The sequence below is a fragment of the Anopheles arabiensis genome, chromosome 3 (assembly GCF_016920715.1).
Source record: "Anopheles arabiensis isolate DONGOLA chromosome 3, AaraD3, whole genome shotgun sequence".
Lineage (NCBI taxonomy): Eukaryota > Metazoa > Arthropoda > Insecta > Diptera > Culicidae > Anopheles > Anopheles arabiensis.
The window spans coordinates 18,650,352-18,793,998 of NC_053518.1; the positions used below are offsets into that span (position 1 = coordinate 18,650,352).

General features: G+C 44.2%; 7 protein-coding genes and 1 long non-coding RNA gene across 20 annotated transcripts; 4 read left to right on the forward strand and 4 right to left on the reverse strand.

The window, feature by feature from the left end:
* Positions 1 to 21,164: 21,164 nt before the first annotated feature.
* Positions 21,165 to 61,499, reverse strand: LOC120900840. Of its 4 annotated transcripts, none has more exons than XM_040308344.1 (5): positions 60,784 to 61,499; positions 45,777 to 46,327; positions 26,061 to 26,697; positions 25,022 to 25,809; positions 21,165 to 24,940 (listed from the first exon to the last, which is right to left on the reverse strand). In XM_040308344.1, the coding sequence occupies exons 2-5, from the start codon at positions 46,137 to 46,139 to the stop codon at positions 22,676 to 22,678; spliced, it is 4,053 nt and encodes a 1,350-aa protein (XP_040164278.1). In that variant the 5' UTR covers positions 46,140 to 46,327; positions 60,784 to 61,499; the 3' UTR covers positions 21,165 to 22,675. The 4 variants fall into 4 exon arrangements, with proteins under 4 accessions (XP_040164278.1, XP_040164279.1, XP_040164280.1 ...); XM_040308345.1 differs by lacking the exon at positions 60,784 to 61,499 and adding an exon at positions 50,196 to 50,574; XM_040308346.1 differs by lacking the exons at positions 45,777 to 46,327; positions 60,784 to 61,499 and adding an exon at positions 41,112 to 41,279.
* A 3,540-nt stretch (positions 61,500 to 65,039) lies between these two features.
* On the forward strand, positions 65,040 to 72,588 carry LOC120900516 (zinc finger protein 184). 7 transcript variants are annotated; one of them, XM_040307616.1, is made up of 11 exons: positions 65,040 to 65,376; positions 68,017 to 68,378; positions 68,632 to 68,802; positions 68,869 to 69,424; positions 69,501 to 69,671; positions 69,729 to 69,771; positions 69,931 to 70,116; positions 70,191 to 70,281; positions 70,361 to 70,495; positions 70,580 to 70,679; positions 70,780 to 72,588. In XM_040307616.1, exons 2-11 carry the CDS (start codon positions 68,190 to 68,192, stop codon positions 70,914 to 70,916), a joined length of 1,779 nt encoding a protein of 592 aa, XP_040163550.1. In that variant the 5' UTR covers positions 65,040 to 65,376; positions 68,017 to 68,189; the 3' UTR covers positions 70,917 to 72,588. The 7 variants fall into 7 exon arrangements, with proteins under 7 accessions (XP_040163550.1, XP_040163551.1, XP_040163544.1 ...); XM_040307617.1 differs by having other exon boundaries at positions 68,869 to 68,994; positions 69,067 to 69,424; positions 69,501 to 69,771; XM_040307610.1 differs by having other exon boundaries at positions 69,501 to 69,771.
* A 178-nt stretch (positions 72,589 to 72,766) lies between these two features.
* LOC120900518 (deoxynucleotidyltransferase terminal-interacting protein 2) lies at positions 72,767 to 74,373 on the forward strand. The gene is made up of 3 exons (XM_040307619.1): positions 72,767 to 73,020; positions 73,092 to 73,393; positions 73,946 to 74,373. The coding sequence occupies exons 1-3, from the start codon at positions 72,837 to 72,839 to the stop codon at positions 74,327 to 74,329; spliced, it is 870 nt and encodes a 289-aa protein (XP_040163553.1). The 5' UTR covers positions 72,767 to 72,836; the 3' UTR covers positions 74,330 to 74,373.
* On the reverse strand, positions 74,332 to 76,373 carry LOC120900517 (iron-sulfur protein NUBPL). The gene is made up of 3 exons (XM_040307618.1): positions 76,290 to 76,373; positions 74,945 to 76,229; positions 74,332 to 74,876 (listed from the first exon to the last, which is right to left on the reverse strand). The coding sequence occupies exons 2-3, from the start codon at positions 75,307 to 75,309 to the stop codon at positions 74,339 to 74,341; spliced, it is 903 nt and encodes a 300-aa protein (XP_040163552.1). The 5' UTR covers positions 75,310 to 76,229; positions 76,290 to 76,373; the 3' UTR covers positions 74,332 to 74,338.
* A 186-nt stretch (positions 76,374 to 76,559) lies between these two features.
* On the reverse strand, positions 76,560 to 95,800 carry LOC120901641 (non-lysosomal glucosylceramidase). Of its 3 annotated transcripts, XM_040309758.1 has the most exons (8): positions 94,948 to 95,799; positions 87,327 to 87,596; positions 84,844 to 84,894; positions 79,986 to 80,500; positions 79,656 to 79,911; positions 79,357 to 79,588; positions 78,893 to 79,022; positions 76,560 to 78,825 (listed from the first exon to the last, which is right to left on the reverse strand). In XM_040309758.1, exons 1-8 carry the CDS (start codon positions 95,112 to 95,114, stop codon positions 77,708 to 77,710), a joined length of 2,739 nt encoding a protein of 912 aa, XP_040165692.1. In that variant the 5' UTR covers positions 95,115 to 95,799; the 3' UTR covers positions 76,560 to 77,707. The 3 variants fall into 3 exon arrangements, with proteins under 3 accessions (XP_040165692.1, XP_040165691.1, XP_040165693.1); XM_040309757.1 differs by lacking the exon at positions 84,844 to 84,894 and having other exon boundaries at positions 79,986 to 80,560; positions 94,948 to 95,800; XM_040309759.1 differs by lacking the exon at positions 84,844 to 84,894 and having other exon boundaries at positions 94,948 to 95,798.
* On the forward strand, positions 80,499 to 81,426 carry LOC120901642. The gene is made up of 2 exons (XR_005739313.1): positions 80,499 to 80,800; positions 81,195 to 81,426. It is a non-coding gene; the product is annotated as an uncharacterized LOC120901642 (long non-coding RNA).
* Positions 95,801 to 96,714: 914 nt separating the features above from the next.
* Positions 96,715 to 101,042, reverse strand: LOC120903164 (stress-activated map kinase-interacting protein 1). 2 transcript variants are annotated; one of them, XM_040312412.1, is made up of 2 exons: positions 100,748 to 101,042; positions 96,715 to 100,372 (listed from the first exon to the last, which is right to left on the reverse strand). In XM_040312412.1, the coding sequence occupies exons 1-2, from the start codon at positions 100,789 to 100,791 to the stop codon at positions 98,704 to 98,706; spliced, it is 1,713 nt and encodes a 570-aa protein (XP_040168346.1). In that variant the 5' UTR covers positions 100,792 to 101,042; the 3' UTR covers positions 96,715 to 98,703. The 2 variants fall into 2 exon arrangements, with proteins under 2 accessions (XP_040168346.1, XP_040168347.1); XM_040312413.1 differs by having other exon boundaries at positions 100,506 to 101,042.
* A 299-nt stretch (positions 101,043 to 101,341) lies between these two features.
* LOC120903376 (cyclic AMP-dependent transcription factor ATF-6 alpha) lies at positions 101,342 to 104,869 on the forward strand. The gene is made up of 4 exons (XM_040312788.1): positions 101,342 to 101,521; positions 101,612 to 102,600; positions 102,668 to 102,834; positions 102,899 to 104,869. The coding sequence occupies exons 1-4, from the start codon at positions 101,503 to 101,505 to the stop codon at positions 104,040 to 104,042; spliced, it is 2,319 nt and encodes a 772-aa protein (XP_040168722.1). The 5' UTR covers positions 101,342 to 101,502; the 3' UTR covers positions 104,043 to 104,869.
* Positions 104,870 to 143,647: the final 38,778 nt, after the last annotated feature.

The following is a 143,647-nucleotide window of genomic DNA, read 5'->3' on the forward strand; positions in this document are numbered from 1 at the left end:
TGCGACCATGCACGTATCTGTAGGGATACGTGGATATTAGTTATATCCAAGATACAGTTGGAAAAGTATCCGGAAAGTGATCTAACCTCAACCTAAATTAAGAGTCAAGACAACAGCTGACATTGGAGCTTTTCTGAGATATTTTCTTTAGTGGTTTAATACATAACTTCTTGAACCTTCTGACGTTTTTGAAGAATATTTTGTTGGTTATCTAAGGTCCTTCTAAATGATTGTTGCTTGTTTTATCATCCTGGTGTAATTGTTATCCTGTGAGTCGTCCAACGTCAGATTCTTCTTCTTCTTCTATTTGACGTAACGTCCTACGCGGACATGCCTGCCTACATAGGCTTTCGAGATTTTATGAAATTCCACGCAGCCTGATAGTCAAATCCTTGCTACGGGGGAACGGTCCATTCTTGGCTTGAACCCATGACGGGCATGTTATTGAGCCTTTCGACTTGACAGCTGTACCACGAGACCGCCCCCAAACGATAGATTACATTGTCAAATTTAACTCTGTGTGCAGTAGAATAGATGCAGTTGGTGATATCTCTAGTCTAATTGAAACTTATATTACACTACTAGGACACTTTCGTTAAAACTTTATACATGAACTATATGGTAAACTGCATGACAAAATATAATAAATCAATAAAGCAGTACCCTTGCCATCATCAAATCATTTAGCCGTTGAACAGATATTCAAAATGTCACATCAAAGAAGTGGTTCTCGTTCCTTTTCCACTACTTTTACTGGCATTTTAGTTGAGTCCTCCGTTTCCTCCTAAAAATATTGGACTCCATCCCCAACTGCATCAACTCACACACGGAACGGATACGGACACGTTTCGATGTAAGCTTTCGCGCGATGCGAAAACACAATCGAAAACAATCAATCAAACACAGACCTGTTGTGGTACGGGGCCCCGTTTTGCCCACTGCACGGCCACGCGAGAAACACGGTTACGATGTCCGTGTTACGATTTCCTTTCAGCGGCAAACGGCAGGCCCCCCATGCCTGGCTTACCCCACGTGCCAAAATTATAACGGAAAGAAAAGTAAGACAACAAACATCGCACCCCACGGGCAGTCCGGTGCGAGCACCTCGTTACGATGTTGCACCATCAATTCGCAACTGTGTTGCTTCCAATTGCGTTTGCGGTGAGTGGGCCAACCAACCTGGCCGTGTGCGGGTGATCGATGTCCAAGTGGCCCGCACTGCACAGTACACGCTACGCGCGCGATGCTTCCGGAAAGGTTTAGCCGCCGCATCGAGTACCCCTCTCTCAGTACCCAACAGGGATTGCAAAACAACGATCCTCGACGGAGCACATTGCCCGTGGAGTGTGATGTATGCAAACATGTTCCAGCCGCATTGTAGGTGCGCCGAATGCAAAACGTTACTTGTTGCTACTTTGCGGAAGGGCACCACACAAAAACGCCAACGAATTGTGTTCACCCACACCGGGTCGTCAGCAGGATCTGGAGCCCTTTTAGGTCGCGCTACGCACGCTACCCAAGACCCTCCGGTTTTGGAAGATGTGTAAAACAACGATCGCGATCTGGCAAACGTTGCGTAGCACAAAGCACAACACAACCACCGACCCAACAACCAATTCCAACAAGAATTCGTGGAGGTGTTCCATGTGAAACGACGTCTCGATGCTGCATCCAGCACGGTTTTTGCACACGCTCCGGCCACAACACAGCACACCCTCGAGAGGATGCTCTCACGCGTGGACCGCACGTTCACGGTGCGGATACGTTGCGAAACCGATTGCGATGCGCTCCAGCCGGCCGAAAGTACCTCCGTGCGGGAATTGGTCCGTCGATTGGTACGAGATCGAACACTTCCAGGTGGGCGAAAGCATGCCGCGCAAAAAGGGGAAGACACTCTGCTGCGCGAGGAGGGTTTAAGTGTTTTATGCAATTTTAACGATCGACACAAACGAACGATCACCAATCAAGCCGGTACCGATCATCCCCAGGTGGGCATTGATTCTCCCCGCGGATCGTTATGGTGGTAAGGATGGTTGGTTATGCGGAGTGGAGGTTTCTTCTGTCAGCGTGTCTTACATGTTTATTTTCCTTGGTAGATTGATTTCAAGTTTGTTGGAATACATTTAGAAATGTAATTGGTAAACTGTTACACTCTTTTTATGAGTGTATTATTAATAATTTTAGTATGTATCAGATTGATTAATAATTAAAAAATTGTCAATCGTTCATGTTTTCGTTTTTGATATTTCAATTTTGTGTTACTATTCATTTAATATTGTATGTTTCGAATCATTTATGCATTAAATTACCATTTTTTTATTTATTTGTTTATTTCTGACATAATTTTAATGATCTTTCATTTGTTTTTGTTACTTGTTTTACTGATTTTACAGTTTACTGTTTATCAACTGTATTTTCTATTATTAAAATAAATGTTCTGGCTTTCCATACACACTTAAAAATCATTAATTTTAATATTTTTTTTTTGTTGAATATTTGAAACAGTTTTTCCAACAACACATTTTCGTTTTACGGCTTTAGGTTTTTGTTTACCATTGTATTTCATCGCTCTGCTGCCAACCACCGAAACAACATCAAACTTCATGCAAATCTGTAATTATAGTTACCCATCCTTAACCTTTCCCTGTCCGGCTCATTGCAACCGGTTGCACCCAGTAATTGATGCAATTATAGAAGAACGCAGTACACGAACGTGCTCTCCCACCAACACAAACACTCTCTCTCTCTCTCCCCGGTAAGGTGAAACATTTCCCTATCGGAAAATGGATTGCATCATAAAACCGATAAGGAAGTTTTGGGCCCAACCTAAAACGATGCAGTTCGGAATGCACTGCAGCACTGGTAGCAATCGACAGACATTCCCAGCGTGACATGAAATCAACTACGGTGCGCCCAACAGCGAACGATGTTACAACAAATCGTTGCCCATCAGTTCCTCGCTTTCCTTCCTTAAACGGTCCTATCGTTACTGAGCCGGCGGGTACATGATTGCACACTTTCCATTCTTGAAGGGCAATTAGCAACACATTGATGGTACGTGGGTGATTTGTTGCGTGTGAAGGAACAAGGTTTTGTTTGCTAGGGATGATTTATTTTATTGGCCTTTATGCAGATGAGCAAGAATGGAAAGAGAGTCAAGACAAAGAGGTTAAAAAAAAATTCTTATTAACTTTTAAAACAATGTTAAATTTAAATAAATCATATCAAAAAAATTACAAAATTTAAGAGAAACGTAAAATTAGAACATTAAAGTTTTTATTTCGCTGGCGAATACAATGAACACAAAAAAAGCTTCCTTCCTTGCCTTAATTTATTATGCCGCACGCAAAACAAAACCAAAAATTAAATCTAACACAATAATGGTACACTTCAGCATGAACTCCCGCGTGTTTTGCCCTTCATCTCTCCATCCCACAACACAGTAAAGAGTTCAATTCAACTACAACAAACAATAGGCAGAAACACATCGAAACACCCTCCTCACAGCCATACCTCGGCCCGATTGGCCCTGGCGAACACACACACACACAATTGCCTCAAATTACTCAATAATTGTGCTGCTTACCGGTCAAAGACACAGCTGCACAGCTCCAGATCTAATGCCCAAACGGACAGCGATTGTCTGCGGCAAAGCGTTTGCCCGAGCTCCTCCGAAACCAACGCCCGTGGATGGACAAACAGCCGCCCCATTTGATGGCCAGCATTCATTGCCATCATTACCGCTTTCGGTGTATTATAATTGAAAATTCAACTCATAATTGGCATATTCGATTGCAAAACTCTCCCTGTCCCCCCCTTGGGGGCGCATCCGAAAAGGAGAACAATGAGCCGCTTTATGGCGTACCCCCGCCGAGAGCGCCTGTGTGTGTGCCGAGGGAGGCAAATAGGAGTCTTTTCGGAGCGCTTTCTGGACCAGCTGGAGGTCCGGCGCTGGAAGGGATGAAAGTGTGCGATAGTGTACGCTACGCCAGTGACCGAGCGGGTGCACCCGTGGCGAGCGATAACCCGTTAATACGCTAATAACACCTGCCACCTGCCGTCTTCGGTGTGGGTTAAGCGGGCATCCCAAAAGGGACCAGATCTATGGTCTCGCGGTACCGAGTGGGTCAGATGGAAAAATAATATTAACCGAAAACCACACCGAACACAGACAAGTTTCGCTAGCATGACGCTGTGCGGTGGATCGATGTCCGTCAGCCGCCGGACCGGTTAGATCTTGCCCGGGATCTGGCCGAGCCGAGCGAACCAACGGTTGAAATGGACACAACAAAAAAACAATCGATCAGAAACGAGTTATAACCCCCCCAGTGATGGATGCTGTACAATAAATTGCCATTTTTATGATTGCCCCATGGGGCTCGAGAGGAACGGATCCGCCAATTTTGAGTAGGTACAGTAGGTTCAATTATCTCCCCCTAATTCTATTGCTCTTCTATTCCCCGGCTGGTCCCAAGGGGGGACTCGCTCGATTCATTGTCCAACGAGAACCGAAATGATTTTCTCGGTAATCATTATACTGTGAATGAGAGATTTGCACAAGCATCTGTCACACAGCATCTCATCGACGGCATGGCATTTTTTTGCGCGCCTCGGTGCGCATTTGCTTCGTTCGAGTGCAAACGTGCCTACTAATATTGCTGCCAGTCTAGTTTCTGTCGATAGATATTTTCCAGGAACTGATTCCATCCTCCCCTCCCGTGCAGCGAATCGGCATTATTTTCCACACGGTTCATAGCCGTGGAAAAAGGACCATTTGTGTGTTGCTAACGACGGTTTTACTCGGAATCATTATCGGTATGGTGACAAACAACTGTTCCCGGTGAATGCAGTGTTGATAAACGAATAAATTAATATTTACAAACAAAGAAATATAATAGATTTCAGTTTAATAATTGTTGGTATAGAATTGCATCAAAATTAATTCCAGATGATAAACGCATAAAATTTTATCTATTTTATGTGTGCTTTCTTGGTTGGAACTTGAATCTTCAATCAAAAATGTTTTTCTTTCGTTAATTACTTCTACCGCAGTTTTGCTTGCCTCCATTTTTATGCTATCATTGAGTTTCTATGTTTGAGTTCTACAGTAACAATGAGTAATATTGCCTACCACTGCACTGGAAAATATGATGAAACCGCATTCCCAGAATAACATTCTCGTTCAACAACGTTTGTTCCCGACATTTACCCGAGTTTAGCTTAGAACGCAACCAGCACAAACAAAACACGTTCACACTTTTAGGTCTCCCCATGTGCTATGTTGGAATTAATCTTTGTTGTTGGGACTTTTACGTATATTTCAGTTTAATTGGAATGTTCTGACAACTGATGACTAATTGATTTTTTTGTTCAATGAACTAACCACTATGAACCAAGCATTTGAATATCAGAATACATCGGCAAATGTTAGAAAATGGTGTATTGCCACATCATTATCTCAAACTGATGATGATATGCTTTTTTATCCTTTTAAACAGAATTTCTTTACATAAAAATCTCTTTATCTATAAGTTTTGTCAAATTCTGGAATACTAGTAAGTATGCAGCATATATTCCACATTCAGGAACAAGATAATGAAAAATACAACGATTTCTTACGTATTATTTACTTTTTTGTTTATATTTTCCTCAACAGCTTGTGATACATTTGTGATGTTTGCGAAATAACTACATTTTTTTTAATTTTCCTACTGAATCTTAGCGGTAGAGTGAATGAGATTGATACATTTAAATTAAGGTTTCACTGATTCATTGATTCATTTGTTATTTTTTCTTAGATGTACTTCTTCTTCTTCTTATCAGGCGCTACAACCGCTTTGCGGTCTTGGCCTGCCTCAGGAGTGTCCGAAACCGCTCACGGTCTCGCGCCTTCGTCTCCCAATCCGTTATCCCGGCCTTAATGGCGAACGCCTCCACGCCATCTTGCCACCTCAATTTGGGCCTACCACGCCTCCTCTGTCCTGGTGGACTTTAAGGGCTGAAGACTTTACGGGCTGGGTCGTCCGTTTCCATGCGTACAACATGGCTAGCCCACCGGAGCCTGGCGAGCTTGATACGCTGTATGGCAGTGAGGTCGCCGTACATCTCGTATAGCTTGTCATTATAGCGGCTCCTCCAATGTCCTTCCACACATACGGGGCCAAGTATCTTTCTGAGCATCATCCTCTCGAACGCGGCTAAGAGGTTTTCGTCAGATTTGGACAGTGTCCATGTCTCAGAGGCGTATGTGAGTACTGGTACTATCTAGGTACTATATAGTCCCAGCTTCGTCCGTCGCGACAGGTTCTTTGAGGTGAACTGATTTTTCAGACTGTAGAATGACCGGTTGGCAGCCAGCATCCTTGCGCGCAACTCAGCTTCCATGCTATTGTCGTTGCTGACCTTTGACCCACGATAGGTGAATTGTGGGACGACTTCAAAAGTGCGTTCACCTATCTGCACGTCACGCCTACGTAGATTCTGATTATGTGTTGGTAGGCCCGCTGATGTTGCCACCATCAGTTTGGTCTTTGCCTCGTTTATCTGCAATCCGAGGCTCTCTGCCGCCTGCTCGACCCCTTGGTAGGCTTCTGCTACATAGGAGAGCCGCAGACCAATGATGTCTATATCATCAGCGTATGCCAGGATCTGGGTTGACTTATAGAAGATGGTTTCCGTAGTCTCCACCCTCGAGGCACGGATGGCTCTCTCTAGCGCCAAGTTGAATAGGAGACAGGCAAGCCCGTCCCCCTGGCGCAGACCCTTGGTGGTAGCAAAAGGTCCTGAGAGTTTTCCATCCACCCTCACCTGGCATGTGACGTTGGTCATAGTCATTCTAACTAGCCTTATCAGTTTGGCCGGGATTCCAAAAGAGCTCATAGCGTCATACAGTTTTACCCTGGCTATGCTATCATATGCGGCTTTGAAGTCTATGAAGAGATGGTAGGTGTCGTTTCTGTATTCAGCCATCTTCTCCAAGATCTGCCGCATGGTGAAGATCTGATCAGTGGTTGATTTTCCGTTTCGGGATCCTCTTTGATAGTTTCCGACTATCTCTTCGACGTCCGGGACAAGGCGATCCTGAAGGATCAGGGAGAATATTTTATAGGCGGTATTTAACACCGTAATACCCCTGTCGTTGTTGCAGTCCAACCTGTCTCCCTTCTTGTATATGGGGTAGATGATGCCGAGATTCCAGTCACAAGGCATCGATTCGCTATCCCACACCTCAGTGACAATTTGATGAATCTTGTTTTCTAGTCGTGCACCTCCATTCTTGACCAGTTCAGCTGCAATTCCGTCGGTTCCGGGTGCCTTGTTATTTTTCAGCCGACGGATAACCTTTTGTGTTTCCTCTATGCTAGGTGGCAGTAGCATGACACTATCAAATTTTCATACTGAATCTTAGCGGTAGAGTGAATGAGATTGATACATTTAAATTAAGGTTCCATTCACTCATTCATTCATTTGTACTTATTAACAACGATCTACTCTGCCAACAACGATCGTGTACCGGTTTTTGAGAATGTAACAACACCTCGCATAATGCTCCGATGATTGCTTCAACAATCAACGCTTCATTTTCAACGCACGCACTCTCTCAAATTCTATTTCACCACTCAGCCACCACGCGTGTGTGATAAAATAAGTAAATAAAATCAATTCGAAACCGGCCCCACATATGCACGCAATATCACGCAGTACAGGTTGGCAAAAATACAAAAAAAAAAGAAAAAAATCGAACCCCACAGCAATCTGGGTGCATGACACCGATCGGCGGATCGATGGAATGTCGAAAGCATGGGCGTTCAGGCCCGGTCTGTCGGCTGTCTGTAAAATCTGGAGCAGCTGGAAGTGCTGGGAAGGAAAAGCGGCCGCCCGATCGGCTTTCCATTGCCGAAATTGTTTCATCGTGTCAAGCAGAAATCGATCAATCGGCGGGTAAAAGTCTTAGAGCGTTCAAAAGATGCACCATTTCGAACCTCTAGCAACAACAACAAAAAAGCAACAACAGCAACAGCTCCCACTCACCCCATACATGCGTTCGACACGCAATTTTGGTGAATGGGAGCGCTTGCATCGTGTGGCTGAGAATTACCGGCGAAGAGACGAGGATGGAAACGAAAACCAAAACATAAACACACAGCCCCCGGATAGGAAAAGCCCGGTTCCCTTCGGTTTGCTTTCGCGCAGCTGCGTTTTGTGGGCTAGCGAAATTGAAAATCAAATTTCGCTGATTCTCCATTCTCGAAAATCGCTCTCGATCGAATGGCACGAAATGCGCCACCCGCACCGTGCTAGATCGCGATCTCCCTCCCAAACAAAAAAACATAAAACCAGCACCACGGCAACGTAACGAAAATAAGGGTGAAAAAAAAGAACGACCACAAAGACCCTAACTCTCGAAATCGAAACACCGAATCGAGATCACGTTGCCTCTTCGCCGACCTTGGGTGCGGTGTGGGATGGGTTAGGAATTCCACACCGGGCCGTACGGCCGTAGCCACCTGTGCGAGCAATTTGCCATCGAAACCAGCCAAGGAAGGGATGAGGGTCAGAGAAATGGGAGCGTGGAGGGGGCATGGTGGAAGCAAAATGCGTACAACAGCTGGGAACGCGCATTCCGGCACGCTGCCTGGCTGGACCTTTCGACGAAAATGCCGACCAAAGCCCGACCAGGCAGAGTTTGTGCTAATTTACGTGAGAAGCGGCATTCGTGCAAGCTCACCGCAAGCGGTGTCGCATTCCAGACGTCGGCACAAGTGGAATGCAACCGTACGCTGGCCAATGGGGATCCCGGGTGTGTGTTGGCGAAAAGTATGGATGAGCATCGCTTTCCGAATGTTTCTCCTCCTTTTTTTGTTAGTTTGTCTGTTACTCCACAGTTTCGATTATTTGCATATACCCTGCAAACCCGATTGCATGTTTAAGCTCTGAATGAGCCGGGAACATGGTGAAGTTAGATGCGGAATTTCGCACTACCATGTGGTTTACGCGCTCGAGCGAAAGAAAAAAAAGCGAACTTTGGCTACAGGATACCTTGGAAAATCGTTCGAAATACGATGGCTTTGGGCATTCGTTTGAACTCAAATACCAATAGACTCCTTAAATACTTTGTGCCTATCATTAAATTAGTATTTTAACTTACACTTTTATGTATCATCTCCAAAATTTCATCCATGTTGGGTCAAAGGTTAGCACGAACAATAGCCTGGAAGCTGACTTGTGTGTAAGGATGCTGGCTGCCAACCGGTCATTCTCCCTGAGAAAGCAGGTTCGCCTCAAAGAACCTGTCGCAACCCTTGAAGCTAACACTACACGCCTCTCAGACATGAATCCAAATCTGACAAAACCGTCTTAGCCCCGTTGCTCGGAAGGAATTTGGTCCCAAGAAGGGACTCATCATTGCCCCGTATAACTGCTACAACGCTGTTATACGCATTACCAAGCTGTACGGAGATATCAACGGACCAGCATCCTATCAAGCTCAGATTCAAGAAATGGAATAGCAAAAGCAGGTGACAAATTTGTCCGAAACATGTTTTTACTATTTGAGATAGCACGAAAACCGTTTTGTTCATGATTTCCAAAGAATAATTTATGTATCCAATAGATTATTTTTAGTTTTCTAGAATAACGATCTGTGGTTTCAATGAAAATTGCATTTTATTTGTTACAGTATCAGTGTCTAATCTAGCTCATTATTCTATAATTCTCAATTTAAACTCAGTTAAGATTTTACGGTCTCAATTTTCTCACAAAGAATGTTGAAATACGATTGAATGTCATTCCATAGGAGATTATGTTTGTGCAGACATAAAACGCCAGCTTTCATCAAGAACAAAAACCTCTCGACAAGAAATCACACAAGCAGAAACGGTCGGAAAACAGAGGCGCACCCAAGCACCGATCGTCGCCGGGCAAGTGAAAAGCCCCCATACTACTGGTTGCTCGTGCCTAGTGCTGGCTTACTTTACAAACAGAACACTTCTCAGGGCGTCCCTGTGTTTCCGTTTCCCGCCGTTCGTTCGTCCGCACCATGTTGCTGGGTACTATCTGCTTCTAACAATAAACAACTGTCGACGAAGCCGTTCGCTACGGCTTGTGACTTATTCGTCTGTACACACTCGGTACGTTTGGATTTCCCTAGCCCCGTCAAGCACGACACTGTACAAACATGCTACCTCTAGATGATATGTGTGTTTTGTGCAGATTCCTGGAAGAATTCCAACCGTGAAGTGATATTATTTTCATACCGAATTTCGGTAGAGTTCTAGCAGAGGCCCTATTTTGTTGTGCAGAGGCAAGAAAGCGTATATGTTGGTACAGATTCTTTAAAATATATGTGTATGTTTTCCTGCAAAGTACAAACATTTACGTGCAGTTGTGTGCAAAAGGAATTTGCTCCTTTATGTTCCCGTAAACCAGTCATTCCTAGACAGGAATCTAAACATCAATAAAGGAAACGTTCTGCATTCTTCCAGCGTCAATAAAAGAGAAATTAAATTTGATATGCTCTTTGCTGCACTGTCTCTGCCCAGCATGTTCTACCGGTTCTTAAGAAAACAGTTCTTTACGTTTATGGCTCCCTAACATGCAGTAATGTGTTGGACGCTTCCCCTAACTGCTGCACCATCAGGCACCGAAACGATCATGGCCGTTGGGTGGCATCGGAAAGCAGAAAAAAGGCATGCGTCTTTGCAGATATTAATTACATCAATAACTTGCCACACAGTTGCACACTTCGTGCAAGGTACAGTCAAACATAAACACACACCGCCCCATCACAATCGAGTGCCCATTTACCGGTCATTATGATTAATACAGCGCGATAAAGAGGAAGATGGCAATCGTTGTCAATTATTTTAATATACTTGCAGCACCGTGGTGCCATTTCAGCGCGCGGCGAACCCGACAACAGATCGTTTATGGCCACCCTCTGGCGGTCCGTGCGGGTCAGGCGGAATAATTCCATTTCGAAAGGAAACGCCTAAAAGGGACAGGCGATCGACGGGACAGCTGGTTGCAGTTGCCGAGGGTGCACCCGATCATGCAACTGTTACACACGGCGCGAGATAGAAAATTATTACCACGACCCTGACTCCGACTGGCTATCTGGTCCGGCCACCGACCGATGCGGTGAACTTTGGCTGGTTCGCAGTTGTGCGTGCATCCCCGGGGACCGGATATTGCCTCACTCCGTCCGTCCATCGTTTCGCGATGCTAATGCGGTGCGCTAGTCGAACGATAAAGACCAAACTACTGAACCCTGCCTTATTTTCCGCGGTTGCACTTACCGGTCGGCCTTTGATGGACGGGATGCTCTAAGGTTGAATTGCCGCCCCGAACACCCAAGTGGTCAGCCGGATACGCCACCCCTGGATTGACCTTTCCCATTCCCCTCCCAAAATACGGCGGAATGGCCGCCCGAAAACACGAACGGAAATGGATACTCACCCATCTGGATCGACCGACGCGATCGCGATGGGTATTTGTTTTTAGCTACATCTTCTCGACGTTCCTCGTTTGCCGACAGTTCTTCGCTCTGGAGCGAGCATTTTTCACGAACAATGCCGCGGCAAAGCGAGGAATAGATAATAATTAAAGAATTGTTCTCCAGTGCGCAGAGAGCGTCTTGCGAAGAATGTGTATAATTGGTTTGGTTCGCTCGAGAAAGGCTTCACTTTTCGGGCGGTCCGCCCGAATTCTGCTGCGCATCTCCGTGAGGTAACGCTGCCACTTGATCTTAATAATCCAATTTGGAATGGTATGGTATTTATTTCATTTATACTTCCTTCTTCGGATGGACCCGCGGCATTGTTGTTTCCGGCGGTGGAGTAGTTTGCGTTTTTTACCCATCCCCCCCCTCCATCCTGCGCCCTCGTCGTTGCTCATTACGGGCTTATTTTGGTGCGAGGATAAACAAGCATTAAACAAGGGTTACATGTTTGGTCAATAAAGCAGTAACTGGTTTTGTGAAGCTGTAAGATTCGTGCAAAAGCAAAATTGAGTTTAATGTATTGTAGGAATAGAAATGCTACACTACTTATGTTTAACTGTTGGTTTAACGTAAACAACGTCACCAATGACGTCACAATACTTCTACAACCGGATACTAATAGGAATGTCACGGGGATGTGCAATTCAAATTGACTTAATCCTATATTGCACTACTTAATAAATATACTGAAGAACTCATTTTAATTGAAAAAACATGAATCCAAATGTATTCTCATCAACATGGTGCGAAGAAGATCAATGATATTTGTATAACAAAATATACAAAGAATAAATAATCGTCAATCGTCCTATGATTCAGTTTCATACATACACCTTAAAAAACAAATTACTTTGGGATTGCTAGGAAGAAGCTTTCGTTGGTTGTCATGAGCAGGAAAAACACGATTAGTAAATGAAGCAATCACTACACAACCCTCGGCACCCGAATCAATATGGTTAATAGGTACATACAGGACCAACCATCAATATGATTTACTCATAAACGACCACATACACTATTTGAGTAAACCAAAAGCTTCTACTAGATACACGTATTTCATTATTTCATTATCTGGATCAGTTGATACAGCCTGAAAATTCCGCAAATCAATTTGCTTATGATTATCGTTATGAATTGGAACTATATTGTGATAGCAGCTAAGTCTAACATGTTAAGGCATTGGCGTTTATTAATGATTGATTTTAAATTCTGAACTACAGGAATTTCTGCTTAGCGTAGGAGTTTGATGAAGAACTCGCCAACAGTTTAAACAAAATAGTGTTAAATGGCATGCATTTCTTGAAGCAATTGTGACACTAATTGCAAATGGTCATTATTAGGATAGAAATACTACGAAGACTTCACAGGATTTTGATGGAAATAAAATGGCAAATTGATTTGGATTAACATCTTGCATGCGGTGAATAACAATATGCACGTTTGAAAGTAACTTGGAAAATCCTGTAATACAACTTGACTCGAGTTCTAAAACCTTTAATAATCGTGAAGGCAGGATTTTCTTATGAAATTGCTGGATGCTTTTACCACTGGATACAACTTACATTGGAATCAATGAAGGCTTGCTCCATAAAGGCGTTGCTCGTCATTTATTTTAAAAAAATTCAGGATTCCAAAAATATAACAAAACTCATGGCTTACAATTTACCAAAACCTAACTTCCGGATTATTTCTAAAGCTTTTCTTCCAACTCAAACAAAACCAAGCCATTCCAAGTGAGCTTTGCTTTCATGCTCCACAATTCGGGTGGCTTAAAGCCGTCTCGGCTCGGGATTAACAGCAACTTGAACAGAAACAGTCAAACATTGTTGTTTATTATTGCAGAGCGGCGTACCTGTCGGGTGGATGCGTGTATGCTTCGCTCTCAGTCCCGATTACGTATGAATGAATGTTTGCCACTTCATATGTACACGTGTGTGTGTCGCAGCCTCCCCGGGCTTCATATGAGTGTTGATCGCTTTTTCATCCTCTGTACACCCGCTACACATGCCAGGACACACTACACCGAATGTAGCAACCACTTCAACAGTATTTCGTTAAGCCCTGGAGGGTGTTGTTTCGCACCAGCAGCACACTTGTTTGTTTTGCGAAAACCCAATGTTTTTTTGAAGATTTTTCACACACAAAAATGGACGCTTTTACAATGCTTCAGACGCTTCTTCTTGAAATGGAGGAGCTTCGTCCGTGGAAGGAGCGCACTCCTTCTTGGAAGATGTAATCTGGTGCGGCAAATGCTGGAATTCACGAATTTCTATACGACCAAGCATCGTGTAATGTAATATTTATTGTACACTACCATGAACCTCTCTAAACTAACGCAAGTTGTCAACGTACAGCCTGGGAAGCACTAGCCGAAGAAAAGGACCCGATTCCATTTCTGCTCTGTTTGGGATACCCTTCCTTTTCCGCTACCACTCCCAACGCGTACCACTCTTAAGAATTTCAAAAACTCACACACCAAGAAGCGGAAAACGCAAACCCTCAGAGAGCGCGCGTGTTGAGTTACGCGAGCTTATTTTCTTGAGCCAACGGGTAGAGCTTTTCTTTTGTGTACACTGGATCCCATTGCTGCCGGGTAAAAGATATGGCCAATCCGGTGGGATTTAACCCGCAGCCACTCTACTCTACCGAGCGGAGTGGTTCGAATTCGACCGCCGCAGACACTGGTGCAGTGGTGGTTAAATGTCGTACGCGTGTCGTACACGCTGTTGTTGGCCCGGTTGGGTGTCTTTGCCCTTTTGCTGGTCGCCTTATTTTAGTTCGCAGCCAATTCCGGGTATGGCAAAAACGAGCAGGGTTTTCAGCTACGGGGTGTAAGTGTTTCAAATTGTCAGATCAGCGTGTTAAATGGCTTGAAATTCACGATGCTAGTTGACGTACAGGAGAAGTTACAAATGGCATATTTGTAGCAATCGTGGAATAGTTTATTTTTTATTCCCATAACTTGGATGAAGGAATGAGAGTTGATCTCAAGAAGAGATTACAGGACAGGAGCATTATATAGCTTTATAAGCTTCATAATAAGCAAATTGCAGTTACCAAGAATTAAAACCAAATAAACGTTTGAGAGTATACTACAATAATGCCTAGCCATGACTTCGATGAGGCTTTACCATTGAGATTATATTAGAAGTCCTACCTTTTGACTTGTTCTTATAGCAATCTCTACAAGCTCCCCCAAATTTTGTCCTTGGATAAGGATCGTTCATCGAGTTCGTAAGGTTATAAGTCAACAAATTATTCCCACAAATTGCCCAGAAAAGGAGAATTCCAATATAATAAGTGCATCTTTAAATCTTAGATAGCACAGCCTTATAGAGAATATATATTGCAAGCACATAATTATATGACATTCTCTATTACTGTAAGAATATGAAATTTTAGATGTTTTGGGACCATAAATTAATGACAATTATCAATGATGAATTATACTAAGTTAATAAGAGTTGAAAAATACAATCTAAATTGGAATCTAACCGTGTTCGTATTAAACTTATTACCTATTTTATTGCAGACATCCTTATCAAAAAGAGTGTAATATGCAATAAAAATCAGTATCTTCTAATCTTTCGCGTTTCTCAAAAGTTTGCGTAGCTCAAAATCGGCTTTTTTACCAAAATACCTCAAATGAAGGTGTAGAAATGATTAAAGTTTGAGCTCCAAGAACAGTCAAATTTGAATGAATGAGCTTCTGGGAGTCGTTTATCAAGTACCATATATCTCGTGGACTACCTGTCTTTTTTATCCACTATGTTAAGTTAATATGACTTCCAACAATAACGTAACTCAATATCAAAGATGTTTCATAACATTTGCAACCCTGAATAAATGATAAGAGCTTAGATATTTGCCGAGCTGGCCAACTAGGTGAAGACTATTATGAGTTTGATTTATAAGCTACGAAGTTGCCACCGAACAAAAACAAATGCCAGACACTTAAGACCTTTTTGGGCAAAAATCACCAACACATACACACACACGAGCTCATGTGATATAATGATGAGATAAATAGCGCTTTGTTTTTAAGCACCTATCGTCTAAATGAGGCCATAAATTAAATAAACTTTCCGTGTAGGGCACTACACCTTCCTTTAGCATAATTTATGAATAATATGAATAATTATAAAATACCCTAACCTTAGTTTCGATTACTGGTGGCAGGAAAAAGTCCAAACGGTGCGCGAAATGTCAAATCCGCACTAGCTACACCTTGATCTTGATTTAGCCCAGCAGTCACCAAACTACAAGCGAAAGGTGCTTTGGTTTTACTGCTGCTCAGCGAACCGATACCGATAAAGTCATGGAGCATTGGCGTGGCTGACATTTCCAACTGGCGCCATTCGCCGCCGTTGATGTTGTTGTTGTTGTCCACGGAGCAGCCAAACCACTCGCTCGAGCGCTGCTCCGGAATGAAGTGCGATGAAATATTCTCTGTTTACCATTTGGTTCGGGTCTGGTACGAATGGAGCACGTTGTGTACGGTTTAGCCTTTCGCGGGAAAAAGTTGACCGTAAACATGGGTTCTTTATTTTATACTTTTAAGTGACCCTTGCCCGCGAGAGTGTGATATTAAGCGGTTAGTTCATGGGACCGGAATTCACAAAAGCCGTCCACCGCAGCGGTCAAATGTTGCCCCAGTTCCCTCGGACTTTCTCAGTAGAGCAGCAGCAGCAGCAGAAACATAATAGCAAAACAAACATGCAGAAAAAAGGTCAATACCGTTGCAAATGCCGTTGCACATTAGTGGCCAGCGCGAGTGTTTTCGCGCGATACGCAAATGCTCCGCTCGACTGGGATGGGAAACATTTGATGCACACAAATAACAAAAAAAGTCCAAAAAACAGAGGTGTAATAATTTGCCACTCAACCACTTACCGGACAGGCAGAACAGTGCAAGAGAACGATGATGAAACGCAGTGCAGTGATGCAACGGCAACACGCGGTATGCATCATCGCGGAGAGGCAGCCAAACGCACGCTGCACCAGTTTTTCGCGCACATCACACGACCTTCCGTGCGCCACAGTTCATGCCGGTCATTGAACGCCGATTGCTCGGAATGATCGGAATAAATAATTTCGGCCAAAACGAAAGACAAAACAAAAAAGTGTGCAATATGGCGCAATACGACAAGAACACTCACGAAACAACTAAACGGTGACATTCTTTAATTTACTAGCCATGTTAATGTAAAGTGTATCATCACGAACCTAAACGACGATGAGCAAACTGTCCCGAAAGCAAAAGAAGCAACAACAAACAAAAAAACGAAACCGTGACGATAAAAACAAACTGCCACGGTGTAAGGACGTCACGTGCCGGCAACGTGACGGGAAAGCGCAAAAGTTTCGCATCCCAAGGCCTACTGACGAGCACTTCTCTGCGGGCTACCTCTGTGGATCCCCCGGGCGACTTGGATTAACGCTGGCAGTACAATTGTCACCGATGGCCTCGGTTTCAATGACCCAAATCCCGTCCAATCATTCTCACAGACAGAGAGGGAAGGAAGAACATGTAAGAGCGTGCGTGAGAGAAGGACGGCAAAACCGTTCGTCCTGCGGAAAATGTTGGCGCGGAAAGCGCACAGTCGTCAACGAATCGCGAAACGGTCCGAGCGTGTTGTTATTTGCGCAAGATTAAGCTTTCATCTCCGCTCCGAAGCGACCCGGATTCCGGCTCCCACTGCCACCAATCACCCCCCCCCCGCCCGTTCTTGGGATCCTCCGGCAGAGGATTTGTCTCCTTCGACTATCGGCTAAAAGTCAAGCGAAGATTTGGATTGGAGAGGATGTGTTTGGGTTCGTTTGGTGAACGGTTCGCTGCACCGGGCTGCTGATGGTTGATTGAAACAAATGAACTTCCATTAAACTCCCTCCCGCCAGCCAGCCGACGAGACGAGGTTTTTATTGCCAAACGGACCGACTTATTTACGCTCGCAGGAAACACGAGTTCGTGGCGATGGTTGTACTGGAGTGTACTCGAAAGACGAAAAATGGTGCTTTGGGTTGGTGAGAGAGTGGAATTTGTTTATCCAAAAATTGTCACGCAGTTGTTGAGGGTTACATCTTGGTGTGATTTGATAAGGTATTCCAGGTGGAATATGGAGAACGCAGTGCAATCAAATTTCTTCGAATTGCGAAATTATGAAAGGTGGTTATTAGGGCATTGTTCAGCTTTGTTTCAGAATTAAATGCAAAATTTTGTAAGGTTAACTTACGTCGTAAACAATATATCAATGACAAACAAGGTTATATTGCTTAAAATCTCACAAACTGAATCGATTTGCTAAAATGTGAACTATGCTTTACGCAGAATTAGGATAAGGTTCCTTCGCAAAACTTACTTCGGTAGCTTAGAGGGTTTTCCAAGTCTCTTTCGAATGTGTACACCATTAATACACCAATTAATATATACATGTTTTTCAACATCTATCAAATGATGTATTTGCATCATAATAAAATTTTAGTTCTTACATATGATTTTCAACACACCACAAATAACTGTCAAACTCAATCTAGCTTCGGACGTGTTGAAAATCATGGTGAAGAACTGAAATATTATTGTGATGCAAATACAACATTTGACAGATGTTGAAAAATATCTCGCAATCAATGAAAAATGTTTTGAACATTGAAAATTGACTCCAAAAACCCTACTTCTTCTTCTTCTATTTGGCGTAACGTCCTATACGGACATGCCGGCTTATACAGGCTTCCAAGGCTTTATTCTAATACCACGTAGCCGGATAAGTCTATGCTTGCTACGGCGAGACGGTGCATTCTAGGCTTGAACCCATGACGAGCATGTCATTGAGTAGTTCGAGTTGACAACTGTACCACGGGACCGCCCCCGAAAACCCTGCATACTAATGAAATAGGACTATACCCCGTTTATGAATTGTGGTCCCCTACGTTATGCCTCTGTTCAATATTGTGGGAGCCCTTTTAATATGAAGCTATTTAGAAGATTTTTTACCTCATATGTTGCTGCCGTGTATCAAGAACCTCAAGATTTGCAAATCCCTTTAATTTTCTTATGGCAGTCCATACAGAAAGGTAGACCAGTGCAATGCAGACAGTCAGTGGTTTCTTCCACATTAGGTGGTGAAGACGTCTGTCATTAAAGCCGAGATAGAAGAATTACATACGATAGTTCGACACTTCTGCAACAGATCCAGACTACGAAATCGTTATAGATAACTAAGGAAAGATGACAACTAGCGCTATCACTGACTACTTAACCTTAGTGTTAATAGCTGTGGTAGCTTTTGACCCGAGATGGCTACTTATGCATACACTAATCTGCAAAACAAATAATTCTCTACAAACAAATAACAGCCCCGTTTTAGGCACTGCGTAGGTTTCTATTTATTTATTAAATTACTATCAGTTTTACAACCCTTTTCCCACACTTAAAAAAAAGTATTAATTGAATACAGATTTAAAAGCACTACTACGTTCAACGCTTTTAAATGCCTGTTGCAAACGATGCTGCTACCATTTGAAGCCGTTCCAGCTGCATTTGTTTCATTGTACCAAACTACAATCGGACAAAGTCAAACCATAATAGGCATTCAAATGCCAACCAACAGTCCCCCCCAATTACATCTGCGTCTGTGTGTGTGTGTGTGTGTGTGTGTGTTTGCAAATACACCTCACTGCACCGATAACGTCATTCGGCCACCACGCCATGTACCTCTAGGCCCGGTCAAAGGCCACCCGATGTCCCCAATTATCATAAATATATGCATTAGGCTGTAATTGTTCCGACTGACAACTGCATCAGTAACAAGCCAACCGCCGGCCAGACGATGTCACAGACTCTTCTATGAAGAGCTTCAAAATTTCACCAAACAAAACCTTGCGCACCGTTTGCATACTGCATTCATAGTGCTCGGGGCCATTGTATCGCATCTCATGTCTCTCCATGTTGCAGAATAAATTTCGTTCCTCAAACAACGCAGAGTGTTAGCATACGTCCAGCATCATCATCATCGTCATGCTCATCATCGGCATCGTTGCTGTGGACCATAATGGCACACAACGAGTGCACGAGCGCTTCATCGTTCTCATAACCATCCGATAGGTCATGGAATCAGAACGGGAGGATCAAAACGATGGACCATGAAAATTCACTCCTCCAAAAAAGAGGACTGCATTGTCCGTTGTGTCGATAGAGCGTTGGGTAGATTTTTGATGCTACTGCTCCATATTCTAATACGCAACGTTAAGCGCACGCTAAAAGCATGCTTTTATCGACCCGTGTAGAGAGCTTCCGCGGGGATGAGTACAATCAATAGTAAAATGAAGCATAAAATCGCTCCACCAGCACTGGATAATGCCAGTCAGAACTTGATGCCTGCAAAAAAGGACAATGAAATTGAACGCCTTTTTCCACTATGCAAAGCGAAATAAAGCCGGATTATCGACGTATTCGTATCAAATTGCCGCACCAAGAGCTGCATCGCCTGCACCACCATAGTGTGCCATGAGAGTGCCCACCGTGCCCTGCTAAGCTACCTCTAATTAATGAGCGTGCTCACGATTATGCTCTGCACCAAAAACCGATCTAGTTGCCTTGCTGTTTCGCTAAACCACACCGTGCACACATTACCCACACTAATCCACAACTCAATCCTTTCACTTTCCAACCATTTAATGCTCGCTTTATCGTAATTAGCTGCACTAGAATTTATGATTTATACAAATTTAAATCGTAAAAACGTTTCGTGTGCACGCACACGGGCAGGTGGATAAAAAAAATAATGGCTACACAATTTCTAACAAAAGAACGCACAGTTAAAAGCTGTATGATCACCGCGCTGCAGCATCCCACCCCATTCAGAATGCATAATTAAGAGGGAAATATGCCAAGGAAAATGGATAGGGAAGTGAGGGGAGAGGAAAAAGCTCACTTGAAAAGTGACAAGAAAATGTAGGAATAAAATGGTATCATGCAAAAAGGGGATTTGCCGTACAGTGTAGCACGTTTGGCTTCAACTTTCACCTTTCTCAGCTACTCGCTCGCGCGCTCAAGATAGATCACCCCTGCGTGCCGTGCCCTAAAAGGGGACCTTTAGGAAGCAGGAATGAAGGCACAGCGTTGTTGAGGAGGGAACGAGAAAAAAAAGCAACCAACCTCGCGAGTGATTGTCTGCAAATCAACTTCTCATTAACACGTCCAACGCGAAATGCCCGCGTGCCCCGGGTGCTGAAATGCGGCAGGTTCTCCATATCAGCAAGCGCAGCGCCGCCCGTGGCCTTTTTGCCCTGCGCGAGCGATGCGATGAAAGTAATGACACCAACCAACCCGGCAGTGGGAAATTGCAAAGGTTTAATCCAGTTAAAGTTCCGGGGAGGCAGAGAAAGGCAAAACAAAATAACCGGCAGTGTAGAAAAACACAAACACACACACATTGCGAACGGGCGATAATGAATTTTCACATCGTATAGATAGAATGAGAAGCGAGTTTTCATCAGGCACCAAGGGAGGAAATAAAATTCAATATCAGCTGACGCACTGTAGAGCCTAGGAAAATGAAAGGGAAAGCTACACATGAAAATAAATAAAACCGGCAACCTCATCACGCATTTTTCGGATTAAATAAAGCCAAGTTGAATTTTAAATGTCAAACACAAACACGCAGTGTCGTTTTTTTCCAATGTAAGCGAATAAATAATATATCCTCCTTTACTCTGCTGAATTTATTTCCAATTGTTTGTATGCTGTTTGTGGTTTTCTTTCTTCCTATAAATGTTAGCAAGCAATGGGAAAACAACCCCCAACCGCGGGAGTTCGTTGTTGTACGCTTAAGCTAATTTCCATTAAACACGTGGAAAGCGTTGGACTATCTAAGGCGAAGTGGGTGAATGAAACGAAATTGCTCTATTTTGTTTATATATTTATACACTGTCACCGTACCGTACCTGGGTTACACGATGCACGGGTTTAATAACTTTCATTACACTCTAACTGCTGCAACGTTCTGCTCGAATTTCTAAGAGTTTCTTTGCCTCCCATCTGGTACAATGACACGACGCAACGCGCAAGGTAAATGACACTCCTCTTGAACTACAAAAACAAAAACGAAAAAGGGCAAGCAAAATTCCATTTCCTAAACAGCTTCAACACGATCTACTTCTGCTGCAAGGGTAATGACGCACTACTGAAGCGCAGTCCTCGATTTTGCATCTATGAATGATTGCATTAATAATTCAGCACGTATGCAATTAGTCCGGTTCGTCACTTTCGTTCCATTCATATTGGTCCGTCAATATTATACAAAACTAAAAAAGACACTAACCGTATTATATGGCCGTGGCCGGCCCCACTGAGCGAGGCGGACGAGCACCTCTCCCCGAAAGGGAGACCCAAGTCTGACACTCACCCACTGTGGTGGGACCATTTAACCGGACACAAACCTCGGTCAACCGTCCCGAACAGCATTTGCATAAATGAACGACAGCACGGACAGTTTCCCTTCTTCCTCTCCCCCCCTCCCGTACCGATCCCGCACGAGGATGACATGCCCAACGAGGCACGGTTGAGCCACGGCTGATCTAATTAACGCCATCCGATTACGGACGGGCCCAGTACGTGACACGAGTGCACAATTCAATCAGCATTGCGATAATGGCAGTGCAAACTGAATTTATGCTGCAATGCGATTAACTGCACTGAACGAATGCATCAAGCCGTGTTGGAGCGTATTGGAGAACCAATAAATGAAACTGGACGAACCCTGTTTGCGTTGAACGCGAGCATTAAACCTTTTCACCGGGAAAAGGAAACGATCAATCCCATCCTTCACATACTAATCGCAAAACATTCTGGAGCAAAAATGACGCACGCAGCATGACTCCCAGGAGACAGAGATAGAGAGAGAGAGAGAGCTTTCATTCCCTTTTTGGCAGATAGTGTCTGTGCTGAGTGTTGTGGGAAAGGGTTTTTGCGGTAGTTCTGAAGCTGTATCTGCTTAATAATGCACTGGGTAATCGCCTTACCGTATACCGATACGGATATTAAGTAAATCATCTGCCTAATCTGCCTAACCACAGGGGCCTACCACCTCACATCCCCCATTCCAAAAAACGACCGACCCGAGCTCTACTATCCTACAAATCGAACAACAAATAAACAACACTCCAACCACAGCCCGGTCACACGAACGGTCCGGAGTAGTAGACGCGCTTCTTGCGCGGCAGTATGATCGGCTTCGAGCAGAGCCCCGAATCGTCCAGGAAGTGTTCATAGTTTCTGCCGCTCGGTCCATTCTCCGGCCCGGCGAGCGAGCCACCACCGCCGCCGCCGCCCGTCTTCGCTACCTTCGCCGCCTTCGCTTCCGGTCCGTGCATCTTGGGCGTTTCGTTAAGCTGCATTAGCTCCTTAAACGACAAACTGTTGTAGGGGATTTTCCCATTCTTGGGCGGCGTTATCGGTGGGTGAACGCTTTTCTGTATGATAATGTCGGGCGGCGGCACCAGCGGTCCCAAGCTTTTGTACTCTTCGTCCAGATTGTACTCAACGTTTTCCAGCTCCTCTTCTTCCTCCTCCTCCTCCTCCTCGCCACACACACTGCCAGTTCCGTTTTCGGTGTTAGTGGTAGGGGGCGCATTACTTGAAGACCGTTCACATTCACCCGTCGAACCACCGTTTACTGCTTCCGGTTGGGATGGTTTCTTCTTGGAAGGACTCTCAGCACCGTCCTCCTGCTCCTCCATCTGCTCCTCATCGCCGGTCCCATCCGCCTCGTCACCGTGCGTGCTGGGATCGGCTTCCACAATCACGTCCGGCTGGTTGGATTTACCGTACTCCGCGTCCAGATTGTACCAATCAAACTCGGCCTGTATCGGTAGCTTGCTGTCTTCGGCAATAATTACGGGAGCTGAGGTGGCAGTTGAGGCAACAGTGCCCGTTCCGACAGTAAGATTGAGCGTACTTGTCACTTTTTTGACCGGTGAAGTGGTTGCTTTTGCAGGTGAGTATCCCACACCGGCATTAGTGCCACCGGCAGTCGCCAGTGGACTAGCCACACTCACCGACTTCAAGTTCGGGATGTAAGAAACCGTTTTCACCGGACTTCCGAACTGGTTCAAACCACCTCCAAGGGCGAGATTCGTGCTCGAGAGAGCCTTCGTCGAGAGGGATGACTTAAGCATGGAAGGCTTCAGGGAAGGTCGTGCAATTGAGCTCGCCGCCAGCTTCGGTGTATTGTGGCTGAGGCTCGGAATCGATCCAGACAAGCCACCAGTTGAGCTCTTGGCCAAAAAGCTCAGCTTATCAACCGGCTTCAGCTTCGACTGGAACGTAACGCTCGGTATCTGGCTGACGCCCCGGAACGGTGACCCAAGCTCCTTGACCGGGATTTGCTTCTTCGACGCATTCCGAATGGCGGGCGACTGTTTGTTGATTTCCGCAATTATCTCGGAAAGCTGTTCCCGGAACTCGCCGTCCTTTTTGCTGGGAGTGGTGGCTACCCCACCCGTCTTGGCGGGTGACGAAGACGCCGACGACCCACTGCCGGACGATTTGGTGATGTAGTTGTCCTGGCTAATGAACTTGTTCAGTGGTTCCTTCTTCGGTGGCACTATTTCCGCCACGTTCGGCAGCTTCGGCACGTCGGCGAACGATTCCTCCAGCTCGGTGCAGCTCTTTTGCTCCTCAACCGAAAGCTCACCTCGCTGCTGACTGACAATTGCTTCCGTCTGGTCTTTCTTCTCCCCGTCCCGAGCCTCCCCATCCACCAGCGAGTAATCGTCTTCGCATGCGTCCTTGTGAATTTCCGCCACTATCTGCACGCACTTGACCGAGTCCTGGATTTCGCTGATCGAACAGTAGTCCGGCTCCGACTCGGCAATGTCACTCTGGGCGGACGAACCGGTGCGACCTTTCCCCGGTGTTGACACAAGCTGTCGTTGCTGCTGCTGCTGCTGCTGATTGCCCTTCGACAGCTGCTGCAGCTTCAGCAGGTTGGCCGGTTTCGGAGGGAGAGCGGGCGGTGTTTTGCGCTTCTCCGCCAATGCGTGCTCCCTCTCACGGTCCTCCGAGCCGAGCTTCGACTCCATGTCGACGTAGTAGTTCGAGTACGAGTTCTGCTCCGACCCGATCGGCTCGTACTCGTTGCTGTAGATGCTCTGGATTTCGTACGTCGGCGACACTTTGTCGTCCTTCGTCCGATGGTTGGCCGACCCGTGGCTGGAGTTGCTGCTGCTGCCGGCCGTTTGCTGGAGCGATATCCGCGGCACCTGCACCATGCTGTTTTGCGTGGAAAAGTGGACGCGCTTCGAGCGGACGGCCGTGTGCTCTTTCGCCGGCGGTGGCGTTGTTTGCTGTGCCTTTATGTAGTGTTCCTCTTCGCCCGGCGCCTCCCCATTCGTGTCCTTGTTGCTGTCTCCAAAACCATCCATCGATTGTTGAAGAAGTATCTACGGCGTAGAGAAGCATAATAATCACTAAAATGGTTCCTTTTTTCGGTTTTTATTCCCCACCCCTCCCATCAACCGTACCTGATTGACACACTCCAGCACCGGATTGACGGCGGCATTGCTGTACGGTTTGCCGAGGGCCGTGTCCGAGTCCTCCATGTCGCTGGCGCTCGCGTACCAGTCGTCGTTCGTTTCGATCGTTTGCTTCATCTCCATGCCTTCGGTGTACTTTTGCTGATTGCTCACGCTTCCGGCGCTGGCATTCGCCTCGTAGAAGATGGTCCCATCGTCCAGCTCCATCTGCTCGCTGCCATCGCCCCGCTGGGACGATCCGACGAGTCGGTATTCACCCGCCCGATTCTCCTCGCTCCGTTGCTCCTCCTGCAGGACCTTCCCATTGTACCGGCCACCGGTTCGGCCGTGGATGCCGTGCAGCGTGTCGATGCGGTTCGAGTACGGCTCGACGTTGTCGTAGTTGTTGTCGCACTCCTGCCGGTTCTGATCTCCCATTCGCTTGTTTTCCTTGTCGCTTTCGTAGTTTTCGTAGATTACTATTTTAGGCACATTCGCATTTGGTTCGATGTTAACGTACGCCTCGCAGCCCGGCTCCTCCTCGCGCGGGCAACTTAGCCGGCTGCGGGCGTTCCGCTCGACCAGCTTCGCCAGCGTACCGGTGGCCGGGCCGGACGCATTGCTCTTGAAGCTGCTCGCCCGGGAGGCGGTTCCCCGCTGATAGCCCTGGTAGGAGCGCTTGCTCGTGTACTTCCGGCTGCGCCGTGCGTCCTTGAACGAGTTCGCACGCACGTAAAGGGACGATTCCTGTTCCTCGCTCGACGAAGCGTACTCCACACTGTTGAGGGACAAGTTTTCTGTGAATTAAAATAAAAGGGAAAAAGAGGAAATTGTGTAAGTATGTTTTTTTTAATAAAATGAATGAATCAGGAATAAAATGAGTCTAATCATGGGTACACAAAAGTCATAACTCTTTTGATTGCAAACTTCTTGGTCGCAAAATTCTTAGGCACAGACTTCTTGGTCGCAAACTTCTTGGTCACAAACTTCTTAGGCGCAAACCTCCCACATATCAACTTACGCTACTGAGTGGATCCCCTCCACTTACCTGTATTGACACTCTCCGCACCGTCCGCGTCCCGACAGTACTCGAACGTTTGCGTCCCGCTCGTACGGCACTCGAGCCGGTAGTAGTTTTTGCGACACTTTGGGCAGTACTGGGCCACCTCGTCAATGGTCGCCGGTAGCGCGACATTCTTCTTCGCTACCGACGCATCCTCACCACCCTCCTCCTCCACCGTCGTCGACTCGTCTTCCGCGGCCAGCTTGCGCTTCATCCGCTTGATCGCACAGTTCTGGCGGTTGATAACGTCATCCTTCTCGTACAGCTGCTGCTTGATGCGGCTCTGCTCGTTCTTTAGCCGCGTCTCGAATGCTATCAGCGCCTTCAGTATGCGGGACAGCTGATCGTCCCGGAACTTCCGCTCCCATTCCAGCTCCTGGCTGACTAGCTTCAGGTGGGTCCGGGGGCCGATTACCCCGTCAAGGCCGGTGCTGGAGGGGCGCTGCTTGCGCCGAACCTGCCCATTGTCAGCCCGTCGCAGATGGGCCACATCGTCCTGCTGGGGTTGCTTCGTCCGCTTTGCTGCACCGGCATCGGTGGTGTCGGTTGCGCCAGTACAGGCGTCGGACGTCGAGCAGCTATCGTCATTCGTCATCGTGTCATACTTTTCTGCCGCTTCCGTCTAGAAGCGAGATGAGAGGGCGAGGGAAGCAAGAAAAAAAAAAGGATTTAGTGGGAAACTTTGCAGAAGGCTGTAAATGCTGTAAAGGCAAAATGTAAACGATGCGCGCTGGCCACTTTAAAAGCACACCGACTTTTATTGCCAGCCAAGTAGGTTCACTCCCGTCAGCTCCCGAACGCGCCAGTTCATTAAGCTCAAAAGGAAAACGGGAAAACTTTACAACTCTCCCTGCACCGAACGACGAAGTTGCTTCTGCAGCTGCTCGTCCTGTTCAAAAGAGGTTTTTTTTTGAGCATAAATTTCCCCTATTTGCATATTTATAGCTTCACTTCACGTTACACGGCTTACGCTACGGATTAAAATTGTTCTAGTTTTTTGCTCTCCACTGGAGCCATTTTCAGGAAATGGTCCGACCACTATCAACTGTTTCTTTGTCATTTTAAAACCACACGCAAGCTCCCTTATTATGAATGTAAACGAACACTTTGTCTGAGTGTGGTGTGCGCAACAATATTTTATTCACAGCCCTTTTTTCGAGGTTTATGTTTTGATTTTTAAAACCGTGTTGTCCACTCACTCAAACTATTTTCGTGTGCTTGTACTTTCTTTTCCACCGCTCAAGTGAAAGCCCGTTCTCTTCCAGTGGTTGTAAACACACACAAAAAAAGTGGAAAACACCTCATTAAATTGAACGTCTCATCATATCTACATGCTGCAATCACACGGACGCCTTTTGAGAGATCGCATGATACGCGGCGTCGTGCACCAAAGTGACAATAAAAACTCCATTTTAATTACAGACTGGAGCTGCTGGTCAGCCGCTCGTTAAGCGGGGAGGGGAATCAACACCCCTTGGAACAAACTTACTGTAACAAATCGGCTTTACATCGGGAAAGTGCAAAATCGTACGCGTGTGTACACCGAAAATTCGCGCTATCTTTCGCGTGGAATGTATAATCGCACGGATGCGGTTATGGGGCTAATCACGGTTTGGCGCATTAATATGCAATCAGCGGCATGCGGTAGGGCACAGTGTTCGAAATGTTCGGGTGTGATTTAATCGATAGTAATTTTGCACACTTTGCACATTTCCCGATGGAAAACTCGGTTCCCACAAAGCGGATGTAAGCGGAACGTAGGAACAGCTCTTGTTAAAACTCAATTTCTTCTTCAATGCCTAATCGAATATGATTATAATTATGATTAACATTTCTTAGATGCACATAATAACACATTTTCCTTTTTAAAATCTATAAGCTTTTTTTGTTTTTGTTTTTTCTCCTAAATATAACAAACACACCAATCAAACTCCGGCCACAATTAAATGCTCTTCCAACCGATCGACTTTAAACACTAACCGTGAAACTGTTTTCGGACAGTTTTGATTCCATCAAACATCCACCGTCACCACCTTTACCACCGCAAAATAGATAAAACAATGTACTCCGCACGTTGATAAACTTTATCGCATCGTCAAATATTTGCATCATCACGTACCATCATCGGCAAAGGGCGATAAAATACACCTTTACGCGTAGAGGGGACCTGAGAGGGAAACAATTACCCGGAACGCATTCGGTGGTATCGATTGCTGCTCGATATTGGAAGACGGCCCTTCCCATCGCTACGTACGTATGTACGGCAAGCACTTTAGCAAAAGGCAGGTTAGTCAGGCGAAAAATGCTGCCGGCTAAATCGATCTCCTTACTCACACACGCACTGGTTTTAATGGGCCTGCCAACCTCTCTGCCTGCTTGCCTGCCTGATACTCTGGTAAGTGGATGCAGTAAATCTTTGCCCCAGCTTACCCTTAGCCGGAGCCCGGTCGCTTCGGGTTGATAGTATCACAACAAACCCACAGCTCCACTTCCACTGGCAGTAGGGCGGCGAAGCTAGGCACGGAGGTTAAATGTTATCACGCCTGATGATACCGTTTGCTGACGGGCATGTGTCAGCAGGTGAATCATTTATCGTTAAGATTGTTGCTAAATGTGGCTTCTGGCACGTCCACGGCGATGGTGATGGCTTAACTACAGTGATTTGAATGCTACATGTTTGCCCGGCTGCTCCTGCCGCTGAACGCTGAAAGCTTGCTTAAAATCCACCGAAGACAACCTTCTCATCCGCCCTCGGCCTTTTCGCTTTCTAATCGTTTATTTCTAAATTATCGATCACACTTTCCAATGGTAATAAAATAACGGCTAGCAGCATTATTACGCAGCGTACTTTTCATTTTCACTCTCGTCCCCGGCCATCCATTATCATTACACTAACCTGATTTGTTCATGGCAGAGAGAAAGGGAGAGAGAGAGAGAGAGAGAGAGAGAGAGAGAGAGAAGGAAACAGAGACGAGAGAAATAGAAGAAAAACATAATAATGTGCATCCATACCGAGCGGGCGTACGCACTATCAGCAATCACACACACCTGTCGTACCTGTAGGCGATGGGGTGGACCACCGCCGATAGGCAACTGGTGGACAGTGATGACAGTGATTGAAGGATAGTAGCAGCTCCTTCGGTCGTCCGGTTTCGAGTCGATCGCTTATCGCTCTAATAGCATTTTGAACGTTTTCCAGTCTACACTAATGAACGGTTAGGCTTCAATCGAGGCTGAGGGGTCTTGTCTTTGCGTTCTGCTGCTGTCTTTGGCTAGCACAAAACGGAACGATAAGGAATGACACAAGCAGACTAACAGATTGTTTTGGTTGTGTGGTATAAATGGTATTTGCTAGCCGGAAATGGACTGGTCGGCAAGGAAATACGAAGGATTTGAAAAGGACTTCAAAAGTTGTTTAAACACGTCATCTTTCATTGTTTGACACATGCTTAACTGATGAATAATAGTCAAAACCTTTCACCAATGTAATATAAATAATGTGTTTTAGTGATTGAGTAATAGAGTGAGTGTATAAAGTTTTATATAATATTTCTATCTTTTTTCCTTTCCGAGCTACAATTTATTTATTTTTTGCATTAAAGTTAATTATTCTTGTATTCGTATTATTATTATTATTAAAATTAGTCTTAAGCTGCATAGTCTAGCTGTAATGTTAGATTTATGACATTAGTAAATGAAAAAATGAAATGAAAGAAACTGCTCATCAGCAGAGTCTTGCTATGCGCCTAAAGGTATGCAACAAATTTTTTACCAATTTTTTAGTTTGTTAAATACACTTAAACAATTATTTTAATAATCAATGTTTGAGAACATTTTACCAAAAAACTAAGAAAAAACAATGAACTCGCAATTCAAGCGCAGACATCTTTAGAGCTTATCAAGGATTAATGTCTACTAAATTCCAAGTAATGTTTACCTTTTAGTGATCATATTCTAAATCCTTATTCATCATCGTGGTTATTCTTAGTAAGTTTTTTATGCTTGATAAATGCTTTTGTTATAGGCATATAATGTAGCAATTTTACGCATTGTATTTGTTATGATAGGACACCATGACACCGTATTATTATGTGTTCAGAAAGTCGTTCAATAAAGTCAGATGTTTACCATTTCTTTGATTATTTTGATCGTTTATACTCGATTTATATTTAATTATTTCAATAACATTATAGCTAAAAACAAACTTTCTGTCAATTCTGCTATCAGCAAAGGATTCACAGTTGGTAAGACATACCAATATAACCAATTTCTGTCTGTCCAGTTTTATTATGAATGAAACCAATATAGAGCATAACCCTCAAAACCCTCAGTTACAACTAACCGTACAACTAATCATCAATCATTCGTCATTGGTTCCACATAACTATTAATAATTGCTGTTTATAAGGTCATTTGCGTTGCAATTTAATCCACAATTAGCTACAGAAACCGTTACGAACGGGGGTTTCTATCAAGCATGAAACTGAGAACGTTTACATCATAAACAAAGAACGGTAAACAAACACCCCCCTCGGTGAACAATGATGCAAAACCACCAGCCGAGTCGTTATACATTGCTATCGGATTGTAAAATAAAGGCTCGATAAACATAAGTAATCAAACAGCATCGATGACGTTGCGGTCTTTTCAACGTACCCAGCGTTCATCAACGCATCGCACGCTGGTAGGGCTTGTTGCATTGTATTTGTTTGCCACCCGTTTTGCAATCATCTCGGGCGCATCAAAACTGAATGATAAATGGACGTAGATAATACCTATCGACACCACAGGCAACCACCACCATTGGCAGCATCATTGGCAGAACACGACCGTGTACACCCGGAGAGAGAGAGAGACGGTTTGACGTTTGCACCTGTGTGCGGCCGTGCATCACCGTGCGTGCCAAAACGACTGTCCAAAGCGGCGTGTGCATGGCTTGCACAAGTCGTTCCGTCAAAGTTTCCCATCGTCATTTGGCGAGGGCAGTGTTTTAGAGCGCACTCCCCTCGCTGTCGATAACACCACCCCGGTGCAAAGGTCGCCCACCAGCACACCATTGTAGCGCGAAGGTTTGTGGTGTTTGCGTGTTACGCTTCAGATTTAACTAATTAGACCACGTGGGATCGAGCGCAACACGCTCACAAAACACCGTTGAAACACTAGACGCTGCCCCCCTTGCTACCCCTTCTTTGTTATGCATTTTCGTTGCACCTGTGCGCTGTGTGAAGTGTGTATTTCCGAGGCTTCCACCCCCACCCCAGCACGAAGTGCACCGTGTAGAGCAGCAGTGACCCGACACGCTACCGTTTGCTGCGTTTAGAACAAAAGCAAATGGCATTAAAAACTTTGAGAAACTAACTTATTTTTGCCATGCATTCTTAGCCCGCGCTGTTGTTCTACGTGGAATGGTTTCCGAATCGGGGTGGTAGAAACGGATACAAAGATGTTGTTTGGAAGGTGGTTGCAAAAGCACGTGCAAGAATGGGCTGAATGGGCATTCTTGGTTGGTGGTTTGTACTGAAACAGCGGAACTGAAAGCGAACCAGTTGCACCAGTTGTAATGTACATTCCATGCCAAGAGTGTTTCGTTATGCAAAAGTGCTTCGGCTATAGTTTTCATTGCCAGTTTGTATTTGGAATGTGTTTGATTGGTTTTTATTGCAAGAGACACTGGTGGAGAGAGCTGGATTCTTGCAGTTTGTCTTCAATTTGTACACAATAACAAAGGAATTTCATGTGCGCTTAGCCAATAAGAATTTATAAAAAGAACACACAAGATAGCTCCAATAAATTAGCTGACTGAGCTCATGAACGATAACCATTGTTTTGAAAGTATTTTCCAATAAAACATTACGAAAACCTTCCCATTTCAGCAGGATCCCTTTCATTGACCCTTTTCTCCTTTGGACACACGCACGCATTATTGCTTATAGCGCTGGTGGTACTTATATGTAGCACCAAACCCTAACGATCACATATGGATATGGACCGTCATTCGATTGGAGACCGTTTGATACTTTCCCATCACGTTTAACGAGCCATTCCTTAACCCTTCTTGAACCCTTCAAATGGACCCAAGAAGATCCAGCGTACGACATCCAGCGTTCACGTGCGTCCTAATTTCCTTTCGATTTCGAAAACGTGACACCTGATGACCATCGTTTGGCTAAAACCTTACCCTATTTATACTGTGCAGTGTGTACCCTTTTTCGGACTTCAATTCGCAATTAGTCTGCACGATGCAAATACGCTCCGTCTTAATGCTCCCTCCATCTGAGCGGCCAAATGGAACAAATAACCGAAGCAAACATGTCTATGTTTTCCGCTGACTTTGGCGCACTGTGGCCGGCCGTGCTTAACCCTGACCCAAGCGACTGGCCCATGTTGGGGTATGGGCAAACGCTCCTCTCACCCAATTCGAAAGTGACGACTAATCGCTCCAATTTCTCCAAGACCTGTGCGCAACAGGCGGGCGCATGGCGGGGAGGGCCGCAAAATTTCACCTTTAAATTAATTTTAATAGCCAAACAGCGGCCTGCGAAGGTTAACCGATGTTTGCCGATTATGGGAGGTCCATCCGTTTCAGCTACACATTGCTGAACGAAATTTGTCTTTATCCCCGGAAGGTCTTAGGCGAACGTCTTGGCAGTTAGTTGGCGGGTTTTAGCTGCTGCTTGCCTGTCCTGTGCTCCTGTCGTAATCAACGCGCACGGAAGAGAAATTAGTGCTGACTTGCGTTTCCGTTTTTAGTGCGCTTTGTCAGCGACCTTAGCGCGCGCGCAAGGGACCCGCACCCGTTCGCTTTGGTGACACACGCACGCATCATGGAACGCGATTCGGCCATTGGCCTGATCGATAAACAACGCTTTTTAATAGCTGGCCCCAGCACGGTACACGGGAGTTTACATTTCCGCGCACCAAAGTAATGACACGTTGCTACTACCGTCTCAGGGGGTTGTTCCAATCGTCTTTTAATTTGCTCGAGCTACTCCCAACCTCCCGACCAGGGGACTGGGTAAACGGCAAGCGCACAGCAGATAGCTGCTGACGCTTTTCCGGCAAACTCTTTTTGACTTTGAACTTGGACGCTTTGCGCATGCGCAGATAAGTCTCCGGGCACACGTGAGCGCGCGCGCGTTTAGCGCACAAAAGCTTGGCCGCGCTTGGAGCACTGGAGGTGACTCTCGCTGCGCCTTCGTGTGTACGCAAATACGAAGAATGTGGATGAACAAGTTCCAGCTTCCACTGCCAGCTTCCCGCCCGATTCTGCCGTGTGATGAAAGATTAAGACATGACCCTCCAATGGTGGGAAAGGATTCGCTTGGTGGGATAGAGATGCGGTGGTACCGTCTATCCACTTCCGATTTCCAGACGCTCTTCCCTCCCCTGCTGGATCTTTCTAATTTGTTGATAAATGTTTTATCCCACCTCCGATACCGGTTTCTGCAGACGGCCACGCACGCGCCACGGGTCGTCGTGCCGTCCAGCGACCGCCCGGTGGGACGTACGAATAATCAGCTAGAGGCAGGCGACAAATCGCTCGCTCAGCTGCCAGACAGCTAGATTCCACGCTCCGTACGTCGGCCCATCCACATCATCCCCATGAGACACAATCGCATGCAATGCAAAGCAAAAAAAATGCACACGAGCAGTTCGATGGCATCTTCGTGTACGGATCGGGATGATCGGAATGATGATTTGATCATGCCTGATGCCCCTTTTCCCCATCTACGCAACCAGCTGGTTCAAGCGGGCCCGGTCGCAACACGGCACAGCATCCTCCCCGGCCGAAACGAAAGAGAGAGTTTTTACCCCGGCCGCTCGGGGTAAAATGGCGAGATTGAACATTATTCAAATTAGTTTAGTCCCAGGGGTTAGCGCATGGGCCATGTCCATGAATACAACGCCACACACACGCACACACACAGAGCCACAAAATGGGTACGAAGGTGGATGGACCAGTCAATCGGTCGTTGCTTCGAAGACCCGATCAAAAAGATCATCGTAGTTCACGCGTTTTCACCGATCCCGATCTCCCAGACAACTTTCCTTCCAGAGCCCTGGGCTGGAAAGGGAAGGATATGGGGAAAGATCTCACCTCACTTTCAGACGGCCAAAGCTTAAGATATGGTGTACAATACCCATCCTCAACACTGATTGGCAAAAGTTGATGATCGTTAACAGCGACTTTAGCCTGCCAATGCCAATTGCTGGAATGTTTAGACTTGCGAGATCCCAAACATCGCACACACAGCCTGCACTGTTCCAAACCATCCCCTGAAGGATGGGCATTGGATCACGATCTCGTTATGCCCATCTACAGCTAATTTTCTCCACAAGTGAAGATCACGAAGAGTCAATTCCGCCTAGAAACTGTCAACGCAAACGATCTCCATTCACCAATTGCCTGCCGCGCCTCTGGTTCTAGAGACTCAACAGGGAAGGGAAACGTAGAAGACTCATTGAATGACTTCTTCCCGGTCCCTGTGGCTAGCTTTCTTTTCCACTCGCCTCAATAGGTTGGTCACGATCTTCCAGCGATCGCACCGGGCAAGAATTACGATCAGCTGGCGGAGATTACGCCAAAGCACGTCAATGCGTTCTGTCACCGGGTCTTAAGATGGGTCCGTTAAGACGTCGTCACGAATTGGGAGGGGGGTCGCATTAAAATTGAAACGACCGTAATTCCACAACAAAGCCTGTAACGCAGGAAGGTTCAGTTAAGCTTGAGCACGAGCAGGCATTGCTTACCTAAATCAATCCAGGAAAGCGTTCCGAATCAAAAGCAACCTCCCAAAAATGACGTAATCAACGAAACATTCCAGTGAGCTTTGTTCCGCTCTTCCGCTACGAAAAGTTAATAAAATTCGCCCTTGCCATCTTCGGACCGGGGATCGGCCGATCTCCAACATTACAGATGTAAAGCTTCCACCGGACGACTCCATCGTTAGAAGAGGCTTATACGCACAGAAAAGATCAATGTAGCTCCAATGCCAATCGAGGTTATAATTCCACACCATAAAGCTGTCAATTATGGATCGACAGCTGAGCTATCTTTCCCCAGCCGGATCTACATCTTTTATGAGGTGCAATTCACCCAGAAGCGACACGTCCGTTACTTCCAAAGCCCTCGGCCGGTGAACAAGATCGGTGCTATCGATAGTCGTGTAATTGCTTCTTCCCTCGTCCGGTGTAATCAAATTAGGCAAACGTGTGTAAATGACTCGCTTCCTGCCCAAAACTGTGACAATCAACGCTCTGTGTCTCTTTACTAGGCCAAACTTCTTCGTTGAGCGAACAGTGTTCTTACCGTTCAGCTCATCCGCCCGGTAAGGTTGGGTAATTGGTGGGAATCTTGCACCGGTACAGTCAGCCCAAAACAATACGAGGCCCCACAGTCACGGTCTCGCCAAGATCTGTCACAAACACGCGCATGGCAGATCCGGAGCACTGAGCCTGAGATGGAATACTTTCTGTTGCGCGTGTCTGCCAGCCAGCACGCACAATGCGAGGCTCACAAACTTTACACAAAACATTGGAAGCGCTTTAGGCACCATTGTGTGCGCCGACCTACTGACAAGATTATGACTTTAAGCATCCCGGCACCAAACGAGGATGATCCGGACAGATCTGACCGTGACATTTGTACGATCAATCATGCCGTGAAATGTGAACTGCCCTTCCAAAGAAGGAGGAGTGGGTAGGTAGTTGTCCGCTTCGGTACGGTGGGAATCGTTTTCAAACTCGAAAAAAGACACAACACATCATAACGATTAAGGTGCAAACGATCGGTATGTTTAGATTTGGAGGATGAAGATCTTTAAATGGACCTTTGCTTAGGGGGCGGGTTCTGCTAACAAGCAGATCACGAGTTAGCATTTAGAGGAGGTAATTTTAGTTGATCATATCACTTTAAGGCTGTCTTTGACGGCAGCATTAGGCGCTGTGCGTGACTTGCTACAATGCTTTTAGGAACGAAAAATACGTTATTTGCTAGGTTTAGTTTCTCATATTGACCTTCTCGCTTTAGTAGCTTTTTGAGTGACTTTGTGTTCGATGAGAAGCAGACGCATGACAACGATTGTCCGTGCAAGGTAAAGTAGTGTCTCTCTCTCTCTCTCTCTCCGGAAGGCACGGGGAAGAATCTGCACCTACACCTACACCTAATTAGCATAATAATGCAATTAACAATCGGACACTGTACACAACCGACTGTAAAGTCCGTGCTCGTTGCAACATGTTTGCTGTGTAAAAACCGAAATAAAACCTTCGGTCAGCACGGTTGCCGGCCACGTACTTGCGTATCCGCCACCATTACAGCAAAACGATGTGGCCTATTGCAGCAACACAGATGCCCACCAACACCTGCAATCTTCACCTCCACTGCTTTTTGCACATTCCGACGACTTCGCTCACAACTCTGAGCCTGATGTCGATATAAAATGGCATAAACCGACCGTATAACCTGCCAGACGGTCACCCACACACGGTAAAGGTGGCAAGTTTGCATGCAAAAAATAACGAAAGGCCAAACGGAAAGGTCCGCCTTGGTTTGCAGCCTGAAGCAGGCGCTTAAATTGTTGCCATTTTTGCTTGAACTTCAGCAGCACACGAAACGAGAATTGATTGATTCTACTGTAAATCCGTTCTTCTGTTAGCAACAAAAGCCTTGTGTTGGGGATGTGTGTATGTTGCTGGTTGCTAACCAGCTGATCTTCAGGGCATCGATCATGCTCCGGCTGCACACAAACCATCCATCAACCCGCGGGGCTTCCTCTCGTTTTGGGAAAGGGAGTTGAGCCACCACCTCTAAGCACTGTCCAAAGTACGAACCCTTCACACACTGACACTGAAACCGTGCCGTGCCTTCGCCGCTGCACGGCATTTGTTTTGACGCAGCAAATGTCTTCAAAAGCGTGCAGCGACAACACTTCCCAGAGCGAATTTTTTAATTGATCGTGTGTGTGTGTCTCGACACCTAGAGCGAGAGGGCTGATGTGATGGCGGTATTGCCAAATGTTTCCCGAACAGTTTCAGCATATTGTTTGGAAATGTAGGGTAATTTGATACTTTAATTGAAAGGCCCTCCCACCGCAGCTGTCACTGATCGTGATCTTCGTTCCGGTCGTTCGGTTTTGGGGCCCTCGAACGGGGAAAGGGTAGCATGCCACACCGCCGATGATGTTTCGCTTTGTTTCGCTACGTTGAGAACAGAAACAAAAACACAAAATCACATCTTGCGAAACTGCTTTGCACAAAACATGTTGTGCCACCAGACCCGTGTGCAATAGCTAATTCTTTCGATGCTCTCCAAAGCTGGTGCTTGGGCGCTCCAACACATTCCAACAAAAAAAAAGAAACATTCACACGTAAAAATCACGCTCCCTGTCGCAAACGTCTGGCAACGTTGGGAGAAGGAGATGTATACCAAAACAGACCACACTGCACCCTGACCTCATATCCGTGAAAAATGGGAAACCCTTCACTTGCCCTCACTCATGTGAGACTTTCAAGCATCAAGATCACACGACACCGTCAGGCACGGGCGGCGACAACAAAACGATCGACAAACACGGCACACGCAACCCCGAAATGTAGTGCAGAGACTCTCACGGTGGAGGTTAGGTCATGCTGCTGCCGCTCGGTAGGGTATTCTTCGTCTTTCCAGCAAGCGTTCAGGCTTGCTTTTCCCTTGCCGAAACTGTTAAATATTCATTAGAAGTGCCGTCACTTCCCCAAAAAAAGAAACAGTACACCTCCGCCGCTTACCTTACCCACCCACCAATGCTGCCAGCTTTTAATGTGTCACAACGTACGATTATGGACGATTGATGCAGGTCGTTCATGACACTTTCTTGGCACAGCTGCTACTGCCGCTGCGATGCAGCATTGAAACATTTACGGCCGGTAAGTTATGGTAATTTGCGTGACTCGACGCGAAGGCCCATTGTGTACCGTCATTTACACACAGACACACGGCAAACAAATGAATATTGGATGCTTCTTCGGCAGGCATTGCATAAAGAATGCATAATCGTTTTGTGAAATGTGACCGCGGTGCCGGGTGCGTACACCGGTGCGGCGACCGAAACGATCGTACACACATGATGCACACAGCACTTTACGATCGCATTCGAGATTCTTTCGTTTCTTTAATCCATTATCAGCGGAATGGTTGAGCTGGAGGGTGGAGGTGGGCTTTATGGTACGCTGTAAATAATGGGTACAGAATTGAACATTTATAAAACAACAGGGCAGCGCTTTAATACAAGACGGCTATTGCGGATGAAAGTTAGCTTATGCCATTTTAATTACGGATGATTGTTATGAGATGTTACGTTTATGGATGTGATTACTTTCATGAGTTTCCTTTTTGGGGCATTTGTAAGTGGTTCTAGTACATTTTAGAACATAAAGAAATAAGTTTACAACATTATATTCCTTTCTTACTCGCATAAATAAAAGATTTAATGAATATATTATTAGAATTTCCCCAACAGATGTAGCATATACTAAAGAGATAGTGATAGTGATAGTGAGATATCAAAAATTAACAAAATTATCCAAAGTTTGAACTCCAACACAACAAAGCCAAAGAATAGGAAATGAGGCAAAATATTGGAAAATGTATTTCATGGACTAGGATATCATTTATTAGTGTAATAATTCGACTCTGTTCGAAACATATTGCTATTTAAATCTGTTACAAACATTTTTGTGATTTTCTGACTGGAATTTACCCATACCTTTGGGTCTAGATAGTACAATATAACAAGAAATCTACCATAAAGACCAAATTTCCCTCTATGCATAACCTAGAATAATTCAGAAGGTAAAGATTACTTTCTAAGCAGTCTAGTTAACACTATGCTCTATGGTAGAAAGACCAAAACACACAAAAAGAGCCCACAAAATATAATCTCTGAAATTTCATCGGAATTCTAAAGTTTGAACTTAACATTTTCGACGGAAATATATCAAACAACTTCAAAAATCATTATTGCCAAGGTCAATCACATCCGGTACCAAGTTTTCAACACACACACACACACGCACACATGAGCTCCAATGCACCAACAAACTCTACGACAAAGCTCATTTTCTTTGCAAAATGAGTTTCCCACCTCTTCCCCACACGATGAGTGAACACCGTCGACAAAAGCTCATAATACCGCCAAGCTCCGAAGCTCATCTCCATCAACGACACACCGGAAATGGACGCAATGGCACCAGTCACCACAACAACACCGTTTCGGATAATAATAATACCCTTTGTTTATTACAAAATATATCTAACAAAGCTTTGCAATCTCCTACGCAATTGCCATTCCTTTTGCAGACGAGTGAGCAAAAGCAACCAACAACCAAACAACACAAAAAGGTGGAAAGCAAGTCTTCTTGGTAAGAGGGTTTAAGGCAGAGGTTTTAATACCACATGCGTACGGTGGCATCCACGTGCAACGACCTTTCCGTAGTACGGGTTTTCGTAGCGGCCAGACACCAAATGGAACGGAACGTTTACCGATTAGTACCGGAAATCAAATGCAATTCGTTCCACTGGTAAGAGGGTAGAAAAAAGGCAGACTCTTTTAAAGCCGTTATTGGAAGCCTCCGAGCGTGCTAGCATCTCCAGCTGCTCTCCGCTCAGTCGCAATTGTTGTTTTCGGAAGATGATACAAACAGCTACACAGCCGAAAACATTCCCAGCTTGTTTTTTTTTTACTTTCTCATTCAACTCAAAACAAAACGACCGAAAAAAAGCAAGCCCGAATCAACGGCCACAGCGGGAACGTCAGGAACCATTCCTTCCGGAACTGGTTTGCCTACAGCACACGACAAAAGCTTTGCGCATTGATCCGCCACCTTTGACGAGTGATAGATGCGCTCGATAGGGCCCTTCCTCTGCACGCTACGGAAAGTGCTTCGCTTCCGGTACCTTGGAGGGAGAGAGTGTGTGTGTTCCGGGAGGTTCAGGGCCAAAATTCCACTACCCACTACACTGTCTATTTCACCAGCACATTTGGGGAAAAAGAATTCGAGAGAGAAATTTTACATCCTCACCGGATGAGATTGATTGGTCCTCACCGGTGGCATCTCCGGTGGAATTTCGTTCCAATATTGATCTCCGGCTTTTGTCACACCGGATGCTCATCGATTTCCGAGTGGGTCGAAAGCAGGCCCTCACCAAAAAAACCATGGCCTGCGAGCGCGACGAATTTATGGCGTCCATTTAGCACCGCGTTGTCGTTCGGTTCGGTTTTGCCTTTTACGGTGCTCTGCCGGGATGGTTATTATACACCCTGACCACCGGATGGCCGAGTGATCGTTTATGGCGGTTGCTGAGTGTGGGATTTTGGCACGGGCCCAACGGCTTTCCCCACCCAAACGGTGACAGATATTCACTGAGCTTGTGTGTTTTTGATCTATCTGTTCACCGTTTTGCCACAATCGGCTTTTGGAAGGAGATAAACATTTCACACCGGACAGGAATTAGATGCTTATCGGTTGGGGGATTTCTTTCGCCTTTTGGTGTGAAATTTCTTTACGGCGCCTAAAGTTTCCTAAGCTTACAGGTAAAATAAGGATTTGTTAACGAGTTTTTGATTATTAGCAAATTTTTTCTAGGGTTACAGCTTAGTGTTTTAAATGGACAACATTTCATGGATGAACTATTCACACACAAACATACAACTTAAAAGGACACAGCGAAATAAAAGCTTCAAGTTATGACAGACGCACTACAGACTTGGAAGTTTGACATGACTTTTAAAGCCTCGCATTCAAGAAGCGCCAACAAAATGTAGATCAAAGTGTCTGGACCGAAATAAACACTGCCTCGTCGTCAAACGATCGCGCTAAATGTCAATTGTAGCCCAACGTTCACTCAACATTTGCATGCCTTCTGCCACTCAAGCATCAAGATTTTGACATTAGCGCGCCTCGCGACGTTTGTGCCCATTGAACTTTTCAACCATACATCATTTATCTCGATGACCTAGAGACGGACAAAAAGTCCTATTCCTTCAACGTACGTACCTCTAAACAACCGCCCGGACTGGATACAGTGTCATATGCTCGCGTAAGATCAACTCGTTTGACTGTAATTAATCTGTACCACCGTTGAGGCGCACTCGACGCATACCGACCATGCGGCCGACCCCGAACAAAGCAGCACTTAAATTCCGTCATCCACTGTCAGCCATTAACGAAAATAAACCCACCCCTCTGCCCAAATGGCAACCTTACCGACCACGCCGCACAATAAGCATGAATTTGCATCATTAATGATACCTCCCCGTGAGGCAGGCAGGTCTGAGCAACTGTTCAGCTACCACCCACCTCCCTAGGAGGCCAAACACACACACACACGCACACACAGAAAGATGTCAATGATCTGACACAACATGGCGCTCGGATTTCGGAGCCCTCCAAGATCAAGCCGGTTTTGACGAACGTACACGTGGGTTTGCTCACAACGGACCGGTGGCTACCTAAACGAGCTACCCCCAAGGACTCAACAGCGCAATTAATGATCTTCCTCGTGGCCGGCAGGACTCAACGGAGCTAAATTTACCGCCACAAAACGCATAACTTCGCATTGCGTAAACCAACAGGGCTGCACCTTCCGGGCAGTGACTGTTTTATGGTGGGTTTGCGGGCGGAACTGCCCCCAGATCGAGCCACCAGAACGACCCGCACCACGCAGGGTAACAATAGTGCCATAAACCTGCGGCCGGCGACCGGCTCATGCCCACAGATGCATGAATTTATAAAGCAATCGACATGGCGGGTGGCTTTAGTACCGGTTGGGGTTGTGGTTGGATGGAACGATGGTAAGGAAATTTATCGCATGAAACATACACATACTCCTGTTTTAAATACGGTTTCATAACCGTGCACAGTTTGCGTTCATCTTGCCAGCTCTAAAAATATTGGATGAGTTAATTTTTTAGTATTTGACTCGGCAACGAGTTATCTGGTTATGTTCACAATCTTCCTAAGCACAACTTTACACCGATTCTACGAATTTTGATTATAGATATTTGTATGTCATATACACATGTATTCGTCAGGATCTTCCTTCATTCAACATGAACTAGCTGAATTATAGAGATTTGGTTACTAGTATACCTTTCCAGTCATAATTTTATTGGCATACAATTCTGATAATTTCAATAAATGGTTTTGAACAAAGAGAAAAGAAATTAATACTTTGTAAATTCATTATTTGACAACAAAAGGTTTCCTATATAGCAACAAGTAACACTTTACGGTAACTAAGGTATCATCCATAAACTACGTATTAATCAAACACAAAATAGGATTAATGACATTCGCCAAATTATTACAAAAATCTACAGCTGGAAAATGATAAAATGCTAAGATAGAACAAAATCCATGTTCAGTTCGAATATCTAGCTAAAATAATAGTCACTAAGATCATTATAGCATTTAGGAAGAGGATTCCGTACATCCGTTACAGAGCTAACATATAGGCTGCGTTACATTTTTTTAGTTAGTGACAGAGAACAAGTACCTGAAATTAGTGTGTCAAAAATTCTTATTTTCAACGTTACATTAGCATTTTAAAATAATCCTAAAAATGCTTGTAAAACAAACAAAATACTTCAACAGCTGGAAGTAAAAGTTAAGCTTTTTGTATTAACTTCGTATGTGGTGAAAGGATCCTAACATTTTATTTGAAAATCTAATACATCAAGCATTTAACAGCGTAATAAGTTTATGCTTTTATTTCACCAAAAATCTACGAAAACAATTTACACCCCTGCTCATACAAATAAAGCTTCGTTAAGTAATAAACTTTCCCAAGGGCCCACTTTTCCATTTCCACACCGTAACCCAACCCTTTTCCTTCCGACACCGTGTCATAGGCTCATCACCGAAGGTACCGTAAATCCGACCAACCAGCAGAAAGGGTTGTGTTTCCTCCATCCGCTCGAAGGGTCCACTTTCATCGAATTTACCAAATTATTAGGTAATAACCACCGTCAGCTTATTACCGCTTCCAGCCACCCGAGTGGAGGTCGAGAACGCGGACGCCAATGAAGGAGAGGGCCACCCTCAACCGCAATCAATCGAACTGCTGCACCCCGGCCATCATCTGCAGCTGATCTGCAACCGAAACGGCACCGCTAACAAGCAAACTTTCAATTTCATTTCCATCGCGGCGGCGGCGGCAGTGCACCCGCAGATGGAAAATGCATGCCTCGTTTGATCGAATGTTTCGCTTTTTATCGCCATCCTCCGCGCACTGGCAGGTCGGAGAGTGGCGGAGAAGCTCGTTTGCATTTAACGTTGCATTGTTTGTGCATTACCCGTGCACCAGACGAGATCGTTTGATCGTTCATTAGCTTGTTTCTAATTTATTTGTCTCCCCGGGAGGGATTCGGTTGCGCAAAACGGCTTCTAGCCAGCAGCACAATACCGCCAAGGGGGAGATAATACACTCGATCCATTAAACAGCTAAGTCAGAGGATCGGGGAGGGTGAACGTGATGGTACCCATATTTTCCGAGAGACTTTTTGTGTTGCAGCGAGAAATAAGCTGCTCGACATGTTTAGAAATGGAAGCAGCCTGATAAAATGCCCGCATCAATCAATAATAAGGGTTTGATTAAGGTTGGAAGATTACATTGAACGATATTAACCTGTGACACTTTAATGATTTCAGCCACGGACTAGCCATTTAAACACCTTACAGAGACACTTTTCTGGATGTAAAAATAATCCGCATTAATTATGCATCATGGCGTTCGCTGACGCATTTGATGTGAGCTTTTCTCTAATACGCACTGCAAAACCTAATAGCTAATGACCACTTGAGTGGTCCTCCCCATATGCAACACACTTTGACCTAATAAACGCGAGCAAAAACGCCTTCTGTGACACTTAGTCGAGCGCATTAGCCACTTCATAAGTGAAGTTTGGTACGCTTCTCGCACTTAGCAAGCTGCTACCCGACCGGCGGTTACGGCCGCGTTGGCTATTTCGCTTTTTGTATGGCCGCCCTAACGAAGCAAAAACCCACCCAAACAACAGGCGTAGTTACGTTAGTCCCTCATCACGCCGACATCAGCCTCTCTTACCCCTAAAGGTGGCTTTTCTCCGTTCGCCTGTAAGCACCGCTTCGCTAAAGATGGAAAGTACGTCCCCGCGTCTGCAGCCTCAAATGGTTTTTCGGTCTGCCAAAAAATCTAATTAGCATTCGTCTTTTCCGCCACTCAATAAAGCATGTTGCATCGGTGGAATCGCTGGAATAACTGTGGGAGGTTATTGTGGCGCCCAATAATAGATAGCCCTAGTAACTCGGCATCCTTCCCGCGAGCGTCTTCATCCGTTCACGCTCGGCACGATCGACAGGAAAGGCCCTAGAAAGGCGTGCAATGGTTGCATAACGGAATGGTGCCGATGGAACCGATTGCGCCAAAAAAAACGCGGAATCTTCCTTTCAAAGCTTTCTGCTGCTCCAAAACAACAACAATGGCTAATCTGCATCGCGATCTGCACGCTCGGTTGTTGCATCAAGGTTCGATAATACGATTTCTACTTCACGCTACCCCGCTACCCACCCCTGCAGCCGTAAAAAGCCACGAGTGAAGTTGGTGAATTTCGTGAATCCGTTCCAGTGTTTGCCCTCACCATCACCATCAGCGCACCTGGAAACCTACTTTTAACTGTGCGAGGTTTGCTCGCGAAAGCATAAAGCACTTACGATGCCTCACGCCACGATCCGGTTACTAGCGGCCCCCCGGGTTGTCCTGCTGCAGGAGTGTGGTGGTATCGATTTGCTTTTAAAGCGCTTATCGACGAAAGCGATTGAGTGCATTTGCATTCACCCCATCGTGTGCAATGATGGCACACAAATCGGGGGTCAGAGCAAACTAGAGTAATGAAAAAGCTTCTTTTTGTTGTGTGCAATCGACCAGGTCGTTTGGGTTAAGCTTTTCAATATAAATTCATTTATAAACTTGAAGTGCTTTTCAAGGTACTTTCATAAAACATTGAGTAAATTCTTTATCAATTTGGCAAGATTGAACAACCATAGCGTAGTACAAAATAGATATAGAAAATGTTTAAGAAAATCGAGGTAATCGAAATAGACTGTTGTGTTTGAATAACATATGGATATCTTTCTTGAATTTCAGGAAAGAGTTTAACGAGATATTGATTTGATAATTAAGTTAATATTATATTGATATCCAATAGCTCTTCACTTATATGCTTGAAATGCTTAACCAAAACACCGTTTGATATGAAATTATTTGTTAAAATATAATCACTTATGTTTTAAACTGAATGCAATTGCTCGTATAGTCACAGAAGAATTGTTCTTGTTCAATGCGTCTCTAAAACATAGTTTGTCTACAAGACTCAATTATCTCAATTTTCTGCATTGAGTTCTGATTTGAATTCAAAACATTCAATTTTCTGACTTGATTTCATGGAAAATTGATTCTAAACCTCAACGATAAATGTAGTAAAACCCACTTTTGCTCGAAGAAACGAGGAATTAATTATTTTAAACAGTTATAAAACAATCATAAAAAACAGCTCGACGTCACTCACCCTCAATGCCTAACCAACCGTACCGCGACAGCATCGCCCAGAATATCGATTTAATACAATTAGAAGCAAACCAAAATCACCTACACGCCCCTCTAAAACGGTCCTGACCACCTACCGTACTGCTCTGCTCGGGATCGGTATAGAAGACGCTTCGCCGATCGCCGCCACTGCTGAAGCTCGAGCTGGAGCTGTTCCGCTTGACGCTCGTAACGGGGCTGCTGGTACCGCTGCTGCCGGCCGCGCTCGATTTGAGCGACGGCCGACCGGCCCCGCCGATCGAGGAGGCCCGGCTAGCGGCACGCACAATCGCCGCCGCCGGCGCACAGTCGGCCTGCAGCGGGGGCAGCCCGTTAAACGACTGCACGATCTGGGCGTTCGTGATGCCAAACATGGTGGCCGCGGTCGACGGTGCCACGATCACCGACGCCACGTTTCCGGCTGTCAGCGCTGGTGCGGCGGTTGCTATCGGTTCGCGCATTGTTTACTGCGTTCCGCCACACCATGGCCTGGGGACGACACTGTACCCGTGCGGTCGATCGAACACTCGCGCCACCATCGATTCACGGCCTATTTCGGCGACACACTCAGGGGCTGGGTAGGAGCTTCTTCCGATTCTACTGTTCACAAAAATCACGCTGTCACGCACGCTCACGCTCTTTTTCGGTTCTGTAAAAAAGAATGGTGAAGAAATGGAAAGATACTGTTAATATTATGTGCTGATCAGCCCCATTTCCAGGGAACGGGGATCAATAACTCATAATAAATAGCATAATTTAATAACCACTAAGTAAATGGTGCCCCGCACGCAGCAGCACGCCGCGTTCTGATTTACAAAGGCTTCTGGAGCCACAACTTCTTGTTTTCCTCGCTCCAAATCGACCCATTTTCCAGCCCATCCTTAGACCAACCCGCACTCACACACACACACACACACACACTTCGGTTAGGCCTTTCATAATTCGACCCAGTGCTTAGATTTCCCCCCCACCACCCAACTCGGTTCCGGGAAATCCCCTTCAAGCGAGGAGGGGCCGACTGCCGTCTAATAAGATTAAATGTATCCATTTTCATCGCCATTTTTCCGGCGGTTTACGAGCCACAAGGAGACCGCGCTCGGGGTTTTCCATTCCTTTGGGTATTGTGTGTGTGTGTTTTTTTTTTTCGGTTCAAACTGTTGCAATTGTTGCTTTATCGATTTGTGGTCTGCCACCCACCACAACGAAACACATTGAAGCACGCGTTCCCTTCGAGGCTAAATTCTGCGGTTTGAAGAACAGCCTCTTTTTGGGAGGCTTTTTTGTGTGAGTCTGTGGTGTTAGTGGACCGCAACCTTAACCGTGGTACATTATTTCCGGCAATGAGGTTTAAAAAAAAATCGAGACGAAGAAAATAATGGCAGATTCGAAAAAGAAACAGCTAAAAACCAGCAAACTGCCGGGAAAGATTGTGAAGGAAACCCCCGACCGCCGTCCAGTGGACCATTAAAATGGTCTCAATTAGCGATTCGATCTCGGCCAGCACCACCTCCTCCACCCAAGCCAAGTAAAAAGGCATAGCAACATTGTTAAAAAGGGGTTGTTGTTTCTTTTTTACTGTAGCTAATTTGCTTCCAACCGTGTAAGATGCTGAACGCACTGTGCTTGGTGAAGGCAAAACATTGTACCGATTTTTTTTTATCAAGCCTACGAAGTCTTTTTGAAACACAGGTAGAATTGGACAGTATTTGGGTAGGGCCACCATGGTACGATACCACCACGTATACCGTCAACCCATTGGCATGACGAAACGTCGACTTACCAAAGGGAAAAGCACGAACCGGCTCCCAAACGCTCGCGTCTCCAAGTGCGCCTTTAACGAAGAACGCGATGACAGCGTGATGTGGTGCAACGTGGTGCCAAACTGGTCCACAGAGACCCACCGCACCTTTCGGTCGTCATCTTGGCCAGCGAAACTGTACTTTAGTATGCAACGGGCTAAGCGGCCGAATGAGTCATTCCGGCACTGCAACACTCAGCTGCAACAGACGGCCACGGAGACACACCTTAAGCCTTAAGCAGCTGGGGAGGGGGAGGGTTCACATGTTCACGCACCCCGCTGGACACGCCGGTACCGTTGGCGGCCTTCGTTCTTCGCTGACAAAGCACCAAGAGGCACCGGGCGAGCGAGGGGTAGCAAATTTATTTAATAAGGAGATAATTCGTCACGCCCGCCCGGGTAGGAATTGGATCGGAATTTACACTTTTCTGGGGCGAAGCGAAAACGTCGCCCTCTTCTTCTGTCACATTTGCTTTCCAATCAATCAGCCCTCGGTGACCTCGTTTGTTTTTGTTTTTCGTCGATGGAGAGTTGGCTATCGCGGAGTGCGGTTCAATTGAATTTTGTTTAAAGAAAGCACCTTCACAGTGCTTTAAGCTTGCCTCAGTTGTCATCGTAAACAGATTATGCTCCTCATTGTGTTCCGCTACAAACGGGCCTCTTATTTCAAGCTGCTTAACCACTAAACCGCACAACCGTTCACGGTCAGTCTATCGTAAGCTGTGATAAACGGTGGTGATGGGGTGGTGGTGTAGCACATGTCAACCTTCAGATCCGGATCAGCTCTTGCTCGATCGGTCCAGGGATACCTCACAACAGCTCAGCGCTTAGAAACACGCCTCAGAATAGCGTAATTTGTTGAGGTATGCGTAGAAGAAATCAACAGCTTACCCACCCGCCATCCCAATAGAGACAAAAAGTGCCTGCAAAACCCAACCCGATGTAATCAATCAAGTGACCGAAAAAACTGCATCCGGTTCAGGCCCCAAAAATAGCTTACAGCAGCTTCACACCTTCCTCACACGGAAGCTGTGCCTGTGGTTCTAAGAGACATTCAGAGGTGTCCTTGGTTGGAGTGGCTCTAAAATTCAGTAAAAAAAATAGTAGAGACATTGGAACAGCGGGGCAAAACAACTCTGAACTGCTGAGTCAAGCTCCACCAATGTCCAGCTCGGTAGGTGATATACGGGTGAGCGCAAACTTCTGAATTGCCACCCTAGAACACATTAGGATCAATGGCAGGAGAGCAAGAGATCGTAAAAACTCGAGTAATCACCGCCCGGTCGAAAACCCTTTACCTTTGAGGCCACAGAGAACTCGCAGAGGTTATGAGTCATCAAAGTTACTCGGGTGGTTGTGCATAAAATAAATAAAACACCCTACAATACACATACACACTGGCGAGCAAAAAGAAACCCTTTTGAGGCGGTCAATTTATGTCCGCCAATCGGCATTGCAAATGGCACTTTTGAAAAGTCAGTCCACCTTCGCTCATGGGCGAATTTTATGTGTGGCGCCTCACTCACTTTCATGTGCTCACGCTAACTTTGCTCGTGAACAAGACATCGGTACACAACAATCTACAGGTTATGGATGTGGACGGACGAACTTACACACACACATACACCAAGCAGCCCCGAACCGTCGACTAATTGTGATATAAATTGTAAATCTGTTTTTCGCAACATCATCGTTTTATCAGCCGGTCCAAGCATAGGGTTTTGTACCATTTTAAGATCGCTCGCTGCAGATAGATCCGGTTCCGGGAGGGGAGGCCCGATGATGACGGTGATGATTGTGGCGTGGAAAGTCGTAACCATTCGTCCGCCAACAGCAGCGCCCGGGCTGACCGACCGACCGAAGCTAAACCGGTGCTAAAAATATGCTGCATGCCGAGCGGGCGCTATACGCTCTGAAAATTTTCCTCCCCTTTTCCCCCAGTGCGCTTTCTTTGAGCACGGGCAGGATCTGGGCCTCCCCCTTACGGGCGAAACGTCGAAAACCCATCGAACCGGACACAGACGGCAGCAGCAGCAGCAGCAGCTCAGACAACACAATGCATTTTGTTCGGTGGCCTGGTCGTCGTCCTGGTTTTAAAATTTGCCCAAACCACGACGGGGGCTGCCCAGTGGTTCGCCAATTATCTGGCAGCAGTGGGTGTTTTTTATTACATTTTATGTGTCGATTTCCTCCCCCTCTCTATCCGTAGCGCCGGAGCGTGCGGCAAGTTGTTGTTCAGTTTCAGCAGTTTCGCATGGTTGGTGTGTTGGTCAGGGAGTTTGGATGGTTTTCCGCTGCGATGCGGCAACGTATCCAAGGCAAAGCAACTCGTCCGATAGTGCATGGTGCATGGTCGCAGCCTACAGAAGCTGTATCCGTAAGTGCAATCCTTTCCACTGGTCCTTTTTGCATGAGGGCTGCAGGAAACGGTGCACGAAAGGATCAGCAAAACGGGTGCAAAAGTGGTTATGCATCCCAGTGCACCAATCAACGCCAACGGGAGTACGACACAGCCACTGCTATCTGCTCGGACATTTTAAATGTCATTTTACTGAAACCCAACCTTGCACGGGCAGTCCACATATCCAGCCGGTTCCAGTCTCACCCAGGAGTAGTTGGTATATTTTACGGTGACTTATTTTTCCATTACATCGCCAACACCCCCAGCGGAGGGTTCGTTGTTTTGGGTCGGTCGAAATCTGTTCAAATAAACACAAACCTGTTCGGACCGGGCACCACTCGTGTATCGTGTGTTTCGAAATAACAGTAAAGCGCCAATTTTAATTCCCCATCGGTTGAGTTGATGGCAATGTTGAGTGATCCGTAGACAGCAGCGGCAGCAATGAGGAAAACGCGGGCGACATACTCTCTTGTTCGTTTGATTGCTCCCGTAGCGCACTGACTGCTCGGTATTGCATTAAACATATCAGCAATGTTGACATGATCAATAATTAGCGCCACTACGTAATCGGGCTGGCTGCGTTGCACGGGTTTGGGCGACTGGAATTAAATTGTCACCATTGTACGTACGCATTGCACATTTATGTAATTGTAAATGAAGCGTACATGAGCTGTTTGCTGAATGTGTGTATCAGTTTTGTAGGTGCAGTTTAAGGTCTTTTCGACACAGTTTTACCTCAGTTTTACCAGTTTTGGGCTAGTTTCTATGGGCTTCAGTTAAATTGTACACATCAAATTATATTCAGTTTTGAAGAAATCTGAAAATCAAACAAGATTCGTGGTTAGGTTATGTTAGGTCTTAATGAAAGTCTCTGTCAAAAGACACCTAGGTCTTAGGTGTCAATTAAAGTCAACGATCGCATTTTAAAACTTATTAGGATATTGGAAGGTATGCAACATAGTACAAAAAATATACTCCCCAATGTATTAAATAACAAAGGTAAAGTTCATTTCAAAATATATAGACGTTTCGGAGCAGTTGGTCCTAGATGTGGATGAAAAACTATAGTAAAACCCAAAACAAAAGTTTACAAATCTTCTGGGAGAAAAGAGAGAAATAAACTGTTATCAAGGATAAAACTCTCAAGGATTTGCTGTCAAATTCGTCTTTTAACTGTCAAACTCGAGAAGCAGGTTTATGATCCCTTTTAAACTTAAAAAAGGGTTTGATTCTTGGTTAGTTAGTAAAAAGACGTTTAAAAGTGTTTCATTCGCATCTTGCGTGATTTCTGAAGGGAATTTGGAGCCCAAAGAGGCATGTAAGAGTTTGGGTAAGATCAGCAAATCGGAATATAGAAGGTATTGTACCTTCCTCTCAATATACCTAGAAGATAAAGATATTTTATATATACCCCAATACTTTGGCATACAAATAATAAATTAGAATACATTGCAGATAGCATTCTGATATCTCCCTAAGATTTAGAAATATATTTTTCTATGCTATTCCATTTTAATAGTCTAATTCTCCAACAGAATTTAGACTACATGAAATTATTTCACCAGATTTCAAATAATAACTTATTTAATAAACTTGCAACATACCATTGAAATCAAGTTCTTCTGGCTGAGGCTTCTGGCATTTTTTTAGGACTTAAAAGAGCAGAATAGAAGAATGCAAGAATCTGGAAACAACCATCATTGACCACAAACCACTTCCAATATCCACCATTAAGATTGTATTTACCAGTAGCACACAAACTCATTTATCTGTTTATTTTCTTACTGCATCCATCAATTGCATTCACAAACTGACCTTCCTGCATCGCAGTAGATCAATAGTAGGGCAGAAGATTGGAAAAATAAACAGAGCGCTTACTCACCACCAACCACTGTAAATCAAACAAATGAATCATTATTCACCCACATATCTTTAGCGTATCAGTAGCCGGCCCACGAAAATACGGAGCACACACCTGGTGCGAAACCCTTTTGAGTTAAACTGCCGAATGTTTGGTTTGACAACAATACCGGCCCAGCTTTCGCACCACCATTCGTTGCCTTCCCCTCAAAAAAAAAACAAACATTTCGTACAGCGCTAAGTTGCATGCAAACGACGGTGGTCGGACAAAAAAGACTAAAAGACAGCCGCCCCAACTCACCCTAACCAAACGGTATACATATGGGCGAACTATTTGAATGACCGAAACGTTCACACAGGGACCGACCATCCATCCGTCCACTCCATCACAACCCATCAGCTGTTATCAGTCTTTCAGCCTACCCGATTTTCTATTTCAAATCTGTGTTTACCATGGTGCTCCATTTTTCTTCGTTTATTTTTCACAAACACCAAATCAACAACCCTGACATTGATTTACGGACAACTTAAATGTTAACGACTCGAGCAAACGCGTGCCATAGCATTCCGTGTTGGGAAAAGCACGCGCTGAAATCGTCCCTAGCTTGGAAAATTCAGCACAAACCTCTTTCACAAGCGCTGGCTGGGTTTCCCTGCGCATGGATAGAGTTTGATATTTCTCGGTTTTCTTTCTCTGTCCGCTATATAGATTTCTCGGCTGCAAATGGTAATGAAAATGGAGCTATTTGGCGGGCATTATCTTCGCGAGTGCCTCGCAGGTTGCATGGTGGCCAACTAGCACAGAAAAACAGAAGGCAAAAACACACACACAAAAATCATTATGCAGTGAAGGGGTGGTTTTTCGTGCGCTCTTACACATTACCGTAAAAACGCATCCGCCAAAACAACAAAATCCCCACAGACAGTGGATACCTCTCTCGCTCTCTCTGTTGCTTGGTGGTTTGCGTGTTGTGCGCCCTAAAATTGTGTTGCAAAAAAGAATTGGAAAAACTAAACCGAAAAGTCACACCGGCCAAAACCCGGGCGCGGGATGTAGGCGAAGGTCGGAGCAGTACGGTTAAACTTTAATTCACTCCCCCGACGATGATGACGGCGACGACCTTGCAGCGGTCTCACGTTTCGTCAGTTTCAAGGGAAACCTGCAAAGTGAACCTGCAGTTGATGGCGGAATTTGTTCCATCGGATAAAACAAAACACGAGCTTTTTGTAACACGAGCCCGAATGATAGTGCCCGAAGGGTGCACCAGAGTACGCGAGGGGTGCGAGGGCAAATTCCTTGCCCAATGTAACAGCCCCGTTATATTCGTCGGTTAGATTTCGTTACGAAACATTTCGCTACAACGAAATGGCATACTTCTCTAGTTACGGAGACTTTTGTACCCCGTTTGGCTATTTGCCAACCGTTCGCTTCTGATAACGGAAGCGAGAAGAGGGTAATCGCAACAACAGCAAAAAATAGCTGCTGCTAGAACCTTGATGACACTCCGTGACAGTACAGAGAAGCTCTATTATGTTTACACCCGGATGCGGATGCCCCAGCGAACCTGCCCCGGGACGGTTAGAGTAACCAAGCTGAACCATCAGTTACCGTACAGTCTGGTCTGGTGGTTGCTTCCTTCACGTTTCTTCTAAAGGGCTTATAACACAACAAATTAGTAAGTCGTTTGTTTGCTAATTGAACCGTTGAATTCTTGTTTCGTTGGTTCGTGCTACCTTTTCACCCTTCCCATTCAAGCTACAAAAACAGATATAAACAAAGCAGTGGAAAAAAACAGATGGCCCGTTTTGGGAAGCCGTTAGAACAGCTACAAACCCACCCTTTTACTCCCGTTGGTGGAGAAATAAAAGTCATCTTCGTGACGGCGTCATCCGCTACTGACACACTTTATCGAACGGTTGGGCAGGAGGGCACGAGAAAGGTGAGGACACGAAGAAACCAAAACGACACGTAGGAGTTTTACATCAGGTCTCAAAATAAGCACTGAACTCACAGACACAACTGACGCAACGTTTTGCAATAATGCGTGACCGGGCGCGAGACCGGGTGGTATTGCCTTAGATGCTGAGTCGTACGTTCTGGCAAATGGCTTCTTAGCATGTGGCTTAATAAACTTTCAGAAAATATGGGAGTTTTTAATCGACAAAAGAGAACGTGAGTGTATTATTTTTCTTTTGTCTGAGCTTATCTTCTGTCTTCTTATTCTTGGCAGAAAACGATCTCTAATGCACCAGTGGCATGTCAGTATGTATATAATCTTACTGGAGCTAATTGTGGGTCGTCGCATCCGGGATGGAAAAGATCTTTCTACGAAAGAACACAATCGAGTAGAGAATCGAACAAAGAACCTCTCTTGCGAGAACCTGCGCGCTTACCATTAGACCACCCAGTAACCGATCGCAGTTAGCAGTGTTGAAACAGTTTTATGTCATTTCACAATTCGCATGACTCACTTATAATGTCACATGATCCTCGGTGCATGACGTACACTCTTCCAGCAACAGCAAAAACCCCGATATCCAACAATAACCTACAAAAAATACCAAACCCGGTAATCATTAATTACTGCCCATCACACCCATCAGACCAACACCTCACGCCTTATTACACAATTCAGGCACAATAAATGGATTTTTTTTTATTCAGCACTACCCATCGGAACCTGCAATTATAATGCCAAATTTTTGCCAAATATTTCACACCCCATTCAACAGCTTTTTCTTTCCATTTCCCTTACCAGTTATAACGTGGAAGGTAATACATAATAAGAAAAAAGCACAACATCAAAACCCCAGCCGCCCGGTTTTATTTCGCTTGTGCTCTGAAAGTAAAGCATGAAGGCGATCGTCACTTGTAATCGATCCTCAAAAACTCACATTCAAGTCGATCCAGCCGGTAGCAACAACAGCTGCTACTTGTTGCGTTACCGTGGAGCCTTTGTTTGGGTCGAACATCTCGTGGGCTTCCTGCGCTGGGCGACGTCATGCCTGCTGGAATGCAAGGAATGTGGCACGCAAATCACTCGCAAGCTCTCTCATCCCAAGATGCCATCTTCGAAAGGGCAGGGTTTTTGTTTCGCAATTTTTTGCATTTTATTTCCCCGACGAGAACGCATTAGAACACTAAGAAACAAGTGCTAGCGGGTAACAGAGAGATTTAAGCTCCAGATTCCAACCAAGTTCGAACAAATGTGTGGGAAACCCCAAACAGAAGTAAAACAAAAACAGTCGTCTGGGTTGATAAAGTTTTTTGTGCTCTCTTTCTCTCTCTCGTGCGACTTAAAGTCTGCAATGACAGTCTTTTAATATTATCGTTCCAGATATTCGCCAGACATTCGACACGCAGATGCGCGGGGGACTCACACACCTTGTGTTTAGCCTTGTTCGCGAGATCGTGTCAACAACGCATCGTTATAATATTCCAGCCCGAGGGGATTAACGACCGAGAAAGAAAGGAACTCCACAGCTGTTTTTTTGTTGAAGAACGTATTCCTTCAACTACATCACATCATTTACATTTTATAGCAGACTGTAAACTGTGAGTGGAATTATTGCAAACATCACTACTTCTCTCCAGCTCCGAACCGAAGAAGCCTGGTAATGGTTCTTCATCCTCAAACGTGAAAAAAACCGTTCGAAAAAAGCGCCAAGCTTCACCATCCAATTTTATTTTATTTTTATTTTTCGACACTGTCCACTTTCTCCACCTTATGCCCTGCCCAAGCCGCCAGCCTTCACTTGCCAACCGTAACACACGAACACACAGACAGACAGGCCCACACACATGTGTGCAACACAAACCAAAAAAAACAAGCATTCCACGGTGCGTTGGATAAAAAGCTTAACTTTCCATTTTCATTTCCAAACGATGCGCATCGGGTCGAACTATGTTTAGTTTAGTTCGCCACTCTTCTTCGTCTTTTTCGCTTGGCCGTTTTCTCAGTCTCGTCGGCATTTTGGTGAAGGTTGTACAAGCCTCGCAGCACCCAGCAAAGAGCATGGGCCAACCTGAAGCGGACACAGGATGTGGAATGTTCACCTTCGCTCCCGGTGCGCGCGTTCGATCGCGCCCCGCGTTATGCATTCCACGGTGTAAATTAGTCCGGAATTCCGGAATCTAAAGATGTTTAACACTGAGATGCTATAAAGTGTTGTTTGTTTGGGGAATTTCGAATTTTGGGAGCTCTACAATAATGCATTAGATACATTCATTTTCCTTTGAAGTAATCTCTTAAATGAAGCTGAAGTCAACGAAGAACTCTGATGTAGAACCTAAGTCATTATGACCTGAACTGTTGAACTAATACCATTGTGTGAGTATTTATCAATAACTCACAGCCGTTAAGAGTGTAGAGATGTTGAAAAAGGAAGAAGTATATGTCATCTCCAAAGCGATAATGTTCCAAACAAATCCTCCAATATATCCCTGACGCCATTCTTCACAAAGGACCCGTAGCAATTAACCGCCAAGAGCCTGCCAAGTCATCAGCAAACCGCTCTAATAGACGTTGCGCGTGCGCTCTAGTGTTAAAAATAACATTCTGCAACCCTTCGATCGATACACACTTTCCCGTACGATCAACCCAGGAGAAACTGGTTTTGCTCCGGGTTCGCGTCCAGCTTTCCCTCCCCCTGTTCGACGCTCCTTTACACGTTCCCGGGGTCTAGGTCTTGGGTAACATCTGCTCACTGCAAATATTCCCAATACGTTCCCTTCCTTCCGTCACGACACGGATGGGTGGCTCTCGGCTAGGGTCAATTCCTGGTACAGGAACAACACCAACTCCTATCACCCACCTTCGGCCATTGACATTAACAGTGCTCGATGCTGCTATGGCTACCATATGCCCTAGGGACCGCAAACAAAGCGCAAAACGGGTAATGCAGATTTTGCTGCAGCCTGTCCAAATCGATCACGATCGTGGCACACGGTGGCTTGCGTGGGTCACGTCGAAGCTGCCGCCAGTAGCAACGGCCACTCCGTTACTAAAAGGCTTCGCAGCACGGAGCGCCTTGAACGCAGAACGGAACAGAAACGGGAGCGTAAACTAGCCCTGTCATTAGAAGGGATTTGGAATGACAAATCGAATGAAATCGGGTTTGTTTCTTTTGCCGTCTGTTCACTTCTTCCTGTCGGGCTGCCGGGCTGACCCTGATGTTATCTAAAGAATTCATTCAACTCTCCACCTCAAACCCATCGCATCTTTGTATCTTGGGTGTGTGTGTGTGTTGGTCAGCATCCACGTTTTAATAATAGTCCACCAGACGGGCGTGAGGCCGCGTTCCGAAAGTAGAGTTCGGTCCACCCGAGTTCCATTAGTCTCTTCCGGCGCAGGTAAGGGGGGAAAAGTACGGTTGCAGACAAACCAAAACCAAGGAAGCAATATGCCATCGGACATCGGCAGCATGATAGATGGAAGGGAAATTGTATCTCGCAGCGGACGGCACTACCCAGCAAACGGAGCGGAAAACGAACCACAAAAACGACCGTATCGAGCGAAAATCGCCCGTAAACCTAAAACGCTTAGATGAACGGTTTGTTCTACCGCATGTATAGAGCATCGTTTGCTCGTTGTTCTGATCTATTTTCTCCGTATGTGTGTGTGTATGTTTCTCCGTACCAGTTGACCACCCAGGGCAGTGTGGAAGGGACACATCCCTTTTTGAGCTTGGGTCGCTCATTCCCAAAACTCAACCTCACCCGCCAGTGGCACAGACGCAAACGACAGATCGGATATGGTACGCTCCAATCATGATTTCAAGCGATTGGAACATTCCAGAACAGAAAACGAGATGATCTTTCAAATTGCCCGTCCGTATTCTTCTTTCGTGTAGGATCAAGGGCATAAAACATGTTTCGAGTATAAAAGCATGGACAATCGGTGGTCGTACGACAATGGTGAGATGTGCGTCAAAGTCGAGCAGTGCGGTTTGTTGGGTCACGATAAATTATCGTGATAACATCGAGGGATGCATTACGTAATGTGATGATGGGGAAGGGTTTCATTTCATCGTATTCTATTTTTAATGCATTTCTAAATAATTCAATCAGTGCAATCATATACAGAGATTTAGATTTACACTGGAGTTCTTTGGCAAAATGAAGTAATTTGGATATTGCAAGACTTTTTTTATCTTTTTACCGACGACCTTTTAGTAACCTAAATTAAGGTAAAATAGCAAATAGACTTAATTTAAAATAACTAAATGCCTCAAGGGGCGGTCCCGTTCGTCAACTCGAACAACTTCCAGTCCCAGTCGTCAACTCGAACAACTCAATAACATGCCCGTCATGGGTTCAAGCCTAGAATGCACCGTCCCGCCGTAACAAGGATTGACTTATCCGGCTGCGTGATAATGAATTAAATCTCGAAAGTCTGCATAGGCCGGCATGTGCGCGTAGGACGTTACGCCAAATAGAGGAAGAAGAAGAAGAAAAAAAAGAAGAAGAAAAAAAAGAAGAAGAAGAAGAAGAAGAAGAAGAAGAAGAAGAAGAAGAAGAAGAAGAAGAAGAAGAAGAAGAAGAAGAAGAATCAAATAGCCTTACTTTAATTTAATTTAAACTTTAACGATAAAATAAACTCGTATTTAGTTTAAATTCAACAAAAAAAAAAATAATAATAATCTGTATTGTCAATTATAAATACAAAAAAGGATTACTTCAAATCAAAATTCTAACATCAAATAAGAAATTCTAGCACAAATAATCGACATCAAGTAAGATTCTACTAGGGAATAAAATAATATTTTTTTATTATTTTTATTAATATTCAAAATGTTTAAAATATCAAAACAAGAAGGAAAACACAAACAGTATTGTGTGTAGCAAGCATAATACAAGGAAAACATTCATGAACATGATTCTTTCCTATCTTCGTGTCATTGTAGAAAAATGTAAAAATAATATATCAACTTTAATCCCATTTTATCACAAATAGGAATTAAAGTTTGGTTCTGTAAATAATACACATCTTAATTATCTTTCCCCTTATTTTCTCACCAAGATTTGTTTATGATCTTTTGGAAGCTTTAAATAGCATCAACATCAACCTTCAAATAAATCACTTTAAAGGAAAGGCTCAAAATAATCACACAAAATTAAACACTCCCACACACCACAACGCAGGTGGGAAAGGATTACTCTGGCTGCAAAAATCCTACACAAACAAACCACCGCACAGGTGAAAAGAAAGCACGGACGGATGTTCGAAAGCAGATTAACGCATCCGTCTGGCCGCAGCAACCGCACCAAACCACATGGGTTTCCCTCGGCAAGCCCTTTTTAAGAGGTCAGCGCGACAAAAACCCCGCAAACGAAAAAGCACCCGATTCCGATTTGAATCCGATCTCCCCGTGTGTATGTGTGCGAGTGTGTCTGTATGTGAGTGTGTGGTGGTGTGAGCAACTTTCCCAGTAAAAGTGTACACCCAGTTTGCCTTCCCGGGGAAGATTTTGGGAAGCTGCTATTCCCGTATCGCAAAGCCAGCATCTCTACGGGCTATTACTACAACTACCGCCACTACTACTACTACTACTACTTTCCCCTTGCGCGGAACGCTAAAAGCTCCGAATCGGGGTGGTTTTAGAAGGGATCCGTCGCCCGCCAACCCCGGGCGACTGGAAAGCTGGCAACAAGAACGAACAATGAGGTCTCGCGGACAAGCGCGCTCCGTGCGCTAGCGAAAACACGCTGACTCCTCGGTCGGCGCAATCGGGCTCCCCGGCCCGACACACATGATCCGTCGCGGCGATCGAAACTTGTTTTTCGACTGCAAGCACAGTACACACAGACACATGCACCATCAAGGAGGGATTTTTCTTACATCGATTGCTTCGGGAAGGTGGGTTTTACATTTAATTAACGCAACGGGGTAAAAAGACGACTTGTGACAACACTTCTCGGCCCGGCTACACAACTGCCCAAAAAACCAGAACAGAAAGTAGTGTGCCGCTCACACACACACACACACACACACAAAAGCTGTTTTTTGTCGCGGAATCGTTTATGTTGGAGTTTTGCAGTACCAAAAAAAACAACAACAACACCCGAGCCACGCAAACTTGTTTATCGTTTGCGGTTTGCAAAGCATATGATTCAGCATAAATCTAAGCTGTCAAAAAGCGGTCTAGGACTAGGTACGGAGGCCGTCTTGAAGTCTTTTTGCCCACGAGGGAAGGTAGTCGATCACGGTTTGCGTGTGTACAAATAATAGTAGCCATTTATAGGCATATACAAATAAAATTTAATTTTATTGTAATATGTTTTGAAAAAGTTCTCCAATGCTTTTTCATTTAAATAGCCAACCAATAGTTCAATGAATATGCTCTGAACATCAAAGATCTAACTGATCTTACATTTGTAAACGAGCCCATACGTAAATCACACGCACACACACACAAGCACAGCATCTCGCAGCAAGCAAAACGTCTTGGCAAACAACAATTCTTAAAACCGATCTCCGACCGACGAGAAAGCGCAATCGCCTCGTCCGGCCCGAGAGCAGGCCGAGCGCTACCCTTAATAAAAGCTGCCTTTATTTCCATCTTCCGGATTTATGCGCAAGACAAGACAGAGCCCTCCGGGCCGGGGGGATTTTTTTTTTTGTATTTTTGTGTACTCTCCTTTGGTCGGACTGCAAGATTTCACAACACCAACACAACCGACGCACACCGTTCGGAGAGACGGCCAGCATGCGCACGCACACACACACACAGCCAGATGCTGCGCAAGGCATATCGACTTTCCTCCATTTTTGGATATAGCATAGCCGTTTCGTTCTCTTCAATGAGTGGCACACGAAGGCACACCGACAAAACAGACCAACATGAGCTGCAGCATAGGTGTGCTGCTGACGGCGGCGGAATCGTGCTTGGGAAGGTTTTTTTTTGGGAAACTTGACGCCAGTACGATCGCGAAGTAAATTCACTGTCGAAATTAACCCCCCTCACACGATCAGTGTAAGGCGGAACGGTTGTTGATGGGTTGCTGATATCGCAAGACACGTAGATAAGAAAGTTGGCTACTTACTTCTCTTGCAAACGCTGCTACCCACACGGTGGATTGTGTAGTCTTTTCGATCGCTGGATTAAGCTTCACCCTTCCTAACAACAGACACTTCTGGAACATAAGCACACAACAATCATTCGCTTGACAACATTCAACACACTGCACCTGGGAGCCTATGTAACCGTATATACACTCGCTTACATCCACTATTTATTTTTTCCTTCCCTTTCCTTGTCACTACTAACACTGCTGGCACTAAACAGAGTCACCTATCAAAACTCGAAACCGGCGGGATTTAGCGTGTACAGTTAACTCACCAACCACAAAACGCACGAAACGACCTGGCAACGACCCTCGGGGCGAAACCTGTGCAACTGCAACGCTGCATCCGCACCACCAACACCACCACAAGCAGCAAGACCGATCGGCAAGACTCGTCCAAGAACACACCCCACGGTCACACGCGAACTCGTTGCCCGGGATCCGCGGGTCCCAAAGTCGGGGCAACCGCGCAACGACCGCAACGCATGCGGAGACGACGAACCTCTACGACGTTCGAACTCCGCGCCCCGCGTTCCACACTCGGAACAATCCGAGAACAGTCCGCGTGCAGGGAGAATGCTATAGCCACACACCGCGCACAGGTAACGCTTCCGCCGGAGCAGACGCCACGAGACACACAACACGGCAAAGACGCAACGCAAACTGCTCGACTGTCAGTTGGCGAATGGAAGCGAACAAAAGGCGCAGCAGCGGGCCTCTGCTCAACACAAAACGGTCGGTCCGCTCCCTCCCTGTACGGAGGTTTTGCGCTCTCAGCCGTTCACTCTCTTTGGCCGTGCGAGCGGACAAGGCATCGGGCAAAACGGTACGTCGAGCCCTCAATGCCTGGGGCCGTAGCACGGCTGGGTGCTTGTGGCCTGCATTCCACGGGAGAATCTACGATCACGGCGACGATCGCGAGAGCGTTCCATGTGGCGGGGTTGAAACCAGATGCAGAAGCTTTCCGCGTAAGGGGGTTGGCCGGGCTTGCTGGTATTGGTGTAAGACGACGGCCCAGACCAGACCGATCGATTTCGTGTTTGGTGAGAACGCGAAAGTAAGGTCCTGCTGTTTTAGGAAACGGGGTTGAGGCGTGTACGGAGAATGGGGAAATTAACTGTGGCAAATGCTGTTGTGCCTTCTCATGTTCGACAAACATAACGAGCAAAACGCACCAAACACATCTGGAAGAATGGGAGTTAAAGGAAAACATGCAAAGGGTGTTTAGTAAGGATCCAGAGCGCCACCATTAAGCAGCGCTGCATGCTATACTTGGCATTTTATTGGGAGGATTGTTGCTATCGAGATTGTACAAAATGTTCTTCACTTTCAATAATAACAATCAAACCAAACAAAAAAGTTGAATTGTAATAAACCCATATTTAGAAGCTTTTATATAAAAAAATACAATATGTTCTCGATTTATGTGATTCTTCTCGGATTATACCCGCAACTCCAAAGATACGCAGTTTTCTAAATTTGACAGTTCATGTGTCAAATTGGTACAATTTGTACTGATAATAAACAAATTATATAACAAACAAATAACAAATACATTAGAACGTCGATTATTCTGGCAGCTCGGGACCGGACGGTTGATGGTTAAGCGATTTCCACAGATATTAGTCCAAGAAATGGCAAGTTCATATAATATTTTTAAATTTCTCTGGTTTTAAAACGCTCGCCACGATTGACCGGTTGTCAAATTCATGCGCACTGTTAAGCCACCTGCCGGATAATCGACGTTCTACTGTAAATTTATCATATTACAGTGGAGCGCCGTTTATCCGGGTACCTTTTATCCGGCTATCCGTTTATCCGTGCTGCTGACAAATTACAGTTCAATGCAAATGGAGACGTTGCGTTCCGAGGAGGATATTTGAAGAAAAAAACGGTTATCAGAGTACGTTGTCATAACAAAAACACAATAATTCATGGCAAATTTCAAATATTCTCATTGAAAAAACTTAAAGTTAATAAAAATTTGTTAACTTGTATCAAAGCATAAGATAAATTTCAATCAAAAATCAAGAATTTATGCTGAAATATATTGTTTGACTCATTATCCGTGTTATTCGCATATCCGGACGAGGTCAAGTCCCGATGGGCCCGGTTAAACGGCGCTCCACTGTAATTATAAAAGAACTCAAATTAAACAAAATAATAATTTATATAATAAACTAAATTTTTAGATATAATCTTGCTGAAAAATGTGATATTCGATGATTTAAGATTCGTGGAAATATAGTAATGCTATTTTCGAGAAATAATTTGGTATAAGTAAGCCCGAACTATAATATTCAGATGCTTGTCAGTATGCCTAAAATAGGTATGCTAAAAAATAAAAGGGTTCTATTTTTCCAAACCGTGTACAGTGGAGCGACGGGTACATTATACGGGTACATTTTATTCGGCTGTCCGTTTATCCGTGCTGTTGAGAAATGACAGTTCAATGCAAAGGTTTCAATGAGTCCCGAAGAGGATATTTGAAAAAAAAGGATTTTCAGAGCACATTGTAATAAAAAAAATGCTATAATTCCGGAATTTGTGATAAAATATATACTTTGACTCATTATCCCTCTTATTCGAGTGTGCGAGCGAGGTCGAGTCGCAAAGAGTCCGGATAAACGGAGCTCCATTGTATTTAAATCGGAAAATATACTCAGATGCAAGATAAATGAGTATCCTCTTTTTCTATTCATCCAAATTTCACACAACACTAATCTGATGTGTGAATCATAGTATTTTGGGCGTGTGAATCTAATTTAAAATAATTATGCTTTTATAACGTCGAAGTTATAATTATGGCATGTATGATGTAATTTGTGTAAAGTATAATTTTTCTTTGTACATTTTTGGTGTGCTGAACAAGCGAATGCTACCGCATGTTCTGCCAAACTACCAAAACCTCTACAACAACATCAATATTCTTCGCGTTATTTTTCGTGGAACATGCGCGTAGTGGAAATGACGCTGAAGTGCGAAAAATATGTTACGTGAAAATATGTACAGTACTGGCAACACGGGAGTTATTTCCAGCATTCAATAATTTTATATGCTAGTTTAAACTTTTATTTCCTTTATACGAGCATTTAAAAATTTGTATATTCTGGGGAAAAGAATATTTGGAGTTCATAATTTGCTTGTACGGATCAATAAATTGATTATTGTGCATGAAAACATTAAAGAAGGCATTCAAATTGACCGTTAAATCTTGTAAAAAAAATAAATTCCTCGTAGTTGAAAGAAACAATAATGAACCCATTTTCAACTGTCTTAAATCTTAGTTTCAGCTGTCTAAAGTTGATGAAAAACTACTTAGCTTAGTTTGGAATATTATACATGTACCATTTTTTTGTATCTAAGGATTTTCAAATGTGACTTTAAAAGACAGTGTGTTCTGTAATGAATAATTGAACTTCCAAATTTTTCAAATCAAAATTTATTTTTGCTGTAAATTAATTTTTTACCTCTTAACTAACAATTTCATATGCTATGGTGAAGGGAATTGACTTTTCATAATAATTGTTTATTGAGGTACAAGCTTTTTTCCTTTTGCCAATTGACCAGACTAATTAGTTCCTCAGAGTTTTGACTTCTACCTTTCATTTTACCTAATACAGGTACTGTGCTTCTCGCGCCCTACCTGCAAGTGATGCCTGCTTACCCGTTGCCAACCGACATTTCAAACCATTTCGCCCCGCCACAGGGGGCGAATTGAACAGCGGCGCATCGGGCGAACAAGAACGGGAGAGAACGCACGTCGTTCCCGCTGCCGCTGTCGCTCTCTCGCAAACAGCAGCGCGTTCTCTTTTCCACGCTCAGCGCTCACCGTTTTTCGGTGCGGAGATTTTTTTTTTCGTTTGTGCTGCTTCTCACACCCGCGAGCAACAAATAGCGCAACGCCACCAACACCACCACCGATCTAGCCTTCTCCCTCTGCCGGTTCCGCACAGATTCCGCGCCCTGCGACCCTATACATTTCCCATTCTTCAACGGGATCTCTGCCCAAAGCGGCCACACATACCCGTCCCGTGTGGTGCCGTCTCCTACCCGCAAACGAATTGTGTTCAAAGCTCCCCCCGTCACGCACACTAACACGCAGCTAACACCAGCAGCGCGGCAGCATTTCGTTCTCTCTCTCCGGCCGAAACCAGTACGCTCTCTGTCTTGCGTGCGCTCTCTCGCTCGCGTACTTTCGAGCGTACATCGCCCTGCACAAGCGAAGGGAGCAAAACGAGCAAGCCAAACGCGTTTTCCCTCTCATGTGTGCTGGTCGTGTAGTGCGCGTCCTGCTTGCTTCTTTGCACACCGTTCGGAACAGTTGCGAACCACTGCGCCGCCATATTAAAGTGAGACAAAAGAACCGTGTGCCACACCGCTTGTCTGTTGTGTGTGCGGTGTTGTGCTGTGTGTTTTGGGATTTTCTACGTGAAACGGACACAATTTCCGGACCCGCCGGAGGACGACGCCGCGCGTACATTTCTGTGTGTGTGATTTGTCTTGGCGGCGACGGACACACGGACGCCCAACTTTCGGCCAAGCCACGGGGGCAGAGTAACAGAAAAAAAGGTACGCGCGTCACGGGAACAACGCTCTCCGAAAGCCCCCCTATACAGGCTCAATCATTGCAGCAGTGTGACTGAGAGGGGGGGCAAATGAGGGCATTTTTCACTACAGTAAAGAAAAAAATCGATCACTTTTCAACGCTTGACGGTGTAATGTGTGATCAAACTATCGAACTATTGGGATGAAATATGTGGTTAAAAGAGTTCCTCCTCCCGCACTTCAGAAAGGGTATTGAGTGGCAGTACTGGTGGAGCTATATTTCGTCACAGATTTTGCCCCATTCCGAAACACCTTTCTCTCTCTCTCTCGCTCTCCGTCTCCGTGGAACGCGCGCTGATGCGATGATGCGGCAGCAGAGCAGCCCAGTACGACCAAGCGAGAGAGACGCACTCATACACGTGTGCACACGGGGCAAGTGACGCGCAGCGCGAGACGAGCGAACGGAAAAAGTTGGAATGAAACGGGAACGCTACGCTGGTGTGCGTGTGCGAGCAACATACACCCGTACAAAGCCGCGAGAGAGCGAGTTAGCAAATGGCCGCACGCGCGCGCGACACACACTGTGAGCAGCACAAGCAGCAGCAGCAGCAGCAGTCGCTTAGTGTGAAGATTTGACAGTGTGCTTGAAAAAAAGGGGTTTTTCGGCATTTCAAGTATCATTTAGCCCTTTATTCTGTGTTGAAAATCACAATTTACCGTGCTTTTGCCAGTGTGCTGTTGGGACACGCCTGTGTTTTCGTGTGTAGGTAGGAATGCCCATAAGAGGTGACGCCGTAATACCAAGCCGTGTGTGTGCGTTAGGGGTAGAGAAAGCAGCTAGAAAGCTGCCCATATATACAGATATATTGCCCATGATGGAGCGATGCCGTGCGTGTTTCAAGTGCAGCAGCTCGACGCATTCTGTTTGCCTTGCCGTCGGAAAACGGAACGGCGTGAAAGCATTTTCTGAACTTCCTCTTCCCCGCCCCGCCCAAACACCCAACGGCCACTAAAAACAGCGACCGCAAAAGCGGGACCGTGTTATTATTGTGACGTGTGCGTGTGTGCGGTCACTCTTGTGAAACAACGATTTGGGAAGCGCGCGCGAAACGTTCTACTTTTGTCTCGACTTTCAAAGAAAAAGCACTTTGGCAAAGAAAAGGGAAGGAACGAATACAAACGGAGCGCTGTGTGACAATACAGCGACGGGGACGCCCGACAGAGCGACTGTGTGCGTGTGTGTGTGTGCGTTTGCACGGTCGGAACGAGGCTGTGCCCTGTCTCCTTCCTTGCACACGCACACACCGATGCGCGGGCGCACTTGCTTTGGTGCAGTCTCCTTCGCTCGAACGGATCTTTTTTCTGCTGCCTCTCTGTTTCCAAGTAGACAAAGTAGGCTATAGCGCGGGAGTGATGTGGTGTGGTGCTGCTCACGCGTGCGCCGTCCTTCTTTTACGCACCTCGGGCCGCGTTTTTTTCCTTCTCCCTGGCCCAGTGGTTTTCTTTCTGTGCGGTGGGTGAACGGACGGATGATGGGATGTGCGCTGCATTTTCATCCCCCGATTGTGTGGTATGCGGGGAGTTTACGGGGCTTTTTTTTCGCTCACTCCCTCTCCCTCCCTAATCCACCTTCGCCAAATGCGGTTGGAAAAAGACATCTATCATACTGCACGCACGCTCAACCTGTGCCTTTCCATGTGCTCTCTCCTCCTCTTCCTGTTTTATGAGAGGCAAATTTATTTGGCAGACAAAACATATAAATTGCGATGCTTCTTCCCTTTCTAGGAGCGAGCGGGGGTTGACTGTTAAACGCAAGAAAACGGACCGAAAAAACGTGCGTGCGGTTGTGGTGGATGCGTATGCGGTGTGCGTGCGAGAGGAAAAAAGAATCCATCTCACGCAACAAAACGCGGTGCGATGTTGTACCGCAAACGTCACTGGCGCAGCGGTTGCTCGTTCGCGGTTTATTTACAATTGTTTTTTTTTCTTCTTCTCCCACTGCTGGTTGCTACTGTGTGCGGCGGGTGCATCTTGGTATGCTGTGATGTACCTCACAGAACAAAAATGCATTTTTTGTCTTAGAAGGATATCGTGAAGACATACTTTCAAAGAAACGGCACGAAGTGAGAGGCAATTTGCTCTAAAAAATTGAAGTAACAGAAAAACGCAGATTGGTAAATATTCCAACTTTACATTCACTAAAAATTCACCCTGCGCTATGTGCTCCGCATTGCATTGCACACCCTCTCGAACCGGTGATGATTTCACGGGTAACGGAGGGGGGTCGTACAAGGTGAAATCGTATCCACCACCATCACGAACGAATGAACGTTCTCAAGGTGTTTGCTGCAAGGGATATGCTGCCACTAACGCGCTCCAACCAACTTTCAATTTTTTCGAGAGATCACGAATCACGTTGGTGTGTCCAATGTTTGGCTGGAAAGTAATTCACCCACTACAAACAGACGAAATGTGTGCTAATTACGGGTCGTCACATGAAAAGCGAAGGGTATGGGAAGCTTTGAGACTTGTAAAGACCCCCTATGATAGTAATTCACGTGAAACATGGGATAAGATTAAGATGTTAGAAGTTGTTAGTGTGTTTTCCACAAAAAATGACCTCTTCATTTACCTATTTTCTCTGTTCTTGCCTTATTTTTGCAGACACTTTAATCGTGTGCCGTGAAATTATGCTCACGGGCCCCTCATCATCATCATCATCATCCCTAGCAGCAGTATTTGAAAACAGCCGCCTGTGAGGAAAAACAGTTCGTCGACAGCGCAGCAAGCAACCGGGCGAGGAGCAGTCGTGGGTCGTCGTGGGCCACGCGCAAGCAATGTTCACCGCCAACAACATCCAAACGGCAACGGGCACCCCAATCGGCATCCAGTATCAGACCGCGACCGCCACCGACATCAACAAGGGCACCAAGCTGGAGGGCCAAAAGACGAACCAGCAGGCGCCGGAGTTTTCGACGTTCTACGCTAATGTGAATATGATACAAAAGCTAACGCCAACGTCCCAGGTAAAAAGGGTGGCAGCAGAAACACACAAAACGAAAAACAAAGACGTTTGGCAAATAGCATTTTTCTTCTATACCGTACTCGTCTCGTTTGCTTGCTTGTTGTTGTTCGGAATCCCCCTCCCCCTTTTGTAAAACCGGGGACGATGGCGGCGGCGGCGGCGGAGGCGACGACCGCAAGCGGACACCGTAACTGAACTAATATGATGCATTTTGTTCTCTCTTCTCTCTCTCTCTCTCTCGGTGCCATTTGTAGGCGTTGAGCACCGTTAATCTGGCGCAGCTGTCCGATGACTCCAAAACGGTACAGTACCTGCAGCCGTTCGGGTACGCCAACTGTGCCCTGGTCAACCAGATGCCGATCCCGAACGGCGTCACCGGGATCACGGTCGATGGCAGACAGCTGGTCGTGAACAAACCCATCACGGTAAGCGGTTTTTGCCGCTCGCTTGCAACATAATTCGCTAATGCTTCCCCCGCTCCAAATTTCCAGAACACCATATCCAACATCAGCTTCAAGTGCGATGTGTGCGGTTTGATGTTCAACCATCTCACCCTGCTGAACCATCACAAGCGCACCCACAACCAGGATGGGGAAACGACATCGGATGCCATTACGGTAGTAACGCAAGCGCAGAATTTAGTCCAGGCACAAAATCTCATCTCAGAAACGGGTCAAAACCTTGGTCAGATTCAGATTGTCGCCACGGAAGCGCTCGACCCGGCACCGCAGCAGCAGCAGCTGCAGCACGCCCAGGAGCAGCAACAGCAGCAGCAACAGCAGCAGCAGCAACAGCAAGCCCAAGCGCAAGCTCAAGCTCAAGCGCAACAGCAAGCGCAGCAGCAAGCACAGCAGCAAGCGCAACAGCAAGCGCAGCAGCAGCAGCAACAGCAACAGGTGACAACACACACCACCAAGGCGGACAAATCGCAGAAGTGCATCTCGTGCAACGGGCCCATCCACAGCAACCCGAAGCGAAAGGGCCCGAAGCTGATCCGGTGCGAAACCTGCATCAGCAACGATGGCGCACAGCCTGTCTCGAGAAGTAGTAAGTACTCCGAAGCGGGCAAAAGCGGGTTTTGGTAGCAAAAACCAATTAATTCCCATTTTTCTCCTCCCCACAGCGACCCAAATCTTCGTCGCGCCCGACGGTGACATCAAGTTCGAGATCGGCGAAATCCCGAACGCCTCCAACAGCAACTCGTCGATGGACTCGCTGATGCCGGGACAGATGCATCCGATCAAGGCGGAGCACGCGCTCGTACCGCAGCAGAATGCGCATCCGGTTAAAAAACGTAATTTAGCAACTGTCACAAAATGTAACAAATGTAACGGTTCTGGTGTAATTATAGTTGGAGGCCAGAAGAAGCTGATCCAATCGTCCATGCATCAACAGTGGGTATTCCTTTTTTGTTTGCGCTCGGTTCACGTAACTCTCCCACGCGAGTGGTAGACGCGCGCACACCGCTTTGTAGGGCACCACAATTACTAACACGTCGAGGGGCGGCGGCGCCTTTTTGGTTGCCCGGTTTTTTGCTCTTTTCCCTCTTTTAGGCCGGAAAAACCATTCACCTGCAACACGTGCGGAGGGCGGTTCTCGCGCTACTCCAGCCTCTGGTCGCACAAGAAGCTGCACACGGGCGAAAAGAACTACAAGTGTAACGTGTGCGGTATAGCGTTCGCCAAGGCCGTCTACTTGAAGAACCATATGCGCATCCATACCGGCGAAAAACCGTACAAGTGAGTGAAGGGACGCATTTAAAGAATGATATGGAAGTATTGACGGGGATATTTTGTGCATTTTTCTTTCAAAGGTGCGGCACCTGCGGCATGCAATTCTCCCAGTCGCCCCATCTGAAGAACCACGAGCGAACTCACAGCGGGGAAAAACCATACGTTTGTGAGGTAAGTAGCGCGAAGGGAACGCCAAAATCATGGTAATTCCTATGTGAAGCTTATTAATACTTTGTTTCATCAAACACAGGTCTGTGACAAAGGATTCGCCCGTCACGCAACGCTCTGGAACCATCGGCGCATCCACACCGGCGAAAAACCGTACAAATGTAACCGCTGCCAGTCCGCGTTCAGTCAGGCTGCGCATCTCAAGAATCACGAAAAGGTATGCAATGAATTGAATCATTAGTAAGAGAGCGTCTTGGGACCTCAAATTAACCGATCTCGTTCCTTCCCATTCCTTCCACAGGTGCACTCCGGCTTAAAACCATTCAAGTGTGACATCTGTTCAGCGGCGTTTGCCGATCGGTTCGCGCTGAAGAGGCATCGTGGCATTCACGAGAAATATGGTACGCCACGGTTGCCCTCAATTGAATGCTGACTCCCGGGAATGTCTCCCGCAGAGAAGAGATGTCTAATATTTTCCCCCAATGTTGCTCCCTTCCACAGGTCAAACTACGCCGCTCCATCAGAACCAGCAGCAGCAGCAGCAAACGGCACAAGTCGTCACGCAGCAGGTGGTGCACAAGGAGGAAATTATCGAAATGGAGGAGAAACCGCGCGAGGTGATCATAACCGGAATGTAGAGTGTGTGCAAACACGGGGCAACCGAAATTTCTCGCGCCTTTAAGCGCGTGTGCCGTGAGCGTAAGTTTAAGTTAGTCGCGTAAACAGTGTGAGAGAACGAGAGAGCGAGAGAGTGCATTTTTTTTAGGAGTTTGACCCGATGCAGGAGGTTTAATAGTGAGGTAGAAAAGTTAGTAATACACACTGAACGGGTGCAGTTGCTCTGGTGTGTTTGTAAAAATGCATTACTTATCGATAAGAAAGAAGGGGGGGAGAAGCTCTATATATATTTAGGTGTAGTTGAATTAGGACAGTTGATTGCTCTATGGCGCTGCACTTTGTTAATTTTGTATTCGAGTTTCCTTTTCGTTTATTCACCCTGATGATATCCCCCAACAAAACCATGCACCGTGGATTAAATTTATTACATTTTTCCCTTTTACTAGTACAGTAAGGGATGGTTAAACATTTTGATTATGTAAATTGGCAACTTTTTGTTCAAATTTACACACACACAAGCAGCTTTGCGTTTTTTGTATGTACCATCTACATATTCAATGCCGAATAATAGTCGAAGCATGAAGCGGGCATGCACAAGTTTAACGAAAATGATAGGGCGAACCTTTGTAATTACGGGACGATACGAAGTGCAGAGGAAAGCGAAACACCTATAGATGGTTAGAGCGTATTAACTTAACGACAAACTAAGTATAGGTGCATTTCATTTGCATTAGCCGTTTATTATTATGATTGTAGTAATTAATTTTATGTTTAATTCGTACTCTGCTATCTAAGCGACAAACACCACCTTTAAAAACGCTCGAATTGAACGCAATTCAATTAGCAGCAAACACTTTACCGCTACCGCACACTGTCCGTGGTAAGCCAATGGGTAAATGCGCAGGTGTCACACAGGTCGAGGCCAACCTTCTGACAACGGTTGTGCCAAAAACCATTTACAAAGGAAGCAGATTGGTCCGTTTTATTGCAACGTTGTGTGTGGCCATTATCATAAGCCTACATTATAAGTGTGGAGTGGGTTCTTTCAATGCTCCTTACACAGGAAACACGGGAGAATCATACAACAACACACTCCCCGTTGACCGAATATCGGCACTCCCATGTCCTTTCCCCCCCTCCCTAATGCCAGTGTAAAATTCTCCCGACTGCGATGCTCTTTTAGTGTATTGAGTAAAAAAACGATTTTTGGGAAAGGAAAGTTTAACCCAGTAAAGGCTTCCTAAAGCTAACTCCGCGGAAAACGAACGGGAACTGAAAAAAAGAGATGTTTCTTTACCGTCTTTGGTCGTTAGCCATTAGATTGCACTGCTCTCGATGGAGCAGCATCGATTAAAAGAAGCATCTACCTGTAAATAGACACTTTTAAATGTTACAATTCAAATCGTCATATGCATGCGGCCTTTACCGGGCGGCGCACCATTACATTCTAATTATCACCGTTGTAAAAAAAGAACAGTATAAAGTACAGCTCACACATGATCCACACAAATACGCCGGTTATATCAAGCCGGATGGAGAAGAAAGGTAGAATTTAATTTCAACATTGATTAATGAAGAAAAAGGAAAACACACACTGAGAAGTTCTGAATACATGCGCGATTACGGAAAATAAATAATTTAAAGAACATTGAAAGTAGTTAATAAACTGTAAAGGTAATTTTTATCGTTTAATTTGAAGTTGAAGCTTATCATTTTCGTCCCAAGGATTTGTTTGAAACTCGCTAAAATAAAATTAGAATTTTACGACGAACCGTCACAACTGTCAAAATTCAAATGAAACCCGACGCGATGATACGGCGATGTTTCCCGAAGTTTGACAGCGCCCGTTCACGTGCGAATGACAGACGGCGCACAGTGTTTTGTTGTGCGATTTTGGTACCCGCGCTCGAACGCCCGGATCGCCATTGTTGTTCAACAAAATGGATCTTTTCGTGATCGACACGGCCGGCGACACCAGCGGAAGCCGTAGCTTCGCTTTAAGCTCCATCCCGCGTCTTCCCAAATCGTCCATTAGCGCATTAGATGGCCGAGTGCCCGCCGAAGAGACGAAGTTACACAGCACGGCACCGGAGGAAAGCGATGACGACGACGACGACTACGCAGGTAGGTGAAGGAGAAAGAAGCGATGGGGGATCTTTCCCGATGCGAAATTATAAATGTGCTTTCCATTTCAGGACTTCCACCACCGGGCGAAAGCATCGCGAACATCCTGAACAAAGACGATGTTGCCGACGTGCATTTTGTTTCACGGAAACGCAAAAGCAATGGTGGTAGGAATGCGGTATCGCAAACTGCCGACGATACAGCGCAGCAAGCTGGGCTTTCCAAGCAGAAAAAAGGTGGCCTCAGAATTCAGCCGATCCGCACGAACGTTCAGGAAGAGATGAAGAGTGCCGTCCTCACGCCGGCCATTGAGAAGAAGGAGAATATTGCCCGGTTGGCCATGTCGGACACTGCAATCCGGAAGCTTAACAGGGTAAGGATGCGTTCGCTTGCGGAGAGGAAAAGCAGCAGCTTGTGTATGTCCCACTGATGAAATATTCGACAGCTGAATTGGTTCGCTCGAAGATGTTCAGTTTCGCTTACCTAGACTCAACCCGTATCCAGCAACGGCGCCCACCCATTGTAATCTTGATGGTATGAACTCGATTCTGGTCGATTCTGCAGCTTTTGCATGCCATCGTAAGGCCGATGGGAAATTGTACGCGTGCCGTTTCGAAGCTTAATCTGTCCCATTCCGATGCGGCTTGCGATTGCTTCGATCGGACTCGTTCGGATCGACAGCACAGAGAAACAACACATCGTTGAAAGAGCATAAACAATGTGTCCCGATTGCTGCGATCCAACAGGAAATGTTTTTTTAAGTTGGGTTTTTTTTTCAAATGGATACGGGTCTGGTTAAGTTGCTGCACAATCTCGGCACCGATTGATGCCTTCTTTAGTAATCTGATGCAACTATAGTCCATGGAACAACTTACCATTTAGAATCCAAAAATTGAGACACCTTTTTTTACCCCCATAATTCCAGCTGGAACGCAAAAAGACCAAGGGCAAGGGTTGGTACGGAATGGCCGCACCGGAAATCACCCCGGAGCTGCAGAACGAGCTGACGCTGATGAAGATGCGCTCCGTGCTGGATCCAAAGCAGTCCTTCAAGCGGCTGGACAAACGCAAGCAGCCCAAATACTTCGAGATTGGCAAAATTATCGACTCCCCACTGGACCATTTCAACGAGCGCGGCATGAAGAAGCTTAAGTCGAAATCGCTCGTCGACGAGCTGCTGGCCGACGCCGAGTTCCAGAAGTACAACAAGCGCAAGTACGCGGAAGCGCTCGAGCGGCAGAAGAAGAAAGCCTACCACAAAGCGGTCATGAAGATGAAGAAGGAGAAGAAGAAGGGCAAGAGGAAATAAAGTCGGCTTTTACGGGTTTTGCTGTTTAGTTGCTAAAAAGTCCACCACTTTCGTTGCGATCGTATCGTACGCTTGGGCCAGCAGGGAGTCGGGAAATTTCAGACAAACCGGCGTGCCGGCATCACTGCACCGCATCACATCCTTTTCGATCGGAACGCGGGCCAGCACTTCGACGGACAGCTCCTGCACGTACTGGTCGATGAGGTTGTCGGCAAACTCGATCCGATTGGAGCATTTGTCGCACACCACGTGGCTCATGTTTTCCACCAGCCCTATCAGCGGCACCTGTAGCGTTCGGTACATTTGCGCTCCCTTCTTGGTGATGTCTAGAGCGGCCGCTTGAGGCGAACTGACCAGCACCACCCCATCAATCGGGACGTTCTGGCTGAGCGACAGATGAACGTCGCCAGTGCCCGGCGGTGTGTCCACGATGAGAATGTCCAACGGTCCCCAGGCAGCGCCTTTCAGTAGCCGCTGGATGGCGGACATTACCAGCGGTCCGCGCCAAACTACCGGACCGGTATCGACCAGCAAACCCATCGATAAGCTAAAAAACAATACAACAATGTAAAGTTACAAATGACAAAAACACAAATTACCGCATATTCTACTCACCATTTGACACCGAAATTCAGCAACGGAACCATCATGTTCTGTTCATCCACCAGTGGCGCTTCGCTCACGTTCATCATCCTCGGCACGGATGGGCCGAAGATGTCCCCATCGAGCAGTCCGACCGCTCGACCGTGTCGGGCCAGCGTGACGGCCAGATTTACCGCCGTGGTGGTCTTACCGACGCCACCCTTCCCCGACGAAACCACCACTATGTGCTGCACACCCGGTAGAGGCATCCGTTTCGGTAAGCTCCTAGCCATTAACTCCGCCTGCCGCTGGTCCGGTTTGGAGGCGAGCGTGCGTGTTGCCAAACGAACGCATCGCTTACTAGATTGCGCAAATAAACGCGATACACTTTTCAACATGATGGTAGTAATGCGGCAGCGGCTGCTTTGCCGTGCGTCGGTTTCGTAACGTTCGCCGCGACCTGGGCAGCGGCGTTTGTTTACATCGCGCGAAGAGATTTTGGCACTTTCGCTTGACAGCAATGTTTACATCGAACGCTTTCCGATCGGGGGCATTGTTTGTTAGCAAATAATCCTTCCAGAAAGAACGGCACACTTTTCCATTTGTACTCAGTTTGTTTCCCGTAATGGGATTTTGCTGCCTTTTTTTATTTAAATAGTGTATTTTATACCTTATTTAGTTCGTAGCTCTTAACCTATTTCTCCAACATAAATATCGCACAATTATTAACAGCCACTCGCTCACCTTCTCTCCTGCCTTCTGTTCTTTGATCAATTCAAATCCTGCTCTATCCTTCTCCTCTCTCTTTCTCCCCTTCCCTTTCGCATGATACTTCAGCCTCGCCCTCCCTTCAATGCCACCTACCGCTGCAACGACCAGACTCTACCGATATTTCGCGTTTCCTGGGTCATCTGCCGTATCTCGCGCATTAGCTGCTGCATCTGGCGGAGCATCGCGCTTGGGGGACGCATCGGTGGCAATCGGAACGGCCGTGGATTCCGCACAGTTCGAGGCACTTTTTTCGCATTACTTTTGGGCTTCCTTTGTGTGGCCCGCTTTGGTGAGCGCTTTTTGTAGATTCGCTTTTTCGTTTTCTTCATGATCATTTGGCCAGTGATTACGATTGTTGCCATTTTTTGGCGAGTGTGACTGTGAAGTGTACGGGGCCAAGAAGTACAGTACTGTAGGGGCTCTAAAAGGTTGAGACAGGGTAGCTTATCACAGCTGCGGGATTCTTGAGATCCTTTTGTTTGTGTATGTCCTTGGGGGAAATGTATTCTTTTGATTTGCCGCAATGGCTTCGGTGCAGGACTGGAAGCTGCGGAGAGTGATGGTCGTATCACAAGGATTTCGGTTCAGATTCGTTTGCTTTACTCACCGGCAAACGGACGACGATCGGTAAGTTTGCTCCAGCACCAAAATGAAGCCAGTTTTCCGTTCCACAACAAAGCCGAGCTGTCAGCGCGTACTAGATGCGGTGCCCATGCAGCAAAACCGAAACGCTGGGACGTATTTGAAATGGCCGTTAGTTTCATCGATCTCGATGTTCAATGTTCTATTGACAATCGCCATTTGGTATTTCTTGTTTCTTTTGCTATAAAGCACATAATAAAACGTATTTTAATGAAAAAAACAACACTCTGCTGCATTGTGTGATGTTACATCTCGTATTTATTTAGGCGTGTTTATAATTGTTCGCTTTCCGGCAAACGGCATCATTCATTAATCGTCATCGATTTGTATATTCACATTCACAAAACGGTGGTGCACGCTACAATTAAGTGGCCAGCGCATATAGTGTAGTTAATTTTACTGCTCTGCGTTAAATATGTGTGTGTGTGTGTGTGTGTATATATATATATACGCTTTCTGTTTTACTTGCGGCAATAAGTAACGACCTAGGGTAGCTTTGCTAACACGTGTGTTATACGAAATTTCGATTACAATTTTGCGCGCAAGACCAAAAATATAGCTTTTTGTGTGTTATTTTCATTATCTTTCATAAATATATATATTTTATAGTAGCAAATAGCATCTCGCAGCTGGTGAGGGATTTTACACCTGGTGAAGGAGGCTTAATATTTTGTGCTTGCGGTATGTATCTTGCGTAGCAGTAGCATTGCGTACACGCGGATCATATCCGCTAGTGTACCTGTTAATCACCGGTTTGTTTTTTTTGTTGCTCAGGTCATGGCTATCGAGAGAGGGAGGTTTAGGGGAAAGGTCACCTATTAGTCACACATTAGAAACCACGTATTACACTTTGTATTGTACGATGGGGGATCTGCTTTACATCACACAACTAACATTAATACACAAAGAGACATACAGACACGTACAGACTGGCTGCTGACCTCGATTCAATTGATTGCAATTTAAAAATTAGGGGAAAAATCTAGACTATTTTCATGTTTCATGGGGTCCTGTTCAATGAGGGATTGTAACACATAAAAGCTAGCTGCGCAAGCGCATAAGCTTTTAGTTTTGGCGAATCCGTGATTGCACATTCTATTGGGTACGACTGAATTAGTGTCAAAGGACAATATAAATGAACTAAATAAAACATTTAAATAACACGTGAAACCTTAGTGACTAGATACATAAAAGAAACAATCTTCCGCTTCCGACTACACCTTACAACTAAAATCAATGGCTGTTCGGGATAAATTACGCATAAAATCGCCTACAGGCATGAAGGATGTCAGCTCACAATACCTATCCACTGACCGCCGCGCTCAGCATTGCTCCTCTTCAAGCACGCACAAAAACACGATTCAACCCATGCTAAACGCCATTTTAATCGCGGCGCAGCTTCTTCATCTCCCAAGCCGTCTGCATGGACCATATGCTAAGCGGGCGCATGTAACCGATCGCCCGATAGTGCCGTTCCGCGTACACCGCCTCCGGTGTCTCAAAGTTCATACCGATGCGCTCCGACAGCGCCTGGTACAGTCCGCCCGCCGTCTTGAACGCTTCCTCAAACATGCCCTCGTGAACCATGGTCGATGCGAGCGCGTACGTCACGCCCGTCCACACCTCCTCCCCCTGTATGGACACAGTGTCCGGGCGACCATCCTTGTTCGGCTGCCCGCTCGGCACGTACCCATTGACCGCACCGAGCTGTCCGCCACAGAACCGCATCACGTTGTTCTCGTAGATCGTGCGCATCGCTAACCGTACGTTTTCCTTCGGGAAAACGTCGTAATCGAACCCGCACGAGCGCAGATACCAGTGGCCGCACAGCTGATCCGACATGATGCTATTTTTCGACGCACTCTGCGCATCGAACCGATAGTACGTGCCGTTCCACAGCTTTTCTTCGAACGAAGCACGTCCCTTGTCCAGGACCGCCTTGTACCGGTCGCTATCCTCGTTCTGATCCAGCAGGCTGGCCATCGCCGACATGCAGTGCAGACTGGCCAGCCACAGCCCACCGCAGTACGCGCTCGGCCCATCCATCACCCACGTGTCGTACGTTTGGTCGGGCGCTTTGCTGTTCTCGATCAGCCCGTCCCCGTCCTTGTCCCACTCGAGCGAATGTTCCAGCACCACGCGGCAGGCGGGATACATCGCCTTCAGGTAGGTGACCGCATCCATCAGATACACCTTGCCGTTCGTTTCATTGATGTACATCGAGGCCGATTTGCGGTTGGCGGCCTTCTGGTTGCTGTCGATCGGTGAGCCGGCCCCGTTCGGCCGGTTGCGATTGTCCTGTATGTACGTGTCGTACATGCTTTCCTTGTCGATGAACTCGATCGAGCTGAACTTGCTCGCGTTTTCCGCATTCAGCTGGGCGTAGTGGTTGAGCGTGTAGTAGTCGCGGTACACCTGCAGGATGAACTTTAGGTTCAGGTCGCGCCACTCCGACACGTCGTGGATGGGGTACGCGTTGATCAAATCGAACGGTTCTTCCGCTAAAAGTGGGTGAAATGTATGTTGAGTTTATCTCATTCTTGCCAAGATTAAGCTAAGTTAGCTTACCAGGATCACCAAGATCGTGCGGTACGGAGTTTTTAATCTTTCTCGGAATCACCTTGCCATCGTACAGATGCTTCCGTCCTTCGGTAATTTCGCGCTCTATACTGTCCTTGTAGTCGTATTGGATGCTAACCTGCAATGGAAACATGTCGGTTAATATGAGTCTTAAAACAGTATACAAAAATCTGAATAAGAGAGACTACTTTAAGCGAGACACCTAAAAAGGCTTATTTTGATTTCTAGTCCTTCCTTCTTCTCTTATACGAGTTATCAAGAGGTTTGGACAAATCCAATAGGAATTTTCATGTAAGTAATAGGAAAATCCAAAGTAATGGTAAACAAAAGTGTTCAAGCGTCCAATTTCAATCACATAAAGTTTACTTTCCATAAGAAAGAGCCCAAAAAATGTCCCAAAGCTATGAGAACAATCTCTGAAAATCCAAGATTAACTATGAAAGTGCTCCTACCTGCAGATTTGGCCACAGACTGGCTAGTGCGTGCGACGCGTAGAAGTGCACATCGTACGTCGTGTACATGCGATACTCGTGACCCTCCAGGTACGAGTAGCGTCCATACGCCAGCCGAGGATCGTCAAACGGCAGATCGGTCTGATCGTCCATCGTGAACCACACGCTGCCACCGTCCGCAATGAAGTACAGCTCGTTAAAGATTGCACTCTTGTACCAATCCGGGAGATCTCTGCAATGGAGAAAGGTTCTTGGGTAAGCTCTCCATCAAAAGATGACCTCGATCGATCTACACTTACGCATCTTCCAGTATTGGTCGCTGCCACTCGTCGATCAATCGCTCCCACTTGCCGTAATTGTTGAGCGCGTAGTCCGAGATTTGCGGCCCTGCGTCACCGCTCTTGCCGAAGTACTTCGTATAGTAGCGATGGTATTCCTTGCCGCGCTTCTGGAAATGTACCTTCGGCATGTCCCACACGAGTGCAAACTCTAGCTGCGATGTGGTGCCGGGTTGCACTAATATCTGCCCACTAACGGCAACAGCGACGTCCTTGGCTGTGAGAAAAACAGAAAATCAATTTAATAAATTAAATAAAGCAAGATCAATTCCACCACTCAGCCCCACTCACACTTGAGCGTCTCATCGTTGGACTTCTCCGTCAGATGGCCGTTCTCCTTCAGATCGTTCCACAGCTTCTCCCCATTGCCGGACGGGTCGAACCGCTCGCACCGGGTCAGATTGATCTCGGACGAGCTGCGGCAGCTCACACAGTACGTGCACGGCATCTCGGCGATCGTCTGCCGTATCGAGACGCCCCGTGCATTCCCCTGCGTGAACGCACTCGTCTCACTGCCACCCTCTGCATCCTGCTTCTTCGTGCCGGTTCCGTTCTTGAACGTGAACGTGAGCGTCACCTGCCGGTCCTTGTCGCACACGTTCTCGACCGTCCAGACGAACACGGCGCACGGTAGCGAGCTTTCCTTGTAGTCGTGCGGGATGATCGGCGAGATCTGGCGCTGCACCAGCTTCACGCCGTGCTCGCTCAGATCGTACTCGGACCAGGCACGGGGGTACAGTGCGGTGTAGCTGCACCGGGACGCATCCAGCCCACTTTCCCAGCTGGCGAGCGGAGTCTTGGGCCGGCTGTAACGACGCGATTTGGAGGAAGAACCACCACGGTTCGCAGCTGTAGTTTGCTCGTTACTGACGATCGTTTTGTGTGTATGTGTGTTTTTGGGGTTTAGTTTGAGTTGAACGATGGTGCAAGCGAGTGTGATGTGTTAGTAAACAAGCGTTGCGGTGGTTTACAGCACAAGTTAGCGAATGTGTGTTTTTCATGTGTGTTTGGCAGAAAGGGCGTCCCGAAGCAAGTAAAGCAAAGCAAATGCGGATTCAGCACATTGCGGTGACGTAGCAGGATGAAAGAATGGTTAATGGATATTGGTAAGCGTTAGTATGACAAATCTATTAGCGTACACATTGCGTATTTATTAGTAGATACAGAAACATTGATATCCCATAAATTGATTAAATTAAAGAGATTAAACTACTTGCTATTTTATTACGAACATTGGTTTTCCAGGAGTTTTCATAGTTTTGGGATCTTTATTGATTCTTTCCAACGTGAAACGAACTTTATCCAATAGGATTTGTACTCTATAGCACCCATGTTTGACAAATCTAATACGACTGTTCAAATAGCCTGTCCTAAAAGGATACCATAGAGTCCAATTTCCATAAAAGGAAGTTCGCTTCTCGGAATAAAGAGTCAAGGAAGTGTCCCACAATTATGAGAAGCCCTGAAAACCCCTGTCAAGCAAATGATTTATTGTTACAGCAAGATGAACACAGAACACACATTGTGGTTTGATTGCAGATCGAGGATCACGTCATCTACCAATTTCTGGATCTATTGCAATCGAGAGAATCACTCATCGCTAAACAGATGGCATTGGCAGGTTTAAATAAAAATAAATTAAAATATAAGAACTGTATGGCAAAAGGTGATTCTGAGATCGAACATTATCGGTCTGGATTTTCCTACATGTCTCTAGCTAAAAAAAAAAAAATTATGAGAAAAACGTAAATGTTAACCATAATAATGATAAAATAAAAAAGCAACTAACAACCACAAAAATACTCTTTAATCGCGATGTTATTAATTATTATTAAGTAGCCAAAATATCGAAGAAATAAATTATTCCAATCTTAGTTGCAATTAGATTGTTATAGTTCCTCCACATTTTTATACTCTGTTAGATAGTTATTCTCATTCAATTTAACAACATTCTCCCTAATTTATTTGCAATGAGACACTACTCTATATTATTTTCCGAAAGGAACTATTTTTAGGGCATCTTTTATTAGCTCAAAAGTGCTCGCCATATAATGTAATGATCGGTCAGCCAACTGGTCCAATGATAAAAGCACCGGCTCATGTAAAGGTCGGTGGTAGTTCGAATCTCACTCATCCTACCTGTAGTAAGACTTTTAGTAATCGATTTCATAGAAGTAGTTGCGTACTAAGCCGGTATAAATACAGCATATAAACCTCGCATGAGAATTTTTTAATCTTCCTGATTATCCCATTCATTATGAACTATTGCAATCCAATAGCATGGAATTTTAAAGTCAAGCTTGCTCTGAACACTGATCTTAGCTTACGAAATCCTATGATGACTATGCTATTGGATCTTCACATGTCAACGCACACGTAATAGTTGAAACATTTCAAACACAAACAAACACATTGTAAATCACATCATTTCAAACAAACAGTTTACGGTCATATGTCATTTAAAATTGGCCCCCATCCTTTCGTCGTCAATGTGTCATCGATGCCTTGCTTCACGCCTAAATAAACCCCCTTCAGACACTTCTATTGAGGAGCGCGCGTACACAACAAATTATCATCATCTTTTTAGCATCGTATTCCAGAGGAATGCAAATATTAGTTCCAGCACTGTGATGTCTTTTGCTACACCCTCTTTTGCCATCACTAATTCAGCTGTGTAGCATCCCAGCAGGCCAATCGTTAAGATAAAATAAAGCTTAACATCATTTGCAGTGACGAAGGCGTGTTGAATGCGTTGCTTATACACACAAGGAGGGTGGCGCACCGGCAAGTGTCGTATTACCTTCAACCGCAACAACGACAACAGGTACGCTAAACGTTGCAACCACAAGCCCGGTACAAAACTGCATTTAAACGCACCGATTTGGCTCCAATTTCATCCGAAGTTTCAGTTCGTACCAGTTGAATGGATGCAAAGGAATGGTATAATTAATTTGAAAAGGAGAAAAACTGCATCCGAAGCGTTTCTATAATGATTCCGTACAAGGTCTCTATGTACTGTAGACAGCTTCAAAGCAATCATGCTGCTTTGAGCAAGTGGAAAATCAACCATTTGTCCATAAAGCACATAACGAAGGTTGCAGACGCTGAGCCAATTGTAATAGAGCAAATCATTTACAGCACACACGTGCCGCCACTTGTGGGCGAGTTTTCTTATTTTCTACAAGTGTGGAGCAAAGGTGCTCCGATCCTCAACAACCACGGACGACGACGGCTACGTCTGATCCCTGTTTCCGTTTGTTGATTTACGAAAGGGATGCGAATGGAGAAAAATATGTCGCCCACGGTTATTTTTTGCTGCCACTAACAATGCCACTGCACAAGAACAACCTATTCCGTGAGCTTGTGGCAAAAAACGGTACATTAACGCAGGGGCGGGGAATAACAACAACAACTAGGAAATAAAACCAGCCCAAACCCGCAAGACAAAAGCCTTCACCAGACGATGGGAATCGATTTTCTGCACGGAGGACCTCCACCAGTAAGCCCATAAACCGGAACAAGCCATCGTCATCCCTAAGGCATCTCTTCTACAGCTATTTCCGCGGGGTTTAGGCTACAGTTCTTGCCATAGTTTTATTTTGTCCCACGTTTGCCCTCGTATCCACCGTGTGTATGTGCTCATGTACATGTTTGGTCTGGTTTAGTTTCCTCATTTTCTTGGGCTTTATTTTCAATCGTGCACTAAAGAAAACGTCCTAACCTCGCGGTGTCTGTGTGTGTGGCACATTGTAGTGCAGTGTAGCGACAATAATGCAGGGGGAAAAAGTGCATTACGGAAGTGCATGCAGGGCGGGGTCCTTGCCAGGACCAACTCCAACAGTCTCGCCCAGTCTGCCACGCTATCGACGTGTTTGCAGGCGATGGTTTTTAATTTGATGAAACCAGACGTTGGGAGGGAGGGAATCGTCCGTGAGCGGTTGTGGAAATCTAGAACGTTTTGAAAAAAAAAAATCCATTGCGATCTGGATCAGCAAGAGAGCAGGTACTGTGGATGAGAAGAACGTAGAATTTGTGGTCCCTTCGAGTTGTTGGACCGGGATTGGGAGATTGGCAGTAATCGGGGATAGCCTGCAGGCACACCATCGTTGCACTGCAGCTCACCATCCTGCACGAGCGTCGCTCGTATAATGGTGAATTTTTTATTCAATTATAAACTCCGGTGCAACTTTTCCATCCCACAGGCAGTGTGTGTGGTGTGTGTGAATGATGAAAAATATTTCCCCAATCGGGGGAATAGAACAAGTGGGATTTAATGAATGTACGTTTCGCTCTGCGTTTGTGTATGTGTGAATAGGGTTTTTACAGCTTTCCCAGCTCAATACAATCCTTCCCTCAGTGCAAATAAAAACCCCTTCATCTCGTTTACTTTGCACCTCTTTTCATTTGAGTTTCATTTCATTTTTGCTGCATTAAGTTCGCGGGTAAAAAAAAAGAACGATTTAACCACTCGGACAAGGGAGCAGCAGTGCATGTTGCATCTGTACAGCGCATTTGCATTGAAGGTGAGTGCCGTTGAAAGAACCCCACTCCTGTGCTGTACAATGAACGGCGATAATGGATTGGATTTAAGTGAAAAGATTTTTAGTCCTTTAGAAGCAAAAACAGGAGCACTTAGAAAGTGAGAAATGCAAAATAAAATAAAGGATATTAAAAAGGATTAAATGAAAGCGATATTTCAAATACACTGCCAGCTTATGAAAATAAAGTGAGAAAAGAATGTGAGAGAGTGCTTTATGTATTTCTAATGGACGAACCTGGAAATAAATCAATAAACTAACCAACAAGGAGAAGCCCAAGAGGAAGCAACCTACCCGTTAGATGTACTGAACTGTTCAAGTTAAGGAGAGCCAAATAATATCCAAAAGTAGCTACACGTTGAGGACTAATAAAGGAAGATGAAGCTTAGCTAACCGGAGATACGTCGATACTCGATAATTCCGGTTTATTTTTACTTTACTTTCCTTTGAACTTAGAGTAATCATTGGGACTATTGGCAATGCATAGCTTTTCCATCTTTCAAGCAACAGAGCACCCGAGTGCATGAAGCATTTGTGCAAATACCGTATAACTGCCGTACTTTGTCGGACAAAACGAACAGGGAGGCCCATGATTCTGATAAAATAAATACCTGCAGCAAGAACAAGAACACCCACAGCAAGAGGCAGCCTCTGCTTCCTTGCTATAAAACCAACCAAATGAAACATAAAAAGTAAGTAAACAGCAAACAAATAAGACCACCCACATATACGTAAATATCGAGTTAAAATATAAATGAAATGATGCTTCTACCCTCCTGATTGCTGATTTTTTTTGAACTTTTGATGAAACTGAACTTACTCTTCCAATTGGTAAATGAAGCGAGAATACTTAAGTGATCACGATGGAAATGAATAACATCTTACTATGAAACAAAGCAACAGGAAAATTAATTTCGTTTTTCTATCAATAACAAAGATCAATTAAAAAACGATTAAACATGGACACACAAGTGCGTATAAGTAAACAAATAACAAATAATCAATCAATTACTATTGTATACGTGTGACCAATCGAATAAAAACATAAAAGGCATGACGAAAGGCATGACATTGAGTGAATTGAACACGAATTGTGTTACTAAACAGGAAAAAAAAGGTACCACCAAACAAAGTGTGATGATTTGAAAATGCATGACTGACTGGTTTGTTGTACTTTCAATTAAAACATAATTGCAATACGAATAAACGTTGATACAAATGAAAAAGAATGAATTAACAAAGAGTAAATATTAAATAATTAAGTAAGAAAGAAGCAAAAAACTAAGCAAATATTAGAAAACTAACACGAATGAGATTGTGGTGTTTTAAAACATATGGCTAGAAAACTTAATTTACCTTCATTTAAAAGCTCCTTTTAATACGAGCAAACATTGTTCAAAGAAATAAATTGAAGCAACAAATTGAACTCAAGGAAAATAAAGTTGTTTTGCTGTGGACAAATTGCTTTTCTTCTAGCTATTTTCTTTTCCTTTGATTATTGGAATTGTAAGAAAATACTTTATCAAACGAGTATTTTGAGTGGTTTTTCGTGGACAAAAAAGAGCTCCAGCAGAGCTTTCCGGAATGATGAAGATGTCAAAAACATCCTAAACGTTGCTATTACTCTTCCAGCCTCGTGCCAGCCATGATCGAACGATTTCACCACTGAAAACAGTTCTCCTCGGAGGAGAAGGGAGGGATTTGGGTTTGTTTTGATTGCTGGGGGAATGTTTTTTCTCTCCCCTCCTCTTCCCCACGCGTCTAAAAGTGGACCAATTTTGTCTGGTCGGATTGTTTTATCGCACACACGTTTGCCTTCCAGCTGTGGCGCGTTCGTAGAGCCTAAAAAAAGACCGTTTGGATAGTAAAAACAAAAATCTGTTATTCCAATCATGCCAGCCCATGAACGGCTGTCCGATTTCGGTGATGCTTGTTTTCTACCCAGCGTCCCCAAACGTTTGTTGACGACTGTCTGTGCAGCCTGTGCAATGTCGCGACGTCGATAGATGTGGCTATCCAGGACGATGCGTCCATATAATGCCTCTATCGTAGCGCACGGAGTGTGAGGTCTTATCCACTTATCGCGGTGTACATCGAGGGCTCGCCACTTGCCCCAAACCCACTTGGTTGGATGCATCAGGATATTCAATTAGCCAGCGAGCAAACAGAACTCATAGAGAAAGAGAGAGCGGGAGAGCAAGCTCAGAGATATAGAGAGAGAAGGACAGAGAGCTAAGGAAAAACCAAGCTTCCAAGTGGCTGTGGAAAACGAACGGCGGAACGGAACGATTTACATCGTCGCCAGACTCGCTGTGGCACTTCCGGTTGCGCTCGAAGGCGCGGCAGAACAAATTTCGTACAGTGGACGAAGAGTGCCTAAAGGGGGGAGGAAGCGAGAAGAGACGTTGAGGGGTGGTAATGGGGTGTAATGGAACGAAATTGCGTTCAACATTCAAAATGCCGTAAAAAACGGGCGGTGATTGCTGGAGTGGAAAACAGCGTTCCGTGGCGAGCGTTGAGAGAGTTACAGTTTTCGGGGAATTCGTTTGATATATGAGTGTCTTTGGATAGAGAAAGATGTATGATGAATGAACAAAATTATCAAACTATATTAAATAAAATTAAAATATGAAAAATCAATTCCATCATTAGGAGGATATTATAAAATGAACACTTATTTCAAAAATTAAATTGAAAGTAATACGAAATAATAAATAACTACAAAAAAAGCATCAAAACAAACTTATCAATCTGCACACTAACTACCACAAACACAGCCAAGCCAGCTCTAAGGTACAAACAGAACAACGGAATGGAGGGAAAAGCATGCAATCAACACACATTTACTACTTCGGCCCTCCGGCGTCGAGACACATTCGGTCAGCGTCAGTGCCCGTTATAGGTCCGCTCTGGAGGCCCGATGGCAGGTTACATTCCCCCCTACTACAACCACTAATAAAATCCCAACGAAACGAAAGGGAAGGGAAAATTGGCCGTGGACAAAACCTCCATCCTGCCACAACTATGGCACAGACGGTGGTGGTATGGACTCGCCAGTACATAGACACAAACACACCCGCACATACACACTCACCTGTAGGTCGACAGCAGACTGTGGAATATGGTGGCGCCAGTTTCGTCCTTAATCGTTACGATGAACTGATTGGCGTGCACGGTGTTGTACTCGTACAGGCCCGGCTTCAGCTGGTAGCGGCAGAACTCGCCGGCGAATCCGCGCCCGATCGTGCCGGCGCCAATGCCGCCGAGCGGTGCGCCGTAGATCTGCTTCCCGTTCTCCGTGTACCAGTAGTCCATCAGCACCTGGCGGCCCTCGCGCGCCACCTTCCAGTAGTAGGGAATGTATCTGGGAGTAATGAAAGGAAAAGCCGTTAGAGAGAGAGAGAAGAAAGAGAAGAGAGTTTGAAGTTTGTGGACGGGTTCGATAGGGGGGATGGCAGCGATGTAGACTTTTACTTCTTCATTATTTACTTGCTGCCGGACCAGGACGCAAAATGCAAATTTTCCCTTCTTTGGAATGCGCGTCCTTTTATGGCGTGGAAGTGTTTCTTTGTATACAGAAGGTGTTTTTAAAGCCGTGCAAGTAATTTGATAGACCTTTTATTCAACCAGAGTTAAGCAACATTTTAGCGTAAATGAAACAATTAAAATAATTGATTGGTAAACCAGTAAATGGAAGGAGAGCGATTTCTGATGCAAATTGAATCGGTTCAACGACCGGGACCTATGGGGAGGATTCTTCTTATCAAGCCGGAAAGGTTCGGTTCCCATCTGGAACGTCCTGTCTCCAGGTGGGGCTTATTTTGGCCTAATATTTGGACATATTATAGTGGCGTAGTATGATGATGCCATTAGCATTAAGTAGTTCTGACGTTTTATGGATCAAATAATAGGTTATTGGATTCCAAACTAAATAAACAGCATTTTCAATAAAAAAGACCTTTAAATATATTTTAACTGTGTTTCAATCACTGCTGAAAAATGTCAGTGTCAACGGCGTAAACAAATCTGACTGACACAATATCCATATCAGCGTCACGTACTCAACTGTGATGACCAGAGGTGATACTCAAAACGATTGGTGTGACCATTACGTGCTTTGTGACATTTTTACGATCATCCATTGGTCAATCATTTTGTGTTTAATTTGCTTTGGTCAATTCTGCGAAATGTCACTGTTATGACTGAATGACATGTAATGACAAATTCCGACTGAAAAAAATGTCAGCGTCACGAGCTCTACTGTAATGATAGGAAGTGAGACTCAAATCACTCAGTCATTTGGTCGCGACATTTCCTGCCGGTGATCATCACGATATTTATGTGAGATATTCGGTGCGTGCGTGTGGTCCCAAGCAAATAAATGAGCATGTTTTCTCGCTCTGTTTGATCCGGCAGACCATCCAACCAGACAGAGCGAGAAAGCATGCTCATTTTGTTGCTTGGGATCATAGGCCAACTATATTCCAAAAATGTCGTGATTATTACCGACAGAAAAAGTCATGACCATGTGAGTGACCTTGAGTTGAGTGCTAAAAAAATGTCATCAAGCATGTGAGTGGTCCACCAACTGTTTCATCTCTGATCATATCAGTTGTGTACGTGAGCTGATGTGAGCTTGGTTTCAGTCATAAATCATAAGATCTGGTGACTGAAACAATGGCATTTGGTAGCACTGATCCCACAGCCAGAAGTCATGATTATGCTTGCGAAGGTATTAAGCTCAGCTTGTCAGTCAGAGTGTCGGTTATAACTCAAGCACTCGCACATCGCGTTCGACATGTCATGATTCACTGTCATTGAGTATCAGTAGTGAACATCAAGCTACCACGAATATGTTCATTGCTTTCGGTTGTGATTATCGCATGATTTTCATGACATTTTGGTGGTTTCACTACTGGTTTCAATACTTGTCTTCACCATTCCTTCACACGTTTGCGTGAAGTATTGAGGAATAACAGTAAACACTATTAAGAGAGGTAAAAGTAAATGTGATTGTGAGTTAATATTCATTCATTGTGTAATTTAATTACCCTTCGTACGAGAGGTAAAACAAATTGACTTTCATAAAGTAGCATACGTAAAACATGTATTAGCACTTTCTAAATAAATATGATCAAAAACCCACAATGTTCACTACATACACAAGGCCGAATGATAGAAATCAGTTAAGTAATTCATTGAAAAAATGCCAACTCTAGAGCTCTAATTATAATATAAAGAGGATTGACGTACGGTTACACTTCATGGTACATAATTTTGATAATTAGGAAAAAAAATAATAAACTTGGATTCCACATTAAAGGCAAACATAGCGTTAACAGCGGAACGAAACATTCGCCGCATTCGGAAGCTTTCTCTACATTATGTAAGTATTTGTTTCATGTTAAATAAAGTATGTTCATGATAATAAGGAAAGAAATGCTGCATTCGATGCGTTACACCAACGGAAGCACGCCCATACAACACGTTCTAAATCCATTCCAAAATGTTTCCAAACGCTTGGAGTGTATTAATAGCACACTTGCATTTAGTTTGCCCCTCCAGGCTGGTGCAAACCACGTAAATAGGAAACATTTTTTTTTAATGATTTACCATCGATGCATTCAAGCCGTATAAACTCCCTTGCTGAGACCCATGTTTACGTACATGGGATGGTTGCACTTAGGCATCCCAACAAGCGATCCAATTTCCCGCTGATCGTGTTATTCTTGTGTTTTTTTGGTGTGCTGGGGAAGCTTCTCTCAGTGGAAAGCCGTTTGTTTCTGTGTGTGGTCACCGATTCTGGTAATAAAAGTGATCGCACTAAATTTAGCTTCCTTTCTTTGTTGGAGCCCTCCCAGTAGGGGCGCACATGATTCATGTTATGATCTCTGCTATGCCGCAACAACAGCAAGCATTATATCTGCCGACTTACGCAGTGGAGAACCACTTGAGAAGTGAGGATGAAGTTGTTTTTTTTTAGACCAACTTCTTCCCCATCTTGGTGCGTCGTTTGCGTTTGTTTTGTAAGATAGAAATGATGAATCTAGATAACGGAATAGTATATTTCGACTTTTTTTGTACTCGGCGATCTTTTTGCCACATGGCCTCTTGAGCAAGCAAAACTTTTATGTTTGTGAATTTATTTTTTTTTGCGTGTGCAGTAAAAATCCTCTTGAAAAAGGGATTTCCTGTCGTAAAACTGTTGGTAAGAAAAATAAACAAGAAAAAAGAGTTTTAAAGATAATTTTGACAAAAACTGGCCTGCTGCACTGTTTAATTACAAAAACGTGTTGAGGACAAATTATGATAGTGAATAGGGTAAATGTACCAATAGTGGTGCAATTAGTAGTGGTGCCGATGTGTTTTAATGGATTTAAAGTATCAGGAAGGACAATTTCTGAATATTTTAACACATATCAATTGGAATATGTTTTATCTAAGCAATCACAACCATTTTTATCATGAAATACATCAAATTTACGAAAAAATACATATTTTTGTGACTGCTTCGTTGTACCTGTATTGGTGGTATGGTTCATATAGTCGTCGTATTGTGTTCCTATAGTGGTGGTAAACCAGGATGCCTCAAAACAGTGTATAATATCAATATAACTTAGTTTTGAAGATGTTTTCGTATGAATAGCAAGGATTACTGCCATAATATTGGTTTCTTGCGTAATATTATCGTAAAAAAATGTATAAATTTGATCAATGAAACTATTGACAAAAGTACTGCATCACACCTGTCGTCAACCTACACCCGGAAGAGTGTGCTTGATTTGAAGTCAATTTTTCATTCAGCCATATAAGCGAATTTTGGCCTGTTTTTGGTAAATTACCTACATACAGGGTTTCCCACGATTTATTGGTTGGTTCCCATCAATTTTTGGTGGATTCCCATATTTTTTTGGTGCGTTCCCACGATTTTTTGGTCGTTTCCCAGATTTTTTTGGTCTAATTGTGTTGATATCCAATCGGAAAATACCAATAAATTATGGTAACGAACCAAAAATCAATGGGATACGACCAAAAAATCGTAGGAACGCACCAACAAATCATGGGAACTGACCAATAAATCGTGGGAAACCCTGTAAAACTCATTTCTGTTGCTTATTTTGGTGAAAACAGTACGACATGCCAAAAATATCCTCGAAAAAAATCTAACACGACCTGTTTTTATTGATTTTATAACTATAACCACTACAGGAACATGCCTGTTTTGTGTACCTATAATGGCACTATGGTAAAAAACACTTAAAAAGGAATAAATATGGTCAAAAGGCAAATAATTTTAGTAAAACAATAACATTTCATAACAGTTATGTTGAAAAACTAGTAATTGTGTGGTTATGTGGTCATTTAGAACGTTAACAGAAAAATGAGTTTCGTTATGAAATCCTAAGGATTTTGGAAAAATGTTGACGCATTTCACAAAATAATGGAGTTTTATTTCATTAAGTAACGGAATGGCCCCATTTAACTTTTAAACCCTTTGTTAAAGCCCAGAGAACATTTCACACTAACGTAAATAACTTAATTACTTGTAATTTTCCGTATGAACCGCATTTTAGTGCAATACCACCACTATTGGTACTACCACCACTATAGGTACATTTACCCTATATGTACAAGAAAATGTTATATCGTATGGTTAACCTCAGTTTTTTTAACTCCTCAAGATTCATCGTTTCGTTCTTTCAACAAAGAACACTATTCTCCTTTTATCATGCGATGTTGGCAGACTGGTTAATTTTTTTAAAGATAAGCCTCAAATGCCTTTAATGCGCACAATCTATTACACATCACACAACGTTAAACGTTTTTATCGTCCCCGAACCAATGTATCACCCGAAGGCAGCGCCCATTCGCCTCATCTATCACGTTTGATCCATCGCATGCACTGCTCGCAAACACACACACATATTTCTGGAAAGAGCTGAACCACAGGCACCACACTTGGAAGCGTTTATCGAACACGTGCTTGGCTGATTGCATCATTGCCGAAAAAGATAAAGTTCCGAGAGGCCAAACAAAGGCCAAACCGGCACACAGAAGAGCCGAAAGACGGCGCGATCACTTGAAGCATCGGCATCGGGTGAAGAAAAAGGGCAAACTTGATGATGTAGTGTGTGAGTACGGCCACGGTCGACGGTTTATGTTTACTTTCCGCTACACTTAGCCTTTGCGTGGCCGTGGGTGATAAGAAAGATGCGTGTTGCCTATTGCTGTGCTGTGCTTCCCGCATGAAGGCGTGCGAAACAGTGCGAAGGGAAGGCTATTGAGCCTAGAAACTAGACGGCAATCAATATTCGTTGATATAGTGTTATGGAATATGTTAACCAAACTGCCAACGTTCGTTAATGTGGGTAGATGATCGAATCTTTCCGAGCGTAGCATAAAATAGAGCTTGCCATGCTGTTATTCATTTGTTAACAAAATCAATTATTCTGTTGTATCTTTGAGCAAGAAGTTATATTACTATCACGAAATGGAACGAGTAAAATTTTTAAAACAGAATACAAATACAAACTAACAGTATATGGCTTAAATTGTCTAACTAAAACCTGTTTTTTTATTCAGGCAAAATCCGAACCACTAGTTCCGCCTGTAGTTGGAATCATCTGTAGTCGTATCGAGTCTCCTAGAGTCTCCCGGAGTCTTCCACAGTCGTCCGGAGTCTCTCGGAGTCGTTTGGAGTCGTTCGGAAACGTCCGGAGTCGACCGGAGTCGTTCAAAATCGGAGTCGTTCAAAGTCGGAGTCGCCCGGAGTCAGCCGGAATCGACCAGAGGTGTTCGGAGTCGTCCGCAGTCGTTCAGAATCGGCAGGAGTCGTCCAAAGTCTGAGTCGTTCAAAGTCCAGGTCGTCCGCAGTCGGCTGGAGTTGACCATAGGTGTTCGGAGTCGTCCGGAATCGTTCAGAGTCGACTGAAGTCGTCCAAAGCCGGATTCGTTCAAAGTCCAGGTCGTCCGGAGTCGGCTGGAGTTGACCAGAGGTGTTCGGAGTCGTCCGGAATCGTTCGAAATCGGAGTCGTTCGAAGTCCGAGTCATCCGGAGTCGGCCGGAGTCGTTTGGAGTCGTTCGGAGTCGCTCGGAGTCGTTTGAAATCGTTCGGAGTCTTCCGGAGTCGTTCGGAGTCGTTCGACGTCGTTCGGAGTCGAAGTCGGTCAAAGTCGGAGTCGTCCGGATCCGCCCGGAGTCGACCGGAATCGGAGTCGGTCGGAGTCAACAGCAGGCTACCGGTGCAATTTGCTTGTGATCAATGATTTCCTACGTTGTGTTTTTTGTCTTTCAGATTGCGCGGGCAACTTCGTAGACATGCCTTTGTTTCGAAGGCCGACTCTGGACAACTCCGGCCGACTTCGACTATGGACGACTCCAGATGACTACGACTCCGAATGATTTCGGACGAATCCGGATAATGCTGGACGGACCTACCTTCCGGAGTCGGTTGTTAAATGATTCAAATCGGATCAAAGTCGGATTTTTGCCAACTTTAACTATCACTAAGTCCCAACTAATACCTGTTGAACGACAATTATTTAAGGAATATACTTTTTCGATATATAAAATGACTTCTGAGAAATAGCTAACGAGAAAGAAAAAATGATATGTGCTACAGAAGAAGAAAAAAGTGTCTCAATCAACATAAAAATAAATGAAAATAAGGAAAAATAAACGATAGTTGAAGAAATAAAATACTCTAAACAGAAAACAGAAAACAGAAAAAACCTACAAATTAAAATTAAACCCTAAATAACATGAATTTTCAGTTGGCAGATAATATAAAATACGAGCAAACATGAAACAAATCAATCGAACATAAAGAATCACGCACTTTTTTGTCGCATCAATAGTTTCATATCTTCAGAACAGAGTTCCAACAGCCAGTAATTGAGATCATTAATAACAAAACAACATGCCAAAAATGGTACGTTGCGTGAAGTAGATTACCATATCTAGCGAGTTGAAAAGGCAAATGGAATAAAAGCAAAGCTTCGCCAGGAACACACACAAAAAAATCGATACACTGAGACTTTGTTGGTTGCAAAAAAGGGACCAAACCCACTCGAGACAGTTTGTCTTGTCTTTGGTGGCCTCGCGCTCCCGGTCTTCACTCCACTCCTCATTACCGGTGCACGCCAGGTGGGAAGTAGCAAAAAAAAAAAGGACATCAACAAAGAAAAGCGAAAGCTCCCTAATAAGGATGGCAGCGCCTACTGAGTGCCACAAGCGCACACACACAACACCATCACCATTATTTTATCTCCCAAAAGTGCTCGGTAGGGACGCAGCACATACCGGCCAACGTGACATTCAAGAGCATACTTTCGAGGTCATTTGCAACCGAATACCCTTGAACGTGCGAACATTGGCGCGTGTGACACAGCAGCACACTCTGTGCGGAAAGAATTAAACCCATTCTTGCCAGTTGCTTATCTTCGTTCATTCCGTCTCCCGTCTCAGATCAAAGGTTCTACTGTTTTTTTTTATTAATCGCTGCAAAAAAATACGGCAAACACGCACGACCCGCCGTGGGGAATGATTTCATCAAATTCACATTCAGCGCGCGAGAGGGAGCGCGAGAGGCCAGCCAGGCAGCACCACTCTCTCTTCGTGGGTTGCGTTTTTTAATCTTCTCATCGGTCGGAAGTACAAGAGAGGGGGATGATTATGGGGAAGACATAGGGAGGGTTGGGGGTTTATCACTCACCTCAACGCCAGCGGTACCATGGACAGGATCTGCCGGAACGAGGGGCGCAAGTTTTGGTTGCGGGTGTCGCTAAAGACATGGTTGAACTTGAGCTTTAAGCCGTACTGCGGCACGGCGGCCACTTGTTGTTTAAAGTCGCTCATCGATTGCACACTGTCACCGTCCATCGTTGCACCGGTGGGGGGGCGAAGGGTCGGGTAGTATCAGATGTTATCAGAAAATTGCACACAAATACACACAGGCACACCTGTGACAAACACCACTTAAAAGCACTGTATTTTCACTATCTGTACGGGAAACTCGCTTCTAATGCACTTTCTTTGTTGCTACACACACGGCTCACAGGGCGACCGAAAACCACGTAGGCTGCACAGAAAGCTCCCGCAAAACCCTCCCTAGTGGTGATGTATAATTGAGCACAATCTCGATTCCCCCACACACTACGGCCTTTCTTCACTCTTCTAACACCGTGACACCTGCACACTATCACAGCAAAACGCACAGAAAGCACACCGATTTACTAAAAAACACTTATCACACAACAATCACACCGTGTGGTATAGGTACACACACACACGCACACACTGGTTTTTTGTTACCTTTTCCGGCCCTTAGTGCACTAGCGTAGGGCAGAGGGTAAATGCAACAATTCTTCTTCGCGGTCACTTTCACCGTTCCCGTGCCGAACGTCGACTGGGCGCTCTCGCTCACCGTGCAGCAACTATTGTTTCGCGACTGTGTGTGTCGGTTGGTCGGTCGGTCGGTGTGTCTTTTGCGGCTGTCACACGCGTGTGCTTGCTTTGGTGCGTGCGTACGAGAGCATAAACAGCCCGAGCGAGTTGGCTCTGGCAGCAGGAGCGGACGAAGTTTCTACATAGTGGCGCACTATGGTTACGGCGGTGTCAAAATGTGGGATAAACGACTTTCCCGTAGTTAGTGAATATATAAAAATTGATAAAATTATTTGTTGTTTTGTGGCTAGTTAATAAGACTACTGGAGTTACACACACAAATTATAATAGCCAGTAGTTTAGTGCGGTACGATTTTATGCTTCAATAGTACACGAACATCAATCCTAGCCTATCCATTTCTATGGTTTGTTACAAAAAAATAAATGCTCACTTAATGTATCATGTTGATAACAATTGAAAAAGATGAATGAGGCCAATCGACTCAAAGTGTTTAAAAAAAAACAAAAAAAAGGTTGATCACAAATATTTTAAAAATATTGCTTTTAGATATAAGAAGAAAAATCTGCAAATAAAAATGTATTGTATGTTTAATTTAATGTTGTTCAAATGATTTTAGTGTTTTGTGAACTTCAAATATATTTCAAGCATTTTTCATTTAATTTTTATAAGAATAATGTCTTACAATTGATATAGTTAGATTCACCAAATTGCCTTCAACTCTTCTATTTTACACGAAGTCACAAACATCTTCAAGTGTTCACAATATTTACATTTCTAATATTACATTTGTATGATACTAAAAGATTCCATAGTCCCTATGAACCGAACAGCAAAAGTACGGTTTACACACACTGTCAACATGCGCTGCATACATCTTAGCTCATAAATATGCAAGCTAACAAAAAAACAGTAAAAATAATGTGAAAATAATGTAAAGGTTTTCAAAAGCAGCTGAAAATTTTATATTAAAAAATGAAAGAAAATAAGTAAATATTTAAGAAACATTGCCGCACAAATCTGATTCGGATGTTAACAGTACAAGTACAAATCTCGCAGAACGGAGGACAAACATCATCTCGTTAAAGGAAGTTTTATAATATTTATAGTTTAACACCTGCCACACTGTTACACAATACCTTTCTTACTAGCTGATTGTAATCCCTATTCTTGAACACACTGATCCCAACGGAGCATAGCGGCTCGTAGCCGTCCAGCTAGGACCTTCGAATCGATTGCTTTTGCAGAGCAATAATCGGCTCCATGTGTGTCCTTACTTTTGCGCTCCCCTTCCTGCCTGTAACACCACTGTACACATACAATAAGAGGAAAACAATGAGAGAACATTCCCGAACTGGTACTGGTAGGACACCAAGTGCATTATTAAGATTATCTGTCCTCCACATATCAGGCAAACTGCTGCGCACGAACACGTCTTATCGTTCCTGATATGTTCTCCTTTACACCTGCAGGGGTTGCGGTGTGCTAGCTGGATTGAGTTTCGATCGCAAAAAATAAACGCAACGCAAAATACATCTCATATCTCTTAAGCGTATTATTCCGTAATTATCTTCCTGCCTGGTTAAAAGATGACCGACGCACGCAACACGCGGCTAGTCGAACCGGATGATAGTCGAGGAACATATGTTAAATCTGAACACCACACGTCCAGTGTCAACGGACAGTGTGCTAGCGATAAGCTTATTTAAATACAAAACTAAGGATCGATAAATAGGACCGGCTGATGGATAGGGTAGCACATACTACGTAGAAGCGGCACGGTGCATCATGCACCAGCATGTTGCTCATTAACGCCCTGCTTAACTAATCTCGCTAACTGCTAAAGGAACACATCGTTTCACATTTACATGTATATATATATTATCTCTTCCTTGCCTGCTGCTTAACTTATTGTATAAAATTAGAGGAAAAACAGAAAAAAAAATCCGCTTCCATGGCGGCCCTTCTTCCTGCGCATAACTTCCCCGCAAGAACCTGTCTGCAGTTGCGCAAGCGACGTAGCGATCGCGCGCATCGGTTACATGTTGCTGAACACAATTTTCCCGGTTTGCATGTAGTATGTTCTTTAGAACTGTTATGACTTTTTTTTAAATGCTTCTCCTCCCTTATCTAACGAAACTAGGTTGGAGATTGTTATATTATTTTTTGCATTTATGTCGTTTCTATTGATTGTACGCAAAACGTGTGTTTCATATAATGTATATCAATATAAAAAAACCCTCCTATCTGCGAACAAGAAAGGAAATCTAAATTGCACTATCCTTATTCCACTGGCTTGTTGCTGCTGTACACGACTGTTTTTTGTTTCAGTTTAAGTTATTTTGAACGTGTTTGCCGTTGGCGAAACACTGGCTGTGAATTGGCTATTATATTGATATTTTGCAAGTAAAGTCTATTGAGTCTTTGTTGGCATTTGTTTGGGGTGTATATGACTGTATATGAAGGATAATCGATCGGTTAGGCATGGTCGTGAAACCGAGGAACGACCATTCTGCTGGCAGGGTAAGCATAAAAGTTAGTTTAAAAATGAATTCGACAGTGAGTGCGTGCGTACCCATCATCCTACGAGGCCCGAAGCTTGCTTTACACGTTGCGTTGTTTGGAAAGAGGAAAGTGCGATTAGGAAAGTGCTGCTGGAGGGGCATTTTGGACTGTTGTGGAAAATAAATATTAAAGCTTGTATGATCATATATTCCGTACGTACTACATAAGAGGGATTTGCTCTTTTTGTCGTTATTACGCTGTCTGTAAAGCAAACGTTAGGTGTGTCTCGTAGGATAGATAGGTGAGCAATTCCTTCGTTTTCATGATCATGCCCGATCCGATCGATCGATCGACTGTTCGTCTGGGTGGGAATGGATAAAATAAATAGCTTCCTCTCTCTCTCTCTCTGTGCATCTTCCGTAAACGCGAGTGAAATGAATATTGTGTGGTGCGTAAAAGCACGCACATAAAATGGCAGTTAGTGTTAGTATATGGTTCCTTCTCTTCTTCCTCTTTCGCGGTTTTTCTCCTCGCCTCTTATCCTACAGGCTGCTCGATGGGCTACGCACTAGAGGGTGCTTTTAATTTGCCCCGCCTTCGCATGTACTCGCGCCGGATCGGGCTCAGCCGAACCTCGAGAATGTTGTTCACCTTCTCCACGATCTGTTCGGCCGCATCGGGCGTCGCTTCGATATCGTAGTGCTTAAAACTTACCGGTCCGTCGGCCTCACCGCTCACGACATTGCCGGTACAGTACACCAACCGCAGCACCGCCTTCGAGTGTTTCCGCTCCACGATGGTACAGGCGGCTACGGAGTCCATCGTGTGGCAGGCCGGCTTTTGGCGGTTCCAGAACTTGCCCGGATTGTTCGGTATGGGATCAATTTCGAACCGATCGCCCGAGATGCCCAGCTGCACCTCGGTCTTGAGGCGCGATTTGTGGAGGATTTGCACCTGAAACGTACGGTAGAGGGGTGCCTCTATTTTAGACGTGTGCCCTTTGATCCGATCAAGATCTTCCTTCTGCTGGTTGCTAATGCGCTGCGAAGTGGTCATCGTTTCAGCTGGTTCCGATTTCTGTGTACTCGAACCGGTTCCACCTGCCTGTTCCGACGGTTGCTTGATCGGTTTCGATAACGTTGCCGTTGTGGTGGCGTTCGGAGCCGTGGCCGAGGTGGGAGTAGTTAGACTCGTGCTGCGCTCCGTACTGAATGCTTCGAACCGAAGCGACTGTCCGCTAGAGGTGGTGGGCAGCGGCTGATGGCTTGCACTGCTCGACAGCCGCCGTTCGGCCATAACAAGATGCGTGAAACGAAACTTCGAGCACGGTTCGTTCACATCCAGCGGCGGGAAATCCAAATCCAGCTCACCGTCTTCCTCCGTCATGTACAGGCCGTAGTGGCGTACGGGGCGCAACTCTACAGCCGGGTTCGCGATCGTACACTTGTAGCAAATCAGCCCTATAAACTCCTGTATCTTGGCAGTGGCTAGTACGCAGACCGGCAACGGAAAGGCACGCTGCTCTTCCGGAAGAGCGGGAACGAATACTTTGAACGTGCGCACCGGCACCTCGATGTGGCCCGTGCCGTCGAACTTGGCGTACTCGAGAAATTGGTTCTGCGGCAGCGCGGGCAACGTGCTCAACTGTTCGCTGAGCGTCGAACTTAGTCGCTTTCGTGGCGATTCGCTTGGCAGCGAAACCCGCCGGCTAAACAATAGGCTGATTTCATCCTCCTCCTCTTCCGGCTGCAGCACGGAGCTGTCGTCCAGCTTTACACTTCGTATCTGTGACGCTTTGCGTCGTGCAATTTCGAGCTTTTCCAGCTTCTGGGCCGTGTTCGATCGCTGCCGGTGGAACCCACTCTCCTGGTCCATCTGTATTTCGTACGATTGGGACAGTGTGTCGGCATCTTCCTCATCCGTATCGTCCAGCCCGGGGTAGGAAAAGAAGTACTCATAGTCCACTCCGAACCGGGCCTGCATTTGTTGCTTGATTGGATCGATGCCGGGCCCATCGCTGTCTTCATCTGGCGCGGTCGTTTCTGGCTGGGACTGGGGCTGGTTTGTCGTTTCCGCAACGCGTGCTTGCGATTCCCGAAACCGTTTCGCCAGCTGCAGCGGGATGTCCTCCATCACCATCACCGTTTCGCTGACGCCCGTATCGTCGGTGGAGATGAAGGAGTTCCGGATGTGCGACAGCAACCAGTGGGCATTGTTGTACGTCGCCATGCTAGAAAAAAAAAATGGAACGAGGCGAACTGCGTTACTGGCTGCAAACAGCGCAACACGTGCGCGTGCGGGGATGCAAGAGCCTGGGCCCACTATCAACGGTCGGCGGCAGTAAGCCGCACCACGGCGCCTACCTTTTCAGCCAATAATGATTCTTGCGTTGGTTAGTTTTCTTGCTCGTGCACCACACGCACGGTGGAAGCACAAAGGTGAAGAAGACACTGCGATCGCGACGACGCACCGTCTTCCGTGATTATCTAAGTTTAGCCCTCATCGTGGTGCTCTCATTTCCAATTTTGATAGGGTGGTGCTGCTGACCGTTGATGGTGGTGGCGGAGCCGGTTGAAGGATGGTATTTAGTGCACGCAATACAAACCCAGAAACAACTTTCGCACTGGTAGGAACTGCACGATCCAACATTCCCCACGCATCGTCGCCATCCTGCGCTTAGGCATCTTCCCCCGGGCAGAAGGCGTAAGACCAAGGGGATTGTTTTTGCCGGGGCTTAGCCATGACTGTATATTGCAGTGAACAATGCGACAAAAACACCCGGGGCAGAGCAGCAGAACACTGTAGAATGGGAAGAATGGACGAGATGCAGTAAAAAATGCGTAAAATTACACCGAACTAGTGATGCCGAAACAGCCAGCGCTAAAAAACAACATTGACCACCATGTTTGGTAAGTTTGACGTTTGACAGAGAGCATTCAAGCAGATTTGTGTGCTTTTTTTTCTTGTTGCGTGATTCGAGCAGATTAGGGAAATTTTAAAATGGAATTCAACAAAACCTATGTAATTAAACAGTAGATTAAATGAAATCAATTATTTTAAACAAGGATAAAGACACGTTGAAACAACTTGTTCAATACATATTGTAATAAATATTTCAAATTTATCAGCAACCTATTTCGCGCAGAACCTTACAACAGCACACTGCTTGACAATTGTTCACAAGGGGTGCTGTCAGAAGAAAACAACAACACGCAAAAGCAAACTCATCAAATGCCGACGAAAATCTCCAAAACCGTACACAAATCGGCCAGACCAGTGTTTTAGCAAGCAATTTACGCATTTAGATGAGGACAATCCCCCGGAACTGCTGTGATTAACGGACAATCATTCATTGGAACAATGGAGGCACCGTTTGGAGGTACGATTTGTTTTGTTTCTACCGCGATTCGCTTCCTTCGCTTCCCGAAGTTTCGTTCCCAATTTTCACTTTCGATTTCATTATTTACAGGGCGTGATGTGCTTGATCTTTCGCTGGAAGATGATTACCTATCTCCCGCAATGTTCGATAGTGTTCCTCTCTGTGCGGGTTTTAGTGATTTTACCTCGAGTGCCGACGTTCTCCCGCAAACACACCCATCGACCACCACCTGGAACACGGTGAACGAGTGCGCATTGGATGAATTGGACAACCACAACTATGGTGCGGGAATGATCAATCCCGACGACTTTCTGAACGATGTTTCGTACGACTCGTTACATTCACCATCCAACCGAGACACACCTTCGCCGTCCGACAGCCAGCAGAGCTACGATTCGGTACCGTCATCAGGTGGCTTCGATGGCTGCCACGTCGTACCAATGCATTTGGACAGTCCGCCAATCTCACCGCAAACACCGGCCAGCCCAGCTGATGGAACGGGCACGATGAAGTCTGTTACGGAGCTGCGACAACTAAAAATCGTTCCTAAAAATGCTAATTCCCTCTCGAACGTGACGAAAACAATCACCAAGAAAACGATCGTCCTGTCGGCGAAAGACTATCGCGCTCTGCTGGCCAACATGCAAAGCCAGCCGACGAATAATACGATTATATTAAAGGCCACACCAACCAACAAGCTGCCCATTGCATCGGCAGTGAAATCGTTTCCCCGTGCTACACCGGCAGTGGAAACGCCGAAGCAGGAGAAACCCTTTGTATTACCGAAACCTGCAACACCGTCGGTGGGGGTTGATTTGAAAAGTGAAATTAAACCACCGGCAGCTATCAAACAAGAACCAATCTCATCGCCAGTTAGTCCGCTAACCGTGCCGATGATGCTGGCAGCCGGAAACAGCCTATCGGAACGTACGCTTGACGAAAGGCTGCTTAAAAAGCATCAGCGTATGATAAAGAATCGTCAGTCGGCCCTCGAATCGCGGCAGAAGAAGAAAGAGTATGTGACCTCACTTGAGGAGCGTTTGGATGTGCTGTCGAAAGAGAATAACCTGCTAAGGATGGTATGTATTGAACGAAAACGGTGTATTTAGTCGTTTATGTAACGCTTTCGATACTATCTTTCTGTAGGAAAACGCAAACCTGCTGGAAAGGTTGAAAATGCGTTGCACTTGTGCAGCCAATACCCTGCTGGTGGGACAATCTGCAGCAAAACAAGTAACGCCAACAGCTCGCAAAAATGCTGCGATTGTGCTGGCCATGCTGTTTATGGTGTCGATTAATATTTATCCTATTGGGTAGGTTTATTTAACTTTTATAATTAAAAAAAAATTATGCTAAATGGTTTATCTATCTTTTTAGCAATCTTCTCACCAATAATGATCATCTAGAATTAGACACAGTTCCCCACAGGGCCGAAGAATTTCATTCCCGTGGCCTGCTGTGGATGAATGACTCGAATGGTACTAAGCAGCGCGAACGAACCAAGCCCTTCCGCTTGAACCTCACCGCGATCGATGAACTGACCAAAAAAGACCGAATCGAAATGCTACCATCATCCGAGTGTCCATTTTACGTAAATCAAACGGAAAACATACGTCTAGCGAGCGAACTTCGCCGATGGATTGGAGAGAACGGGTATAAAAACCTTACCGACGGCAAAGGCCAGGCAGACGTCAGCATCGACACGTTTGATAAGATGTTTCGCCTGAAGGATACGATCGATTCAATCTACCAACACATGAAGGACATTAGCACGCAGATGAAGTCGTACGAACGGCGGCAGCAAAAGCTAGCCCTAAACGGTGGGAAGAAACTGTCACGCAATCGGCAACGAAAGTCACCTGCAGTTGCTCCTGGTCAGCGCGATACCGCTGTTACATACCGAGGGAAAATACCCTCCCAGCACGATCTTGACCTGTACTATCCACGCGTGCACGTGAAATATGCGGAATTTTTCGAGGAAATTGGTCGCCGAGATGATACGTTTTATTTGGTTTCGTTCAGCGAGGAGCATTTGCTGCTGCCCGCCCTGGCGTACAATAAAACCAGCCGGCCACGCATGTCACTAATGCTACCGACCGTGACGACACCCGGCTCGCCGATGGCCAACGGGACGGATCGCTCGAACAAGATAACGCTCATGCAGATCGACTGCGAGGTAATGAACACGTCCGTGATTCAGATACGCGAAAAAACAATCCCCGGTGATTTACGACCGGGGCAGGGTGGTGAACCGGGTGCTAAGGGTGCAACGGGCGGTTATGGTGGACGCAATGCGACAACTGCCGGTGGGCAAACGAACCGCAGGGCCAACGGTAGCGGAACGACACGAGGCAGCCGATTGGCGCGGAGCAGTAATTCGTCCGCTGCGACACAAGTCGCTGATACGGTGGAGGAAATGCACCCCAAGCGGGACACTGTTCAGCATCAGCATATTCCCAGCCGACCGTTCTTTGTGGAGCGGATGAACGAGCACCTGAAGAGCGAACATCACGTTAATTGAGGGATTAATAGCGCGGTGTTGGCAGACAGACAGACAACCAGAACAAGCATTTAGGGTGATCGTGCGTTGGTTTTATTATTTGTTTTTAGTAAGTTATTGCTGTTGATCTCACAACAAAACAGGAGCTATTATGAAACTGAAAGGTTTTTTTTTATCCTACACAATTAACACCGGCTTAACTTACCGTTCGTTAGAGCACTAGTTTTTTCCGTTAATTTTGAAGCACCATCATATTGCACAAATGATTGTTGATGTTGTAGATGCGAGCGTAAATTGTTACATTAATTTTAGCTTAGTTTCTATCCATTCCACATTGTAATAGTAGCAAAAACCGCACCTTACGTGCAGTTTTCTTTACCTTTTTCAGTTTGATTTATACCATTTTTCTGAACAAAAGATCAAAGTAACTCGTAATGATTGAAGAAAGGAAAATAACGGCCATAATGGTTAAAATTGCAATACTTAATGTAAGGAAGCATACGCAAGCAGCGTAAGGCAGCAAAAGGTAGATAGAACAAATCGTTAATGACTGGGGGTGCAATCAGAGCTAAGGTTAATTATTTTTTGTTTTAAGTTTAATTTTTGGGGATTCACATGCCCTGTAACAGATAACGACAGAGTACAGAACAATTTCATTATTTTGGCATAAAGTAAACGTAGACTGATTTTGTTGATCGTAATGGAACAAGAATGGAACAAAAGGACAGGATTATTGTGTGTTAGAAGTAGCATTGCATTGCTGTATTGTACGTGTGAATTGGATGTGTTATTTTTTCACAAACGTTTTGGAACTACTAAACACTTTGATTGGAATTATAAAAAAAAAACTGCAAAACTGACTGTTTTAATTTCAATACACACAAAATGAAAGAAAACATTCCTCTTTTGCAGTCCGTTACAAATACCACAACAGTATGGTTAAACCTCGGGTTTCCTAACTTGCCATCAGCTAAATGTAAATGACGGTTTTCCTGCCTTTGCTTGATTTTTTACGATTACTATCAACTCTATAATGCTTCAGAAGAGCAGAGCGGTCGTTTGGGAGATAGTTAATTTCTATGAATCGAACCGTTAAGATGATTACGATCATTGATCCCATTCTTCAGCAATATCATTTCGGCATTATTTTCGTCTGCTCAGCGCTGCAGGATTACCATATGGTGTTGGTAGCTTAGCTCTACTATCAAACTCTGCCACCGGCAGATAAAACCCCAAAATGAAGGTCAACCCAAAACGAAACAAACTACCCAACGCTTAATTTTCGGTCTGTTCCGCAGACTTTCCAGCACCAAGTAGCAGTCAGCTAATCGGGTTAAACGCCACCGGCCGAGACCTTCCCCGTACAATCGTGTATCATAATCAATGCTCCACTTGACAAGCGCGCATGCAGGTGAGGGCTGCATACAGGTAGCTAGTGCAGCTCTGTTTTTCCCTCGATCGACGCAGTTCGAAGGGCAGTAGCAAAACCCAAAAACGGTAATGGCAAACAGAGGGTCCGACCAGCGAGGGAGACCCGTAATCCGTAAAGATGGTTAATTAATTTCGATCCGGGCGCCATCGATATTATCTGGCGGCCACCCACCGACAGCATCGTACAGGGTGGCCCTCCTCGATCCAAGGGGCTGTGAAGGGATTTTGAAGGTGTTCGGGAATTTATGATCAACTTTGATTTTTGTTAACGCCCATTTGTTTGCCCCATATGTTGGGTCGAATTAGCTCCGAGGGCTCCAATGTTCTCGAGCGCGATTGAGGGGGGGGGGATATGGGCTGTAAATTCATGCCGTGCACTGCGGGTGTAAACCACACAGTGGAGCGATTGCACCAGGCCTGAACCGGGCGCGGTAAGAATCACATTTCGGCTAGTGTTGGGAATTTCGTTAAAAAAAAGGAACGGAACGGAACTAGTTCATTTTTCAAAAAGAACGGAACGTGAACCTGGGGTGCAAAAGAACCGACCCAGAGCTTAGAAGCCAAACTGTCTTCGGGGGGGGGGGGGGGGGCACTCCAATGGTTGTCGAATGGAACAGAATGCTTCAAATCGAATGGCCAAATATTGGAATCATGGCGAGTGCCAAGATCATGTGGACATCGTGGCATGAAAAATAAATACATTTTATTTTTCGTTGTTCATACTCGCATATTATAATACATCTTTTCCAACCCGTTCTGCCATATGAGTACAGATTTAAATTTTATAATAGTTATTTGTCTAGTTAAGACAAGCAAAATTAAAACAAAAAGTAGGATAGATGTTACAAATTGCACCATAATACCAAATGCAACTCCATTTTTGGTTTTGTTTAACACGATTTTTATTAACGATACGCAGCAAGCAACAGCCGGACAAAGCCGGTTTTTCAAAGAACGGAACGAACGAACGATAGCATCTTGCTAACAATAGCTGGTATCGCGAAAGAATTGGTTTAAAATTAACAGTCGTTAAAAATTAACCAGAGTCGTTAAAAATTGCTAGAATTTGGCATCGCGAACGCATTGAGTTCATTTGTTAATTTTAACGACTGGTACTATGCCGCCGTTGAACAAACGACTGTCAAGAGCGTATGCGATACAAATTAACAGTCGTTTAATTATACTGCTCGAATTTTTTCCCCGTGTTTGCCTATATGCGATATCGAGCAGTCGTTAACTGTTTTGACGATCGTTTATTTTAACAGGAATGAACAACAAATGAACTCGGTTAAACCAAAATGAACTTTAAACGACTGTTAAAATGTGTTCATTTATTCGCGATGCCGGCTAATATTGAAGCGGCAAAAACCGGAACGGAACGGAGTGAACGGAACGGAATGAACGGAAAGAACGGAATGAACGCAAAGAACGAAATGAACGGAACGGAACGGAATGAACGGAATGATCGGAACGGAACGGAATTAACGGAATGAACGGAACGGAACGAAATGAACGGAAAGAACGGAATGAACGGAATGAACGGAACGGAACGATTTTGTATAAAGGATCGGAACGGAACGGCCTACATAAAGAACGGAACTTTTTTACTAGGTTCGGACCGGAACGGCCAACACTAATTTCGGCATTATCGATCGAATTGGGACTCTGCGATCCCCCAACGAGTAGTCCCGTTTGGAATGTGTGACCCATTTTGTGGGCCCATATCCCGAAGTAAAATAACCCGGCCAGTGGGTTGTAATCGTTTTGCCCGGTGCTGGGTGCCTGTGCCGGCTGATCGATGGTGAAGATAGGGAGATGGATGTGTCGATCGTAATTGCGCGTTGCGCCACTGATAGCGATAGGAAACTCTTCGGTCATGCAAATGCGGGACAATGGTGCAGAAAGGCGAACGAAGAATGAAAGGTTTGATTGACGCAAGGAGTGTGCGTGTGTGGCTGAATGGCAAACGGGCGCTGTGTGAGGTCTTTGCATGGTGAATTTGTCCCGCGAAAGGTATAGAAAATAGTAAAAGGTTTATGTAAGAATACGAGGAGATAGGTAAGTATGAAAAGAAGGAGACAATTGAGTAAGTAAGTGAAGAGGTTAATAAGTAAGTAAATAAACAAGTAAGTAAGTAAATAAGTAAGTAAACGAGGGACAACGTGATCGACAACGTGATCAATTAAACCAAAAAAGTAAGTTAAACAGATAGATAGTAACAGGTATGAAAATAGGTAATTAAAAAACTAAATAAGGGAGTAATAGTAAGAATATCAGTTTTCTTAAAATTATAAATTATAAGCTTAAAGTTACAAAAACTTAAGGAAATTTTTAAATATCAAGTTAACTAATTAGGTAAGTAAATAACGAAAGAAACTAAGTAAGTCAAATAACAGCGTAGTAAGTATGTCAGTAAGTTAATAAGAAGATAAGCAAGATAAGCAAAAACGTAAATAAGTATGTATGTATGAAAGGTAAGTAAGCAAATTAGTATGTGAGAAAAAAACAACCTTTTCTGAAAGTAATAAATATAACATAACTAGAAGATAAAAGTGAGCAATTATGTAAATACTTAAACAAATAAAGAAGTATTGAAGTAAACGAGTAAGAAAGCAAGAAATCAATGCGTGAGTGAGTAGTAAGGTATACAAGTACATGAATAAGTATGCATGTTAGAGAGCTATATTAACAATAATACTAAACAAAAACAGAGAGTGATAAAACAATTATTCATATTTACTAAGCAAAAAAAAAGTTAATTGAACAAAATTAAAAAGCTACCATTAATAAAACGAAACATTTGCAGGATTAAATAATGAAGTAACGAACCAAACAAGCGTGCAAGCCGATTTAGTAATATGAAATAAACAGTTATAAATGCTAGCTAAATCTAGCTTAATTTACATAATCACACCTGCCGCAGAATCTACGCTAAACCACTCTCACACAGATGCAACAGTTGCATAAGCCTCGTCCGTTGTTCCTTTGCTGCATACATATCTATCGCTTTTTCCTCATTTTCTCAACTCGATCGCAGAGCAAAGCAAGCCAGCTCCCCTAGAAGACATTCTTCCGAACGTCGGCTCTTTGTCGCTTCCAGGCACAAAATTAACGAGACGGTAATTGAGCTACAAAACCGCCCCTCGGCACAGAGCAGCAGCGGAGTGGAGTGGTAATGGTAATGGTGATCGTGGTAACGAGACCTGACGATCAAACCTCCGTCCATCGAAATCTGTGTACCATTAGCGGGAGTGGAAAAATGGCAAGAAGTAATTATTTTATTACAGCCACCTCGAGCGCCAACCTTTCGCTGGAAGCGAAGGAAGCTACTGGTTCCTCTGCTTTCCCTGGGCAGTGGGAAAGCAGTAGATTGCCTGGAAGGTGGGTCGTAGCATAAACGGTGGAATAATATGCTCTACTTGTTCTACGATCATACGTTGGGAGCATGGGTAAGTTCTACGGCACAGAGGGGAAGCGCGTGTGTGTGTGTTTTTATTACGGACGTCGATGTAGGTTAATGATAAATCGGCCATTTCATAGCTTTGGGACAGCTTGCTATAAACTATGACAATAGAATTTGGCAAAGAAAATAGAAGAGAATTGTTAAGTAATTATAGGCTGATGTTCTTCGATCGCTATAAGCTCAAAAGCGTCTCTGAAAGGTAATAAACCTTAAATGGATTTTATCAAAACCCATCTGTATCATTCATCGCGTTGCCAATCTTCGCCAATCAGCCTCGCCAGACGTAATAACAATGTTCAAAAGCAAAAACCACCCCATTAAAATGGGAGCAACCAAACGCACTATCTCCCAACGATCGCTCGCCAGCAAATCACCACCATCGACGACGATGGAAGGAAGATATTTATTGGGGAAAAATCGTTAAAAATGGCCAGGAAATCATGCCGCGAGATGGGGCAAGATAGAATGCGCTAGATCTGGGGTTTGCCAAACGCCAAAACCGGAGAGGGTTTCGAATGGGAGATGCCAAAAGTAATAAAATTAAAATGGAATAAGGCACACCAAAGTCGAGAGAACGGAGGAAAAACAGCGTGAATCACAAAGAAAACAGCGGCTTGCGAAAAAAGGGATGAAATCGCGACGAAGGGGCAGCAATTCATTCGATCTACCCCGAAAAGAAAGAAAATCTCGTAAATTTTAAAAATTTATTGATCTCACACATTTCTCGATCGCGACCGATTGTGTGCCATCCGGTTCCCCGCTCGATTCCCTTTACTATCGTGTGCGGGAATCTTTGAGCAGTGTAGCAGCGAGGGACTGTCTGTCTGGCGGGTGATAAAGCCAACCTTCTAAAAGTGTCCACCACAGCGTTCTGTGTGGCTCGTGTGGTTGAGACGCTAGGTTGTTCTATCTTTAAAATCTTGAACGTTCTGTACCGGTGGCGTTGCGCGAATGGGTATTGGGCCATCCCATCCCGTTCATTCCTGGAATGTGTGTGAGCTTGTGCGTTCAGAATTCGTAAAGGTTTCTGTATGCCGTGTGGGACGAGACAGATTAATATTCATCTCATCGTTCGGAGTCTAGAGAAGGAGTCAACTTTAGCAAAAAGCTAGACTGATGTGGCAGGAAAATGGATGTGAAAAGACCTACAGCGTTGTATTTATTTTCTATTTGGTTTGTAAATTTCATTATTTTGTCTGGCTTTATTCAATTCAGCATTAAATATTATTGCAGTTTTATTCTAGTACATTTATTGTTTTTCTAATGTTTTGCGTTTTCTAATTGATTTCTTTTCCCTTTTTAATCAGCACTTAGATTATTTTATTTACTTTTTTATCATTTTTAATAGTTTTTTTATCTTCCATAATTTTAAAAGCAAATTAAAATTGCGATATATTTACATTTTAATCTTGTTTGCTTAATTGCATTGTAACTGCAGCAGAGCAAAGACTTTCCTTATTTCTTATTTGTTTTATGAGCTGTTTTATTTTATTTGATTGGGGTTTCTAGTAATCTTCTAATTCTTATTCAATTTACTTTTTTATAGCACAGAAATTTTTTTATAATAATATTCCAATACTGTTACAATGTTTCGACTGTTTTTAGCAGTGAAATGAAAAAAAATTAATTACTACCATTTGTTTTTGTTACTGCAAATATTACCAAGTACATTTACAAATTAATTAATTGAATAAATAACATATTGTAAAATGTAAATACTTACTAAGTAAGTAAGTAAGACTTTCCTTATTTCTTATATTTGATTGGGGTTTCTATTCTTATTCAATTTACTTTTTATAATAATATTTTAATTAGCAGTGAAATGAAAAATTACATTATTTGTTGTTACTGCAATATTTTATTAATTAATTAATTGAATAAATAACATATTGTAAAATGTAAATACTTACTAAGTAAGTAAGTATTTACATTTTACAATATGTTATTTATTCAATTAATTAATTTGTAAATGTACTTGGTAATATTTGCAGTAACAAAAACAAATGGTAGTAATTAATTTTTTTTCATTTCACTGCTAAAAACAGTCGAAACATTGTAACAGTATTGGAATATTATTATAAAAAATTTCTGTGCTATAAAAAGTAAATTGAATAAGAATTAGAAGATTACTAGAAACCCCAATCAAATAAAATAAAACAGCTCATAAAACAAATAAGAAATAAGGAAAGTCTTTGCTCTGCTGCAGTTACAATGCAATTAAGCAAACAAGATTAAAATGTTACTGTGGTCTATCTCCACAATTGCTTTGTTCAATTATCGCAAGTTCAATTGCTTCGTGCGTGTGGTACCGTTTGCTTGCTGGTACAAGTACGATGAGTCCAATAACGGATGCGTGCGACATGCAATCGCTTATCGTTGTCCATCCCAACGCAGTTGCGGTTGAGTAAATCCACTCAGTGTCATGATTAGCAAGCGTAGTGATAAGGAGGTGTAAGAAATAGCCCGCTCATGTACTGTGTACTTAATTTTGTACTACTTTTCACTTAAACGAACCCCAATACAGTGTATTGTTAACAGCCTTTTTATATAATGATGAACCTTGATGAAACTATTCAACTTTTTACTGCACTTTTCATGTTTTTGTTCAAACCTATTGTAAATAATGACCGATTTCTTTCACCTTACCCCTATTTTCCATCCAAAATATCCATCCCCACAGCACCATTCCAAGTGGCCCCGGTTCCATAGATCAATTGCTTCGGAATCAATTAACAGCAGCACATCACGCGCTTCGTGCGTTCGTTTGCGTTTGCGTTTCCGCGCGGAGTGCCTGATAATTATGCTCAATTACCATCACTCACCCGCCACTACCAACGGTGGTATCGATTCGCGAACCAATATATGGAACACGGGAGGGTAAACGAGACCTACAGATGCTACACGCACCACACACAAGCGAACGTGATCTTAAAGTGATCACGCAGAAGGACTCGCTTTCTTTGCACAAAAGGGTTTCGGCAGCATCGCTACTGGAGTGCTCGAGTGCTGATTGATTTTTAATTCCCTATCCACCTTGTAGTCGAGCAGCAGCATGGTTTGATGAAATTGAAACTACTCCAAAAAGCAAAAAAAAAAAAAATTAAACCGGGCCAATGAAGACTCACTCCCAGACTCACAGCTACAATATCCGATTGCAACGATATCGTTACGTGCAAAGGAGAGCGAAATGACGATCTTTTAAAGTTTAAGCTCGCCTAAATTGACCCTCAAACACGACAACCTGCTTCTTCTTGCACGGGATGACCCTTACTTGGAGTGCGTGGTGGCATGTGTGTGTGTGGCCTTTTAAATAGATCATATATCAATTTGCCCCGATACACGAAACTCTCTTCGTGCGGGCCCATGTGCGGGCCCGGGCCAAACGGCAACAGCGAATAATTCGAGGCGGTTTGTTTATGAGGTGAATGGGGGCAACGAAAATGATCGTTTCTTTTGTTCCTGTTTGTTATATTATCTCACTTATTTTTTGTTGATGATGCTGTTGCCTTCCTCCGGTCACGCTATGCAGCCCCGCGAGCGGGGGAAAGTATTGTATTTCGATATGGGTCACCCGGTGAAGCTTATGAGGTTTCGGCTCGATTCGAGGGTATGTTTTTTGATAGGATAAACGATATTTTCAATGATCTTTATTGATCCGTGCTGTATTTTTTTTAATGTAGCAAGTACATGATCCTCTTGACATAATAGCTAATATGATCTTTAGGGAGTTTTTGGACTCATTTTGAATAATACAGTGTAAGGTAATGTTGTATTTTTTTAAGAGATCATTACGTAAACTGGTTTAATTTATATCAATTTTCCACCCATTTCCTCTCGATGAGATAATTAATATTTACTCAATAAAGCTGCTTTTCCTTCATGGCATAAATGTGCTTATTTATTTTTAGGTCATAACATAATACTCACCCAAAACCGCAGGTTAAAGTCGATGTTTAATGAAATGGCATCAAACATTGCCTCTAACAGTTTGGTACTCAAAATCAGACCAACTTGCTGGTGGTTTTTGGGGATGCCTCCCTCTACTATTAACACACATACACTCGTCGACGCCAACCCTATGCACAAACCTGTGCCGGTAGCTTGGGCACGAATTCCATTAACTCGAGCCGGAAGCTGATCGTTTGCTGAGCTGTTATTGGAACATTTATACTGTGCTGCACCATCCACCACCATCCTAGTCTCTTTTGCTTTTCTCATCAGTCGATGGTACACGGTAAGGTGAGCTACGATGACCCTTTTTCCGGCCAAAGTGCTAAGGTTAGAGGGTTCTGCTGTTCGACGTGTTCCGTTTTATTGGACGATGATGTTTGATCGAAGATGAGGTGCTTGGGTGCTTGAGAGGGTTTATATGGAGGCATCGCAAGCTGAAACGTGCGTGTGTTTTTCTCTGCCCATTTTGCTCTAAGTGGAGTTTAAGTTGTTTGAAATTTCATTTCATAGAAACGAAGCAGATGGGTAGATATTCGCGGTTGTGTAATAGTGTATAGCTTAGATTGTGCAACAGTTAAAGTTTGTGTAACATGTCAGCACTTTGGAAAAAGAAGATAAAAGAGTGATAAAACCGTTCAAATCAAATTCAAATATAGTACAAAATTATAATTGTAGAAAAGATCATATACTATTAGTTGTTAAAATGTTCTTATTACAGTACTTTGCTTTCTGGCAACTTTAATGGTTATTCCTCGATGCATTCGTTCATTTACAAAGAGTTCGTCGCCATTGAATCGATCGTTAGAAACAACCAACGAGACTGATAATCAGTGGACAGAAAAAGTTGAGATATTAGAGCTTTGGATTTGAAAAAATAATATATAATAAAGATGACCGATGAGAAAAAAAGTTAATAATCAGAATATGTTTGGAAAAAGCCTGAACAAACGCCGATCAACTTTATTTTAAGTTATTATTCTAACAAATGATACGTCCTTGGAGTTTGTGATAGAAATTTTGAGATATTTTGAAGTGAACACGAGTTCATAAGCATACATTCAATTTGGCTTTCTTTTAGGATTAAAGTGTGAACTCGTAGCTCGGGTGTATGGCTTCAAGCTCCAAATGGACCGTGCCGCTATACGTAGCACTGACTATCCCGCGTTTTGAGTAATCCATCAGTCACTGAAAGTGAACCCAACAAGTGGTACAGGCTGGCCTTGACTGACAACGGCTGTCGAGCCAAAAAAAGAAGTTAAATCGCCCAAATTTTGAGTGCAACGGAACACCAAAGCTTAAAACTACGTTCTTATGTTGTGAATACTATTTTTTATATTGTTAGACCATAAATAGCAAAATCAATCAATTTTAGATATTCTTTGTCAGAATAGATTCTGCTCGAGGACTGAAAATGGCTTCGATAACTAAGCAATTCTATATATTTTAGATATGCTCAGAAGCTAATCTACAAAGCTAGATGTCTAACGGGGTTGTCCATTTGTTTGAAAGAGTTCCACAATATCTCTATACATACGTCAGGATGAAAAGAAAGAGCACTCTAGACTTAGGCTCAGGTGGCTTAATAGGCTTATTGCATTCAATATAAAGATCGCTCACAAAGATAAAGATAAAGAGCGTAGATGGATGCTGCATGGTGCTATATCTCAGACCTACAATACAATTCCGTAGTTTATTCTGAAATCTGTATCGATTCGACAATATTTGTCGATAAGGGTTGACGTCATGTTTCAGGTCCTATGCATGATAGATGCATTCATGTTCAATTAATGTGTTCTTGAAAACTGATCCATGTTTTTCTTATTTCAAGCAACTGGAAGCACTGGAGAAAGTAAAGTTATAATACTGCAACAATAATCATCCAAATAAGGACGAACAAATAATTTCCTTTGTTAATTACTGCGGTAATTCAATTATTCTAAACCCAGCTAATGGCTACCAACGCTACCTTGCATTGGTGAAAGGTAGATTAGCCTTTACCCAAGCAACCTTGGCGGTGGACGCGGAATAGAAAAGCATAAAAAAACAACAAAACAGTTCACCAGTTGGAAAAGTAAATTTCCCCATCTGCGCTGACCTTGTCCGAATGAGCGTGTGTACCGGTGCCCAGCGTACACCGGTGGCGCTACCGTATTGCACACCATCCTTTCTCTGCCCGCACGAAAGTGATCAAACCGTGCTTGCGTGAAAGACGCAACGTGTGCAGCGGCGGTTCTCCCATTAGCCGCGATACATCGCGTACACTTCACAAAAGTAAACAAATCCATCCATCAAAGCTGGAAGCGCAGTAATAGAGGTAGTCGTTTTCCGCTGTCATCGTTAGCATCGATCTGTCAGCCTGCCGTGATGGCAACGCATCGTTTGTTGTTTTGTTTTTTGCGCTGCCAATTTCGTTAGATGGACAGCAAACACGTTGCAGCGCACGCAAACGCCCGTTGCGCAGAAGCCGGGTAAAGGCTGCTGATGAAGGTATTTTTGTTTGTTTTCCGTAAATGAAACTTCCTTTTTTTTCGTTTCTTCGTCTAATAATGCTGCCCAAAGCCGCAAGTTCATTCGGTGCCAACTGGTGCAAACTTTTAATACGCTTGCCCGATTTAATGACTTGTGGAGCGATGCATTTGCGCTAAAGGTGCGCACACGGAAGGACAAACGCGCGGGTACAGGCGTCTTCCGAACGCTTGTTGGTGGCCTCCCCGGAACGGTGACTAATAGTAGCAAGCGCGTCGGTGCGAATGTAGATGCTGCGCTGTTGCCTGGCGTTTCGAAAGTCTCAGCTGCGGTAGGCAGATCGAATGTAGACCAACATCATAATTCATGAGTGACTTTGGCTTTTTGTTGTTGTGGTAGTCTTCTCTTTCTTCAGCGTTACACTCACTTCTCTGTGCAGCTCATCGGGAGATGCAATCACCTCAAGGACGGCGAGTTGGTGTTTGGGTGGCCACACAACAAATCAACGAACGGTGGATTCTACAGTGTTTTTTTATTTGTCTTTTATTGTGCATGCACAAGTGGAGTACACTTCATGCTTGGAATATATTTATCACACAAAAATCGAGTTATTCTCATTTTAATTTGAAAAGATTGTGACATAATGACACAATGACATTTTAGATTTGTATGAAAAGAATAAATTGTGGCAATATTTTAACATAAAATTAAGATAAAAGATCAAATCCTCTTTGGTGACTACATTAAAAATATTAAAAAATATATTATTATAAGTAATAGAATTACGATTACAAATCAGAAGGTCAATTAAACAATATTGTCAATACAATCAACCAATGATCAATGATACTCTTCTATCCTGTGCCAGATTGTTTATCCACTTTTACCATCTCTTCGACTTTGACTGCTCTATTAACTCTTTCCGTAACCGTCTTCTTTCCTCTAATCTCTGTAATTCTCCTTTTTAGTTTTCTTTTATTATCTTCTTTTTTAAAGTTTATGATAGTCTCTTTGCGCTCTTCCCGTTTTTTTTTATTTTTTTTGTTACGCAAGGCTTAGTTTAGATCGTAAAAGTTTTATTTATATTGTTATTAATTAATTTTAAGTCTTTGTTATTTAGCCTTGATGGCGGATATTTTGTGTTTAATAAATGAAACAAATGAGATTACAATTTTTTTCAATATATTAAACAAATACTGTCAAAAGTACGAAATGTTGCTAAAACTAATAAAAAACATGCAACATGATTATCATTTCTATTTATTTTAAGCATCAAATTCCTCCCGCCGAGCTGTTATGATAGGAATTTTAATTTTATTACCAGGACAACATTCTTTTCCTTAGCTTCGTAAACCATATCATGGCTGTTCTAATGGCGAACTGAATGATGTCAATCTTTTGTCAAACCTTGTTAGTTCTAGATCGCATTCTTCCCTGCTCATTAGCATAAGCTGCTAATATCTAGCCGTTTGCCAATTCCCATTACTTATAATGATTAAGCGAGGCGAAGCGTTGTAGCTTTTTGCCCAATTCGACTCTGTTATTTCTTCTTTTGCTTCATTCTTCATCCCAGTTAATATGAGAAAATGTCACAAATTATTTTAATGGCCGATGATATACATCTAATTTTTCTTTTCTAGTCGTGTATTATTTCATCCACCGGTCGTTTCCTTCTTTATGGTTCCGCCGTTGGCACCTTTGGCGAGCAGGGAAATGGGTTTAGATCAACCCTTCGCGATAAAACAACGAGGTGAGATGGGTGGAGTGAATGAACGGTGTGCTATTAAAAACAAACCAGCCCCATCTGCAGGGAAATAAAATTTGAAGGAAGTGAGGATTCTTTTCAAAACCAAACAAAAGACAAAAAAAAACGGACGAATTCTCCACATGAGGCGTTCTTAGGAACAGTTTGTACGATGCTCGCGGTTGGAAAGAGGAACGAGGTGTGTCGTTTTATCGTTTCCCTGCCAATGATGCTACCTTCGCGACATTAGGCAGGGACACCCTGCATTAGCGAACCTATCATATTGGCGGTGGTTTGTGTGGTTAGCGTTTTTTGTCAGTGTGTGTTCCCTCTTGACCTTCACCTGTGCATGGTATCGTGCAGACAAATGCCCTTCCAGTCCTAAGAACTCGAAGAAAAAACTGGCAGCTAAAAACAAACCTAAACGTCTGTTGAGTTACGATGCCCACAGGGGTCAGACTGAACGTAGTATTAAGGTTCTTTTTTTTTATCCAAAAAATGTTCATTTTTTAAATAATTTTGACAATCCTGCTCGTTTCCGGTTCGCTTCCGGAGGTCATCGAAGCGATGCAGTTTTTTTTTTGTTGCTGTCGCTGAGGTGTAGGGTTTAATCCACAAAGTGGGGACGAAGGTCACCCTTGAGTCATTCGGCTCGAGTAGAAACAGAGAAGATGACGCAAAAGATGCACCCATTGCCTTGTGAGACAGGACGTTCGTTGGATTCTAGGAAAAGGAGAAGGTGAAGAATGTTTATTTCATGGGAATGATTTTTTCTTCCACTGATGCATTTTTTCCCCCTATCCTTATGCGGGCCGGTCCGACAGGGTATATGTTATTTATCCTTACCTTATTAGCCTTTAAGGTAGGATACGGTCAGGTGATTATGGATCCTTCATGGAAAAAAGCGCATACGCTGTTACGTATAAGTCATTGCGTAGGAAAAAAGGTGCCGAGAGAGAAAAGGATCACAAAGGAATGTTGGGCAAATGGAAGGAAAAGAGGCAGACAAAGAGCAGGTTCATCCCTTTCTCGGTGCTTACAATCTGTCTCCTCGTTTAGACGGTACTGCGCCAGGAGAATTGATAATTGAAAGCCTCTCATACCCAGTGCAGCACGTTGAGTGATGAGTATTTCTTGGTGGAGGGTTTTTTCCAGTTCTTTTTGAAATGCTTTACGCAGCGGAGGTGATGAGAAAATTTTTAATTGAATAAGGATAAGCTCGTGGTAAGGATTGGTCCTTTGCGCAATGCATTGTTAGGAAATGTTTTATTCTATTAACAAAGGTTTATTGGTTACAGGTTTATTTGCAGTTCGAAGGAAAGGTAAGAGATGGCTTGGACCAAATTGAAGAATGAAAATATATTTTAATGTGTAATTTTTTTAAATTTGAGTAGTCATCACACACAGAAAAACGGTCAATTTCCATGATTAGTTGAAACAATGAATTGTAGTGTAATTACACGAACTAGGTTTGAAAATTTTAAATAAAAATAAAAAATACAATTATCGTTAAATGTTATGCTGAAGTAGTACATTAATCTTGAAATTAATATTAATATAAAAACAGAAAAATTAAGCAATATGTTATAACCAAACAACACAAAATATTTTAAAACATTTCATGGAATGACTCGTGAGATATAAGTATGGAATTCCATTTGATTTTACTGTTGTTTATTTATACATCTTGTTTGTATTTAAATGTTTGATGATGTCGATGTGAGGGTAGGATGTGAAAATTGTGATGTGAATTATTAACATGAATTGTTGAAATTGATGTATAAATAATGGAGGCCTTTTCAGTTAATTTAATTTTAATTTTATTTCTTCAATGTTGGATTTATAACATCATTTATTAAAAATAAAATAAAAAGCAACAAAGCCTAAGATGCGAAAGTGTGATGTAAATGTGTTGCTGATTTAATGAACTATGAAAAATCAATGTTGAAAAAACCATAAAAGAGCTAATATTATCTACAATATTTAAAAAAAACAAACAACAAATGTTTGCCAATGGTACAAGATAACAAAAATGGATCGCAATAAAATTGACACCGATACCATCTCGCCTACTGCGATTCCGTTCTGCGTGAATAGCAACCTGTTGCTCTAATGACTTGTAGTCCATAATTATAGGTGGCTCCGTTTTTTTTCCTCCAGTCCAAAGGCGGCTTCCTTAACAATCTCCTCAACGGTCACCCTCCCCCGAACGCTCAAACCTTACCATTCGTGGGCGTAGGATGTGAAAATTAATGGTTTCCCTTTTACGCGTTAGCGACCGTGCGTCGGTACGCGGTACACACATGAAACACCCGGGCGAAGAGGAAACTAAATCAAACCCCGGCTCCGATAAGAACTCTTTTATTGGGTGTGATGAAGCGAATTATGTGAAGGAAGTGAGGGCTTGGAAAAGAGAGAGAGGGAAAAAAAGCCCGACAACACAAGTAGCATTGGGAAAGAAAAACATACCGCAAACATAACACCAAACAGACACACACACACACATACACTGGCTCGTCGGGCAGGCGGTCAGGCCGGCCACCCGGCAAACGGTTCAGCCGGAAAACTGCCTCTAAGAACCGTAAATTGTGTGATGGATTTTAATTTCGTCTTTTTTCTGCTTCTCGCGTATCTTTTTTTGTTTCTTTTTCAGTTTTTTTTGGGAGTTTCTTGTACGAACGCACCGGAACGCTTGTTCGGGACCATTGACCATTGGTTATGAGCATAATTTAAGTGGGGTTTGTTTCGGAAGGCTATTAATTGTTTTTTTTTTGTGGTGGTACATATCTTATCTATTCAGTTCCCACAGTGAATGGAGCGAAAATGAATGAAAAAGTGTTTTTCTCCTTCAGTGATTCTAACTGGAATTGAAAACGGGAAAAATGGGTCGCAGCGTGATCTATTACCAGCGGAAGAGCAGATAAGACATTTGTGACATTTGAAGTGAGCTTTTTTTCAATTTTAAAATAATTTACTTCCCATTGCATAATCGAAAGTTGAATAAACACTCTGTAGGTAAGCTTAAATGTGTTCTCTCTCATAAAAAGATAGCTTCGTTGTTTAAACAATGTGCCCTCTTCCAGCCCTTGAGACCCCACATAACTGCAAGCTCGATCAGCATTATTACGACAGTCCAAAAGGGGGCCATCCCTTTGGTTGCCACACTCTGACACACCTTGGATCACATCGATTAGCGCGCGCTGCAACCGGTGGCGATGATGCATCGGTGCATCGAACTCACGGGAAAGCGGTTCACTTTCGTTTGTTCACTCCCGTCACACGCGTGTGCATTACGCGTGCAATATGTGTCTTCTCTTCCCCCGACCCGTTAGCCGCCAGCGGGGCGATGGGAACGACGATTATCGCAACCAGTTTCCGCGATAACAATGTGCCGATAATGACGATGCTGTTGCCGCTGCCAACCCTTTCGCCCAGGCCAAGACGAGTTGTCGGCTGAATTGCCTATTTTCTTCTTGGAAGAGCATTGGAACACCGTGCGGAGGAAGGGAAGGGAACAAAGCAAAAATGCATTCGGCTCCCAATGGTGTGTGCTGTTGTTTGATTTTCTTTCTAAACTTCTTCACCGATTGTTTGTCGTGACGTGAGGTTTGAAGAAACAATCGCTCCCGATGGCAGAAGAAAGTTCGTTACGCATCCATTGATTTGGACAATGCGCGGCTGGAGCGTATGCGTGCGCTTCGCCACTAACGTCACCATAAGTGACGCAAATGAGGAAATTACCGGTAGTTTTAACGGGTGGGTTTGTTTTGTTTTCCCAAAAATTAGTGTTATAGTTTTTTTTACAGTGCCGTGGGTATATGTTTTATAGTAGAGCAATGAACTGTGAGAAATGATGGATGAGGCAGCAGATTCTTGATACGTGTACTGTTGTTATTTTTTTTTTATTTGGAAAATTGATCAGATAAGATAAAGCAAATTTTTACTTCGTATTAGATTTTCATAACTGAATTTAAGTTAATTTTTGTGATAGTTTTGAGCAGAGCTGAATAATAATAATAATAATAATAATAATAATAATAATAATAATAATAATAATAATAATAATAATAATAATAACAATAATAATAATAACAATAATAATAATAATAATAATAATAATAATTATAGTAATAATAATAATAATAATAATAATAATAATAATAATAATAATAATAATAATAATAATAATAATAATAATAATAATAATAATAATAATAATAATAATAATAATAATAATAATAATAAGTATAATTATAATGATAATAAGTATAATTATAATGATAATAATAATAAATTACAAACAAAACAAGCAAGAGAATACCAAGGCCTTCGTAAGGAATAGCAAATAGAAAGAAAGAGAAATAGAAAGATATAGTAATGTAATGTGAGTGAAATTGTGGATTATAATGACGAAGTTTATTGAAAATTATGAAATAAGTCTAAAAATGCAACAAGAAGAGATAAAATGACAAGAAAACAAATTAATATACTCTTACTGAACATTAAGTAAGTCTCCTAACCGTAAGCAATATAATAAAAGTGAAGTGAAGTGAAGAGGAATTCAAAGAAGATTTTTTTTTTTTTTTTTTTTATTCAGGAGTAACGGTCCAAAAAGGCCGTATTGCTTAAGAGTAGAAAATACAAATGTAATTCATGGCGCTACAATTCATATTGGCAGGGAGACATTTCCTTCTCTGAGCCATGGAAGGGCACCTTATCCCGGGTGTACTCGGACGGTTTGGTTTTAATCAATCCAGTCCATGATTTTGCGGTCCTATAAGCGTGGCGAAGGTCTACATCATTCGGGTTTCGAGGTTGTCTATTCCAGTTCAGTGTTCCAAATGGCATTGCGGGGGTCTGTATCGTGTGGATTCCAGGCATTTCGTCGGATCCATCCATCAAAAGCGGTCCGAGTATATTCCCATTTAGTGGCTCAAATGACATTGCGAGGGTCTGTATCGTTGTAGTCCTTTCCTTCAGTGGTCCGAGTGACATGGCGGGGGTCTGTATCGTTCCAGTTATCTAGTAAATCCTTGCAAGAACATCGTTCGAGCAAGGATCTTCTGTCTGCCGTCAATGCCGATTACTCAGCCATACACATTGCACTCATTCATTCTTACATTCATGCATACATTCATCCATCACAAACATACAAGCGATGTACAACATGTAACACATAGACAAACAAGAGGAAATAACATAGGATGCAAGATTGCTGTTGCCAACAATGTTGGTTGGTTCACAGACATTTTGCTTAAGGAAAGTCACACAGTTAAGCCGTTCTCTCTACAGAAATCGAATATGGCCTTCAGGAATTCCCAGTCCGATGCCGCTAATATATCCCGAATCGGAATATCAGTACATTTTCCCAGTCTTTCGACCGCGTCCACCAAGGCAGGTCGAGCAGACTCGTATTCCACGCAGGACCACAAAAGATGATCCATGTCGTGGAATCCAAGCCCGCAGCCACATACCTTGGAGTCGACCAGTCCTATACGCTGGAGATGTGCACCCAATGCGAAATGATTAGACCTAAGTCTAGACATCATTCGAATGAACGCACGATCGCCAGGGGTGTTATGGAACCAAGGCTTCAAGCTTACACGAGGAGTGATTGTATACAGAAACCTTCCGAGTTCATCCGAGTCCCACAGATTTTGCCAACGTGCCATGCAAAACGCCTGTGGGGCCCGCAAGAACTCATGAGGAAGGATAGGCCTATCAAAGAAAGACCCTTCTGCAGCTCCCCTTTTGGCCAAATGGTCTGCCTGTTCATTTCCTGGTATACCACAATGAGCAGGTAACCATACTAACGATATGCGAAACGACTTTTCAAACAGTGAGCTTAAAACCTTTACAATTTCTTTCACAAAATGGTCTGGGCTCTTAACAGCCTTTACGGATTTTAATGCTTCAATAGCGCTTAAGCTGTCTGAAAAAATTACATATTGATCCGCTGGGCATGCACTTATCAATAATAAGGCATAAAAGATTGCGGCGAGCTCCGCTACATATACTGAGCATGGTTGGCGTAATTTAAAGAATGCTTCGGAGCACGTGTTGTATACACCAAATCCAATGCCCTGCTCTGATGAGGATCCGTCAGTATAAAAATGGTTACTGTTAGCATGGCCATGTTTCTCCACAAATTTGCTGGGAATTGTCATCCGGCGAAGGTTATCGGGGATACCTTTAATTTCCTCCTTCAATGAGGTATCTACACTTAAAATGGAACTGCAGGACTCTGGTAAGCTGGCACTAGTTATACTTTGAGAAGTACTAGGGTGCACCTGTAAGGAAACAAAATCATGATAGACCTTCATGATTTTGCATTTAGAACCTATCTCTTGCAGTGTTTCAAAGTTCTCGATTATCAAGGGATTTGATACTGTAGAGCGGACGAAAAGGCGAAGCGATAGTAGCTCAAAACGTAGCTTTAGCGGCATCACTCCGGACATCACTTCGAGTGACATGTTATGAGTCGACTTCATGCTACCTAGCGCGATTCTAAGACAGCGATACTGAATCCTCTCAAGTCGGATTAAATGCGACTTGGCTGCCCAGTGGAAGCATATGCAACCATACTCCAAGACGGATAGTATCGTAGTCTTATATAGGTTAAGGACGTCTTTGGGGTGTGCACCCCACCAGAGTCCGGTAATCGTTCTGAGAAAATTGATTCTTCTTGTACACTTCTGTACCAGATAGTCAATATGTGTCCTCCATACATTTTTGCTATCAAACCAAACCCCTAGGTATCGAAAAGATCTGGCAATGGATATCTTTTTACCATATAAAAGATATCGACCTTTGGGTCAACCAAATTCAAGCGTCTATTACTCTCAGTGTTGTAAAAGAAAGAGAATATCAGCATTTCCGTTTTCTCTGGAGAAAACTCGATACCTAGGTTTGTGGCCCACACTTCTAAATTGTTGAGTGTGGTTTGCAAAGGACTTTGAAGGTCGGCGATGTTGTTGCTGGCGACTGATACAACACCGTCGTCCGCCAATTGCCTAAGGCTACAGCCGGGTGCAAGGCAAGTATCTATATCGTTGACATAAAAATTGTACAACAAGGGGCTCAAACAGGACCCTTGTGGTAGTCCATAAAAGCTGACTCTCCGAATTTTCATGAAGCCATTGTCGAAATTCATTGCCTTTTCTGAAAGGAGGTTGAATAAGACGTTATTCAGTCTTGGGGTTAAGCCCGCAGATTCTAACTTTTGACACAGAACATTGACTGATACTGAGTCAAAAGCCCCCTTGATGTCAAGAAATGCAGATGCCATCATTTCTTTACGAGAATGAGCCATCTCGATTTCGGACACAAGCAGCGCCAAGCAATCGTTGGTACCCTTGCCTTTGCGAAAGCCAAATTGGGTACTTGACAAGAGGCCTTTGGATTCAAGCCAATTGTCCAGTCTAAAAAGAATCATTTTCTCAAATAATTTTCGCAGACAAGATAACATTGCTATCGGTCGATATGAGTTATATTCTGATGCCGGTTTACCAGGTTTCAAAAGGGTGACTACTTTCACTTCTCTCCACTCCAACGGGACGGTGTTAAGCTCCAACATAATGTTGAATAATCTCAACAGCCGTTTCCTCGCCAGATCTGGCAGATTATGGAGCAATTTGTTCCGAATCTGATCCAGTCCTGGAGACGAATTATTGCTGGAGTACAGAGCAAGCGATAGCTCAACCATTGAGAACGGTGAATCCATTTGCGGATCACTCCCATGAGCACTCTGTTGATATGGTGGTGCTTGAGCGAAATCAGGGCAGACTTTTTGTGCAAATGGCTCTAGCCATGCCCCAGAAACCCTTTCGCTCTCGTTTGTTGCTTTGCTGTTGCGCATCCTTTTCGCCATGCTCTGAAGCTCCGTTAGCGAAGTGGAAGGCTTGAGGTTTTTGACATACCTCGGCCAGTATGACCTTTTTTTTGCTTTAAGCAAGTTTTTGCACCTACGCTCCAGGCCTCTATAATGGATGTATAGATCCATGGAGCCGGTGTCTCTATACCTGGCAAAAGCCTTCCGCTTCGCTGAGAATGCCGCTTTACAATCCGCGTCCCACCAAGGAGTGGGTGGTCTTTTAAAAATCCTTGCCTGGGGGGGCGGCCTCGTTTGGGCACCGAGGGCGCACTCGTTTATCGCCATAACGAGATTTGCATACTCCTCATTTACGGAGAAACTGGGTTCTACGCGGATTAGCAAAGCGGTCATTTGGTCGCCGTATTTCGTCCAGTCGATGTTCCTCGTTAAGTCACAATTACCGGGGACTTGATCGACTGTGCGACTCCTCTTGATAATCGAGATCTTTATTGGCAGATGGTCGCTACCAAGCGGGTCTTGGATTACCTTCCACATAGAATCCAGCCCTAAAGACGACGAACAAAGAGAAAGGTCTATTGCGCTGGGTCGTGCCATAGGTGAGGGCACCCTAGTTGCTTCACCAGAGTTTAGAATTGTCAAACTGTGTGTGTCGCAAATATCCCTAATGATTGGTGCACGATTATCGTCATGCGTGCAACCCCAATCTGATCCATGGGCGTTAAAGTCGCCCAGGATGAAAAATGGTTTTGGTAGTACCGTTACTACTGTCTCAAGATCCTTGTTGATCTTCTTTGGATCCAGATTGGCTCCCGGTGGGATATAAATTGAGGCAATAGAAACGTCAAGATCTCCTAGCTTTGCCTGGATCGCGACGTATTCGATTACCTCGGGTGTGGGGAGGGGTATTCTGCTGAAGCTGTGACTGCTACGAATACCAATTAACACTCCCCCACCACGCCTATCGCTAGTTGGATCATGTCGATCTTGACGAATAATATTATATCCCGGGAAGGTAATATTTTTATCGGGTGAGAGCCAAGTTTCACTTAGGGCAAATGCATTACAATTATATTGCCCTAGTAATACCTTAAAAGAATCTATTTTTCCCAAAAAACTTCTGCAGTTCCACTGTAGTATAGTGGCCATTGGAGAAATTAATCATCCAAACGGACCATCATACTAAGACAAGGCCATTTTGATAACCACTGCTTGACCATTCCTCTTAGGAAAGGAAATGCCAGGGGGATCAATCCGGGAAGGGGTTCCGGGACGTGGAGGGAGTCAAGGAGAGAGTGTAAAATCTCTGTCAGGCTTGGGAGGGATGGCCTGGAGAAAGATCTGGGTTCGCTAGGGAACGCCAGATTGCTGGGATTGGAAGGGTTACGGGAACGTGGATGGGTGCGAGCGTCACGGGGGGGTTTGGAGCCCTGGGTTTGGCGTGGGGTCGCGTTGTCGTGACGTCGAGGTGCCTTTTTGGGTGAAGCTTTAACATTTTTTTTAATCGTTTTTTTGTTTGGTACCCGTGTTGTATACAATCTTTTAACTCCATTTAATGGTGCCAGATTGGGCAACGGTTCATTACCCTCCAATAGGGAAAGGTTATCGAACGGATTCACATTTGAGGTGGACTTCAAAACATCGGCGTACGATCCTCTTGTATTCTGCAAGACGGCCCGTTTGTGTTCCGATTGTTTTTTTCGGTAAACAGAACACAACGACATTTCGTGCCATTCCTGCTTGCAGTGAATGCATTTCTGGGTTTCGGCCTTGCATTCGGATGTTGAATGCGATCCCTTGCATTTGCCACACTTCACGGAGTTTGTGCAGTAAGGCTCTGAATGTCCAATCTGGCTACATTTTGTGCAGCATGCTATTTTTTGCACAAATGGTCGACGGATGGGCACTCTGAGCCCTTCAATGTACAGCGTGTTTGGCAGGACTGTACCCTCGAAGGTGATCCGGAGTGAGGAAGTCTCACGGAACACCTTCTTTCCATCGACCGCACTTGAAGCGTAAAGTTTTTTAACTTCAAGGACCTTTACCCGAGGGGAGGATTGGTGTAGAAAAGCCCCTTGTCCGTACTTTAGGATGTCCTCTAAGGGGTAATCTAAGTCATCAATGACACCGACGACTTCCACCAATCCACCGGGAATATATACCCGGTAATCCTCCGTATAGGACGGATCGGCCGCAATAGCATTGGCTTGCATCCGGTCTTTTGCGGTGACCCGCAGCTTGTTTGGACGCGGGCGAATAATGTCTAAGACACCTGGGTATTTTTTATAAACTGATGCCGTAATTGCTCTTACATCGAGCTGTTTATTTTTCGGCATGAAAAATACATCATGTATCCCGTTATAAGATGCGGGATACGCTCGGAATCTGGGACTCCCTTTCAACGATTGTCCCATGAATTGATCACGGGACGTTGAAGGTAAGGGCTCGTTATTAGCCTTTTTTTTCGCATTCTGTCCTGGATCAGAACTTTTTCGCTTCACTGTAGTAAAGCCCTCCTCCGATTCATCCATCGGCTCCGCCTCCATGAGAGAGTCGGAGCGAGAGAAAAAAACCCAACTGTGTGACGAGAAAGGATAGGTAAACAAGAGAGGATCACTTACCACAAGTAGACACACGAGAGCGAGAGTACACGACGAACGAGCGCTACGCACCTGTCCGACGAATGCGCTCTACACTCACAAACCTACACTACAGTACACACGCAGCGCGTATACACGCGCTGCACACAACTCTACGCACTACACACTGTACGCACTATACACTAAGCACAGATCGCTTTCCGATCGTTCTCGCACGTATTCCTTTGCAGTGCGTATGGTCGAGGTCAGTGGCTTGTTGTCCGGCAAAAAATCCATCCACTTGGAGCGCGTATCGATCACGTCTGATTCGCTTCGTGGTTGGGGACAGAATGAAAAGAAGATTTTAAATAGGAATAGAAAACGGGCAGAGCGATCTGGAAATCAAAAAGATTATTTGATTATTCAAATGAAGACAACGCACGCCAGACAAGATCCTTAGGTTCACAAGAAGAACGGCAGTAACGTTGAAGTCAAATGTTCTTTCAAATGAACATGATTAACTTATTGAAATAGAAATCAAAACTTCTAAAGAAGAATATTGTTTAACTATTTGACTAAGTTATATTAATAACTAATTATAATTAATTGTCACTCTCATTATAATAAAATTTACTTTAATTTAGTTTAATTTCATTTTATTCTGCCTAATTTTCTAATTTGGTAGAGATGACGTATTTTTTCACAAGGGCTTACAAAGTATTTATTAAGCTTTTCAAATATCTCCCCATTGAACATGATCTTATGATAAAAAACATATAGAACTACAGTCTGAACTCACTGATTGAACTTCGATTTCCTGCCAACTATTGAATATGTGCTTTTTAGTTGGCACGTTTTTTCTTACAAAAAATTCTGAAATTGTTCTGGGCAAGCTATACGATTTCTGTAAATTTTTCAAAAACCGGTCTTTCCGTACAAACGTATGGTTTTTTATTGAACTATCAGCCAACTATCGAGCGTTCAACTACAAAGCATGTCAACTAAAAAGCGTTCAATTATTAAATTCAGACTGCACACCAAATTTTTCAACACACTTACCCCGTCAAATAATCGTGAACGGTAAGTTAGAAAAGATTCTACAAGGCACTTGCTCATGAAACATTTTCCAAATCTGTTCCTTTGTTCCGAGCGAGTTCTTTCTACCGCTGCCCTTAGTATAATTTCACCTGAAACCAAACGCGGGCGCCTATCTTGCAACCGTCATCGTCCGATTGTGCCGACTGCCCGGGCGGGGTTACCTACCCGGCGGTGGAAGGAAAACATTATCCCGCAGCTAACCCGCGTCAGCACGAGCGGTCTACGGTCATTTCACTTTCGATGCGGAAAAGGGAAGCAGCTCTTGTTTCGCTTTCGATCAAAAGCATCAACCCCGGGAGCGTTCACCGACCGTGGCCGTTGATTGATCGTCTTTGTTCTTAGAACATTGATCTCGCCAGAATTTATAAGAAAGAAAAAAATGAGCGATAAAGGGCATTTTAATGATTAAGCGTGAGCATAGTTAGAACCTAATGGATTTATGTTTGGAATCTTAATTTAATACAATTTTCCAGAAATGTTTTAAAAATACACCAACATATACATCTGACAGCAACGATTGCAAAAGCATTTAGTTCTGTTTAGTTCGGTTACTCATCCCTCTCTGAAACGGCGTTGAACTACTTTCGCAATCATTTTCAGTCACAATGGTTATACACACACACCAGCTGCTCCCGTTTTGCTTCAATCATCATTTGGCAATTTGTCATTGTTGTTGTTGCGGGGAAAATTGTTTATCGGCCGGCGGGGTTTTGTGCGTTGTCTTTAGTTTCGTGTCATTTAGAGCATAATTTCCACCGACTACGAAGCGAAAAGAAAACGATGTCGCAGCTTCAGCTAGGTAAACTCGTGTATGCAACCCGTGTTATGTTTCGTCGTACCTTGCTCGATACGTTAAATCGCTGCACGAGTCATTTGGAGGTTGCGCTCCAGTTACAAGGCACACTGCCAGATACCCTCACTTAGACACACACATGGTGACAAGGCATGCCAATAATGCGTTCGATGCGTTTGTGTCGCTTGTTTTCCACCCGCAAACCGAACATGGCTGCCTTTCGAAAAAGCGGCACACGCAGCCGGCCTGTGCAGTTACACTTGAGCAGCAAAAAGGCATAACCAAATGGCGCTTTCCCGATCGTACATCGGTCTTATGCTTTCGACCGCCCCGCATTACAGCCTTTGAATAATCTCGTAAAGGAATCGTAAGCGACCCGTTGGTCCCCTTTTCTTCTTTTCATTTTGCGCGACCATAAAAATGAGCTTTGTATGCATTCTTCTGCGCTCCTCTCTAGCGCCCCTGTTCTGTGAACAACTGATTTGTCCTTTCTACTGCGGTGTAAATCATTTTCCCTCTGCCTTCGCAACGGTTTTGCGAGATTCCCTTTTGGAAAGCAGGTTAATTTTCTCACATTCCACCGTCTCACCTTCACCTAATCAATCAAGCAGTGACACTGCACATTCACATGGCCGCCCGGGCTGCATGGAACCGCCGATGACCAATGGAATCGGTCGGTGGGGTCACTCGGGAGGGTTCGTCGCTTGCCCACTGGTGGCAAAGAGGTAGTATGCCGTAGGGAGGCAGCAATTGAGTTGAAACCGATAGCTGCAAGGCTTTGGAAGGCGGCAGCAGGTGAGTTTGAAGGGTCAAATAAAGGGCCCAGGACATTTGGAACATTTGGATGTCGAGATTGGCAGCAGATGCGTGTGCGATGATTGACGGCGGTAGATTGGATGGTACTGTTGTTAATGTAGGCTACGTGAATGAAGGTCAGTCTTTGAGTTCGGTAAGTAAGACATCGGATAAAGTGCATTTTATGATTGCAAGTTAATATCATCCCAATATTTGTGTCATCCATTTAAACAACCGGTCTTGTAACAGAAAAATGAGGTTCGTCGCTTGCGAGTCTTTCGTTATTTCTCACGCGCTAAATCAACCGGTTTTCTTCGCTAACACAACCGAAAACCCGCCAACTATTCTTTGATTTAGTTTATGAAAGCCGGGAAAAATTCCACCTTCCAAAAAGCGCGATGATCGATCAGGCTCGATCCATTACGCGATCGATTTGCGCCACCATCGTTTGACCCTCATTATCATAAGTTACGCGCCCGGGAATGACGGGTTCACTGTTGCTCCCGTGACAGCGCGTTACGAAATATGACTGCCGCTAAGTAAGCGCTTAACCCGCCGAAAGCGTTTTGGTAAAGATTTGGGCTACCTAATCATCGTCGTGGGCTATCGTTTTACACCTGTCCCTCGGCGGCGATTTTTCGACCAGCGGCCGATCCCACGAGTAGGTCGGACCGCGCTAATCACGGACCAGTGGGCTCGTAAACAACGGCGCATAATCCATAAATCTCTTCCCCTCTTTCGCTCTCTCTCTGTGTTGGTTTCGGTTGTGGACTACCTTTAACCTGTCGACGGACGCATGTACCAACACGGCGCGAGCGCATGTGTGATCGTTTCGATAGGGCAATCTCTGTTTTTGGAGGGTGCCGGCGAATCTGAGCCCACTAGTTGATGTAATATTTTACCGTAGCCGTGCTCGTTATGTTGAAAACATAAGGTTTATTATCTTTCTTTGCTTAATAGATTCATCGCGATTTGCTAAATGTGTTTCTTTTTTCTCTTTGGACCGTGTGATGTGATCGCCCACTGACTTGCAGTGATTTATTGCGTTGTCCTTGTTCGGACTGTGATCGAGATTATAATTTGGCAAAGCAAGGGTGTTGATGAAGATTAACCATTTAAGGGAATAGCAACAGTGTTGTATGATTAAAGTTACAATTAAAATGCATAAATTAAAAAAAAGGTTACACCGTTTAGGAGACGATATGAGTGCTAAGCCTTTCGATTTTTCCTTCGAGCATTGCCTTAATTTGCTGGGACAGTAATACGGTCAATGTATCAGCCAATCCCATTCCCATACGGACCACAATCAGGAACAAAGTACCGAAACGACCAGCAGCACCACCAGCAGCGGCACCAGCGCTGGTGCAGCTTAATGTGCATACATTAGCATAAACGGTTTCGGGTGCACCCACCCGCCATAAGGTCACCTGTCCGTGCACGCGTGCGCTACTTTCCCTTCGCGGTGGACTTTCGCTGCAAGGCTGAAGTGCATTTTTTCGAAGAGGAAAACAACAACAAAAAGCATTCCATTCCATACGGCTCAGCTTGGACAGTGGGACCATTGCCAGGACAGGGTGCACTATATGGCGCTGATGTGAGTTTGATTGAGTTCAACCGTTTAGCTTCACATTTTCGATTTTATTTATGCGATTCGATGTTAAAATGCGAACGAGTTTTGTCAGACAGAGAGTGTTACACGCGCGGCAATAGGATCAAATGTGAACTTTTACCCCTGTTTTTTGTGTTGGACGCTCTTGGAAAGATAGGTTCGATCACTCGAACATTCCCGATGATAAAAAAACATACACATATATATATATATATATATACCTAAACGGTCATAATTTCTCTCACCCACATTCATTCCACGAAGCCGATGCGGAAGGGAATGATGATGAGCTTGCGCACGTCATTTGCATAGCAACATAAATGCAGAAATAAAAGGGTGAAACGCTCGGTCGCCCACTTTTTTTTTCTCTCACCAACAAGATGTTACAGAAGCAATCAAAGCGCCCCAATGGGTTGAAAGGTTTCTGGAATAAAATCCAAGCAAATGAAGTGCCCGTATGAGGTAAATGTTAAGCAACATTGTTTAATTACGAACTATTCTCATTAAAAATTAAATGCTGAATTTGAAGTCCTCAAAACGATCACCAATCAATGGCACTTGCAATGATTTAACTTGGATTACTTATCAATTTCAATATCAACCTCCTCTTTATCGGCGGCACTGACACTTGCCTGTCTCATCGATGGGCTGGCTGGATGGATGGGAACATAATTTACACTCCTCTTGTCCAACAAATTTCACACCGCTCGGATGAGATGTGATGGAAAGTAAGGAAGCGGGGAGCCATTTCTTCGAATATCTTCCCCCTTTTGCATCGACCTTAGTTCGCATCAGGCTGAGCTGAGCCGAGTCAGTCAGTCAGTCAGTGGGCCAAACTTCTCCTTGGGGTCTGGTTATGTATGCCACGAATATATGTATACAGGCGAATCTGCAACAGGGAAGAAACAAAAAACTATCAACATTGATATGAAATATGAAATAAGAAATTCTCATATAATGGCATAGCAGCAACAACACCAAAACAACGCTCAACAACGGGGCAGGAAATGATGAATCGCTACGTAATAGTATCGCACCGGTGCGCACTTGGAAGTTCGATCGGGCTGGCGGGCTGGATGCTGTGGGAAAGCTTTTCACTGGGGGGTAGATTTGTGGAACATAGCTTTAGATTTTTTCCTTTCTCTCTTTATTTTGTTCAGTTTGCGAAACAATTTCACTGAGTTTTTTTTGTTGCAGTTATTTCACTCGTTAAGATTGTTTCGCCAATTTTATTGCCGCCAGCTCCGTCGTCCGCATATTATGCGATGAGTGTGTGCTTATGGGGTTATCTGTGGAGTGGGATTTTTTATTTACTATTATTACTATTCCTTTTTTCCTTTATATCTAGACCTCTTTTACCCGATGGGTAGAGTTCTATAATCGTCACAATAATTACATCACCGAAGCTATGCCGCAGACATTCGGTGTATTGAGTTGCTGTGGCAGCTTTCCCATGGGTTGGAATTTCACAGGAAGGTTAATATAAACACTCACTGCGAATGAATGCTTGCGTGGATGACAGCGGGACGTGTTTATTTGTTTTAATTTACCATTTCTCATCACATCTGCGGCTTATGGGTGGGTAATGGCGTAGGTCATTTGCGTACATGCGAGGAATGAATGATTGGAATGGATGATGGAATGTAAGAGAAGAGGCAGAAGAGATGTTTTTGTACGTAAATCGTAACAATTTTGTATTATATAATGAAAAAACTAAAGCATACTAAGGAGGATGGCGTCCCCCTTTAACCATCCCTTGTTTAAATCCGTCCAATCATCGCACTTAATAAACCTCCTAGCCTCCTAACTAAGCTCTTGCTCTTTATTCTTCACTCTGTTCCGTCAACCGATTCATTATTGCAGCTGGAATCTCGTTCCAAACCAATTAGAATATCACGCAAACCGATTAAAAGGCACATTCCGGTCCGTGTTGGCAAGCTTGGTTAGAGCAACGAAAGCTACCGAACATGATTTGTGCTTTTTGAGATTCGTTCTGGAAGTGAAAGTGTGAGATGAGATTCGTTGAAGAACAACGAAATCCCAAGGGCTACTAATCAAGGTATTTTGAAGGAGGTGGTTTAAAGGGAATCTGCCCCAATCCGATCAGTTCAAGGTTGAGTTGGGCTAGGTCGTGATCGTGGACCGTACTTCGTTTGTCATACGTAAGCGCATTAGGTTGATGGCTGTGGTCAGTAGCTTTCTAAGAATAAAAAAAAAGTATGCTCTTAACCCTCTGATATCGTGCTCTGCTCGATCGGTTGACGGAAACAGTGATAGAAGCGATTTAAATTAGATGCTTTATCCGACCCAAAATTATTCTAATTCCAGTCCCATTCCACGGACCTATTTCTGGAGGTGTGTTACCCTGCGGGTAATTCCAGCGGAGAACAATTCTAGACCTAGTAGAGTAGCGCTCTGCCCCAATACCTAGAAGCCATTAACATCGCAACAACAAAGCCACAGTGTCCAGCGGTGCTATAGTCTTGTTTGGGGATGAGATGTTAGGGAATGATATAAAGCAATAAGCTGCCTAGACTGACACAAATTAAGTTGTTCGTTCGACGAAAGGGAAAAACTTGTTTCGGGCTTGGGAGTGTGAAGATTCCGATAGAATAGACAAGATTCCTGCGGTTAGGGTGTATCTGTAGAGGGTTTAAGGTTTAAATCACGTTTAAAATGAAAGTTGTGGGATAAATAACGCAACAGGCAGGTATGTCGTTATGATCATACTTTGAGTAATTCTTGAAAATTAAGTTGAAATATAAGACGGCATTCTACAAATTACACAAATTAGATAAACATAACATAACAACTCATTTCCAAACATTTAACAAAAGCGTAAATGAAATAACAATGGCCTTAGGCTCAAGTGCAAATATAATACTTAAATTTAAACATTGAAAAGATAACAGATAACAAAAAATTAAACATTGTAAAAGAAATAAAGGCGAACAACATAAATTAAATTTTAGAAGTGGAGCAAGGTTAATCTAAGAAGATAGGATGTGTAATATAATTATAAAGATAAATAACATGAAAGGATGTTACAGAGAAGAAAAAAGACAAAAATAAAAACTGACAACATTTGATCGAAGGACTTTGCCAGATGCCCTTAAAGGTTTTACAAGATCAGCTTGGGCAGCTTTGATAAATTATGAAATATTTATCCGCATTTACGAGCAATTCATGGAATGTTTTACACTCAATATTAATTGGATATCCCAAAAATTCCACATGACCTTCATTCGAAGAGCAAATGTGAACAATAAATTACTGTTATACCATAATCCCTCTTTACGGCATTAATGCCACTTAACCCATAATGGTGATCCATAACAAAAGAGAAGAATAATTGTACATCCATCCATCGCTCACGATTCGTAAACACTTTTGCATTGCTCCGTTCAATTCGGCATTTTAAGCTGAAGCTGAACAGGCGCAAGGACAAGCTACAGGAATGCAAAAGGTACTGATTAAGCTGACATGCAATGCATTTTAATGCACGTCCGGTCCACATAGGGGTCAGCTTTCCAGCACGAAATCACCCGGACGGGGAAGATAATTAATTAAATTTCGTTCCTCAAACAAGTGCCTTGCAGCAGAGAAAAGATTGATCTTCCTGTACGAACCAAACGACCATTGACCTGGGTTGGTTCCTCACCGTTCCTCAATCATCGTGTGGGTGCAGTCGGAAGGGTCTAAAACACTGACATAAAAGATGAATTTTTAACATCCGTCCATTAAAAACGAAACAGGTTTCAAGGGTTTGGAGCTTGATCGGTAAAAAAGGAAGCGAATTCCTCGCGCAAGAAACCCCAATCCCAGTCATATCTGTGTTGCGGTCAGCTGCGTTTTGGTGCGCACCATGACCTGTAATAATGCTTCAGTGAGCAAAGTAAAGAAACATTGAGCTCCAAATCGGGCGATCAAGCTGAGCAAATAACACTACGCCGTTCGCATGCGTTTCATAAACCATCCTACAGGGAGCTCAAACCACATTGTTTGGGTACGTGATTGGGATGGTTAACAAAAAAAAAAACCAACAACGCTACCACAACCTTTTGGAACTCTTTGGAATTCCGAATGACAGGAAGATGACCCATCTTCTTCGGGGTCTTGGATCTCCAGGTGTTCTCCAGGCGCGCGCGTTTATCTTGACCTTCATCAGCCACACTCATTTGCGCCAGCGTTTCGGTTTAATAGGAAGAGGAATGATTTGCCAATGAAAAGACGACATCCGGACACAGCGACTTTAGCAGTAGTCCCAAAACCGAGGGTAGCACAAGAGGTGTAAATCAAATTTATTGCTTTGCATGAGGATCACAACCAACACGCAGAAGCAAACAGAGATGTACACGAAAAGTGAAAAAAAAGATCAGAAGAAAGCTGAACCTTGAAGATAGTCTGCGTTTCGGACGGGTTGAAGGTTCCTTGTTTTTCGCTGTTCCTTTCTTCCTTTTCTCTCTCGCTCAATTTTCGGAGTTCCAAAACATTCCAGCAACACACAAAACAGTCTTTATCTTTGACAATTGGCGTAACGGTACAACCCAACGCCGAGGACATAAAAGGGCTCGCGCGTGCACGTGTATGTGTGTGTGGGGGGGGGGACAGATCGGCAGATGATGGTGTTGGCCTACATTCGCTGAAGATTTGGTCGGACACCTTGGATAACGCTTTACATAAAATTACGATTTATTCCATTATGGACATGGACATCTTTCGGGAGACAAATGTACATTTGCTTCTACTTCTTCTTCTTCTTCTTATGGTTGAGTGTTTGTGTCGCAGGCGAGCCCTTCGCGCTTATCAATGAACTTGGCCCGAGCGCTTGGAACCATCGGTGGATTACACCGGTGGAATAATAATATTATGGTGTTGGATTTATGAATACATTTCACCGAAAAAAAACAGGGCTGCATAGCATTGTAGTTCGATGCAGTCGATGTTGCAGCTGATGCATACAAAGCGTGGGGTGCGATAGTGCAATCGGAAGGTACAGTTATTTAATCGCCTCGAACCAATCGAAGAAAATGGGAAGCGTGGGTATAGAAGGGTTCTTTTCGATGGGTGGCATACAGAACACGAAACGATTCGCTGTGGGGCTTAGAATGTGTTCGAGTTGGGGCCGTTAATAAAATATTGCCCTTCTTTGTCGATGTTTGTTATGGTCAATACCGTAACGTTGACAAATTGACGATGGATTATGAATGTTTTGCAGCTAATGCGGAGCGCGGGTACGTAATGCAGATTAAATATTTATTATTATTTGACTTGTGACAGCTTTTCTGACTCATTGGATTTACATTAACAAATTCAAGCAAATTACCAATGTCAAAGAAATTGAAACGAATTTGTTCGAGACTTATTCAGTTTCTTATCCTCCTTCCAGAACTTAAAAAATCCAAGGCAGTTTGCTCATCTACGGACTTTCCAAGGATTATCTTTAATGTAAAGTTTCCACCGCAAATTAACAAATGTTTTCTCCGCGTCTTTTGAAATATCTTTAACGCAAATTTAACTATGATTGGAAATTTTATAAGACGTGACAATTAAATCTTCCTAGAAAGTATGATGATTCTTTGTTAAACATCTCTGCAGCTGAATGGATCTTCCATTTTGTAGTGACCATTTTTGGAAATTATTGACCGGTCAGATTCTTATGATATGTCAGTGTAGGGAGCTACGCAAAAAAGAATTAAAAATCCATGAATATGACTCGTCATAATGTCTGCAAATATTGAGATTTTGATTTCAACTATACAGAATTCTATACAGAATGGTACAGACTTTACTTTTTGATTGATGAATGTGAATCATTAGTACCAACAGCAGTTTCTGTAGCATTGAGTTCTACACGTCACTTCTAAATATACGCTTATCATAAACAAATCTTAACAATCCACATACACAGGAAGTCTTTAACTCTTTGCCCGAGCGCCATATCCACAAAAGGGTACCCCCTTCATTAATTACCCCATTGCATTCCCATTAGGATAGTTGCCATTTCCTTAAGCAGGATTGTAGGTAGGATGATTGCTTTTATCCTATCCCACCTTCCGCCTTGTGCAATACTCAAATGAATCACGTTGATGAGTCAATTGGACCGGCGACGGCGACCACCTTTAGAGTGCACCTTTTTGCTTTATCGTTCATCAAACCACCCGAGCCATCGCACTTTGCTCCGTTTTAGTTTATTGCATTGCCATTTTAAGCTAGCCGCACCGGCGCACCAGTGTGTGCGTTAGTGCCGGCCGGGTGGCCGGAATCGCAAACTCCCTCCCATCGTCGTATGCTTTGTGATATAAGTGACCTTATTTGGTGTCACTAAACTTAGGCGCGCGCTCTCGCGAGGTGACAGTGTGCGCACGCCTTAGACGCGCGCGCTCGTGATGTCGAGCAGGTTGAACGTCCGGACCATCAATCAATCGTTCATCATCATCGTTTCCTATAGCGGTAAAGGGACGAACAAAAAAAGATAAAAAACAAACGAATCGCACACATGCGCAAATTGCAACAACAACAAAAAGACACACAAACGATGAAAACAAACAGACATCATTAAACATAGGGCGAAAAAGCTGTCATCGCCGCAGCACTCGCCCGGTGACACGCGGGTCGTGACGAACGACCGTTACGATTGCGAACTGTTGTACCGTTTCGGATGCTTTTTTTATTTGCTTTCGTGTTGTTCGTGCGTGCCTGGAGGCTTTTTACGTAAGGTTGTTCTCCTTGCCCGGGCGCCTTATCGGTCGACCACCGTCCCAACCCGACCCGAGAGGTGAACAGAGGTTGCTTAGGATCGAACGAGGTGAGCAAAATGAGTTCCAAATTAACCGTTCCAAGGAGCTGTTAAAACGAAACTAATGCATGAGAGATCTCTTGCTAAAAGCTCCTCCGACGCTCCCGTTACAATGTAACATGCTAAATAAACATAACCTTCGGAAGGTTTGCTGGTTGATAATTGATTGCTAAGCAGACAGCACACTTTGAACTTCTCGGTTAAAAGCTACTAATGTATTTTGAACCTAAATTTTGCACCCATTTACGAATGACAGCGCTAGCTCGATTTGTCACGTCTTAATGACAGCAATTAAAGCCCATACACACACACACACACTCACGGTCTCCCTCGGTCCGGCCAGTACACTAATTGGTGTCGGCCGCACTTGCTCGGATGCTCGTGCCGGTGCGATCAGCCGTATGGTCTCGTGTGCATTCCCTGGCGCGGCCCGGTGACTACCCTTCGCAGCGCATGCGCAGCAATTGACGTCGATCGTCCGCACGTTCCAAGGGTTTTGCGGCCGTTTTTCCAGCATGACAACCCCGGAAGAGTGTCGAGTGAACGCGCGCGGGCAATGTGAACTATTTCCCGCCGGTGCACACACTCAACCGATATTGAATTTCTGCTGTGGCAAGATCTGGGAAAAGGTTTCACCGAGTCGCCGCGTAGTGCGTTCTGCGCTGAGCGAGACAAATGGACGCTGCACGCGTGGGTCGACATATTGGAAGAGCATAGGAATTTCCTTATCGTCTTTTTTCTGCTGTGGCGGCAAGGAAATGCCCATCGATCAGAAGCAGTAGAACTGCTCGGGATGGAGTAGGACCAGCTGGCGGCCCGATGGAAGAGTAGCTCCGCACATGGATGCCGTTTTTCCGGGATCGTGTGAGATCGATGGCAAATCGTGTGCATTTATCAGCGTCCAGAAGCCAGACCAGCTCTATAATAGGTTGCGGTAGTTGAAATTTGATCTGTAGCGGGCTTTTGGTGTTTTGTCGGTTCGGCCGCACGGTGCAGGAAATCGATTTCGCTCGTCGACGGTTACGGTGCCCGGTAGAACCGTAGCTTTGCGCTGCCGTTCTATGCTTCCGGGAGGGGTGTTATGTTTTGTTGTTGTTGTTGTTGTTGTAAGGGGAGGTGTAGTTTGTAGATTAAAAAATGTCAGCAGGAAGATAGTGCGGGCCGTGTTTTGCACGAGTGTAACTAACGACTAACCGCGACACGTTTGGAAGGAAAAACAAAACAGTCCGGAGTAAATCGGGCGATTTGTGGTGGTATGTTGGTTACCTTGTTTGTTAATTAAGTTAGCTGTTTTTGTTCTGCTTCTTAATGGAGTTCAAAGAAAACAAAAAGTTTAATGAAATTAGGATATTTATGATGAAAAAGGCATCACTAAAACATAAACATATTTTAACGTTGTAATGGATAAAAATTTAAATCAAATTTCACAAACAATATTGAGTAAAATAATACACTCAAGAGAAGATCTTCATATTAAAAAATGAATGTAAAAATATGTTTACAAATAATGAAGCTCAACCTAATAGCATTAATTTGTAATGATATAATGATTAAAAATATTAAAATTCTTATGGTTAATAACAAATTTAACATAATCGTAAGATAGTTTAATTGTTTCACGATCAGTGCAAATGAAAACAACCTCCAAAGCATCATAGTTCGCCCCTCTGAAACTGCTTCATGCATATCATAAACCTTATCAAACAGTAAACACCGAAATTATCAACATCCACATTCCTGCCTTTGGCCGGTCGAACCGAAAACAACCCCCTTAACGATGTCTTTATGTTGCGCCGTTAAAACTGGATTGATTTCCTGTTTCGCAGTGACACGTCGCTGTCTTCAGGAATGTTATTAACGCGTCTTCCCGCTCTCCCTTTCCCTCACCTCCTTCCTCACACGTTATAAGGGGTTTTACGCACCGATAAACGGGTAGTATCCGGTTTCACACCATAAACGGTCGATGAGGGCGTACCCTTACAGAAGTGTCGCTTATTATGAGAGACAGGAGTGAAAAAAAAACAAACCGCTACGATTACGATGGTGGATGGTGATAGAGTATAGAAACGCTTTTACTGCACAGGGGAAGTCGTCAAAACCGATCTACATTTCCCAGCCCAATAGGAAATGCTTTCTTGAGACAATTTACAAACCTTCAACCAGGCAAGCCAAGGACACGTGTGATGTTTCATATCATATCTCGTACGATCAAGCCATCGGCGTGGAGTTTGGAGCGATAAATAAGGAACAATCAAATCACGGGCTGTACGGGCGTGCATGGCGTTTAATTGTTGCCCTGAACCACCCCCGAAAACGAGCGCCAACGGCTTATCGGTACGACATTGATTGAAGTTTCATATCTTCAATCCTACCCTTGGGGTCTGTCATCACCATCATCGTCTATCGATCGACCAACACACTAAACCGAAGGCTGGAAGATCGGGAGATGATATCATCACCTTCCTACGTCGCTTCATTAACGAGTCCCTTTTGGTGGGGCACAGCTGCACAGAGAGAATGTCCAAGCTGTACGCAGGTTGTATACGAGGCTTTCGAGACATTTTTCGGCGTACAACCCACACATGGCGGTTCCCTGTTTCTTTTCCTACCGGTCGAAGTCGAAGTCATTCAAAAAGATTCCCGAACCTCGGAGGCCCGTAACCTCGCATCACCCTCTCACATGGTGCTGGAAGGATGGAAAAGCGATGTAGGGTGCAATGTGGTGAACGCGCCTAATGCGCTTATAATTAACTGACCCGTTCGGGAGGTTTTTTTTGGGAGTTGAAGTTTCTTTCTGTTTTCCTGTTCCACCGGCCTTTTTTGACAGTAAATCGAACCGGTCAATAATGGTGTGGCCTTTGAGGTTGCAGCACAGTGCCCAATGGGCCATACCATGCAACTCGCGTCGGTTCATTCGTTTTGTTTACAGTGTGGTAAGAAACATTGTCTTCAGGAATAAGTTTAGTTGATTAGTAGAATACTTTGAATATGTTTAAATTTGATGTTCAATACTAAAATTAATAATTCTAATAATTCTGAAATGATCTCTATTCTTGAGAGGAAATTGACACGAAGAACTCCGAAAAAATGTTAATTTTAAAATGGATTTTTTCTAGGAGTTTAAGGATATCATAAACATAAAAACAACTTCTAATTCTGTGAAAGAGGATTGCAAAATTTCAGAAGAATGTATAGAACTCTCAAAATGATTGTTTAGCTGTAATAGTCACAAGAATGACATCAGACGATCCAGGCCTTTAGTATAATTCACTTCATTTGAGTCATAATTGACATATCCATGCTAAGGTCAGAACTTCAATCAAAATTCAAGTTATTCAAAATGGATCATTTATACAACCATTTATTTACATGATGCGCCTAAACTACCGTCATCTACTGTACTCGCCCAACAAATCCCCTGTATCCAGTGTCCTCTGGATCCAGCATCAGGCTCGTTCAGCAACGTTCAGCAGGTTACTAGGGGAACCGCTTTCGTGCAAATAGGCTTACACAAAGTTTCGGTGATTATAGCACACGCTCCATTAACAAACTGCAGACACACAGGATGCCCCGGCCAGGCTCGCTTCGCTCCAACTCTATCCGAACACTCCATTGCTGACGGCTAAAATCGAATCGGAAAACATAATCATTGACGAATGGAAGCGAAATCTCCACCCGACACTCGACACGACTCGCATGGACAAATTTGGGTGAAAATAGTGGGTCAGTTTTACTTTTTTTTTGTACACGACCCCGGGGAGCTAGCCGCTAGCCGGCAAGCCGACAAACGTATGTCCAATTTTGGCAAATTCCTTCATCGTCCCCGGGGGTCATTTTTCTTGCAGCCAGCCGTCTGCGTCTAGCCAGCCGGGTCTGGCCGGGGTTGGCGGCGCTTTGTGAGAGTGATTAGAAGCGCTGATGGGGGACACAGACCACAGAGCAACAAACCGCGTATCGTTAGCCAGTTAGACAGGACGGTTTACGGGTTTTGGAAATTGATAGACTTTCCTTTTTTTTGTCGGGTTCTCTTGGCTTTTGTTTTCGCCATGTCATCGCGAACGGCAACTAGCTGCACACATGGCGGGATCGTTCGTTGGGCGTAGAAACTGCCCCACTCAACAGTTCTTGTTACAAAAGCGAAAGACTTCTGGGGGAGTTCCTTTCAAATGGGTGTATCGATAGTTGTGTTTGCTATGGTTGGTATCTATCAGTTTAGTTCCCTTGTTGCATCATATTTCCGGAAAGTAGACCTAGATATATCGTCGGAATGTGCACATTCTTGGGGATCGTTTGAAAAAAGTTCCGTAATGGAAGATGTGGAACAACAACAAAAAACGCACACCTTATCAACTTTACGCATTCCATCTGTCTAATTGCATTGGTTTCGGGCTTGGTTCGATTGCAACAAGTGCAGCCAAAAGTGGGCGTAGATAAGTATAATGGGCCAATCGCTGGCGATTGCATAAGAATTTGTGTAGCATCATGCCGTTCTATTAACATACTTAGATAGTGCCCAAGACTGAACACTGATTGCTTCATTTACCTACATCCGGTTGGTTCGTATTTTTGGAAGCAAAAGGCAGACAGACATTGAAGTCTTTCTCTTTCTCCCTGCTATGTTTGCTTCACTTTGGACATTTAATATCAAACTGTAGCATAACAGTACGGTTGCTTTTCTAATTATTGCGGATCTCCGTACAGGCTGCCGCTTGCGGATATGGTAGCGTAAAAAGCAATTAAAATTAAACCAAAGAATAGAAGATACCAACCTTTACCTAACCTTTCTGAAGTGATTCATTTGGTTGTTTGGCTATTTTCTTCGCTCCGCCCCAACGGAAGCCTATTATGTTGCCTTTCCTAACTGTACTCTTTATCATATTATCGTACCCGTAAACACTGCATCATAAATAACAGGGAAATAAAAATGAAGGAAAATATGAAGAAGCAATTTATATCTGAGCGCCAATTATTACAGCTGGTCAAAGAATGCCCAGGCTCGGCTTCATTCTTACCATCCAACGTCCGAACAGTATCAAAAGCATCCGAAAGCGTTCACTTACGTTTATG

Coding starts and splice junctions, on each gene's coding strand:
- LOC120900840 (XM_040308344.1), bottom strand. CDS start 46,139: ATGCGCGAACCGATAGCAACCGCCGCACCAGCGCTGACAGCCGGAAAC. Junction 25,810..26,060: donor TGCGGAGAGTGTCAATACAG/GTAAGTGGAGGG, acceptor TTTAATTCACAG/AAAACTTGTCCCTCAACAGT. Junction 24,941..25,021: donor TGCTGGAGTGTGTCAATCAG/GTACGGTTGATG, acceptor TCTACGCCGTAG/ATACTTCTTCAACAATCGAT.
- LOC120900516 (XM_040307610.1), top strand. CDS start 68,190: ATGTTCACCGCCAACAACATCCAAACGGCAACGGGCACCCCAATCGGC. Junction 69,425..69,500: donor ACAGCCTGTCTCGAGAAGTA/GTAAGTACTCCG, acceptor TCCTCCCCACAG/CGACCCAAATCTTCGTCGCG. Junction 70,282..70,360: donor AAAAACCATACGTTTGTGAG/GTAAGTAGCGCG, acceptor CATCAAACACAG/GTCTGTGACAAAGGATTCGC.
- LOC120900518 (XM_040307619.1), top strand. CDS start 72,837: ATGGATCTTTTCGTGATCGACACGGCCGGCGACACCAGCGGAAGCCGT. Junction 73,021..73,091: donor CGACGACGACGACTACGCAG/GTAGGTGAAGGA, acceptor TTTCCATTTCAG/GACTTCCACCACCGGGCGAA. Junction 73,394..73,945: donor CAATCCGGAAGCTTAACAGG/GTAAGGATGCGT, acceptor CCATAATTCCAG/CTGGAACGCAAAAAGACCAA.
- LOC120900517 (XM_040307618.1), bottom strand. CDS start 75,309: ATGTTGAAAAGTGTATCGCGTTTATTTGCGCAATCTAGTAAGCGATGC. Junction 74,877..74,944: donor CTGAATTTCGGTGTCAAATG/GTGAGTAGAATA, acceptor ATTGTTTTTTAG/CTTATCGATGGGTTTGCTGG.
- LOC120901641 (XM_040309757.1), bottom strand. CDS start 95,114: ATGGACGGTGACAGTGTGCAATCGATGAGCGACTTTAAACAACAAGTG. Junction 87,597..94,947: donor ATGGTACCGCTGGCGTTGAG/GTGAGTGATAAA, acceptor CATTACTCCCAG/ATACATTCCCTACTACTGGA. Junction 79,589..79,655: donor CGACCAATACTGGAAGATGC/GTAAGTGTAGAT, acceptor TCTCCATTGCAG/AGATCTCCCGGATTGGTACA.
- LOC120903164 (XM_040312412.1), bottom strand. CDS start 100,791: ATGTTGGATCGTGCAGTTCCTACCAGTGCGAAAGTTGTTTCTGG. Junction 100,373..100,747: donor AGTGCGAAAGTTGTTTCTGG/GTTTGTATTGCG, acceptor TTTTTTTTCTAG/CATGGCGACGTACAACAATG.
- LOC120903376 (XM_040312788.1), top strand. Junction 102,601..102,667: donor AGAATAACCTGCTAAGGATG/GTATGTATTGAA, acceptor ATCTTTCTGTAG/GAAAACGCAAACCTGCTGGA. Junction 102,835..102,898: donor ATTAATATTTATCCTATTGG/GTAGGTTTATTT, acceptor CTATCTTTTTAG/CAATCTTCTCACCAATAATG.